We start from the raw sequence: 144,179 nt of genomic DNA on the forward strand, positions 1-144,179 counted from the left end.
TGTTTTGCACAGCCACACACCCAAGCACACGGGCCGAAAGCTTCCGCTGGCTGCAGCCTTTTGCATAGATTCGGCCCAGTAGTGGTTTATTTAGCACGTGTATTTTTTTTTTCTTTATTTTCAAAAGGAAAGCATTGTTTTTTAAACGCTCGTAGTTTCTTAACCGTGCATCGAATCGAAATAAGTTAGATATGTAACTTCGCTAGAATTTCGCGTAGAATAATATTATTCTAACTTTCATGCATAATTAGAAATATTTAGTGTGTTGTAGCATCGGTTTCGGTGTCGACGTGTTGGAAACGGTTTAGGTCGTAACTATTTGTCCGTAGCTCCGTTGGAGATGTGCCATATATGTAAATGGTGCAGAACGACGAGTAGAATCACATGAACCACTTTGTTTTTCCGTTTAACAAACCTAAAAATGTGATTAGGACAAATCTGGACAGGATTAGGATTTAACGCGTGGGGGTCATTCCGGAGATGCTATATGTCGTTTCCGACCTCATTTAAAATGCCTAGATAGGTAGTTATATTATGCTTCACCACTTGCCATGTTTAACAACATTTAATATTGCCGTGTAACTAATCGGGATAGAACTAAATAAATAAACGTGGAGTTTCGTCAACATGCAACTCGTTGCATATCGAGCTTCACTTAATGTGTAGTGTTGGATTGTTGTGATTGTCATGCCTTGCATTAGACCGTTCATGCATCATATGTGCCTTGCATCGTGTGGTGAATCTTGTGTGTGGATTCTTGTTTTCGGTTTCTTCCGTCTCGTTAGAGTTCCGCAGCGTGCCGGATTGTGAGGACCCATTCGACTACATCGGTTCGTCTGCTTCACGGAGGCATTCTTCTTCCAAGCGGGATCTCAGGCAAGATGATCATTTCCCCATATACCATTACTATCATTGCCATGCTAGTTATTTCGATGCTATCGATTATGTCTCGTTGCCTACCACTTGTTAAATATCAGCCTCTCAACAATGCCATGAAAACATTCAACATGTTCAACCTAGCAAACCACTGATTGGCTATGTTACTGCTTGCTTAACCCTGTTGATAGCGTTGCTAGTTGCAGGTGCAGATGCTTCCATGTGATAACATGGGTTCCTTATCATATCACCATATTAAATGTTATTTAATTTAATGCACCTATATACTTGGTAAAAGGTGGAAGGCTCGGCCTTTCTAGCCTGGTGTTTTGTTCCACCTTTGCCCCCTTAGTTTCCGGCTACCGGTGTTATGTTCCATAAATGAGCGCTCCTAACACGATCGGGGTTGTTATGGGGACCCCCTTTGATAATTCGTTTTAGATTAAAGCTGGTCTGGCAAGGCCCAACTTTGGTACTACATTTGCCTAAACACCTAATAAAATTGGATAGGGACTTTCCGGACCCCGAGGATAATTTAATCAACCCCCGGGCCAGTGCTCCTCATGAGTGTTGGTCCAAATTGGCAGACTACGGGGCCACCGCGGGGCAACCCGAGGTTTGGTACTCCTAGTGTGACCCATCCGTCGTGTCCTGAGAACGAGGTACGCGACTCCTATCGGGATCGTCGACACGTCGGGCGGCCTTGCTGGATTAGTTTTACCTTTGACGAGATATCTTGTGCATCGGGATTCCGGTGATGCTTTGGGTAATCTCAGAGTTGAGGTTTTCCACTAGGGAATCCGACGAGATCGCGAGCTTCGTGATTGAGGATTTCTATGCGGCTTGTGGTAATTTGTGATGGACTAGTTGGAGCAACCCTGCAGGGTTAAATCTTTCGGAAAGCCGTGCCCGCGGTTATGTGGCAACGTGGAAGCTTTGTTTAACACTGGTTCTAGATAACTTGAAGTTAACTTAATTAAAATTGGCTAACTGTGTGCGTAACCGTGACTGTCTCTTTCGTGAGTTCCTTCTCCGATCGAGGACACGGTGGGGTTATGTCTGACGTAGGTAGGTGTTCAGGATCATTCATTTGATCATCAGTAGTTCACGTCCGTTATGCGTAGATCTTCCCCCTCTTATTTCTTGTACTCGTAAGTTAGCCACCATATATATATGCTTAGCCGCTGCTGCAACCTCACCACTTAACCTTACCCCACCCATAAAGCTTTGCTAGTCTTGATACCTTTGGAAATGAGATTGCTGAGTCCCCTGTGGCTCACAGATTACTACAACACCAGTTGCAGGTACATGTTAAGATTTCTTGACGCGAGCGCGTTGATTGTTCATTTGGAGTTGCTTCTTCTTCTTCTTCTTCATCGATCTAGGATGGGTTCCAGGCCGGCAGCCTGGGATAGCAAGGATGGACGTCGTTCTTCTTTTGTCGTTTGTTTTCGTCCGTAGTCGGACCCTGCTCTTACTCTTGATGATTATGTAATGTACTGATGTGACTCTGATGTAGCTTGTGGCGAGTGTAAGCCAACTCTTTATATATCTCTTCCTTTCAGTACATGTACTTGTAACGATATCCATTCTTGCGACACGACGAGATGCGCTTCTATCCCTGACGAGGCCCTCGTGCCAAATTGAGGATAGGGTCGCATCTTGGGCATGACAGAAGGGGCCCTGAATATCGATCCCCTAGATCAAGAATGGCTAGGAGAAAGGGATCGTCTCGAGTGCTTGCACTGGCTGTTGAATGTTCTTGGAATGGAACTGGAAAGCCACACACTTGGTGACTAGCTTAGTTGCATCTTGGAGGGTTTTGGGACAGTAGAAACCCTACCGGAAAGATTTCCCCGCAAGGGCCCTTGATCCTATGTGTGACCCACATATGCCTCCGTGAATCTCTGCAAACAGCTTTAGTCCTTCCTCCCGGCATATGCACCTTAATTTCACACCATTGGTTCTCGTTATGTGTAGAGTGTCGTCGACAAACTGGTACATACTAGACCGACGAGCAACTTTTTTGGCCTATTCTTGTTCTTCAGGAAGTTCTCCTGTTTGAAGGAATTGGACAATATGCTACATCAAAGCCGAAGCCTGTGGCTCGACAACAAGGACTAAAGGCATCCCCTCTCTCGTGGGAGCTCTTACCCCTACCGCGAGAACGTGGGTTTCTGTGGGAAGGAGCAGCTCACCAGGAGAAACGGAACCGCCTCCGCCAACTTCTCTACCGGGGGCTTCAGGAAGGTTTGTCGGGAAATGTTTGCCGAAGTTCATCTTTCTTCTTTTTCTGGTCATTGTTGAAGGGGATACAGATGGTTGAGTGAGGTGAAGGAAAAAAATTCCAGGTTCCACAGGAAGTTTCTACGCTGCACACTTTGACACGTGATTGGCAATGCTGTTTTCTGCACGTGGCACATGTTCTGCTTGTAATCCATCAAAGCGTTCCTCCAACTTCCTCACTTGCCCTACGTAAGACTCCATCAACAAAATCTGATAATCTTTATTGACCTGCTTTACCATGAGCTCAGAGTCTCCTCTGATGATCACCTTATTGATTCCCAACTCCACCGTGATTGTGATTCCTGCAAGGAGTCTTTCATATTCGGCGGTGTTGTTGGTAGCTTCCTCGGAGGGAAAATGCATTTGGACCATGTATTTGAGGCGCTCTCCGATGGGGGTGATACGTCCCAAACGTATCTATAATTTCTGCTTGTTCATGATCTTTTGGGTGACATTGTTATATGTTTTGCTACACTTTTATATCAGTTTACACATATTTGGACTAACCTACTAACTGAGTGCATCCAGTGCCATTTTCTGTCTGCTGATGTCTATTTTGCACGGGATTTTACCCAATTTTCCGAAGCCCGAAAATTCCAGAAAAAACATATAAAAAATCAGCGAAATAGAAGCTTCCGGATCACCGAAGATGGGACAGAGGGGGTCCAGGGGCCTCCCAAGCGACCTGCTGGCGCGGCTAGGCCCTAGGCCGTACCAGGAGGCCGCCTGGGTGGGTCCGACCTCCTCCGGTGCCCTCCTTTGGCCTATATTTAGAGTCCTAAGACGAAACCCTTCCAAAAGATGTGGAATCGCGAATTTCTCCATCGTTTCGCCGCCGTAGCGCTTCCGAGATCGGGAGCATCAGGAGACCTCTTCCCAGCACCCTACTGGAGGGAGGATTGACCTCCGGAAGCTTCTCCACCGCCATGTACGCTTCCCGGATATGCCGTGAGTAGTCCTCCTAGGACCATGAGTCCATGAACAATAGCTATGTGATGTCTTCTCTCCAATCTTGTGCTTCAATGGTTAGTCCTTAGGAGCTGCCCTACATGATCAAGGCATCTATGTAATTCTCTTGCTATTGCTATGCTCGGTTTGTTGGGATCCGATGGATTATGAGATCATGTTCAGATTGTTATGAGTTATATATTTGATCACCCTTTTATATTATGTTCCTTAGTGATTCATGCATGTTCTCCGTTGCTATTTATTGCTTTGGCCGAGTAGTAGATCGTAACTCCAAGAGGGAGGGTTATGCATGATTGTGGGTTCATGCCCCTCGATGTCTAGCTTGAGTGACAGAAATATGAGACTAGGGTATGTGCTTGTTGCCACCAGGGAGAAAACAACGGTGCTTGTGACCACGGTTCCAAGGATTGTTTACCTTACACATAGTTCGTTAATGCAGTTGTCCGTTGCTTTGAGTTTACACTTTGCGTGGGGCTCGAAACTTAATACCGGAGAGATGTTCTAGATAGATATCTCAAGGTGGATGATTAGTAAGTAGATGCTGATGAATAAACGATCTACTTGTCTTGGCGTACTGCCCATTACTATTGAACCTGTAACTATCAAGTAGCATAATTAGCATTGCAGTGCGATCATAATTCTATCAATTGCCCAACTGTGATTTGTTTACCCAAGCATAGTTGTTTATAGTCTTTTGGGAGAGAGACATCACTAGTGAACATCATGTGACTCCGGTCCATATCACGATCATTGTTTACACCTCCATCATTTACTGCTTTCATTTACTTTTCCGTTGTAATCACTATTACTTTCCCGCTTGTGTTTTGATCCTTTGTAAACTACAAGGTTGGAGAGATTGACAACCTCTCTCTACTCGTTGGGAGCAAAGTTATTTGTTATGTGTGCAGGTCCACGTCTTCTGCTAGTGCCAGGGTGGAAGACACCTTCTTTTTAGCCTAGGAGTCCTCCTGGTTCGATAAACCTTACAGTCTCCATGTAAGGGAAATCTGCTGCTGACTACATCTCCACCTTCCACACGGGGTAACCAACGAGGGGCGAGAAGTATATCCATCAACTTGTCATCAGGGGGCGATGAGGAGCATACCGCCCCTGGCACCCTGGAGTGAGAAGGCACCGTAAAAATACATGACCCATTCCTTAGGTGCTTCCCTACCGGGGAGAATGGTTTCTTGGACTTCTTCATCTAGTGTGAGGGTAGACAACAAGGTGGTGCTCAATTAACTCTTGTCAGATCCATCCTCGCTTGCCGGGACATTCTCCGTCACAGGGTAGGAGACCTTGGATTTCCTGGTAGTGGAACTCTCCAAAAGGTCATCCATGGCGCATCGCACTCCACCGAGGCGCTCTTCCTGGAGTCCTTGCCGGTGTTCCTGCTTGACTTATTTTCCCTCTTTTATTTACTGACAGGTGTGGGTCCTTCCGCGGCTTCAGCTACTAACGCATCTCGATACATCTGGTCTACGCAAATGACCGCGTCCTTCTTGTCGGACGGGATGTAGATTACTCCCATGGGGCCTGGCATCTTGAGAACATTGTAAGCATAGTGGGATGCTGCCATGAATTTTGCCAAGGATGGGTGACCAAGAATTCCATTGTACGTTAGGGAGAGTTTGACTACATGAAATACGACCTTCTTAGTCCGGTAGTTGAACTCTTCGCCAAACATAATGGGCAAAGTTATCTTCCCCTTGGGCTGGCCTCTGTTGGGGTTCATTCCTTGGAATGAACCCATAGGCTGGAGCTCGTTGTCAGGGATCCTGCAGCCTCTTGACCACATCGGGAGAAATCAGGTTCAACCCTGCCCCGTCATCAACTAGCATCTTACTAACTTTGAGGTTGTGGACTGTCATAGAAACCAACAGCGGCATACACCCGACCACAATAACGCGATTAGTGTGATCCTCTCTATAAAAGATGATAGGTGTGCGGGACCATTCAAGCGGTCTTCGAGACTCTGCTGCTGGCTCCATGGCGTTAACTTCATGTAACCACTGCCTGAGCTGGCGGTGAGAGGAGCGTAGGGATGCACCCCCCTGTTAACACACATGGCATTGGTCGCCCTCTCAAATTATCTGTCACTCGAATCCTCTCCATTGTCTTAATGGTCACGCATGTCATCTTCTATTTGCTTCTCATGGCCTGTGGCAGGTTTTTTTCTTTTACTGTGGGGCCTTGCCGCGGCAGCCTCCTCTACCACCGCGGCCCTTCCCGGCAGCACCATTTTGGTCCTTCTCCTTGTCACGCTTCTCGTACTCTATTTTTTACTTCTCAGCAAGCTACTCAACTTGGCGGTATTCTTGGAGATCATGGCCCTTGGTGTGTTCTACCTCTTGAGCTTGCGTTGGTTTTTTTCCCTTGAAGAGGAAAGGGTGATGCAGCACAGTAGCAGTAAGGATTTCCCTCAGTTTGAGAACCAAGGTATCAATCGAGTAGGAGCATCAAGGCAAGTCTCCAAAGTACCTGCACAAAAACAGCAAACTTGCACGCAACGCTACAAAGGGGTTGTCAATCCCTTCACGATTGATTGCAAGGTGAGATCTGAAGGCGGAAAGTGCAATAGAATAAAAGTGTAGAGCTGAAAATATGATGTGAAGTAGACCCGGGGGCCATAGTGTTCACTAGAGGCTTCTCTCATGATAGGAAGTATTACGGTGGGTGAACGAATTACTGTCGAGCAATTGATAGAACCGCCCAAAGTCATGACGATATCTAAGGCAATGATCATACATATAGGCATCACGTCCGAGACAAGTAGACCGATACTATCTGCATCTACTACTGTTACTCCACACATCGACCGCTATCCAGCATGCATCTAGTGTATTAAGTTCATGACAAACAGAGTAACGCCTTAAGCAAGATGACATGATGTAGAGGGATAAATTAATGTAATAGATATAAACCCCATCTTTTAACCATTGATGGCAACAACACGATGCGTGCCTCGCTACCCCTTGTGTCACTGGGTGAGGTCACCGCATGCTATGAACCCAAAACCAAGCACTTCTCCCATTGCAAGAATTATAGATCAAGTTGGCCAAACGAAACCCACAACTCGAAGAGAATTACAAGGATATGAAATAATGCATATAAGAGATGAGAGGAGACTCAAATAATAATCATAGATAATCTGATCATAAATCCACAATTCATCGGATCTCGACAAACACACCGCAAAAGAAGATTACATCGGATAGATCTCCATGAAGATCATGGAGAACTTTGTATTGAAGATCCAAGAGAGAGAAGAAGCCATCTAACTACTAGCTATGGACCCGAAGGTCTATGGTGAACTACTCATGCATCATCGGAGAGGCAATGGTGTTGATGAAGAAGCCCTCCATGTCCGAATCCCCCTCTGGCAGGGCACCAGAACGTGCCCCAGATGGGATCTTGCGGAGAAAGAAGCTTGCGGCGGCGGAAAAATATCTTCGTGGCTCTCTCCCGTGGTTTGAGTTTTTAGGGAATTTATAGGCGGAAGAGGTAAGGCAAAGGAGCCACAGGGGGCCCACTAGCCTGCTAGGCGCGCCCCCCCAGGCCGCGGCTAGGGGGCTTGTGGCCTCCCCGGGGACCCTTTGCCTTGGTTCTCAAGCTCCCTATGTAGCTTCTGTTCCGGAAAAAAATTCTTTTCGGAGGTTTTATTCCATTTGGACTCCGTTTGATATTCTCCTCTGAAAAAGGTCAAAAACATGGAAAAAACAGGAACTGACACTTGGCACTGAGTTAATAAGTTAGTCCCAAAAAGATAAAAAATGCATACAAAACATCCAAAGTTTGACAAGATAAAAGCATGGAACCATCAAAAATTATAGATACGTTGGAGACGTATCAGTGTGATGGATCTTGCAATATGGCCCGTCAGACTTTCCTATTTTCTCTTGTGCTGTGGCATCCCGGCAATCAGCGCACGAGGCAGCTCCTTTGTCGGGGTCTCGGCTTTCGCCTTCTTGCCGGCGCTGAGATCACTAGAACTTTCAACGGCCAACACTGCCTTGCCCTTGCGCTTCTTGTTACGTTTCCAGTTCCTCCCCTTTGACCCAGGGGTATCGTCCTCATCATCAGAGTCAACTCCGACATCTGCCTCCTCTCCGGGGAGTCGCCTTCCTTTTCCAGCTCATGCACACTTATCCGCCAACGTGTACAGCTCGTTGACGGTCTTGGGGAGTTTGACATTCATCTTGGCCCGCATCATCCTGTTGTGCATGTTCGAATGGAATGCGACAATCACAACTACGTGGTGCATCTCAAAAATGTTATGGTGCATCTATTGAATCTTTGGATGTACTTCTGCAGGGTTCCCCCCTTATGTGGAGGACCTGCAAGTCGCTCGGCTGTCCTGGATCCTGTTGGCCACCCATGAAGGCACCAACAAACTCATTGCACAAGTCAGCCCATGATGAAATGGAATTCTTCGGCAGGTGCATCAGCCACGATCTCACATTCGGCATGAGCGCCAAAGGGAAATAGTTGGCGAGCACCTTCTCATCTCTTCCTCCAGCAGCCTGGACAGCTATCGTGTAGATGCCCAGGAAATCTGCCGGGTTAAGCTTTCTATCATACTTCTCTGTTAATTCAGGCTTTTTGTCATACTTGTCACAGCTCGCGAGTGAAGGCGGGACACCCGACCTCGTAAGGTAGGTATCCGCAAACACTAGGCGCGGGGTCGCCAGGGTCTACGCCGTTGCGCCTGTCAGATTGATGGTGTGCTTCCCGACATCGTTCGATGGTGATACGCGCATCCTCATTCCGCCGGTCTTCTAGGACACGCCGTTGGTATCGTTGGTCGCGCAGGCTGGACGAGGCCATGGATGCCTCGTTGGGCCCATAAGTGCGTGGAGCTTGTTGCGGCTGCCCTTCAGCTTGCTGACGAGGAGGGGACTGCACCATTGGTGTGCCCCCCTCAACACGACCATCAGTTTGGGACACCGTCGCCGTCCATGGGCGACAGAACGGTCCTGCTTATTGCGATTTGTTGGCTTCGGTGAAACCAAGCAAACTTTGAATGGTGGCCCTCCATTCATTCATCTTGTCAGCCGCTGGTGGAAAGTTCAACAGTAGCTGAGCCCGCGCCATTGCCTCCGCGGCTGTGTCCGACATGGGCAGAGAGGCAGACCGCGACATTGCTCGACTCCTGGTGGAACCAAGAGGGAAGTCGTCACGCCCTCGTCGTCATGCACCGGTCGCTGTAGCAGTCTGACGTGGGGGAGGCTGAGCTCGTGGATCCGTGGCCCCGCTTAGCACCCCGTCTTGTTGTGGATGAGGCACACGCCCAACAGCAGCGCGTGTCACAGGCGCAACTAGTGGATCACGACTTGCTTCAGATTGGGCACCACTCTTGTGGTTGGGGCCACTGTTGCGGTGGAAGCGTGGATCCTGGGTGTCCCTTTCGCCCGCACCACCAGGGCCAAGCTCGCCATGATGTCGCCGCTGCTCGCCTTTGGCGTTCCTTGTTCCAGATTCAACCGTGGGGGACACGATGGTGGCGCTTCCTGCGCCGACCGCGTCGCCTGCTTCGGCATACGCCGCCACGGCACGAGCAGTGTCCGCAGAAACAAGCGTCGTGGCCTTCAAAGTAGAAGGATGGGTGTCCGCGCTAGTCTTCTTCTTGGGACCCATGATGAAAAGCAAACAGCGACAGAGATCAACACACTACTCCTAATCTCAGGTTTGCGCGAACGTAGCCCCCCTGCCTGGCGCACCAATATGTCGGTCCAAGTGTGTGCACTCGGTCACCTATGGGAGATTTGGCCCCTTCGTGGTTCGGCGGGGAGATCGCGTGGCACAAAGAGCAGAAACTACGAGTCAACATGATGATGAGACTCAGGGCATTTACCCAGGTTCGGGCCGCTGTGAAGCGTAAAATCCTACTCCTGCTTTGGTGGAATTATTGGGGAAGACGAAGTTCGCACGATGTTCTCCCCCAGCAAGGGTTGCCGCAGAGAACTATCACTTGCGTACAAATATTCTTGGTTCTAATCCCCTCGAGTCCAAACCCTCGAAGTGCTGAATCCCTGGAGTGTCGAATCCTTTGCTAGGTTGCCTTGGGCCTCCTTTATAGCTCAAGGGCTGTCCATAGTGGCAAATAGACATGATTAGATAGCTAATAGTGCTATCAAACCTAAATCTGGCGCTTAAGACAAAGTGCCTTAAATGCGGCCTTAGGTGGCGAGCGGGGCTGCGTTCCCGGCAAACTCCTGCCATCTATTAGCTGGTCGTGGCTTGGTGTCTTGACACGGCTCTGGAGGGTGTCAACTGGTCGTAATCTATCTGTCGGCGCGCCACCACGTATCTAGCGAGAGCCACTTAGCCATCTGGGAGCTCGACACCTCATCGATAAGTGACTGATGTAGCAATGAGGTGGAGCGGTGGCAGATTGGCCCGCGCTTGTCGGGGAGGCGTCTTGACAGGTCTTGTCGAGGATGCCCGCGCCTTCGGCCCCGGCAGGTGCCGGGGGTTCTTGGCATGTCTTGGTCTTCTTGTATAGGTCTTGCCAGCGTCTAGTTCTGGCTATTTGCTTGGTTGGTGGTTGCCCTTGAGGGGTTCTGCTCTTAACGCCTTTGCAAAAGTCAGGGGCACTAGGTACCCCATTACTAGTGCACCGACACCTTATTTTAACCGTTATACTTACGATGATAGATTGCGTTTTTGACGAAGGAGTTGGACTAGAAGACTTTGAAGACCTTGGAGAATTTGTTGAGCCACGCAAGGAGCCCTTGACCATGACTTGAAACCATTTTTGTGCATGTCATATAACACTTTACTTCGTTGCATTTGAAACATGTTGAATTGGTGACTCATACGTCTCCATCGTATCTACTTTTCCAAACTCTTTTGCCCTTGTTTTGGACTCTAATTTGCATGATTTGAATGGAACTAACCTGGACTGACGTTGTTTTCAGCAGAATTGCCTTGGTGTTATTTTTGTGCAGAAATCAAAGTTCTCCAAACGTCCTGAAAATCTACGAGGAGCAGTTTTGGAAAATATAAAAAATATCTGCGCCAAGTTCCACCTGAGGGGGTGGGCGAGTGGGCCACAAGCCCTGGCTGCGCCACCACCCCCTGGTGGCGGTGGGCAGGCTTGTGGAGCCCACACGGCTCTGCCACCCCCAACCTCAGGTCTATAAGTTCACTTTCGTCCCAAAAAAAGTAAAAAAGAGAAGTTTTCTTCGCGTTTGCGATACGGAGGCGCCGCCACCACCTGTTCTTCATCTGGAGGGCAGATCTGGAGTCTGTCTTGGGCTCCAGAGAGGGGAAATCGTCGCCATCGTCATCATCAATCTTCTTCCCTCAGCAATTCCATGAAGCTCTTCGTCGTTCGTGAGTACTCTATTCGTAGGCTCGCTGGGCGGTGATGAGTAGGATGAGATCTATCATGTAATCGAGTTAGTTTTGATGGGGATTGATCCCTAGTATCCACTATGTTCTGAGATTGATGTTGCTACTACTTTGCCATGCTTAATGCTTGTCACTAGGGCCAGAGTGCCATGATTTCAGATCTGAAATTATTATGTTGTCACCAATATATGTGTGTTTTAGATCCGATCTTGCAAGTTGTAGTTACCTACTATGTGTTATGATCCGGCAACCCCGGAGTGACAATAACCGGAACCAGTCCCGGTGATGACCATAGTTTGAGGAGTTCATGTGTTCACCAAGTGCTAATGCGTTGGTCCGGTTCTTTATTAAAAGGAGAACCGTAATATCCCGTAGTTTCCTTTTGGACCCCTGTAAGTGCATCTAGTGCCCCTTAGTGATTTTTGTGCTTTGAAGACTTATAGGTTAAGTATCTAATGTGTTTATGAGTGTACACATGATCTATAAGTCATTGAGGAGTTTGAGATATTTGATGAATATCGACCCCTAAAAATGTATATCTTCGGTTGAAGAAATTGGTCTGAAGCTGAAGAAATGAATCGCGAGGAATCTACGATGAAATTGATATTCCTCATGAAGATACTGAAATTGAGGAATTCAGTGTGTCCTGAAGAAAATCATTTTGAAGACTTTGAAGCATGAACATTTACTCTTTCTATTTTAGTTTCTTCACACTTGAGTAATAGGAACACCGTACTGTTAAAGGGGGTCGAAGTTACACTTTGGAATGAATTTCCTCATGATGCTCAACCCAAGCCTAATCCTACCAAAAGCCTCAAGTGAGGAATACGAGTGACATGAGGACTCTCACAGTTGAGGGTTCTGAACGTTTCGATAGCCACGCCACATCATTGGTCTTATCCACACCAACGGTCATATTATTTAAGGGCATTAGTGTCAAATCATGTCGGGATGCTCCCAGGCTATAAATAGCCGCCCCCCACAACCATTAGCTGGTTGGCTGCTCCGTTAGAAACTGACACTTGTCATAAGAGCAACCCAATTCCTCAGAGTCTTTGAGAGTAATTCATCTGTGAGGAAATACCCCAAACACCGGAACCACAAACCAAACCTAGTGATTGAGCATCACTGAAGAAGTTGTTCCTGTGTGGGACTGAAGCCTTTTACCTTTGAGGACTGTGCATCCTCCAGACGGTTAGGTGTCATGGTCTAGAGCTTTCCAGCAGTCAATTGTGGATCGCCGGGTGACCAAGTTTGTGAGGGTTTGGAAGTCTGCCCTGAAGACTTACCACGAGTGTTGGGCGAGGACTGTGTGTGCTTAGCCCAAGGAGAACACGGTAGGGACTGTGTGTCCCGGGACAGTGTGTCCTTTGGTTTCAATACCCAGCCGCTCCAAACCAGATGTACGACTGTCATAGCAGTTGGAACTGGGTCATCAACTACTGTCTTTGCTGTGAAACGGGTTCTAATTCCTCAACTCCTTACTTTCCTCAGATTATGTGTTGATGACTTCCACTGCTACCGTTTGAAGAATTTGCTGAAGACTTTATCTGAAATTCCTCAACCCCAAATTCTTCACGCTAGTTAATCCTCATCTGTATTCTGCGTGCCTGATCACTGTGTAATCTGTTTTCACATTCCTCACTCTGAAAAACTGCTGTTGTGAAACTTTGCACTTCTGATCCTTTACTGTTTCCGCTGTAAGTTAGTCATTAGTGAGGAATTTCCTCAAAAGGAATTTCCTCAGTGATGAAATTCTAAAAATCTCCTATTCACCCCCCCTCTAGTCGATATAACGCACTTTCAATTGGTATCAGAGCAAGGTAATCCCTTGTTCTATGTGATTTTGGTTTAACCACCTGTAGTTTTAGTTATGTCGACTGCACGCATGTTTAAGGTGACTGCAACATGTCCTACCTTCAAAGGAAATAACTTTCCCTTCTGGAAGAACAAGATGCAAATGCATCTACAAGCTATTGATAATGATCTCTGGTATATTGTGGAACATGGCGTCCCCATCATCTCTGCTAGTGTCTGTGCTGCTGATGTGAAGAAATTCAAGCAACTCGATTCTCAAGCGAAGAATATCATCTGTGGCCATCTGAGCCCAGGCCAGTTTGGAAGAGTGAGTGCTTTGGGCTCTGCAACACTGATCTAGGAGAGAATGTGCAAAGTAAATGAAGGAGTATCAACCCAGCGTGACTCTCGTGTTGATATTCTTCGCAATCTCTTCAATCACTTCAAGAGGCATGACAATGAAAGCTGCCAAGACACCTTTGATCGCCTCACTGACATATCAAATGAACTGCAAGCACTCGGAGCTCGAGACATTACTGATCACGAAGTTGTGAAGAAACTGCTGAGATCTTTGGATTCTTCATTTGATACTTTAGTTCTGATGATTCAAGAAAGACCAGACTACAAGATGCTTGATCCAAGTGATATACTCGAAAGACTAAATACTCATGAATTCCAGCTAGAAGAAAAGAAAGATCTATATGGACCAAGCTATTCCAGACCACGTGCATTGAAGGCTAGAGCAATTTCCTCATCTGAAGAAGAAGACTCACATGACATCATTGGTGACCCTGAAGAATTTGGACAGGAGCTTGCAATGCTCGTGAGGAAATTCCAGAGGTTTACACGACGTGGCCAGTTCGGTAAATCTTCAAGAAGAGACATGAGGAAATCAGAATCTTCATCTGAGGACTACAAGAAAAGAACCTGCCACAAGTGCAAGAAATCAGGTCATTACATTGCTGATTGTCCCCGTTGGGGAAAGGAATCAAAGAAGAAGAAATACAAGGATGTCAGTTCTGATGACTCGAAGAAGAAGAAGAAATCTTCAAAATCCTTATCTTCAAAGCCCTCATCGCACAAGAAGACTAGTTTCAGAAAGGCTCGGGCACTTATTGGCAAGGAAATGGACTCCGAGGCAGAATCAGAGGAATGTGATGAAGAAGAGGGTTCTGATGAAGACTCAGAATCCGGACAGGCTAGTATTGCACTGGCAACCAATTTCGTCAGGAAGTCAATCTTCAATCTTGAAGAAGATGATAACACCATCCACACTGATGACTATGCTGATGACTTCGCTCCAACCTATTGCTTCATGGAAAAAGGTTCAAAGGTACCAAATGATGCCTCCTCCTCTGATTCAAGTGACTGTGAACCTGATGATTATAAAAAACCCAGTTACAGTAAACTTGCTATCATTGCCACTAAACAACAAACTGCCCTGGAAAAGCTTCAGAAACTGCTAGATAGAAGTGATGATCAGTTGAATGATGAAATGAACCTTACCCAAATCCTCACTGAAGATGTGAAAAGTCTTCAGTCTAGATTTGATAATCTTCAAGATCGTTATAATACACTCCTCGCCGATCATGAGAAGCTTTCCTATGAATTTCTTCAAAGGAAGCTTGATCTAGAGAAGCCGAGGATGTCTCAGGATGATCTTCGTATGGAAAATGATTCATTACTAGCTCAACAGATCAGCGCTGGTCAAGTTGAATTCATTCCTCCATGTCTTAAATGCATTGAACGCGAAACTGCTAATTCTTCACCAGAATCATCAAATGCTTCTATTGCTACAAATTCTTCAACTGCACCTGTAGTGTCTATTTCCTCACTTGAGGAAAACACAAATGTTGCTGATGAAAATGCAGGGTTGAAGGAATTGTATGTGACAGGCATATACAAAAGTCTCAAAGGACATCAAACCCTTTGTGATGTGCTCAAAAAGCAGATCTTGAATAGGAACCCGAGGAAAGAAGGAATTGCCTTTGAGAGGAAATTAAATGCTGATGGATCTTATTGGAAACCTGAGCAGTATCCCAAAACCTCATGGGTTGCTACTACTGGGCCTCCTTTTGATCCATCTAATCTAACTGGTTTTTCATGTGAATTATCCTATTCCTCAGATGAGTCATTTGACTCCAACTACAAACTGTTCAAAAATCAATCTCGTGAAGTATTTGCTCGATATGTTGGAACTAACTGCAGGAATGACCCTCCCTTGAGGAAAATCTGGGTTCCCAAAAGTTGTCTTGAAAATCTTCAGGTGAATGACCTCATGACACCACCAATGAAGAATCTGAACCCCAGATCAAAATCCTCAGGAGGACCAAAGTCTTCAAGAGGATCAAAATCCTCAACTGGTCAAAACTATGCTCGTACCCGTGCTAATGCGTCTAACATGCAGGGAAACTACAAGGAATATGAATATGAGCGTTACTCTTCAAATCATTATGTTCATAAATCCTCAAACTAGTTCTCCGCATATTCATATGAGTACTTTAACCCCCCTACTGTTAAGAGAAGTGCATTAGCTTCAATTCCACCTTTCTCATATGGTGCTCGCAGGATGATGAATGCTTTGCCACCCCTTCAGATGTGGGTGGTGAAGAAATCGAACTAATCACTTCTGCAGGTCAGGTCTCCAGATGAAAATCATCATCTGAAGAATTTGCTGGAGACCTGAGGAAATGCTTGATAGGACGCAAGCTAATGTTGATGAAACAGAAATATTTCACACATCCTTATAATTCTGTTGTGATGAAATTCTTATCTGATGAAATTGATATCATATTCTTCAAATCTGAAGCATATGAGATGGTAACCTGTACTAATTCATCTGCATGATGACAAACCCAAGAACACTGAGTGGGTTCTTGATAATGGCTGCACACATCACATGACTGGTGATAAAAGCTTGCTGATGAATATGCCAGTAACTCCATCACCTCTGAAGCAAATCACATATGCTGACAAAGGTCAAAGCAAGGTATTGGTACTTGGCAAAGTGGCTATTTCCAAGGATAGGCATATGGACAAATTGATGCTTGTTGAATCCCTTGGTTTTAATCTCATGTCAGTCTTGATGCTTTGTGATCTTGATATGATTGTTATCTTTGGTAGATATAGATGTCTAGTCATCATGATATCTGACAGATCCAAAGTCTTCGAAGGTGTAAGAAGAGGGGATTTGTACATTGTTGATTGCTCTACAGGTCCTCAACCAGCCACTTGCTTACTAGCAAAAACATCAGAAGGATGGTTGTGGCACCGAAGACTAGGTCATGCAGGCATGAGGAATTTGCACACGCTCGCGAAGAAGAAGCATGTCATCGGCATCGAATCAGTTAAATTCCTCAAAGATCATCTCTGCGGTCCATGTGAATCTGGGAAAATGACCAGATCCAAGCATCCCTCGAAGACTATCATGACCACTACACGTCCATTCGAATTGCTTCATATGGATCTATTTGGACCTACTCACTATGCCACACTAACAATTGCAGCATCTTTATAGGGCTTCGTCATAGTTGATGATTATTCCAGATATACATGGGTGCATATCATAGTGTATAAAACCGAAGTGCAGGGAATCTTCAAACGATTTTCTTCAAGGGCCTCGACGAACTTTGGCATCAAGATCAAACATATCAGGAGTGATAATGGATCCGAGTTCAAAAACACTGGTCTTAATGATTATCTTGATGAACTTGGTATTACTCACGAATTATTTGCTCCTTATACTCCTCAGCAGAATGGTGTCGTCGAAAGGAAGAACAGGACTCTGGTTGAAATGGCAAGGACTATGCTTGAAGAATATCAGACTCCTCGTCGCTTTTGGCCTGAAGCAATCAACACTGCATGTCATATCATCAACAGGGTATATCTTCACAAATTCCTCAAGAAAACCTCATATGAACTCCTCACTGATAAGAAACCCAATGTAAGTTATTTCAAAGTCTTCGGTGCAAAATGTTGGATTAGAGATCCTCACCATAGCTCAAAATTTGCACCAAAGGCACATGAAGGTTTTATGCTCGGTTATGGAAAGTACTCGCACACCTACAGAGTTTTCAACAACTATCACAACAAAGTTGTTGAGACTGTAGATGTGCGGTTCGATGAAACTAATGGCTCGCAAAGAGAGCAATTGCCTTCTGATCCAGATAAGATGTCTCCTGAGGAAGCAATAAAGCTCAAACCTACTGAAGACATTGTCCCCACTGAGGAAATTGGTGAAGAAACGATTCCCATCACTGATGAAAATCAAGAAGATGCTCTTGAGGAAATTGCACCACAACCACTTCCTCAGCCAAACGAAATCCTCAACCAGCTCATCCGAGGATTGTAAATGAAGTAGAACTTGACAAAATCCTCAGCGACATCAATGCGCCAGTTCCTCTCACTCGCTCAAAAGCTTCACACTTAGTTAACTTTTGTGGGCATTTTTCCTTTGTATCCATCACAGAACCCTCAAAAGTTGCTGAGGCTTTTCTGGAACTAGAGTGGATCCAAGCTATGCAAGACGAACTTCTTCGATTCAAGCTGAATGACGTATGGGAGCTCGTCAAACGACCAGATCCTCGCAAGCACAACATCATCGGCACCAAGTGGATTTTCCGAAACAAGCAAGATGAGGACGGTCAAGTGGTGAGGAACAAGGCACGACTTGTAGCCCAAGGCTACACCCAGGTTGAAGGAATAGATTTCGATGAAACTTTTGCACTGGTTGCTAGACTTGAAGCTATTCGAATACTACTTGCTTATGCTAATCATCATAACATCATCTTATATCAAATGGATGTGAAAAGTGCATTCCTCAATGGTAAGCTTGAGGAAGAAGTATATGTTGCTCAGCCCCTAGGTTTTGAGGATCCAAAGAATCCTGACAAAGCTTTAGACTCAAAAAGGCTCTCTATGGTCTCAAGCAAGCCCCTCGGTCATGGTATGATACATTGAAGGAATTCCTCATGAAGAAAGGCTTCAAACCTGGTTCACTCGATCCAACTCTTTTCACTAAATCCTATGATAATGAGCTATTTGTGTGTCAAATATATGTCGATGATATCATATTTGGCTGTACTGACAAACGATATAGTGATGAATTTGCTTACATGATGAGTGAAGAATATCAGATGCCTATGATGGGGGAGCTGAAATTCTTCTTAGGTCTTCAAATTCGTCAACAACGCAATGGAATCTTCATATCACAGGAGAAATACCTCAAGGATGTTCTGAGGAAATTCGACATGCATGAATGCAAAGGTGCCAAGACTCCAATGCCTACCAACGGCCACCTCGGCACTGATGAAAATGGTAAAGATTTTGATCAGCAGGTATATCGCTCTATGATTGGCTCTTTATTGTATCTATGTGCATCTATGCCAGATATAATGCTTAGTGTTTGCATGTGTGCACGTTTGCAAGAAAAACCGAAGGAATCACACCATAAGGCTGTGAAGCATATTCTTCGATACTTAGCACACACACCAACACTAGGATTACGGTATCCCAAGGGCTCAAATCTTCATCTGGTAGGGTATTCTGATTCTGACTATGCTGGTGATCGTGTGGATCGCAAGTCAACTTCTGGCACATGCCATTTCCTTGGAAGATCACTAGTTTGTTGGTCCTCAAAGAAGCAGAACTGCGTATCACTCTCCACTGCCGAAGCTGAGTACATTGCTGCTGGTTCATGCTGTGCACAATTACTATGGATGAAGCAAACCCTCAAGGACTACGACATCCACATGAAGAATGTGCCTCTCTACTGCGACAATGAGAGTGCAATCAAGATTGCATACAACCCAGTACAACACTCGAAGACGAAGCACATCCATATTCGTCATCATTTTCTTCAGGACCATGTCCTCAAGGGCAATATCCTCATCGACCATGTGAAGACTGATGATCAACTGGCAGATATCTTCACTAAGCCCTTGGATGAGAAAAGGTTTTGCAAGTTGCGGTGTGAGCTAAATATCTTAGAATCTTCAAATGTTTTGTAAAAACATGCACACATCCTAACACTTATGCAAAATTGATGACTTAGATGTGCAACACATGATGAATCGATTTTCTTCAACTGATGAAGAATATCACTCTGAATGTGAAGAAATCAACGAAGAAATTAATTCTCACGGCCCTACGACAATTGTACGCGGCATCTGTAATCAACATTCTTATATGGTGGGTCACGCCACCGCCCAATGTGAAATTCCTCAAGTTGATTTTCTTCAAATATTCCATTTCCTCAAAATGTGTTTTTCTTCAAAACAGGTGTTCTTCATTGTGACGATTTATCACAAAATCTTCAAAAACACTTGATGACTTTCGTTTGACTAGATAGACTGTGATTTCTAGTCCTCAACATCATTCACTTATAGCTATTTCTTCAAGTTGATATTTCTTCTAAGTGAATGTGATCGGACCCTACTTTCCCTCTATACTATTCTCATCCAGTCTATTCGATTCTTCATATGCGTTATACTTGAAACTTTGTTCAAAATCCTCACTGCGTCCTTGTCAGCTGATGATTTTGTAACGAAAATCCTCAAATCTTCAAAAATTATTTCTTTAATGCACAGTAACTGAACCCCACTTCCCACGTTCGGATAACCACGATCTCCACTATCTCCACTGCCTTGTTCGGGAACTACACATGTCCTGCGGAGACGTAGAGGCAGTGGCTGTTTGGTCCGAAATCTTCGCGCCAACAGTAACTGTCTGGCTATAAATATGTCCTTATCCCCCTCGGCAAACTCTTCTTCACCCCATCGCTCTCCTGCTACAGCAAAAAGCACCGATCCCTAGCGCCACCGCTGGAAGTCTCGTCGCCGGTGAGGAAGAGCTTCACTGCCTCGACTTCTCCATCGCCGGAAGCACGCTGGAGTCGGACCATCTTCGTCCGCCGCCGCCGTAGACGTCCTCTGTCGCCGGGTTAGGGCGCATTGGACACGCGACCGAAGAGCTTCTCTACACACCTTTTCTGTGTTCTTCGTGCGCACCTTCCAGGGTAAATAAAATCCCATTTTTACTGCAAGTTAGATCTACTATTTTACATCTCCTATGTGAAATATGTTTTCCTCAAGAGTCGATATGCACTTGATTCCTCAAACATTGCCTATCACCACACCATTGATGAACTTCACTAAGCATCTAAGATTTTCACGAGATTCCTCAATTGTGCGAATTTTCGGATCTGTACAAATCTGGAACCCAAGAACAGTATGCTTAGGCAAATTCCTCAACCACTGGTTAATTTCCTCACCAGTCAAACTTTTTCATTTTCTTCAAATCTAAGAACGCATATGACCTCTCCAAATTCCTCGCAACTATACTGTGTTCACAAGTACACACATGTCAGCTCATGAATCTCTCGGTTCTCACCACATTAACTCATTTCCAGCGTTTCTTGAAGAAAATCTTCAAGTCTCATCAGAATCCTCAAGAGTTCAATCTCATTAGCAAAATCCTCAGCTGAAGAAAATGGAGCATGACAGAAAACAGAAGGGAGGAAAGAAACTTGAACAGAACATAGCTTTGGATAGCCCTGAGGATATTTACTTGGACTATTGTACACCTGATGAAAATGAAACAATGGCCAAGAGAAAGATTCGGCTGCAGAAGATAGAATGCCGATGAGCGAAGGAATGGAAGGAATACAGGTTTGTAACTGCCAAGTATGCGAAGAAATTCGCTCTGAAGCCTCGTGGCAAACGGGCCCCACTTGAGGCTCATCAAGTAGCACATCCCTCAAGACTCAAGACCCTTGATGACTATTCAGATGAGAAGGAAAAGCATCTGGCTAAGTTGAAGAAGCAGGCAGATGCTGCAGTGAGGAAATTCAATGAATCCTCAGCTGCCGCCTCAGCTGCAGCTACTTCTTCTGCCGCTGAGACCTCTGGTTCAGCAATTCCTCAACCGCAGTCTGTGCCATCATAGCCAAGAGCTCCAAAGCCTCAAGAGAAGTCTGCTCAGGCATCAGTTACAAAACCCTCAGCGCCAAAACCCTCAGCTCCAAAATCCTCAGCACCACCACCAAAGCCTCAAGAGACACCAGTACAGAAGCAAGTCATGAAGCCAATGACCGCCACCTCCAGCTCCTCACTCCCGGTTGCAACCAGCTCGGAGACAAAGTCTTCACCACTTCCGATGAAGACTCAGGTGTATGCTGAAAGAGCAACTCTGCCGAGCCCCAGCAAAATCATCACCGTCCCGTCTGCACCAGAGGGCAGTGATAAATATGATGATCAAACCCTGCAAGCCATAATCAGAAACAAGCAGGAAAGGGTAGCTCAAGCATCAGGCAGCGCCATTCCTTTGGCCATGGACCCCAAGATCCTCCTAGACTACATCAACATTTGGTATGAGGACCCAAACACTCTGCTTGATGATTTGAAACTTCTCCCTGGCATCAGCCACATGGTGGCCACTTTCATCAATGAAGCCAAGTGGAAAGAACAGCAGGCCAAGCAGGCCAAGGTTGCGAAGCTTAAAAAGGAGAAATTCCTCAAGCAGAATCTCCTCAGCTTGACGCCTCATGCACTGGTGTCAACACAGGCTGAGCTGAAGAATTTGACTTACAAGTACTCCAAGCTGTCAGATCGTAAGAGTCTCAAGAGCAATTTCATCAAGCTGGCCACTAAAGCTGTTTATGACTACAACAAGAAGGCTGCACCTCCAGCACCAACTCCCCAGCCCTTGATTGAAGAGCCAGCAGATGAATCTCCTCAAGGTGAGGAAATACACCAAGAAAGCCGTGTGGATGTATCGGCCATTAAAGAAATCACCATGGAAGCTCCAGCTGATGAACCTGCTGCAGCTGATGAGACTGCCCCTGACGCAGCTGCTTCATCAAAGCAAGCTGATGACTCTGCTCCAGCTGGTTCCTCAAAGCTAGCTGAAGAATATGTCGAGAAAACCCTTCACCAAAAGCTTCAAAGGTGAAGAAGATGACTCCGTTTGCATCAGACGTGAAGAAAACCAGGGCTGCTAAGAAGGAAGCCAAAAAGAGAAAGGCCTCCTCAGCAGAAGAAGAAACAGAGGCCAAGTGCCTCAAAGCGCTTGAAGACACTGCTCCATTGGACCCTGTGCCCCTAAATGTCGCTCTATCTTATGAAATGGTCATCCTTGATGATCAAGCGAAAGGGACAGATGAGGAAATGAAGGATGCCACCTCTGAGGAACACACTGACGAAGAAATTCGTATTGACGACAGTTCTCAGCCCTTCATTCCTCGGGAAGACACTGATCAAGGATAAGCTGCACCAGCTGATGAAACTGCCTCTATCACCAACCCAGCTGAGGAAGAACAAACTGAAATTCCTCAAGCTGATGAAATTCAAAGCTCTGAGAAAAATTCTCAAGATGAGGAACAGGCTGACCCGACTCCTCCACCTGAGCAAGATGAACCTATTCCTCAGCCTGATGCACAGCCAGAGCAAGCCCCTCAGCCTGATGCCCAGCCAGAGCCATCTCCTCAGCCTAAAGCCCCAGCTGATGAAATTCCTCACCCTGAGGAAGATGCTGAGGAAAATGCACCTGATCAAGACAATGCCTTCATCGTGCTCAACCCCGAGACTGCAATTGTTGTCTCCCCTCCTGTTCCTAAGCAAAATCTTCAGCCAGTTCAGCGTCAGCCATTCTCCAAGAGACCACAGTTTCAAAAGGAAAATTTCTTTGAAGAATGCATGTACTTCATTGGAGAGAACCCCTATGACAAGCCTCAAATGAGGCATCTGAAGTTTTGGACTAGGACACAACTGAACTTCTATGCCTCTGTACTGTGTGGAAGAAACAAGATATTCCAGCACAGGCATATTCCTCACGTTGAACTTGAAGCTATACCTCAATGTACTCCATGATGCTGGTTTGGTGCCAATGTGCTCCGACATCTCTGACAGGAACAGTGAGCTCATTCTTCAGTTCTATGCCACTCTTCACATCTCTGGCAACCCTGAAGACATTAACACTTCGGTGTTTGACTGGATGACACAAAACACTCACAAGAAGGCTCCTGCTACTGAGCTCCTCCGTGAACTGCCTGTACCAATTCCCTCAGAGGAGGCTGTGAAGCTTTACGGTGAGCGTGAGCTGCCCAACGGGATGATAGAAGTCCTCATGAAGCCTTTGGCTGAGGGAAAATCACTGAGAAAAACCTTCCTTGTCCACGAGCTCAAATATACACCAAGGTCTGTCTACAGAATCCTCTGCGGTGTGCTCGCACCGATCAAAGGCCATGACGATGAAGAATATGTCGTAGGCCTCATGAAGAATATCCTCTTGGACATAATACATGGTATTCCTATCAACATCCATGATTTCTTCTTGAGGACTTTGGCCGACAATGCTATGTGTCCATTTGATCACAAGATATATGCCCCATGGATCATGAGATTCATCAGGACAAGAACATGCATCAACTTCGACGCTGATTGCCAAAACCATGTTGGTTATATGCCTCCTATCCGGGTCAACAAGAAGACTTTCGAGCCCATTGAAGGAAAAGGAAAATCAGTGATTGAAGAAGGCAGTAGGCCCCTTGATGGCCAGTTCAGAGAGCCAGAAGCTTATTCTTCCTGGGATGATACTGAGACTCGTCCGGCAAGCCCCGTTCCTCCTCGCGTGATGAATACAAGAGAGCTCCTCCTTAGTCTTCACCAGAAGGTGGATCGCAATCACAAGTGGGTCAAACGCCAGTTTGGCGCCATTGTGAAAACCCTCACTGAAACACATAACTCTGTGAAGCTTAACCATCACTGTCTGCATGAGGTTTTTGATCGCACCTGGGCTACACTTGCACATCTGAAGACTCAGACAGAGCTTGAAGAAATGGACTTTGAGCGAGACTTTGACTGGTCGTGACCTCCCAAGAAGAAGTTCAGGCCCATTCCAGTTCCAGACCTTGAAGACAGCTCCTTTTCTTCATTCTGCACTGCCGAAACTAATGAAGAACAACTCGACACTGCTACCGGGCCAAGGAAGAAGACTACTCCCAAGAAGCATCACGACTCTTCATCAACCGCCAAGAAGTGAAGTCTTCACGCGCGTTAGTCCTCAGTTTGTCCCTTTTTGTCCCTTGATGACAAAGGGGGAGAAACTTGAGAGTTAGTCTTCAAGCGGGATATTTTGGGGCTTATTAACTATATTTAAGTTACAAACTCTTGGCTCTTCTGAAGTTTTTACGTAATGAGTTGTAACTTAAGCCTGATGGTACTCTGATGCTTTTGAACGTTTTTCTTCGCATGCTTATTCCTCAAGTTTTAATGCACGCATGCTCGAATTCGTCAGATACCATTTGCCATCATGCATCTTCATTTTCTTCATATGATATGTTACATGTATGCATGATTTACAAGACTCAAGGGGAGATCTCCATGATATGAATCATCAATGTGCATTTGCTGTGAAAAGAAAACTCCTCAAGATATGCACATCTTCAGGGGGAGTCTCTCTGAATCTTGATTTCAAATTCCTCAAATAAGTATTTACACTTCGTATTTTTGATCCCTGTTGAAGACTTAACCTAATTGTCATCAACCACCAAAAAGGGGGAGATTGTAAGTGCATCTAGTGCCCCTTAGTGATTTTGGTGGTTTGAAGACTTATAGGTTAAGTATCTAATGTGTTTATGAGTGTACACAGGATCTATAAGTCATTGAGGAGTTTGAGATATTTGATGAACATCGACCCCTAAAAATGTATATCTTCGGTTGAAGAAATTGGTCTGAAGCTGAAGAAATGAATCGCGAGGAATCTGCGATGAAATTGATATTCCTCATGAAGATACTGAAATTGAGGAATTCGGTGTGTCCTGAAGAAAATCATTCTGAAGACTTTGAAGCATGAAGATTTACTCTTTCTGTTTTAGTTTCTTCACACTTGAGTAATAGGAAGTGATAAAGACTGAGTTTTTGATGTGGAATTCTACCTAGCATAGTTGTCCTTTGTAACTTCTTTCATGTGACATGAATGTTCAGATCCGCAAGATTCAAAACAATAGTTTGCTATTGACTTGAAAACAATAATACTTCAAGCAAACTAGCAAGGTAATCATGAACTTTCGAAATAACAAGGCCAAAGAAAGTGACCCCTACAAAATCATATAGTCTCCCTATGCTCAATCATCCCCACACAACGAATTTAAATCATGCACAACCCCGTTATTGGCCAAGTAATTGTTTTTGCACTCTTACTTTCTCAACTTTTTCAACTCTCACGCAATACATGAGCGTGAGCCATGGATATAACACTATAGGTGGAATAGAGTGTGGTGGAGGTTGTGAGGCAAAAATGAGGAGATGGTCACATCGACTCGGTGCATCAATGGGCTTTGAAGATGCCCATCAATAGATATAAATGTGAATGAGTAGGGGTTGCCATGCAACGGATGCACAAGAGCCATAAGTGTATGAAAGCTCAAAAAGAAAACTAGTGGGTGTGCACCCAACTTGCTTGCTCACGAAGACCTAGGGCAATTTTGAGGAAGCCCATCATTGGAATATACAAGCCAAGTTATATAATGAAAATTCCCACTAGTATATGAATGTGACAAAACAAGAGACTCTCAATCATGAAGAGCATGGTGCTATTTTGAAGCACAAGTGTGGAAAAAGATAGTAGCATTGTCCCTTCTCTCTTTTTCTCTCATTTTTTTGTTTGGGCTCTTTGGCCTCTCTTTTTTCATTTCATTTTTTTTGGTGGGCATCTTTGGCCTTTTTTTATTTCTTCACATGGGACAATGCTCTAATAATGATGATCATCATGCTTTTATTTACTTACAACTCAATACTTAGAACAATAATGACTCTATATGAAATGCCTCCGGCAGAGTACAGGGATGTGCAACGATCTAGCTTTGTTGGGGAACGTCGCATGGGAAACAAAAAATTTCCTACGCGCACGAAGACCTATCATGGTGATGTCCATCTACGAGAGGGGATGAGTGATCTACGTACCCTTGTAGATCATACAGCAGAAGCATTAGAGAACGCGGTTGATGTAGTGAAACGTCCTCACGTCCCTCGATCCGCCCCGCGAACAATCCCGCGATCAGTCCCACGATCTAGTACCGAACGGACGGCACCTCCGCGTTCAGCACACGTACAGCTCGACGATGATCTCGGCCTTCTTGATCCAGCAAGAGAGACGGAGAGGTAGAAGAGTTCTCCGGCAGCGTGACGGCGCTCCGGAGGTTGGTGATGATCTTGTCTCAGCAGGGCTCCGCCCGAGCTCCGCAGAAACACGATCTAGAGGAAAAACTATGGAGGTATGTGGTCGGGCACCCGTGAGAAAGTCGTCTCAAATCTGCCCTAAAAGCCCCATATATATATGAGGAGGGAGGGGGACCTTGCCTTGGGGTCCAAGGGACTCCCAAGGGGTCGGCCGAGCCAAGGGGGGGAGGACTCCCCCCCCAAACCGAGTTGGACTTGGTTTGGTGGGAGGAGTCCCCCTCCCTTCCCACTTCTTCCCCCTTTTTTTTCTTTTCCTTTGATTTTCTTATCTTGGCGCATAGGCTCTCTTGGGGCTGTCCCACCAGCCCACTAAGGGCTGGTGTGTCCCCCAAAAGCCTATGGGCTTCCCCGGAGTGGGTTGCCCCCCTCCGGTGAACTCCCGGAACCCATTCGTCATTCCCGGTACATTCCCGGTAACTCCGAAAACCTTCCGGTAATCAAATGAGGTCATCCTATATATCAATCTTCGTTTCCGGACCATTCCGGAAACCCTCGTGACGTCCGTGATCTCATGCGGGACTCCGAACAACATTCGGTAACCAACCATATAACTCAAATACGCATAAAACAACGTCGAACCTTAAGTGTGCAGACCCTGCGGGTTCGAGAACTATGTAGACATGACCCGAGAGACTCCTCGGTCAATATCCAATAGCGGGACCTGGATGCCCATATTGGATCCTACATATTCTACGAAGATCTTTATCGTTTGAACCTCAGTGCCAAGGATTCGTATAATCCCGTATGTCATTCCCTTTGTCCTTCGGTATGTTACTTGCCCGAGATTCGATCGTTAGTATCCGTATACCTATTTCAATCTCGTTTTACCGGCAAGTCTCTTTACTCGTTCCGTAATACAAGATCCCGCAACTTACACTAAGTTACATTGCTTGCAAGGCTTGTGTGTGATGTTGTATTACCGAGTGGGCCCCGAAATACCTCTCCGTCACACGGAGTGACAAATCCCAGTCTTGATCCATACTAACTCAACTAACACCTTCGGAGATACCTGTAGAGCATCTTTATAGTCACCCAGTTACGTTGCGACGTTTGATACACACAAAGCATTCCTCCGGTGTCAGTGAGTTATATGATCTCATGGTCATAGGAATAAATACTTGACACGCAGAAAACAGTAGCAACAAAATGACACGATCAACATGCTACGTCTATTAGTTTGGGTCTAGTCCATCACGTGATTCTCCTAATGACGTGATCCAGTTATCAAGCAACAACACCTTGTTCATAATCAGAAGACACTGACTATCATCGATCAACTGGCTAGCCAACTAGAGGCATGCTAGGGACGGTGTTTTGTCTATGTATCCACACATGTAAATGAGTCTTCATTCAATACAATTATAGCATGGATAATAAACTATTATCTTGATACAGGAATTATAATAATAACTATACATTTATTATTGCCTCTAGGGCATAATTCCAACAGCTTAGCGTATGACGTTGAAACATCTCGCTAACTATCTTACGATCATGCAATGGCAAAATGAAAATGATGGCACATGTCATGAGTCGGAACGGTGGAAGTTGCATGGCAATATATCTCGGAATGGCTATGAAAATGCCATAATAGGTAGGTATGGTGGCTGTTTTCAGGAAGGTATATGGTGGGTTTGTGCACCGGCGAAAGTTGCACGACACTAGAGAGGCTAGCAATGGTGGAAGGTGAGAGTGCATCTATACCATGGACTCACATTAGTCACGAAGAACTCATATACTTATTGCGAAAGTTTTATTAGTAATCGAAACAAAGTGCTAAACGCATACTCCTAGGGGAAGGGTTGGTAGGTGTTAACCATCACGCGATCCCAACCCCCACAGAAAGGATGACAATCAATAAATCAATTATGCTCCGACTTCCTAACATAGCGGTTCACCATACGTGCATGCTACGGGAATCACTAACATCAACACAAGTATTTCTAGACTCACAACACCCTACTAACATGACTCTAATATTACCATATCCATATCTCAAAACTAATTGTGAGGAATCAAACTTCTCTTACTAATCAATGCACTTGAATATGAAAGTTTTTATTATATTCTCTTTGGATGCTTATCATATTTAGGACTAATTTCATAACACATGCCAATTACCAAGTTACTTAGAGAAAGCACTCTCAAAATGATATAACTGAAGATCGAGAGTTTTTATTTCTACAAAATATGACACCGCCGTGCTCTAAAAAGATTTAAGTGAAGCACTAGAGCAAAATTATCTAGCTCAAATGATATAACTGAAGCTCATTGAGTATTCTAACAAATTCACGATGAGTGCATGTTCCTCTCAAAAAGGTGTGCAGCAAGGATGATTGTGACCAAACAAAAAGCAAAGACTCCTATAATACACGATGCTGCAAGCAAAACACATTTCATGTGGTGAATAAAAATATAGCTCCAAGTAACATTACCGATGGATTGAAGACGAAAGAGGGGATGCCTTCCCGGGGCATCCCCAAGCTTAGGCTTTTTGGTGTCCTTGAATTTGGCTTGGGATGACTTGGGCATCCCCAAGCTTAGGCTCTTTCCACTCTTTATTCCATTTTCCATACGAACATCACCCAAAACTTGAAAACTTCACAACACAAAACTTAAACAGAAACTCGTGATATCATTAGCATAAGAAAACAAACCACAAACTTTTAGGTACTGTAGTAAACTTGATTTCCATTTAGATTGATGTTATATTACTGTATTCTCACTTCTCCATGGCTCGTTCCCCCCGATACTAACCATAGTTTCATCAAAATAAGCAATCAACACAACAAAAACAGAATCTGTCAAAAAACAGAACAGTCTGTAGCAATCTGTATATTTCGTATACCTCTGCTATCCCAAAAATTCTGAAACATTATTAAAATTAGGACAATTTGCATATAAGTCATCAGCAAAAATAATCAACTCAAAATCTCTTTCTCGGTAGGAATTAAAAATAATTTCGTGAGCATAAAGTTTCTGTCTTTTTCAGCATGATTAAACAGCTATCACCAAAACTAATCATAAAGGTTCTACTTGGCACAAACACTAATTAAAACATAATAAACACAATAATAACAGAATTATGATGGTGAATCAACAAAACAGAAAGTGAAAAGCAAAAATAAATTTATTCATTGGGTTGCCTCCCAACAAGCGCTATCGTTTAAGGCCCTTAGCTAGGCATAAGGCGATAGAATCAAGTATCGTCATCTTTAGTGGTTAAACCACTCATAGGGTGAACACTCAAAATTTTAAGATCTTCATCTCTCTTACTAGATGGTTCACCATTGTTTTTAGGAACGTAAACAAGCTTAGTGGCCTTATTGTGGGCAAAATTTGGAGTGTTCTGAACAGCAGCAAAAGCGGAACACAAGTTGGTTATAACATCCTCTAGTTTGCCAATTCTAGCGGAATCATGATCTAGTTTTTCGTTAACTATGGGTTCCTTCTCCTTTAAATTTTTCAGTCATTCCCACCTTGGATCCATATTGACTGATTTGATTGTGGATCTTTTTATCCACATTTTCAATGGGTTCTATCGTAGCAACTTTATTCTCAATAATACCCAACCTATGCATCACATGTTCCAAAGTTAGAGTAGTTCCATTAACCATGAGTGGGGGTGAGCCTACCAAATTTATTAAAGCACCGTAAGAATCAACGTTATGGCCACCCAAGAAATTTCCACCTACGATGAGATCAAGAACGTACCTATTCCAAGGGGAAATACCCACATAAAATTTCGAAGTAGAATGGTAGTAGATTGCTTATGAGTAGATCTATTCTGAGCATTGCAAATTCTATACCAAGCATCTTTTAAGTTTTCTCCCTCATTTTGTTTAAAATTAAGAACTTCGCTTTCGGGAGTAACGATCGTAGCGATAGGGCTAACCATAAGGATAAGTAGACTAACCCACACAGGCAAACAGAAAGCAAGCAAAAGAAAGGGCGAACGAAAAAGGCAAATATTTTTGTAAATTTTGTTTTTTTAGAAGTGGGGGAGAGGAAAACGAGAGGAAAACGAGAGGCAAAAGGAAAATAATGTAAATGCAAGAGATGAGTTTGCGATAGTTACTTGGTAGATATGCTTCACTTGAATACTCCCCGGCAATGGCGCCAGAAATTCTTCTTGCTACTTCTTGAGCTTGCGTTGGTTTTTCCCTTGAAGAGGAAAGGGTGATGCAACAAAGTAGAAGTAAGTATTTCCCTTAGTTTGAGAACCAAGGTATCAATCCAGTAGGAGTATCAAGATGAGGCAGCAATGAACCTGCACAAAAGCAAGCAAATTTGCACCCAACGCGATAAAGGGGTTGTCAATCCCTTCACGATTATTTGCAAGGTGAGATTTGAAGGAGATGAAAGGTAAAAAGAAATAAAAGTGCAACAAAGTATTTTTGGAGTTTTTGTAGATCTGAAAATATGATGTGTAAAATAGATCCGGGGGCCATAGTGTTCACTAGCGGCTTCTCTGATGATAGCAAGTATTACGGTGGGTGAACGGATTACTGTCGAGCAATTGATAGAATCGCGCAAAGTCATGACGATATCTAAGGCAATGATCATACATATAGGCATGACGTCCGAGACAAGTAGATCGATACTTTCTGCATCTACTACTATTACTCCACACATCGACCGCTATCCAGCATGCATCTAGTGTATTAAATTCATAACAAACGGAGTAACGCCTTAAGCAAGATGACATGATGTAGAGGGATAAATTCATGCAATATGATATAAACCCCATCTTTTTACCCTTGATGGAAACAATACGACGCGTGCCTCGCTACCCCTTCTATCACTAGGTGAGGACAGCGCATGGTATGAACCCAAAAGCAAGCACTTCTCCCATTGCAAGAATTATAGATCAAGTTGGCCAGACGAAACTCATAACTCGAAGAGAATTACAAGGATACGAAATCATGCATATAAGAAATCAAAGGAGACCCAAATAATATTCATAGATAATCTGATCATAAATCCACAATTCATCAGATCTCGACAAACACACCGCAAAAGAAAGTTACATCGGATAGATCTCCATGAAGATCATGGAGAACTTTGTATTGAAGATCCAAGAGAGAGAAGAAGCCATATAGCTACTAGCTATGGACCCGTAGGTCTGTGGTGAACTACTCACGCATCATCGGAGAGGCAATGGTGTTGATGAAGAAGCCCTCTGTGTCCGAATCCCCCTCCGGCAGGGCACCAGAACGGTCCCCAGATGGGATCTTGCGGAGACAGAAGCTTGCGGCGGCAGAAAAGTATTTTCGTGGCTCTCTTCTTTGGTTTCGGGATTTTATATAATTTATAGGCGAAAGAGGTAGGGCAGAGGAGCCACGGGGGGCCCACGAGCCTGCTAGGCGCGCCCCCCTAGGGCACACCTAGGGGGCTCGTGACGTCCCACAAGACCTCCTGCCTTGGTTCTCAAGTCCTCTGCGTATCTTCTGTTATGGAAAAAATCATCCCGCAGGTTTTATTCCGTTTGGACTCTGTTTAATATTATTTTCTGAAAAAGGTCAAAAACACGGAAAAACATAAACTGGCACTGGGCACTGAGTTAATAGGTTAGTCCCAAAAATGATATAAAATGGCATATAAATGCATATAAGACATCGCAAATTGATAATATAATAGCATGGAATCATCAAAAATTATACATACGTTGGAGACGTATGAACGAGTAGCTGGTGTCCCAGCTACGACCTGGCCCCTTTCAGAAGGGATCTGTAGATAGTCAGGCTTTATGCCTTATCCTTTCAACTGTCTGTACTCAAACATCTTTTATTCTTCCATTGGTTTGTATATCTCTGCTTGTATGACTTGAGTGTCAGGTCATGTGACCCCTGCCTGTATGAACATATTATGCAAGACTCTTCCGAGTCTTCTAAATAAATGTCGTGATGTTGTATGGTTATGTTGTGATGCCATTGTTGTATCTATGCATATCTAGTATGTCATGCGTACGTGTGATGCACTGTGATATGTATGGGATTCGACACCTAGTCGTATGACCTTAGTAGCTGTCTATATAGAGAAATGCCCCTTTGTGATTCCCATGAGCCTTGGTAGTGCACTACTGCTCCGGACACATTGGTTGACCAGCATGTATCCTTCCTAGTTGTTGTGTCTATCCCTACGGGGAAATGTCACGCGGTGTAATGGAGTCCTTGTAGCTTGCTACGACTCGTCTACACTCGCTAATTACCGACACTTGCTTTGCTAGGTTATGTATGTCTGTCTCTCTACACCCGAGCCACTTGAGTTTATGACTAGGTATGTCGACCCGGGTTCTTTGGCATTGGAATGCTAGCGACACAATTGCATACGTGAGTCAAAAGGCGCAAACGGTCCCGGCTAAGGTAAGGTTGCAACCGTGGGGTTAACCGTGCGTGAGACCGCAAAGGGATGCGATGTGTTACACGATGGATTCATATGGATTAGGATCGGGTTCCTGATAGCGTTGGTATCAGGGCTTGACTGACTGTAGGATTACCAAGCCAAACTGGTCGAAGTTGAGTCTAGAAATGCTTTTGTTATATATAAGGGAATTGTTTGTGGAAGGGAACGTACGATTCTTGCTTCTCTTCTCAAGTCATTCTATTCTGGTCATCCTCGTCTTTTCTACGGGGATTAAGAACTAGGTTACTCATCTATATCTCATGATCGTGTGTCACTAATCGGTAGATTGTAGGAAAACGGTTCGAGAGTTAATCCGAGTTTCTTTTGTTCCAAGGAAAAGAAAATAAGTTTTGATGACCATGGAATTGAACTTGATAGTTGAGTGGTTATGCTATCCTATCTTTTGCGGGTTGTCTCAAAATTGTTTTTGAGCATTGACAGCTGTTATGCTGCCCAATTTTATCTCCAGAGCTCTAATGCCTTTTGTGTTGCTCTCTATTTCAGATGCCTGGCCGTCCTTCTCGTCAGGTGGTTCGTCTGACTAGTTGCATTGATGTGCTGGGTCACACGGCCATGCTGGTCAGGATGATGTCAGTAGCCGGTTACCACTGGTACCCAGAGTATATAGTGGAGGAGTAGTACTGAGATTTCAACCAGAGTCAGTACTTGTGCACTGTTAGGGTATTCCCAGATTACCTTGGAGCTGAGGAGCCGATCCATTGGTCTTATGGATTGGGGGTTACTGTTGACATGGCGGTACAAGTTGCTGCCTATTCAATGTTGACCATCATGATAGCCAGACATGCACTATTACAGAATTCGGAGTTCTGCTATGTTCCCGCTTCTCAGCCAGGAGAAGATGGATACCTCAGTGGGGTCTACTTTGATTCCTCTATGGAGAATCCGCTACTGTAGTCACACTGCTGAGATGTTAGAGAATAGAGACACAGATGCTCGTGCCCTTTGTATGGAGCTCCATGCTACACATCCCCGTTTGTGGATAGCTCTGACACAGCTGGCACCTGTAGTTCAGACATGGTATGGAGATATGGAGATGTTGAACCCTGTTAGGACTCATCTTCCAACTCATGTTGACTGGCCTGTTATAGGAGGTGTCACACCTCTTCGGGGACCTCTACTACCACCAGTCAGGGGATCAAGGCCACACCCGTGCCCATACGGTTCCCAGTGATCTCAGGCTTGACTATTTCCTAATCCGTAGGTTGAGCTCCCAGGCCATGGAGGCAACCTTTATGAGATATTTTATGCGGATGCTTGAACCCTTGAGTGGAAGAGTAGTATGGTAGTAGTTGTACCTCCATAGTCATGTGTGTCTTGTGGAGTATGACTATGTCGTGGGATGAGTTCCGGAGGCATAGATAAATAATGTATAGGAAGCTTGGAAAGCCTCTGATGAGTAGCATCATATTTTCAGTAGTTTACTCTTCAGTTTGAGGTTGTACCGAACTATGTAATGGTGTGTATGAACCATGGTGTATATATAGCAGTTGCTTGTTACCATGTTGTTCGGATGTTCATTTCCGCATTCCATGTGTTCAGTACATTCTTAATCCATAGTTAGTATTGATGTTGATACTAGCCTAAGCTGTGAGTTTGTTTGCCAGGATGGTATTTACCACGCTGAACCGTGCCCCTACCCATGAGCAGGGAGAAGGTAGTCAGGCAGCACAGGAGGAACTGCCTCACCCGCCTTCTCTCGCGGAATTTATGCTTGAGGCGGAAAGTAACAAGCGAGATACAAACCGTCTGCTAGAACGTATTGAGAAAAACAAGGCTCGTCAGCCGCGAAATGATGCAGTGTCCCTCAATGACTTCGTGAAGCTAAATCCCCCGAAGTTCCATCACTCCGTCGATCTTCTCGACGCTGATGACTGGTTGTACAGTATATCGTGCAAGATACACTCTGCAAATGTTTCTGAGGCTGACAAGGTGACCTTTGTTGCGTACTTTCTGGAAGGTCCCGCCAATCTGTGGTGGGAGAATTTTGAAGCTATGCGTCCTGCCGGACCAACAGCCACATGGGCAGAATTCAGTGCAACCTTCCGTCTGCACCATATTCCAGAGGGTCTGATGGACCATAAGAGAGTGGAATTATGTGCCTTCACCCAGGGAAGGTTGACCGTGGATGCTTATAGCTGCGAGTTCGGCAATCTCGCTCGCTACGCAACTGAAGAGGTGTCAACTGATGCCAAGAAGCAAGCAAGATTCTGCAAGGGTTTGAGCCCCGAACTTCGTCGTGACCTGCGCCTTCATGAATGTACAAGTTTTCAAGCTCTTGTCAATAAGGCGATCAATTCCAAGACTGGTCATACCGACTATGAAGCCACGAAGAAGCACTCTCGCAATTCGGGCTCCTCATCTGGTTCCGCGTTTCCAAAACGCAGGCTGTGGGTCCCGAATAGCTCTCTACCGCCAAGATATACCCCGAGGCCATCCTATGCGGTGCCTCAGGCGAACCAGACCAACCCTCCAACAAAGACCTATGGTGGACCAGCTAGCAATGATGCACCACGTGCCAATCAGGTGACCTGTTACAAGTGTGGAAGACCAGGGCACTATTCACCAGAGTGTCCTCAGAATATAGGTGCCAAGCAACCTGGAAAGTCCGTTGGGCAAGGAAAGTCGGGCAAAGCTTATTATGTGAAGCCAACTCCTGCGCGTGGCCGCATGAATTATGTCTCAGCAGAAGAAGTTGCAGAGGATCCCGACGCCATTTTGGGTACGCTTCTTGTCAATCATCACCCAACGTTTGTTCTTTTTGACACTGGGTCATCCCATTCCTTCATTTCCGAAAGTTATGCACAGTTGCATAACATGTCCTTCTGTGATATGCCAATCCCATTAGTTGTCCAAACCCTAGGTAGTAAATGGCAAACTTCTAGGATAAGTTATGACAATGAAATCCTAGTAGACAAGCTAGTTTTTCTAGCATCAGTGATAGCCCTGAAATCCTCGGATATCAATATCGTCTTGGGTATGTACTGGATGTCAGCTCATTATGCCAAGATTGATACCCATTCTAGAAATGTTCAGCTTACCCATCCCTCAAGTGAGATAGTTAATGTATCTACACGAGTTGCCAAATGCCAACTCTATTCCCTCAATGCTAGTCCTCTCCCAGAGCTTGAAGACATTCCGGTAGTTCGTGACTTCCCGAATGTTTTTCCAGAAGAACTGCCAGGAATTCCACCTGACATGGATGTAGAGTTTGTGATAGACCTTGTTCCAGGAACTGTCCCAATAGCCAGAAGACCCTATAAGATGGCACCCTTGGAGCTAGCCGAACTTAAGAAACAACTAGATGAGGCCTTGAATAAAGGTTTCATTCGACCTAGCTCTTCTCCTTGGGCTTGTGTAGTCCTCTTCGTCAAGAAGAAGGATGGAACGGACCGGATGGTTGTAGATTATCGACGAGTTAATTTGGTCACCATAAAGAACAAGTATCCGCTCCCGAGGATCAACGATCTGTATGATCAGCTCGCTGGATCCTTAATCTTCTCCAAAATGGATTTGAGGTTGGGTTACCATCAAATCAAGATCAAGAATGGGGACATTCCAAAAACGGCTTTTGTCACTCGCTATGGCCAATACGAGTACACCGTCATGTCCTTCAGTTTAACCAATGCCCCAACCACCTTCTCTCGCTTGATAAATTCAATCTTCATGGAGTATTTGGATAAATTTGTCGTGGTATACCTCGATGATATTCTCATCTACTCGAAGAACGAACAAGAACATACCGAGCATCTAAGGCTGGTATTGATGAAACTTCGAGAGCATCGCCTTTATGCCAAGTTTTCAAAATGTGAATTTTGGTTACCAGAAGTGACCTATCTAGGCCACGTAATCTCTAGAAAGGGTATTGATGTCAACCCCAAGAGAGTTCAAGTTGTCCTTGATTGGACTCAAGCTGAATCGGTAAAGAAAGTTAGGAGTTTTCTTGGACTAGCGAGCTATTATCGCCGTTTGTCGATAACTTCTCCAAGGTTGCAAAGCCTCTAACTAAACTCCTCAAGAAAGATAAAAAGTTTGAGTGGACACCACACTGTGAGCATAGCTTTCAGAAACTGAAAATACGCCTGACTTCCGCACCTGTGTTGCTACCACCAGATTTTTCCAAGGACTTTGTTATCTATTGCGATGCCTCGCAACAAGGATTAGGTTGCATTCTCATGGATGATCGTCATGTGATTGCATACGCATCTCGACAGTTGCGCCCACATGAGCATAATTATCCCACTCATGATCTTGAGCTTGCAGCTGTAGTCCATGCACTAAAAACCTAGCGACGCTACCTTCTTGGTAATCGTTGCGAAATATTCGCTGATCACCAAAGTATGAAATATATCTTCACTGAGCCGGATTTGAATCTCAGGCAAAGACAGTGGGTTGAGTTGATCACAAATGACGACTCAGGATAACTTACACCCCGGGGAAGGCCAATGTCATGGCTGATGCACTCAGTCGTCAGTCTTATTGTAACAATCTGATGCTACAACGAGGTCAACGAGGTCAACGACGTCTCTATGAGGAATTTTGGAAGTTAAACCTTCACATTGTTCCTCAAGGATTTCTTTCTACCCTGGTGGCGAAACCTACTCTTGGGGATCAAATCATAGTTGTGCAGACATATGATAAGGGTATATCCTAGACCAAGGAGAATATTGCTAGCGGAAACGCTAGGGATTTTTCTATTAATGAGCAAGGTGTCGTGTTATTTCAGAACCGTTTAGTGGTTCCTAAGAGCAAACGTCTGTGGTAGTTGATCCTTAAGGAGGCTCATGATTCTCCTCTCACCATTCATCCTGGTAGTACTAAGATGTATCAGGAGCTCTGCCAGAGGTTTTGGTGGACTAGGATGAAGAGAGAAATTGCTGAGTTCGTTGCTAACTGCGATGTTTGTTGTCGAGTTAAAGCAGAACATCAAAGTCCTGCTAGCACCCTTCAACCTTTAGCTATTCCTGAATGGAAATGGGATAAAGTCAGTATGGATTTCATCACTGGATTTCCCAAGACCAAGAACGGAAATAATGCTATCTTTGTGGTCATTGAACGTCTTTCCAAGGTAGCTCATTTTCTTCCAGTTTGTGAGAGTATAACAGCTAGCAAGCTAGCAGAGTTATATATCTCTTGAATAGTGTCTCTTCATGGTGTTCCTCTGGAGATTAACTCAGATCATGGAAGTATTTTTACTTCTCATTTCTTGGGAAGTTTTCAGAATGCCCTGGGGACTCACCTATCTTTTAGCACTGCTTTCCATCCTCAATCAAGTGGTCAAGTAGAAAGAGTGAATCAAATCCTACAGGATATGCTCCGAGCTTGTGTTATATCGTTCGGTATGAATTGGGAGAAGTGCCTTCCATTCGCCGAATTTGCTTATAACAATAGTTATCAATCAAGCTTGGGCAAAGCCCCTTTTGAAGTTCTCTATGGACGAAGATGTCGAACAGCTCTTAATTGGTCAGAAACCGGAGAGAGGCAACTCTTTGGTCTGGATATGATCCAGGAAGCAGAAGAGCAAGTTCGCATTATTCGTGAAAAGTTGAAAACAGCCCGGTCTCGTCAAAAGAGACAATATCATCGTCATCATAAGGCTGTGACCTTTGAAGTTGACAAGAAGGCTTACCTTCGGGTTACACCTTTGAAGGGTACCCATCGTTTCGGTATCAAAGGAAAATTGGCTCCTCGTTACATTGGTCCTTTTCGCATTCTTGCCAAACGAGGAGAAGTTGCCTACCAGTTGGAACTTCCTCTGCATCTTTCCAAGGTTCATGATGTTTTCCATGTCTCGCAACTCAGGCATTGTTTTTGGGATCCGATCCGTGAAGTGGACCACGAAACGCTTGATCTCCAAGATAACCTTTCATACCGTGAATACCCTGTTTGTATTCTTGATCAAGCTGAGCGTACCACTCGACATCGAAACCTCAAGTTTCTTAAAGTTCAATGGTCAAATCATTCTGAAAAAGAGGCAACATGGGAAAGAGAGGACCATCTCCGACTTGAGTATCCCGCGCTATTCCCGACGACTTCCAAATCTCGGGACGAAATTGTTTTGAGTGGGGGTGAGTTGTCACATCCCTAGCTACCCCTTTGATGATTAGCAAGATTGTGCTCATATTTTCATTCTTGCATTAAAAATGAAAATGGAAATCAAAGAGAAAATCCCTAGCAACTCTATATTCAAAACAATTCAAAGTGGTGACAAATCAGTGAACCCGAAATGGCCTTCATAAAAGTCCATCATTTTTGTTAAATATTGGAAACCACAATTCAGGGGTGGGTTTCTTTTTAAAAATACTTTTGGCATTTTATTTTAAACACAAAAGCCACTGAGATCAACTATATATTTGATTTGAAATATTTTAGAGTTTCATAAAATGTTGAAAACTTTATGTGGGGTTGGAAATATTACAACTAACACCCCAACATTATTTTCACAATTTTAGAAATAGGTTGGAGCCAAAAACAAAATCAAACAAATGTCAGAATTGTTTTAAAAGAAATAGAAATGAAAAAAATGAGCAACGCTTACCTGACGCTCAAGCCCAGCCCAACTTCCTCCCTCGCTATCATCTTCCTCGCGCCAGTAGGCAACACGAGGTGGCTGCCGCCTCCTCCGGCAAGGCCACGCACCTCCATGCCTTCCTGGACCCTCCTTTGCGCTAGCAAGGAGGATAACCCTTCCCGCATCCCATTCCATCTCTCTCCCTCTCCCCATTCGCCCCCTCTGTGCCTCTCCTCTCGGTCGCCATTGGAGCGAGCTCGAGCTCGAGCTCGCCCTCATCTCCGGCCACCTCTAGCCTCCGTGAGCATGCCGTTCTCTCCACCTTGACGAGCACGTCCTCCCTGCCTAAGGAAAGGAGCCCCCAAGCCCTGCATCGCCTCCATCACCGTCGTCTTCTACCTTCGGCCGCCAGCAAGCCATCGTTGATCCGTCGGATCCAGCGCCTCCCCGAGCAGCCTGAGACTTCCATCGACACCGCAGTAAGCTCCTGATGGTTTCCCCCTCGTTTTCGCCCTGGATCCCTTGCTCTAGGCCCCGATTCCAGTGGAGCCCGACGAGATCCGCCGCGGGAGCTCGTCGCCGATGACGCTCCGGTGATCGGTTGGTCGATCTCAGGCTTCCGTCAGCTCCATCTCGATGTGTAGATGCTGTAGGAGCCAAGCCCCATCCATTTTGCCCACTAGATCGATGACCTCGAAATTGCCCGAGCTCCGGCAACCGCCGAGCTCGATCGTCGCCGGCGTTAGCTCCGGCCACTTCATCCTGTGAGCATAGCAAAAATGGATGCGGCATCGAGTGGTCGATCTCCTGGTGCCCTCCGCCGTCCTTTTGGTCGCCGGAGGAGCAATCCTGAAGCCCTCCGCCGTCTCTGGAGCCACTTGAGGTTCGCTGCCGGTGGGTTTGACCCCCGTGGGTCTATGACCGGTGGGGCCAGCCCCCTGGATAATTAAGTTTAGGTTAATAAAAATAAATGATTAATGAAAAACCTAAACAGTCACTAGCATGTGGGCCAGCCCCTGTTAAATAACTAACTAACTTAAAGTTTAATTAAAATCTGGCCAAAGTCACTAACCAGTGGGTCCCATTGGTCAGGTTTGACTTTCAACGGCTAGTTGGACATTGATACGTCTCCATCGTATCTACTTTTCCAAACTCTTTTTCCCTTGTTTTGGACTCCAACTTGCATGATTTGAATGGAACTAACCCGGAGTGACGCTGTTTTTAGCAGAATTGCCATGGTGTTGTTTTTGTGCAGAAACGAAAGTTCTCGGAACGTCCTGAAAATTTACGGAGAATATTTCTGGAAAATATGAAAAATACCTGCGCAAAGATCCAGCGGAGGGGACGGGCCAATGGGCCACAAGCCCTGACGCCGCGGCCTCCCCCCTGGCCGCAGCGACCAGGCTTGTGGGGCCCACGTGGCTCTGCTGCCCCCAAACTCAGCTCTATTTATGCCCTTTCGTCCCGGAAAAAATCAAGAGATAAGATTTCATCGCGTTTGCGATACTGAGGCGCCGCCACATCCTGTTCTTCATCTGGAGGGCAGATCTGGAGTCCGTTTCGGGCTCCGGATCAAGGAGATCGTCGCCATCGACATCATCAACCTTCTTCCCTCTACAATTCCATGAAGCTCTTCATCGTTCGTGAGTAATCTATTCGTAGGCTCGCTGGACGGTGATGAGTAGGATGAGATCTATCATCTAATCGAGTTAGTTTTGACGGGGATTGGTCCCTAGTATCCACTATGTTCTGAGATTGATGTTGCTACTACTTTGCCATGCTTAATGCTTGTCACTTGGGCCCGAGTGCCATGATTTCGCATCTGAAATTATTATGTTGTCACCAATATATGTGTGTTTTAGATCCGATCTTGCAAGCTGTAGTTACCTACTATGTGTTATGATCCGGCAACCTCGGAGTGACAATAACCGGAACCACTCCCGGTGATGACCATAGTTTGACGAGTTCATGTGTTCACCAAGTGCTAATGCGTTGGTCCGGTTCTTTATTAAAAGGAGAACCTTAATATCCTGTAGTATCCATTTGGACCCCGCTGCCACGGGAGGGATGGACAATAGATGTCATGCAAGTTCTTTTCCCTAAGCACGTATGACTACACACAGAATGCATGCCTACATCACATTGACGAACGAGAGCTAGTCACATATTTCTCCGTGTTATAACTGTTGCATGATGAATGTCATCCAACAAATCACCGATCCATTGCCTACGAGTTTGTCCCATTGCTGCTGCCACTACTGTTGCTACTACTGTTACTTGTTCTGCTGTTGTTACTACTGTTGTTGCTGTTGTTAGTTGCTCTGCTGTTGTTACTACTGTTGCTGCTACTGCTACTTGCTGCTACCGTTACTTGCTTTGTCCTGCTGCTGCTGCCAATACTGTTGCTACTACAGTTACTTGCTACTGCTGCTACGTGCTACTGCTGTCACTACTGCTGTTCCTTGCCACTGCTGTTACTCGTTACACTGCTGCTACCTCCTACAATACTTTTCTAGCGCCGTTGATACAACCGTTAGAAATAGTCTGCCTTGTCACCAGATCGTTTCTGGCACCGTTGCTATCATATTACTTTGCTACTGATACTTTGCTTGCACATACTAATCTTTCAGGTGTGGTTGAATCTGACACATTCAGCTGCTAATACTTGAGAGTATTCTTTCACTTCCCGTCGTGCGAACCAACAAATTTGGGTTGAATACTCTACCCTCGAAAACTGCCGCGATCCCACACATTGGTGGGGCACTCCAAGACAATTGCTAATTGTTGAGCAACTGGGAGCAGCTCTTTTCTGGCTTCGTTGCCATGGAGGCATCCAGTCAGGAATAGTTGCACGCCAACAGACCTGCTGATGCAGTAATACTAATTCTGATTTATATTAATTTCAGAATAAGTGCAAAACTTTGGAAATTCATAGAAAATTGATTATAACTCCAAATCTGACAAATAATATATGCAAATTGATCAGAAAAATCCAATGAATACAATGGTGCTATTTTTATGCATGACAAACAAAGTTATGAAACAGCATTAGGTCAAATCAATTAAATGAATATGATAAGTATACTATTTCAACTAATATTTTAATTTGAATACAAATCAGCACCATTCCAAAGGTTTGATAGCCACACTAGCTCATGCTACACCTCATTTCATGCTACGATCATGCATCATATTGTTGCATATGAATTTTATTGATTGCTGTTATTATTTCGGTAGGCTCTGCCCTTCTGGATACGTCTGAATATCCGACTAACGGATTTAATCTCTCTGCTGAGCAAAAAGGCAAGCACCCTTTTGATCATCCCGATATAATCCCATGCTCTTGATCCTGCTCCCACTTATTGCATTAGGACAAAATATTTCAAATGCTTTACTTCGGTAGTTGAACCTATTCCTTGCATGAACTGTCATTGTCACAGTAAATAGCCAAACCTTGCAACCTAGCATACCTGGTAGTTGCTTGAGCCATGACGTGCCTTTTCCTGCTATGCTTGCTATTCCTAGAGTTGTGTCAGGTCTGTTTCATCTGAGTGATGAACAGGAATGGATGAATGTGTTCTAGTGACAAAGAATAAGTGTGGAACCTAATTTGGTAAAGGTACCGATGAAAGGCTATGTAGGAGTACATGGCGGGTTGTTTCATTGGAACCGTCCTTAGGAACTGAGTTCCGTGTATGTAATCCAAGACTAGATACTACCACACATTGGGATACTTAATTGACCCTCTCGGCTTATTAATCGCCTAGTACTCAGTCCAGGAGTTGCAAGTAGTTTCTGGTGTTTATAGTCATGCTGGAGGCCGTGCGTAGTGCTAACCTTAGAGGTGGGCTATGATACGGTAGGCAGTGGCACGGTGTACCAAGTAGCACCTGGATGGTGGGCTTGGGAACCCTGCGCACATCATTTGGGGCCATGGCGGAAACCTCGGCCAGACTTCCGTGCGGGTTACTCTCAGATAGGCAATAAACCTAGACTAGGTATTAGTGTGATTAATGGTCGTGGCCGACTCCCTCACTGGGCTTCCACTTGAAGGTTGCCGAGGTGCATGACGTGCACATGGCGATAAGTGGCGAGAGCGTGTGTGAAGAAGTACACCCCTGCAGGGTTATGATCTATTCGAATAACCACGTCCGCGGATAAGGACTACTTGGAGACATATGTTGTTCATAGATAACTTTAATGGCTACTCATAAAAGTATCAAGATAAGCGTGAGTATCATGTATGGCATTTCCGTAGGGATACGGAAAGGAGTTCATGATAGTGTATTGTTGTGGTGGTAGTGGACTCGTGCACGACTTATCAAAGTTGTTAAAACTATTTAAAATTGTTGTTTAGTCTAGCCAAGAGTCATAGATGGCTTGCTGCAGGAAACACCACAACCCCCTTTGTTGATACCTGTGCATGAGTAGACAGATCTGTTCTAAAGTCTTGCTGAGTACGCTTGTACTCATGTTTGCTTAATAATTGTTGCAGAGGATACCCATGAGCCAACAGGTGGGTTCTATCTAGACATCGATGATGACGAGTAGCTGGTGTCCCAGCTATGATCTGGCCCCTTTCAGAAGGGATATGTAGATAGTCGGGCTTTATGCCTTATCCTTTCAACTGTCTGTACTAAGACAACTTTTATGCTTCCCTTGGTTTGTATAACTCTGCTTGTATGACTTGAGTGTCGGGTCATGTGACCCCTGCCTGTATGAACATATTATGCAAGACTCTTCCGAGTCTTCTAAATAAATGTCATGATGTTGTATGGTTATGTTGTGATGCCACTGTTGTATCTATGCATATCTAGTATGTCATGCGTACGCGTGATGCACTGTGATATGTATGGGATTTGACACCTAGTCGTATGCCCTTAGTAGCTCTCTATACAGAGAAATGCCCCTTTGTGCTTCCCATGAGCCTTGGTAGTGCGCTACTGCTCCGGACACATTGGTTGACCGGCACGTATCCTTCTTAGTTGTTGTGTCTGTCCCTACGGGGAAATTTCACGTGGTGTAATGGAGTCCTTCTAGCTTGCTACGACTCATCTACACTCGCTGATGACCGACACCTGCTTTGCTGGGTTATGTATGTCTGTCTTTGTACACCCGAGCCACTTGACTTTATGACTAGTCATGTCGACCCGGGTTCTTTGGCATTGGAATGCTAGCGACACAATTGCATACGTGAGTCAGAAGGCGCTAACGGTCCCGGCTAAGGTAAGGTAGCAGCCGTGGGGTTAACCGTGTGTGAGACCGCAAAGGGATGCGATGTGTTACAGGCTGGATTCCTATGGCTTAGGATCGGGGTGCCGACAGTGAACAAATTACTATCGAGCAATTGATAGAAAAGTGAATAATTATGAAGATGTCCAAGGCAATGATTATGCATATAGGCATCACGTCCGTGTCAAGTAGAACGAAACGATTCTGCATCTACTACTATTACTCCACACATCGACCGACTCCTGTGTGCATCTAGAGTATTAACTTCAAGAAGAACAGAATAACACATTAAGTAAGATGACATGATGTAGAGGTATAAACTCAAGCAATATGATGAAAACCTCATCTTTTTATCCTTGATGGCAACAATACAATACGTACCTCGCTATCCCTACTATGTCAGTGGGTGAGGACACCGCAAGATTGAAACCAAAACTAGGCACTTCTCCCCTTGCAAGAATTACCAATCTAGTTGGCCAAACCAAACAAATAATTCGAAGAGACTTGCAAAATATGAAATCATGCATATGAGAATTCAGAAGAGACTCAAATAATATTCATGGATAATCTGAACATAAACTCACAATTCATCGGATCTCGACAAACACACCGCAAAAGATCCCCATGAAGATCATGAATAACATGGTATTAAAGATCAAAGAGAGAGAAGAAGCTATCTAGCTACTAGCTATGGGCCCGTAGGTCTGTGGTGAACTACTCACATATCATCAGAGGGGAAATGGAGTTGATGTAGATGCCCTCCGTGATCAATTCCCTCTCCGGCAGATTACCGGAAAAGGCTCCCAGATTGGATCTCTCGGGAACAGAGGCTCCCGGTGGCGTAAAAGTATTTTCGCGGCCCTTTTTGGCGATATGGGAATATTTGGGAATTTTTAGGCCAGGAATTAGGGTTAAGAGACCTGCAGGGGGGCCACAAGCCAGGGGGCGCGGCCACCCCCGAGGGCACGCCCTGCAGGCTTGTGGCCTCCCAACAACCTCCTTGCCCCCTACTCCAAGCCTGTTGTGTGTCTTCTGGTCCAAGAAAAATCATTCCGGAGATTTTATTCCATTTGGACTCCGTTTAATATTCATTATCTGCAATATTCAAAAACGTGAAAAAAACTGAAACTCGCACTAGGCTCTGGATTAGTAGGTTAGTCCCAAAAATAATATAAAACAACATATAAATGCATATAAAACATGCAAAATAGATAATATAATAGCATGGAACAATTAAAAATCATAGATACGTTAGAGACGTATCACAACACTCGCATATTGAATACAAGTGCTTTTGTGCTATATGCTATTTTGACTCCTATGTGATTGTCTATCATTTGAGAGTGGCCCATTGTCGGCTTCTACCCCTTTCTAGATGCTACACAGGGTTTTTCATAGTAACAAGACAACCCTTAGCCGGCGTCTTGCTGCCCCGAGGCGGTTGTGTTAGTGGAAACGAGGCAATCAGATATCTAGGGTTTATAAGTTTCACTTAGTCATATTAGCTTAAAGTTTGGGAGGCCAGTTACTAGCCTCCTCTTAGTGTTCGGCGTCAACCGAGGTCAAGCCGTTAACACTTCGACCAATTTTATGAAAGGCTCACGGGGTAACTACTATCGATCGATAGTTGAACACAGTCATCGGATCGCCGACCAGGTTACCCCTATCATGACAATCAGTCTTTGACTTTCCCCATTGAGGTACTTAGCCAGTCAAGATGGAAATACAATTACAATCATTCTCCCTTTACACCCTTGGACGAAAAATGCGGAATGTAAGCGCCAAGAAAAGAATCCGGGCAACCCAACTATTGACCAAAGACTATATTCGAAACTTATGCACATAAGGCAATATACAAGACGCCGAGGTGCAGGTCGGTAGGGAAGATGCCGAACTGTGGGTCGATAAATCTTTTCCAAGCTGAATTATTTTGTTTGGCACCTCGGTCAAGAGGGGCCTCTCTTAACGCCGAGGTCCAGCTCAGTAGGGAAGATGCCGAACTGCGTATCAGAAAATAATTTCCGAGCAGACTTACCATGCAGAACTGTTGGGGATCGTAGTAATAATTCCAAAATTTTCCTACGTCACACCAAGATCATCTAGGAGAAACTAGCAACAAGTGAGGAAGAGCATCTTCATACCATTGAAGATCGCAAAGCGGAAGCGTTACTATGAACACGATCGATGAAGTAGTACTTGCAGCGATTCAAATCACGGAAGATCTGTTCCGAACACCGAACGTATGGTGCCTCCGTGTTCAACACACCTACAACCCGGGGACATCTCCTCCTTCTTGATTCAGCAAGGAGGGAGGAGAATTTGAGGGAGAACTCCGGAAGCATGACGGCGTGGTGGCGGTGGAGCTATGTGGTTCTCCAGCAGGGCTACGCCAAGCACCGCGGAGGAGGAGAAGAGGGAGAGGTAGGGCTGCGCCAAGGGGTGGTGTTCAAGTTGTCTAAAGCCCTACCAAAACCCTCACTATTTATAGGAGGGAGGGAGAGGGAGTGCGGACACCCCTAGGGAAACCCTAGTTGGTGTGGCATCCCTAGGAGGAAGAGGGGGTGGCTTGCCACCCACGGCAGCTCCCACGCCCTAGGGTTTGGTCTCTTTGCGCCTTGGGCCTCCTCCCCTTGGCTCGCACCAGCACACCAGGGGCTGGTTCCCATCCCCTTTCAGCCCATGTAGCCTTCCGGGACATGTGGACCCTCCCGGTGGACCCCCGGTAACCTTTCGATGGTCCCAGTACAATACCGATAAACCCCGAAACTTTTACGGTGACCGAAACTGGACTTCCCATATATAAATCTTTACCTACGGACCATTCTGGAACTCCTCGTGATGTCCAGGATCTCATCCGGGACTCGGAACAACCTTAGATAACCACATATACAATTCCCATAACAAATCTAGCGTCACCGAACCTTAAGTGTGTAGACCATACGGGTTCGGGAACCATGCAGACAAGACCGAGACATCTCTCCGGACAATAACCAACAGTGGGATCTGGATTCCCATGTTGGCTCCCACATGTTCCACGATGATCTCATTGAATAAACCATGATGTTGAGGATTCACTCAATCCCGTACGCAATTCCCTTTGTCTACCGGTATGATACTTGCCCGAGATTCGATCGTCGGTATCCCTATACCTTGTTCAATCTCGTTACCGACAACTCTCTTTACTCGTTCCGTAACACATGATGCCATGACTAACTCCTTAGTCACATTGAGTTCATTATGATGATGTATTACCGAGTGGGCCAAGAGATACCTCTCCATTACACGGAGTGACAAATCCCAGTCTCGATTCATACCAACCCAACAGGCACTTTCAGAGATACCTGTAGTGCACCTTTATAGTCACCCAGTTACATTGTGACGTTTGATACACCCAAAGCAATCATACGGTATCCGTACAATCTCATGGTCTAAGGAAATGATACTTGACATTATGAAAGCTCTAGCAGACGAACTACACGATCTTGTGCTATGCTTAGGATTGGGTCTTGTCCATCACATCATTCTCCTAATGATGTGATCCCGTTATCAATGACATCCAATGTCCATGATCAGGAAACCATGACCATCTATTGATTTATGAGCTAGCCAACTAGAGGCTCACCAGGGACATATTGTGGTCTATGTATTCACACATGTATTAGGTTTTCGGGTAATACAGTTATAGCATGAACAATAGAAAATTATCATGAACTAGGAAATATAATAATAAACATTTTATTATTGCCTCTAGGGCATACTTCCAACAAGAACACCTCAGACAAGAGGATGTCTGGTCTCCTGAAGGAAAAACATAAGAATAGATTAAAGGTGCCATAAGCTCGGCGATACCAAAAACTTTAGCAGAAACTGTATGTACGAACTAAATCAAGTTTCTTGGTGCCATTCCAAAAATTGGTTCTAAACTAATATGTGCTTCCGTCATGCTTTAACAGGATACATATGATCTCCACACTTCAGCGGGTCAGCCTTCGGCTTCAACCTGGATATCCCGAAGATGGAGTGTTTCTGTGAGGCATGTTTAGCAAACTAAACGTGAGCGGCTTTAGAAAGAAACCAGGATACCCGGCTATTGACCACACACTCACTTCAAAAAAAGGAGTAGTAGAAAAAGACTTTGCAATGATCAAGAAGAAATAACTTATTATAAAACGGCTCATATAAATTCAAGAGCCCTGAGTTAACATGGGCAAAGCAAGTGATTTTAACAAACAACGCTCTTAACAAGCTAAGTATTCGACAAGCAACTTTTTTGTTTAACACTAATATAATGCTTAGTTGAACCGTACATAAATTAAAAATTGAAAAAGCTTGAGCATGAAAGTGACTTAGCTAGTTAATGTGCTCGATGTGGCGTGGGCTGAGCTATGGCGGGACAAGGTCCCAACCCTCAAGCCAGTAACAAGGTAGCCAACGAAGAGCTCGACTTGATGAAGTGACAACACAACAGTTCCGAAGGGCCGAGGAGAAACCCCCTATCCACTTGAGGATACGAAGTAGTGGCAGCCTAACGATGAAGCCCCCACGTCGGTCGACCATGTCGACGACACAATTGGATTGATGGAGGCGGGACGACGATGTCGGCACGCCAAGGTGACCGCGTGAAAAATTGGAGGCCGATTACCTACAACATGAAGTAGCACAAGCCAAATTATAATAGAAAATATATTTATAGAGTTATTTATGTGAAATAAACTATTTAGAAGAGATGCAGTCTGGCGCGATGCCGATGTCGAGAAAGGGAGTCGGCGTGACGAGGTGACAAAATCCGAATTCACACGGTCACCCGAATTCATGCTAGGGTGACAACAGAATTTGGTTAACGCAGGGGGCAACAACGTTGGTACGCCGGGTTGACAATGCCATCCGATCTAAATCCTTATACTACACACACAAAATAGTGCAAGCTAGAGATAATAATAATAATATTTTTTGCATAACCAATTTACGGAGAGTATGAATAATGAAACAAATATGGCCTCCGTGCAGGATAAGTAGAATTGATAGCATAGAGACATCAATACGGATTAGAGTCCATCGGCTCAACATAGATAACCTGCACACAAAATTGTACAAATTACAAGTACAAATATTTTTGATAGTACTAATAAGCACGAACAAATTTAATAGGAGAAATAGCATCTAATTTTTCGTAGTGGTTGAAGTTGGCTGATCTCTTGTAACTTGAATGTCATGCGTGTGATGTTGTGGTTCGAGAACAGACTCTACCAAATTGCATTGACAAAGCCAGTTGTCAAGCTTGTAGCGGGTCAATGTTCCAGCCCCCAAGCTGGTACCAAGGTACCCAAAAGAAGAGCTTGGCTTGATCAAGTGGAGACACAACACTGTCGATGTGGCGAGGCGAAGCCTCCGGTCCAGCTAACATGACGAAGCTGGTCGGCTCGTGACGGCGAAGTCCCCAGAGAGGTATGATGAAGAGATGGTGAAGCCCCCGGTATAGCTGAGGTGACGGAGCAAGTCGGTATGGTGACACTAGAACCCCCAATCCAGCCAACGTGTCAAAGCAAGTCAGCGTTGTGTACGTCGGCTTGAAGAAGAGACGACGCGACAATGCCAACAAATGTAGGAATTTGGGCGATGAGGTTCTCACAATAGCTATTCGGCCCTTGCGATGTCAAACACTTGGTCGGCTTGCCGAGATGATGATCCGAGGTGGTTGTCGTTGACTTGATGGAGCGACGGCGCACTCGATGTTGGCGCATGTCAGTAGCCATGGAGCAGCATGGTCGGGACAGATTGACATCAGCGTGATGCTGAAGTTCGCCTCAGAAAAGTCTCAAAATTTGTGAACACAGTATTAAAAATAACACACAATACCCTAGAAAAAATTCTTCAAAAAGGATGTCCAATATCCCATTCATGAAGAAAGATGAATTCGGGTCGGATTCATTTTCGCGTAGAAAATAGATCTGATAATTTATGCATCCAACGTTTCCCGGAGTTTTAATGGTTGGATCGAGTTAACATTTTGAGGGGTGATCGGTATGGGAATTCCGCAGCCGTTGAACAGTGGGATCTACCAACCGATGTCCGAGTAGGACACTAGATTCCACGCCTTAAACTCGTCCAGATTTTCGACTAAATTCGACGAGGTTGTGGTTGATCGGATTTCGCCGGAGATTCTTCCATCAGAACACGACAGAATTTTGCAGGCTTGTTCTAGACTTAGTTACACACAATTTCACCGAATAAATCATTAAAGCGACAGTCGAGGAGGTAGGAAGGACTAACATGAACCCACTGTCCAGAAAAACTACACCGTCGCATGAGGCCTATGTTGACGTCGAGCCTCTGAGCTCCATGGATGATTCGCCATGATCTTGATAGAGATCGGAGTTGATGATAATGAATGTATCCATCTGATCTTGATGATCTGACGTGGGGTGCAGTCCTCGGTCCAGCCTAGGTGACCAGTCGAGCCGGCGACGAAGACATCGACATCGACAACAAAGGTCGGTTCCGACGCGCAAAGGATTCCCATCGCACCACGGCAACTGCCACCAGGCTCTCAATGAAAGCACCAATGTCAGTGTCAAATCCGACATATATCATAGTAGGGGTCCTAAGCTAGCCGTCTTGGAGCAATGGTAACATGGACACAAGATTTTACCCAGGTTCAGGCTTTCTCAAGGAGATAATACCCTACGTCCTGCTTTTGATTGTATTGATATGGGGATATTACATAGTACAAGTATCTACCACGAGATCATAGTAACGTATATGAGATTTGAGATCGTCTATTGACTAGCTTGGCCTCGGTTTATATAATGCACCGTAGGCCTGAGGTTTATAGTGTCCTTGTCTTGTGCGCCAAGTCTTGTGGAATGTCACTCTTATACATCGTGGCTGTCCGAACTAGCCCATTAGTGAATAACCAAGGGGGGTTCTCGGCCCGACCTACTGGTCGGGAGACGACGTGATGAGTACCCCCAAGTCTAGGACACCATCAAATACTAGCGCTCTTGAGCAGATGCTCAAGTCCTTGTGAACAACCGGCATCAAGGTAGGAATGACAATGGCCACTCCACTCTGCCGGAGTTCATGAGGAATTCACCCCCATCCTTCACTGAGACTGTTGAACCTTTGGATGCCGATGACTGGATCCGCACCATTGAGGACCTCCTTGCATTGGTCAACTACAATTAGGACTGTGAGAAGGTTCTCTATGCTTCTCACTGCCTTAGAGGTACCGTCAGAGCTTGGTGGGATATATTCAAGGTCATGCAAGGCGACCATGTGATCACCTGGGCTGATTTCAAGGAAGGAGTTTGCACGACCCGGATTCCTTTTGGGATTATGGCTATCAAGAAGTGGGAATTCCGAGCGCTGAAGCAAGTAAGTGGCTCTGTCAAGGAGTACATACAGAAGTTCAACCTCCTGTTGAGGTATGCACCTGAAGATGTGTGCATTGAGTCAGCCAAGATAAAACACTTCATGGAAGGACTCCAGCAAGCCGTGGAGTATCAACTCGTTGTCTGCGACTGCCGGACTTTCTTCAAGCTGGTGAACAAGGCCCTCATGCCTGAAGACAAGCGTCATTGCATGGAAGATACTCACAAGCACAAGATGATCAGCAAGGGCAGTTTGAGCAACGAGAAGCCTCGCCCGTGGTAACCATCCCCAGCAAAGCAAAACTATCAGCCTCAGTGGGCCAGGACTCGTGTACCTCGTCCGAGCTACACGCCTCAGCAATATGGCAACCCAATAATAGCACTGTGGCAAGACCAACAACTTTGGGGAGGTCACGTGCTTTGGGTGTGGCCAACCTAAACAAACTCAAAGAAGTGCCCCTACAAGAAGCCCGATGCACCGCGCCCCAAAGTGCCAAATCAAAGCCAAGGCCGTGGAGCGCCACCACGAAACCCAGCTCCCCACAACTAGCCCAACAATGGCAAAGGTCGTGTGAATCACGTCACCACTTATGAAGCCTAGGAAGACCCAGATGTTATACTGGATATGTTCCTTGTCAACTCAACCCCAGCAACGGTTCTGTTCGATTGTGGTGTTTCACATTATTTTGTTACCCAAAAGTTTGCATGAGAGAGTGGTATGAAGCCTACTCCCCTTGGGTAGTCATATGATGGTACAAACCCTGGGTACAGTATTAAGGATCAAGATAGGATATAAAGGAGTTGGGATTAACATCAATGGGATAGACTTCCTAGCAGATATTATCATCCTGAAGTCGCAAGGCTTGGATGTGATCCTTGTCATGGATTGGTTGACCAAGCAACGAGGCTTTCTAGAATGTGCTAAGCGGACTATTACCATGATAAATAGCCAAGGAGTTGAAGTCAAGTATGTTCCCAACCCTACCTCCGCTCAAGCCCCCAAGGTAAATTGTCTATCGGGAATTGAGTTGGATCAAGTGCTAGTGGTATGTGAATACCCGGATGTCTTTCCTAATGAGCTCCCCGGATGCCTCCTGACCGCGACATTGAGTTCATCATTAAGGTAATGCCCCGAGCAGGACCCATCTATAAGAAGCCCTATAGAATGGGATCCAAAGAGTTGGCTAAACGGAAGAAGCAACTAGAACAACAACTCACGAAGGGATTTATTCGCCCTAGTGCCTCTCCTTGGGGATCACCTATTCTATTTGTGTCAAATAGGGACGGTACTATACAACTCTGCTTCGATTACCGTTCTCTCAATGAGGTCAGAATAAAGAATAAGTACCCACACCCCAAGATTGAAAACTGGATGGCGCCAAGGTGTTCTCCAAGATCAACCTCAGGTCTGGGTACTACCAGTTGATGATCAGACCCCAACATATTCCAAAGACGACATTCGTGACCCGGTATGGCGTGTATGAGTACTCGGTCATGTCATTTGGATTAACCAATGCCCCAACCTACTTCATATACCTCATGAACAAAGTCTTCATGGAGTATTATGACAAGTTTGTCATGGTGTTCATCGATGGCATACTCGTCTTCTCCAAGTCTGAAGAAGAGCAAGAGAAACACTTGAGGATGGTCCTAGATAAGCTTCGAGAGCACCAGCTTTATTCCAAGTTCAGTAAATGTGAATTTTGTCTGTATGAAGTTGGATTCTTGGGTCATGTGTTGACGACAAATGGATTGTCAGTGGATCCTGCCAAGATTGAATCCGTGACCGAATGGCAATCTCCAAGCAATGTGAAGAAAGTTAGAAGCTTCCTTGGACTCACGGGATATTACCGCAAGTTCATTGAAGGGTTCTTAAGTATCGCCCGACCTATGACTCAACTCTTGAATAAGTACAAGAAGTTCAAATGGATAACGAAGTGCGAAGAAAGTTTCTAGGAGCTCAAGAAGAGGCTGACGGCAACCCAGCTTTGGCCACTCCCGATATTCACAAGGAGTTTATGATATATTTTGATGCATCGAGTATCGGGCTTGGTGGTATTTTGATGCAAGAAGGCAGGGTCATAGCATGTCTATCCAGATAGCTACATCCTCATGAAGAGAACTACACCACTCATGATCTTGAATTGGAAGCTGTGGTTCATGCCTTGAAGACATGGCGACATTACCTTTTGGGAAAGTGATGTGAAATATACACAGACCATAAGAGTTTGAAGTATATTTTCACTCAAAAGGAATTGAACATTAGGCAACGAAGATGGATGGAGTTGATCAATACTAGGACCTCAGTGATCAATACCACCCCGAAAAGGCTAATGTGGTAGTAGATGCGTGAGCAGAAAGGCTTGTTCCTTGAATGCAATGATTAAAGAAAGGTTATCAACCTTGTATGAAGAACTTGAAAGATTCAGACTAGAACTAGTTGCACGAGGATTTCTGGCCAACCTTGAAGCAAAGCCTACATTGTTGTATGACATCAAGGAAGCTCATAAGGGACACGAGAGAATAGAAGGTATCAAGAAGAAGATTAAGAAAGGCAAGGCCCCAGGATTCTCAGTGGATGAACAAGGAGTCGTATGGTTTGGGCATCACATTTGTGTTCCCAACAAAGTGGACCTCAAGAACTTGATCTTGCAAGAAGCCCATGACACTCTTTATTCCATCCAACCCGGAGGAACCAAGATGTACCAAGACCTCAAAGCAAGATTCTTGTGGCATGGAATGAAGAGAGAAATAGCCACTTATGTCGCCAAGTGTGACATATGCCAGAGAGTCAAAGCGAAGCATCAACAACCTGCTGGATTGCTACAACCTCTCAAAGTGCCCAAATGGAAGTGGGACAAGGTTGAGATCGACTTCATTACCGGATTGCCCAGGTCAAACAAAGGGCATGATTCCATTTGGGTCATTGTTGATCACCGAACCAAGGTAGCCCACTTCATCCTTGTCAAGACAACATACAACGGGAACTAACTGGCCAATCTCTGCATCAACATGATCGTGAGCCTCCATGGAGTTCTTAAGGAAATCATGTCAGATCGAGGTACCGAGTTTACTTTGAGGTTTTGGAGAAGATTCAAAGAATCCATGGGAACCAAGCTATCCTTGAACACCACTTTTCAATCTCACACACACGCATAGACGGGACGAGTAAACCAGATAATCAAAGACATGGTTCGTGCTTGTGTTTTGGCGTATCGAGTGATACGTCTCCAACGTATCTATAATTTTTGATGGTTTCATCCTATTATCTTGTGAAACTTTGGATGTTTTGCATGCCTTTTATATATTTTTTGGGACTAACTTATTAACTCAGTGCCAAGTGCCAGTTCCTGTTTTTTCCATGTTTTTGACCACTTTGAGAGGAGATTTTGAAACGGAATCCAAACAGAAGAAAATCCCCGAAAAGATTTTTCTGGAATGGAAGAAGATCGAGAAGCTTGGGAACCAAGGCAGGGGAGCCTCAGGGACCCCACAAGCCCCCACCCCGCAGCCTGGGGGGAGGCCGCGCCATCCAGGCTTGTGGGCCCCCTGAATGCCCCCTGACCTAGGGGGTGTGCCTATAAATTCCCTAAAAATCCCAAAAAAATCAGGAGATCATCGAAATCACTTTTCCGCCACCGCAAGATTCTGTCTCCGCAAGATCCCATCTGGGGAACGTTCTGGTGCCCTGTTGGAGGGGGGATTCGGACACAGAGGGCTTCTTCATCAACACCATGACCTCTCCGATGATGCGTGAGTAGTTCACCATAGACCTACGGGTCCATAGCTAGTAACTAGATGGCTTCTTCTCTCTCTTGGATCTTCAATACAAAGTACTCCATGATCTTCATAGAGATCTATCCGATGTAATCTTCTTTTGCGGTGTGTTTGTCGAGATCCGATGAATTGTGGATTTATGATCAAATTATCTATGAATCTTATTTGAGTTTCTTCTGATCTCTCTTATGCATGATTTCATATCCTTGTAATTCTCTTCGAGTTGTGGGTTTTGTTTGGCCAAGTAGATCTATGATTCTTGCAATGGGAGAAGTGCTTGGTTTTGGGTTCATACCGTGCGGTGACCTCACCCAGTGACAGAAGGGGTAGCGAGGCACACATTGTGTTGTTGCCATCAAGGGTAAAAAGATGGGGTTTTCATCATTGGTTTGAGATTATCCCTCTACATCATGTCATCTTGCTTAAGGCGTTACTCTGTTCGTCATGAACTCAATACACTAGATGCATGCTGGATAGCGGTCGATGTGTGGAGTAATAGTAGTAGATGCAGAAAGTATCGGTCTACTTGTCTTGGACGTGATGCCTATATGTATGATCATTGCCTTAGATATCGTCAGGACTTTGCGCGGTTCTATCAATTGCTCGACAGTAATTTGTTCACCCACCGTGATATTTGCTATTAGAGAGAAGCCTCTGGTGAACACTATGGCCCCCAGGGTCTACTCCACACCATATTTTCAGCCTTACACTTTTTACTTCGTTGCACTTTCCGCCTTCATATCTCACTTTGCAAACAATCTTGAAGGGATTGACAACCCCTTTGAAGCGTTGGGTGCAAGATTGTTTGTGTTTGCACAGGTACTTTGGACTTGACGAGGCCCTCCTTCTGGATAGAGACCTTGGTTCTCAAACTGAGGGAAATACTTATTTCTACTTTGTTGCATCACCCTTTCCTCTTCAAGGGAAAAACCGACGCAAACCAGAGAAGTAACAAGAAGAATTCCTAGCGCCAAGGAAGGACTTTTGTTGCCGCAGCATGGAGCCAAATGGGAAGACTGCTTACCCTTTGCAAAATTCTCCTATAACAACAGCTACCAGTCCAGTATTCAGATATCAACATTTGAGGTGTTGTATGTATGCAGGTGCCGCACTCCCCTCAATTGGTCAGAAGCCGGAGAAGGAGTAGTCTTTGGACTAGATATCCTCCGTGAAGCAGAAGAGCAAGTTCAACTTGGAAGAGAACGTATGGAGACTGCCAAGTCAAGGCAGAAGAGCTATGCAAATTCAGACCACCGAGACATGAGTTTCCGTGTTGGGAACTATGTCTATCTTCGAGTCACACCTCTCAAGGGAACGAAGCGCTTCCACGTCAAGGGAAAGCTCACACCAAGATATATCGGCCCCTTCAAGATCACCGACACACAAGGAGAAGTTGCCTACCAGCTAGATCTACCTTTTGAGCTATCACATGTGAACAGTGTTTTCCACGTGTCACAACTAAGGAAGTGCCTCCAAGTTCCCAACCGCCCCGATCTCTACAAGGGCATCGATCATCAAGCCATCGACCTTCAGCCAGACCTCACTTATCATGAGAGACCAGTTCACATCTTGGATGAATCCGAGCATTGCACACAAAGACACACCAACAAGTACTTCAAAGTCGAGTGGAGCCACTACACCAAAGCGGAAGCAACCTTGGAGCGTGAAGACTACCATAGATCCAAGTTCCCTTATCTCTTTAGCGCTTAGCCTAGGAATCTCAGGGACGAGATTCTTGTAAGGGTTTAGGTTTTTCACACTCTATGTTTGTACCAACTTGCCAAATTATGATTTTATAAAATTTAGAACCATTTAAAACATTATGCGTGCTTGTGATGATTGAATTGGTTGCTATATGCTTGTTTGCCTACTTGGGTTTTTATTCACAAAATTTTCCTTCTCTCAAAACTCATCTTCTTGATCCAAATACTTTCCCAATGACCATACCATATGAATAGAACCTAAATCTATTTTTATTAAATATTATTTTTACCAAAATCTTTTCTTTAATTTCAGTTTTCAAAACCCCCTAAATTGAGGTTTGTACTACAAGTCCTCAAATTAAGGTAGATGGTTTGCCCCAAAGATTTTATTTGGATGCTATTATCAAAAATATTTCCCAAAACCACAAAATTATTATTTTAAAAGTTATTTTCCTATTTTAGTTAAATACCTTGTTCGTAGGGCAGGAGTGGTCCTTTGTGAAGAAAAAATATATTTTTCTTCAAAAATATTTAAGAAAACTCACGGGAACTCACTAGATATATATTTTTAAGATATAAGAGTTTCAACACATGGTCTTATTCAGAATATTGGACAAAATTCTGCAAAACCCTTTCTGCCTATTTCAAGATTTTAAAATATTTCCATAAGAAATATTCTCAAATACATAGAGGATAATTCTAGAAAGTCACACATGGCATATGTGATGATCTTGCCAAGTTTCATCCCAATCCAAATTAATTTGGTCCACCAAAATATTCCAAAATCCTCTTTGTCGAGAGCCAAATTTGAGAACTTTAGATTGCCAAGTTTTCCCAATTAGTCCCAAACTTTTTGGGCATGCTCTATTCACCAACTAATACCTCCACACCAAGTGGAGCATTAGGGCGAACAATTGTTTCTAGCTAGATATAAGAAAACGAGACTAGGGTTTTCTATGTTTGCCTTGCCAAGTTTCTTCAAAGAGGCTCAACTCCTGTGACCACCCTTATTTTTTCCCAACATTTGATCATGTTAAGTCTCACAGTAAGTGGAAAAGTTTATCTTGCCAAAAACTTCATCAACCACCTTGTCGCGGGATCTAGAAGTTACTGTTTTGACCTCCTATACTATTCTCCTTGCCCCCAATTTTTTATCACACCCTCACTAAGACCCACAACATATCCAGTAGCAACCCCAACGACTAGCTCCATGATTGAGGGGGTGAAACCCCCGCTTGCATCCCCTGGACTACAAGGATTCCTTCCTCTCTCAGCCTCCCCTCTCTCCTGGCGAGCATTGAGTGCGTCCAATGCTCTGTCCCCTCTAATTTATTCCTCGTGCAGCTGGTGGACACAAGTGGCCACGTGAGAGTGCTTCAGTGGCATGACCATGCTGGCCAAAAAGCCGCTCTGGAACTTGCTACATGACATGCCGAGGGTTGACCTTGCGCCCTGCCCATGCCCCTACCACCTCGATCCCCTCCCTTGCGCAAGTCGAGGCGCCTCGGCATCCGCGACACGCTGCCGTATCGGGAGCCACCTATCCCCCTCTCTCACCCTCTACAACGCACGCCGACGCCGCCCCTCTCGGCCAACCGTGGGCCTCGCACACACGCACCCCCCACTCTCCCGTTCCTCCCTCTTCCTCATGCACCCCGAGCCTCCCATTCCTCCTCGTGTGACCTCTTGCGCCTCCATAGCTAACTCTGGTGAACCACACCCATGATGGACCGTGGCCCCACTATATAAACAGCCGACCCTCCTTCACCCCTACCTCGCTCTTTTTCAACCTCGATCACACTCCAGCACTGTCGTTTCCTCCTGTCCAGGCCGTGGTGCTTGGAATGGAGCCGAGCTCCGCCAGATCGGGCCACAGTCGAGCACACGGTAGGGAGCTCCTTCGCCCATTCTCTTGCTCGATCTAGAATCCATGCACTCTCGTGACCCTGTCCCCTCCTTCTCATGTCCTTTTTCAACAGGTAATCGTCGGCAGCATCATCTCCTGAAGCTCCCTCTACCGCATCCACTTGCCGCCGGTGGCCGAGACCTCTCCGTCGGCCAACTGGACAACCATCAGAATGGCGGGAGTGCGAGGAATCCATCCCTGCTCTCATCTCCTCTTCTCATGGACGGAGTTGTCGCCGATGATCTCGCCGTCCTCCCTGGCTAAAGGTTGATGATGTCATGCTAGTGAGGCCGCTCGTCAGCCTCTCGTCTCTTTCCCTCTCTCTTCCTATCGCTGGTCGCTGGGGCCCGTGCGTCAGGTTGGAACTTGATGGTGCGCGCTAGCTCACATGGGCCGGCTTTTCTGGCTGGGCTAGGCTCGGTTGGCTAGTTTCGCCCATGGGCACAATGCCTTTTTCCTTTTTCCTTTTTATGACATTTTCCAGAAATGTCTCTAATTTCAATTTGTATGCAAATGAAAATATGCAAATTTTTAAAATATTGTAAAAGCATCACCTATTTAATGATGCCACTTATGCAATTTTTGTAGAAAGTTTTATGCCCTGTTTATCTAAAAACCTTGTTTTGAATATTTTAACTCTCTAATAAAATGGTTTTCACCATTTTTTGCACTTCACAACCAGAGACTAGTAATTTTTACAACACTAATATTCACCCTAGTATTTTACAAAAATTACATGACATTTTTCTGAGTGTTGTATTTTCCTGTTTTGTTGTGGCCTTATTTTTACCGTTATAATTGCGGCGATAGATTGTGTTGTTGACGAAGGAGTTGGACCAGAAGACTTCGAAGACCCCAGAGACTTTGTTGAGCCAGGCAAGCAACCCTTGACCATGACTTGAAACCATTTTTAGGCATGTCATATAGCACTTTAATTCGTTGCATTTGAAACATGTTGAATCGGTGACCACCTTGGTGGGTTGTCTCCGATAACTCCTAGTTCATACTTGCACTGAGCTTGACCCTACCTTCCTATGATGGTTGTGCGGGTGGGAAGTAGTCAGGATGCTATGTAGTTGCTATGCAAATGGGAAGGGACTATGCATGGTGTTGGAAACAATGGTGTTTCCAAAGACTTTTTGAAAACCCCATCGGGTTCCACTAATGCCCGAGGGAGAAGGTGTTGAGCTAGGTAACCACTTGAGAGAGAAGTGGTGTACTGAGGCAAGTGAGTGTGTCATTTTCAAAAATGGATTGGTTTAAGTTGCAACCTTTACTCCAACCTTACATGTACGACCACGATACCCCTTAAGGGATAGGGCTTGGTTGATTACTATGGTCGGTACTACCTAAGAGCTTGCATTACTAGTATCGGGAGCGATGTGGTCACTCTCGATACAGGGTCATGCTGGAAAGGATGACCACGTGTTGTTTTCACAGACACCGGACACACAGATGTGTGTCCTCATGGATGATACTTGTGATTTACATCGCGAGGGATGGCACCAACGAGTGTAATCTTTGTTAGTATCGTCATGGGAAAGCATTGTTCGAGTACTTACCTCGGGTATGACCAATACCGCGAGTCATGGCTTGACATGAAAGTTTCCCGAGTCATGTGGGTAAAGTGTGCAACCTCTGCAGAGTGTAAAACTATTTGAATAGCTACGCCCATGGTCAAGGGTAGTTGGATGACCGCTCTTGGGCTGCGTTCGTTGTGACAAAACTGTGTGTGTGTGGGTGTGACAAAGAGGATATTGAAGGTAAGTCGAATGACTTGACATGATGATGGAACATGAGATTTTTTACCCCTATTTATATCCATATATGTAACTCGCTCATATGGATATCCGTTACCTCATGGTGCATGCCTCCATAAGATAATGATCATGTCATTGCATTTAAAATTAGCTTTCTGCAACTTACCTACTTAGGGCTATATCATGCATTAATAAACCTCGTTCCAAAACATGGGTTGCTTGCGAGTACCTTTAAAGTATTTGTTGTCTTGCCACTGGTTATTTAATTGGCTAGGCATGGAAGAACAGGAGTATGATGAAGAGTTCGTTGGAGATGACCATACGAAATAGGACGCTTCCTAGTGAGAATGCATGCAGGGTTAATGCATATGGTATGGGTTCACGCTTCGGCCTTCAAAGCCCTATCTATGAAGGACTTGACCTTAATGGTCTTTATTTGTATCAGACGGTATGTTTGGATGTAAGACTCTTGTTATTCAGCTTCCGTGTGTTCACTAAGCATTAAACTCTTGGATCACTGTACATGTGCATTCAGTGATCACGACTTATGAGTCGGGGTCCCCACATCAAGTAACTCACACAAATTATCATTCACTTTTTCTTATTTTTAATTGCTTTTATATTTTTCTTGCTTCATAAAAATCAAAAATACAAAAATAGTTACCTTTGCTTGTCACTAGTTCACCTCTTTGCTCGCTAGTTTACTTGTCCTAGTTGTAACTTTTCTTGCTCGGTGACCATGTCTCAAGATACTACTAAGTTGTGTGACTTCTCAAATACTAATAACAATGATTTTATTGGTACTACTATACCACCCGCCACTAGTGCGGAGGCTTTTGATATTAGTACTGCATTGTTGAATCTTATCATGGAAGAACAATTTTTAGGAAGTCTTAATGAGGATCCCGCTGCTCATCTTAATACCTTTGTTGAAATTTGTGATATGCAAAAGAAAAATACATGGATAATGATATTGTGAAATTAAAGTTATTTCCTTTTTCACTAAGATATACATTTAAGGCTTGGTTTCATCTTTACCACGTAATAGTATTGGAACATGGGATAAGTGTAAAGATGGTTTTATTGTCAAGTATTTTCCTCTTGCTAAGATAATATCCCTTAGAAATAAAATAATGATTTTTAACATCATGATCATGAACATTTTGCACAATCTTGGTAGAGGATGAAATTGATGATTAGAAATTGCCCTACTCATGGTTTAAACTTGTGGATGATTATCCAAAACTTCTATGCTGGACTAAACTTTGTATCTAGAAATCTTTTAGATTTTCCCGTAGTTGGTATGTTCTTGGAGGTGACCTTAGGATATTCCACCAAACTTCTGGACAACATCATGACCAACTACTCTCAAAAGCATACCGAAAGAGATCCAACTGGTAAGAAGGAAAATTCCGTTGAGGAAATTGCTACTCTCAGTGAAAAAGTAGATGCTCTTATGAATTTGGTTGCTAATAAAAATTCTCATGTTGATACTAATTACATTCCCTTGTCTACTTTTATTGATAAAAATGATAATTCCTTTGATGTAAATTTTATCTCGTAAAATAATTTTAATAACAGTGCCTATATGGGTAATTTTAATGCAAGGCCATATCCCGATAATCCCTCTAATGGTTATGGCAACTCTTATGGCAATTCTTATGTAGATACTTCTGCCAATAATAATAAGTTATCCGCTTATCTTGAAATCACCATTAAATAATTCATTAATTCTCAAAAAAATTCAATACTATGGTAGATGAAAAGCTGCATACGATCGATACTTTGGCTAAAAACATGGGTATAATTGTTGTTGATGTAGAAACTCTTAAAAGTAAAGCTTTGCCACCTAAGAATGATTTGAATGATACTATTAAATCTATCCAAATATCTATGAATAAAATCAAGGACAAAACCACTAAGTTGAAGGCTAAGCGGGAGTTCCTATATAAAGCTTTCCCACTCGGTTTTTATCAAATAATGATGAAGATCTTAAAATGTTTACCACTTAACCTATTAAATCCTTATTTAATTATATGAATATAAATGATAAAGGGATTGGATATGAGTCAACTTTAGATAGAGAGCATCTCGTTTGCTTGGGGTGATGATTCTAATGCTAAAACTAAAAAAGTGGGTTTAGAGAGGTTAAAACTTTAACTAGTGATGTGCACACTATCTTTGATTACAAGGACTTTAATTATTAAATATTCTATTTATTATAATGTATTTCCTTGTTACAAACCATTATTAGCTCACTCAATTATTATTAAGAAAACAAGGCTTTCACTAATCATATAGTGGAGGCAATGATAAAATCTTATGATGAGAAACTTGAACTTGAAATTTCAATTCCTAGAAAATTGCATGATGAGTGAGAACCTACTATAAAAATAAAGATAAATAAATATGAATGCAATTGTTTGTGGTGACCTTGGTGTTAGTGTTTCAACAATACCTAAATCCCTTTGTGATGTGCTTGGTCTCACTAATATTCAAGAGTGTTCCGTAAACTTGCATCTTGCGGGTTCTACTATTAAGAAACCCTTAGGTAAAATTCATGATGTTCTCAGTATTGAAAATAAGATCTATGTGAGTGTGTATTTCATTATTCTTGATACTGATTGCAATCCTACTTGCCCAATAATACTTTGGAGACCTTTCCAATGAACTATATGTGCAATTATTGATATGAAAGAGGGAAACATACGGTTCCAATTTCCAATAATTAAACAGATGGAAAACTTCCCTAGAAAGATAATCAAACCACCTTATGAACCCATCATGAGGGCTACTTATGGATTGAGTGTCAAAGATGAAAACACTTGATCATATGCATTATGCCAGCTAGGGGCATAAAACAATAGCGTTTGTTGGGACGCAACCCAATAGTTATCTTAATTTTTGCCTTTTACCTTCAGTTTTGGTGTGATGACATGAATATTGCCACTGTAATTATTGTGTTTTATGCTTAAATTAGTTTTTGTGCCAAGTAAAGCCTTTGGGATGAGTTGTATGATAAGTAGAATTGATACGGTACAAAGACATAAACTTTGACGTCAAGGGCAGAATTTCTCTGATTTTACTGGAACATTTTTTAAGCTGATTGTTTTACACGACATTGTTGTACAAACTCCTGAGGTCTTACTACTTTTGCAGAATTTTGGGAGTTACATATGTATGGGTTATTTACAGATCATTACAAACTGTTCTATTTTAGAGAGATTCTGATTTTTGCTTGCATAGTTTGCTTGTTTTGATGATGCTATGGATTGTATCGGATGGTATAAGCCATGGAGAAGTTATAATGCATTACCTATTATGAAATAGTTAAATATGAATCAATTTATGACAGTACCTAAAGTATTTGTTATGTTGCTTATACTAACGGATCTCACAAAGTTTCGTTGAGTTTTGTTTGATTGAAGTTTTCAAGTTTTGGGTGTTATCATGATGGACAAAGGAATAAGGAAGAGAAAGAGTGTAAGCTTGGGAATGTGCAAGGCACCCCAAGGTAAAATTCTAGGAAGACTCAAACATTTAAGCTTGGGGATTCCCGGGAAGGCATCCCCTCTTTCGTCTGAATCCATCGGTATGTCACTTTGAGCTACATTTTTATTCGTCACATGGTATGATTTTTTCTTGGAGTGTCGTTTGCTTTTGTTTGATTTTCTTTTTAGTTTAAGACAATCATAATTTGCTAGATACACCAACATGAGAGAAACACACGATCATAATGATTTGCTAGAATACTCTATGTGCTTCACGTACATCTTTTGAGCTTAGCAATTGCTCAAGTACTTCACTTATATCTTTTCAAGCACGGTGGAGTAGAGATTTTATAGAAATATTTGTACTCACGTCCTTCACTTATATTTGTTTGAGAGTTAATTAATAGTAATGGTAATTTGCAGTGGCCATAAGGCTAGTCCAAAAATAATAGGTATTCAATGAGTGATAATCAAAACATCATGTAGCACAAAAAAGAGAAATTGTGGGTAAATGACATTGATGTGGTAATATGAAAAAGGTGTGAGTGCATCATTGTTGATTTTTAGAAGTATCAATATTAAGAGGTCTTAGTCTCTTGTTTGTTTGAATATTAAAAATGCATGGTGGGGATGTGTGATCATTTCTATTCCTCTTTAAAATCCTAATGTTGTTTCGGGTCGGAGGAGCACGATGGTTAATTTCTCCCAACCCCTCCCTCGGGTCATGCGAGTAGTGCTTGGATTTGTGATAAAACTAATAAAACTTTGCAATAAGTATATGAGTTCTTCATGATTATTGTGAGACCATGGACATACACAATCTCACCTCCTCATATTTTGCTAGCCTCTTCGGTACCGTGCATTGCCCATTCTCATCTCGAGGATCGGTGCAAACTTCGCCGGTGCATCCAAACCCCGTGGCATGATACACTCTATCACACATAAGCATTCCTATATCTTCCTCAAAACAGCCACCATACTGATGTGTGCTAGAACTACGTCGGTATTTCCCCAAATAGGAAGGGATGATGCAGTATAGCGACAGTAGGTATTTCCCTCAGTGATGAGACCAAGGTTATCAAACCAGTAGGAGAACCTCCTCCCACCACGTAAACATCACGTGCACACAAATAAAAAATACTCTCAACCTGACGTGTTAAAGGGGTTGTCAATCCCTTTCGGGTACGACCCCTCAAGATAGGCAAATAACATGAGGTAAAAGTGATAGATAGGATAAATAGATCGCGGAACAAATAAATTGCAGCAAGGTATTTTTATATTTTTTGTTTAATAGATCTGAAAATGAAAGCAAAGGAAAATAGATTGCAAAGGAAAATATGATGAAAAGAAACCCCGGTACCGTAGGTTTCACTAGTGGCTTCTCTCGAGAAAAATAGCAAACGGTGGGAAAACAATTACTGTTGGGCATTTGATAGAACTTCAAATAATCATGACGATATCTATGCAATGATCATTATATAGGCACCACGCCCAAGATTAGTAGACTGACTCCTGCCTGCATCTACTACTATTACTCCACACATCGACCGCTATCCAGCATGCATCTAGTGTATTAAGTTCATGGAAAACGGAGTAATGCGATAAGAATGATGACATAATGTAGACAAGATCTATTTATGTAGAAATGACCGCATCTTGTTATCCTTAATAGCAACGATACATACGTGTTGTTTCCCTTTCTGTCATTGGTATCAAGCACCGTAAGATCGAACACATCACAAAGAACCTCTTCACATTGCAAGATAAATAGATGAAGTTGGCCAAATAAAACCCAAATATCGGAGAAGAAATACGAGGCTATAATCAATCACGCATATAAGAGATCAAAGAAGACTTAAATAACTTTCATGGATAAAAACATAGATCTGATTATAAACTTAATGTTCATTGGATCCCAACAAACACACCACAAAAATACTTACATTATATGGATCTCTAAGAGACCATTGTACTGATAATCAAGAGAGAGTGAGGAAGCCATCTAGCTACTAACTACGGACCCGTAGGTCTACAAATAACTACTCATGCATCATCGGAGAGGCACCAATAGACATGATGAACCCCTCTCTGATGGTGTCTAGATTGGATCTAGTGTTTCTGGACTCTACGGAGGATGAAATTAATTTTCGTCCCCCCTTTTAGGGTTTCTGAAATATTGGGGAATTTACAGAGCAAACAGGCGGTGAGGGAGGCCAACGAGGAGGGTATAACCCACCGAGGCGCGCCTGGGGGCCCGGGCGCGCCCTGGTGGGTTGTGCTCCCATCGGAACTCCCCTAAGGTGCGTTCCTGGCCCACTGGATGTCTTGTGGCCCAAAAAAATCCACAAAAAGTTTCGCTGACTTTGGACTCCGTTTGGTTTTGATTTTCTTCGATGTAAAAAACATGCAGAAAACAGCAACTAGCACTGGGCAATATGTCAATAGATTAGTACCTGTTGGAAATATGCCCTAGAGGCAATAATAAAATGGTTATTATCATATTTCCTTGTTCATGATAATCGTCTATTGTTCATGCTATAATTGTATTAACAGGAAACAGTAATACATGTGTGAATAAATAGATCACAATGTGTCCCTAGCAAGCCTCTAGTTGGCTAGCTCGTTGATCAATAGATGATCATGGTTTCCTGATCATGGACATTAGATGTCATTGATAACGGGATCACATCATTGGGAGAATGATGTGATGGACAAGACCCAATCCTAAGCATAGCACTAGATCGTATTGTTCGTATGCTAAAGCTTTTCTAATGTCAAGTGTCTTTTCCTTCGACCGTGAGATTGTCCAACTCCCGGATACCGTAGGAGTGCTTTGGGTGTATCAAACGTCACAACGTAACTGGGTGACTATAAAGGTGCACTACGGGTACTTCTGAAAGTGTCTGTTGGGTTGGTACGAATCGAGATCGGGATTTGTCACTCCGTGTGACGGAGAGGTATCTCTGGGCCCACTCGGTAGAACATCATCATGAGCTCAATGTGACTAAGGAGTTAGTCACACGATGACGTGCAACGGAACGAGTAACGAGACTTACCGGTAACGAGATTGAACAAGGTATAGGTATACCGACGATCGAATCTCGGGCAAATTCTATACCCATAGACAAAGGGAATTGTATACGGGATTGATTGAATCCTTGACATCGTGCTTCATCCGATGAGATCTTCGTGGAACGTGTGGGAGACACCATGGGTATCCAGATCCCGCTGATGGTTATTGGCCGGAGAACGCCTCGGTCATGTCTGCATGATTCCCGAACCCGTAGGGTCTACACACTTAAGGTTCGATGATGCTAGGGATATAGGGAAATATTATACGAGGTTACCGAAAGTTGTTCGGAGTCCCGGATGAGATCCCAGACGTCACGAGGAGCTCCGGAATGGTCCAGAGGTAAAGATTGATATATAGATGGATGGTTTTTGACACCGGAAATGTTTTGGGCGTCACGGGTAGCGTATCGGGACCACCGGGACCACCGAAAATGGTCCCGGGGGTCCACCAGGAGGGGCCACCAGGCCCAAGAGGTAGCATGGCCCAAAAGGGGGAGGGCAACCAGCCCAAAGTGGGCTGGTGCGCCTCCCACAAGAGGCCCAAGGCGCAGGAGGGAGAGAAGAGGGGGAAACCCTTGCGCTGGTGGGCCTAAGGCCCACCTAAGGGGTGAGCCACTCCTCCCCCTGCCCTAGCCGCCACACCTCCCATCTGGGGGCACTGTCGCACCACTTAGGGGGAAACCCTAGGGGTGCCACCCCCCTCCTCTTCTCCTATAAATAGAGAGGGGTTTGGGGCTGTTTTGCACACGGTTTCTTCTCCTCTCGGCGCAGCCCTGCTCCCCTCCTTCCTCCTCCTCCCACAGTGCTTGTCGAAGCCCTGCCGGGAGACCTGGTCTCTCCATCGACACCACGCTGTCGTGCTGCCGGATATCTTCCCGAAACTCTTCCTCCTCCTTGCTGGATCAAGGTGCGGGAGACGTCACCGGGTTGCACGTGTGTTGAACGCGGAGTTGCCGTGGTTCGGCACTAGATTGGAATCACACCGCGATCTGAATCGCCGCGAGTACGACTCCATCAACCGCGTTCTAGCAACGCTTCCGCTTAGCGATCTTCAAAGATATGAAGATGCACTCACCCCTCTCTCGTTGCTGGTCTCTCCATAGGAAGATCTGAATATGCATAGGAATTTTTTTGAATTTATGCTACGTTACCCAACAGCGGCATCCGAGCCAGGTTTTCTATGCGTAGATTCTATGCACGAGTAGAACACAAAGGGTTGTGGGCGATGATTTGTCAGTTGCTTGCCGCTACTAGTCTTATTCTTTTCCGGCGGTATTGTGGGATGAAGCGGCCCGGACCGACCTTACACGTACGCTTACGTGAGACTGGTTCCATTGGCAGACATGCACACCATGCATAAAGGTGGCTAGCGGGTGTCTGTCTCTCCTACTCTAGTCGGATTGGATTTGAAGAAAAGGGTCCTTATGAAGGGTAAATAGCTTTGGCATATCATCGTTGTGTCTGTCACGTAGGTAAGAAGGCGTTCTTGCTAGAAACCTAAATCAGCCACGTAAAACTTGCAACAAGAATTAGAGGACGTCTAACTTGTTTTTGCAGGGTTTGACATGTGATGTGATATGGCCAAAGTTGTGATGTTGCATGTATGATGTATGAGATGATCATGTTATTGTAATAGGTTTCACGACTTGCATGTCGATGAGTATGACAACCGGCAGGAGCCATAGGAGTTGTCTTAATTTATTGTATGAGATGCAATGCCATGTGCTTACTACTTTTACTTCATTGCTAACGGTTAGCTATAGTAGTAGTGATAGTAGTAGTTGGCGTGACGACTTCATGGAGACACGATGATGGAGATCATGATGATGGATATCATGGTGTCACGCCGGTGACAATGATGATCATGCGATGCCTGAAGATGGAGATCGAAAGAGCAAAGATGATAATGGCCATATCATGTCACTATATGGTTGCATTGTGATGTTTATCATGTTTTTCATCTTATTGCTTAGAACGACGGTAGCATAATAAGATGATCCCTCTTAAAATTTCAAGAACGTATTCCCCTAAGTGTGCACCGTTGCGATGGATCGTTGTCTCGAAGCACCACGTAATGATCGGGTGTGATAGATTCTAACGTTCGCATACAACGGGTGTAAGCCAGATTTACACACGCGAAACACCTAGGTTGACTCGACGAGCTTAGCATGTACATAGATGACCTCGAATACAAGAGACCGAAAGTTCGAACATGAGTCGTATGGTTGAATACGATCAGCATGAAGTTGCTCACCATGATGACTAGTCCGTCTCACGTGATGATCGGACACGGGTTAGTCAACATGGATCATGTATCACTTAGATGACTAGAGGGATGTCGATTTAAGTGGGAGGTCATACTTAATTTGATTAAATGAACTTAATTGTCATGAACTTATTCCAAAAGTTGTCTTTATAAATATTGTAGATGGCCAACGTCAACCTCAATTTCAACGCATTCCTAGAGAAAAACAAGCTGAAAGATGATGGTAGCAACTATGCAGACTGGGTTCCCAACTTGAAGCTCATCCTTGAAGCAGCTAAAAAGGCTTATGTCCTTGATGAGCCGCTAGGTGACCCTCCCACTCCGCAGCAGCCCAGGACATTCTGAACGTCTAGCAAACGCGAAGTGATGACTACTCTCTGGTTAGGCGTGGCATGTTATACAGTTTGGAAACGGGGATCCAAAGGCGTTTTGACCAACACGGTGCATATGAGATGTTCCAAGAGCTGAAACTGGTTTTTCAAGCTCATGCCCGTGTCGAGAGATATGAAGTCTCCGACAAGTTCTTTAGCTGTAAGATGGAGGAGAACAGTTCTGTCAGTGAGCACATACTCAAAATGTCTGGGTTACACGGTCGTCTGACTTCACTTGGAGTCGAACTTCCGGATGATGCTATAATTGACAGAATCCTCCAGTCTCTCCCACCAAGCTACAAAGGTTTTGTGCTGAACTACAACATGCAAGGGATGGAGAATATCATTCCCGAGTTGTACTCGATGCTCAAGTCTGCAGAAGTAGAAATCAAGAAAGAGCATCAAGTGTTGATGGTCAACAAGACCACCAGTTTCAAGAAGGGCAAGGGTAAGAAGAACTTCAAGAAAGACGGCAAAGCCGTTGCCGCGTCCGGTAAGCCAGATGCTGGGAAGAAGAAAAAGAATGGACCCAAGCCTGAGACTGAGTGCTTCTATTGCAAGGGAAAAGGTCACTAGAAGTGGAACTGCCCCAAGTACTTAGCGGACAAGAAGGCCGACAACGTTAAAGGTATATGTGATATACATGTTATTGATGTGTACCTTACCAGCGCTCGTAGTAGCTCCTGGGTATTTGATACCGGTGTTGTTGCTCACATCTGCAACTCAAAGCAGGAACTGCGGAATAAGCGGAGACTGGCCAAGGATGAGGTGACGATGCGCATCGGGAATGGCTCCAAGGTCGATGTGATTGCCGTCGGCACGCTACCTCTACATCTACCGTCGGGATTAGTTTTAAACCTTAATAATTGTTATTTAGTACCAGCTTTGAGCATGAATATTGTATCAGGGTCTTGCTTAATGCGAGACGGCTACTCATTTAAGTCAGAGAATAATGGTTGTTCTATTTATATGAGTGATATGTTTTATGGTTATGCTCCGCAAGTCAATGGTTTACTCTTGATGAATCTCGATCGTGATGTTACACATATTCATAGTGTTCGTACCAAAAGATGTAAAGTTGATAATGATTGTCCCACATACTTGTGGCATTAATGCCTTGGTCATATCGGTGTTAAGCGCATGAAGAAGCTCCATACTGATGGACTATTAGAGTCTCTTGACTTTGAATCATTTGACACATGCGAACCGTGCCTCATGGGTAAGATGACTAAGACTCCATTCTCAGGAATAATGGAGAGAGCGACCGACTTATTGGAAATAATACATACTGATGTGTGTGGTCCAATGAACGTTGAAGCTCGCGGTGGCTACCGTTATGTTCTCACTCTCACGGATGATTTGAGTAGGTATGGGTATATCTACTTGATGAAGCACAAATCTGAGATGTTTGAAAAGTTCAAGGAATTTAGGAGTGAGGTTGAGAATCAATGTGACAGAAAAATTAAGTGTCTACGATCTGATCGTGGAGGAGAATACTTGAGTCACGAGTTTGGCACACACCTAAGGAAGTGTGGAATCATTTCACAACTGACGCCGCCTTGCACACCGGACGCAATGGAGTGTCTGAACGTTGTAATCGCACTTTATTAGATATGGTACGATCTATGATGTCTCTTACCGACTTACCGCTATCATTTTGGGCATACGCATTAGAAACTGCAGCATTCACTTTAAATAGGGCACCGTCTAAATCCGTTGAGACGATACCGTATGAACTATGGTTTGGCAAGAAACCTAAGTTGTCGTTTCTTAAAGTTTGGGGCTGCAATGCTTACGTGAAGAAACTTCAACGAGAGAAGCTCGAACCCAGAGCGGAGAAATGCGTATTCATAGGATACCCTAAGGAAACTATTGGGTATACCTTCTATCTTAGATCCGAAGGTAAAACCTTTGTTGCCAAGAACGGATCCTTTCTAGAGAAAGAGTTTCTCTCGAAAGAAGTAAGTGGGGGGAAAGTAGAACTTCATGAGGTAATTACACCCCCTCTCGAACAGGAAAGTAGCACAGCGTGGGAAATTGTTCCTGTGGCGCCTACACCAACTGAAGAGGAATTTAATGATAATGATCATGAAGCTTCGGATCAAGTTACTACTGAACTGCGAAGGTCCACAAGGGCACGCTCCGCACCAGAGTGGTACGACAACCCTATGATGGAAATCATGTTGTTAGACAACGGTGAACCTTCGAACTATGAAGAAGCAATGGCGGGCCCATATTCCAACAAATGGCTTCAAGCTATGAAATCCGAGATAGGATCCATGTATGAGAACAAAGTATGGACTTTGGTGGACTTGCCCGATGGCCGGCGAGCCATAGAAAATAAATGGATCTTCAAGAAAAAGACTGATGCAAACGGTAATGTGATCGTTTATAAAGCTCGACTTGTCGCAAAGGGTTTTCGACAAATTCAAGGAGTTGACTACAAAGAGACTTTCTCTCCCGTAGCGAACCTGAAATTACTCCGAATCATGTTAGCAATTGCCGCCTTTTATGATTATGAAATTTGGCAAATGGACGTCAAAACAGCGTTCCTTAACGGGAATCTTAAGGAAGAGTTGTATATGATGCAACCGGATGGTTTTGTCGACCCTAAGGGTGCTAAAAAAGTGTGCAAGCTCCAGCGCTCCATCTATGAGCTGGTGCAAGCATCTCGGAGTTGGAACATTCGCTTCAATGAGGTGATTAAAGCGTTTGGGTTCATACAGTTTTACGGAGAAGCCTGTATGTACAAGAAAGTGAGTGGGAGCTCTGTAGCTTTCCTCATACTGTATGTGGATGACATATTATTGATGGGGAATAATATAGAGATGTTGGAGAGCATAAAGGCCTATTTGAACAAGAGTTTTTCGATGAAGGACCTTGGAGAAGCTGCATACATATTAGGCATCAAGATCTATAGAGATAGATCGAGACGCCTCATAGGTCTTTCGCTAAGTACATACCTTGACAAGATATTGAAGAAGTTCAATATGGAAAACTCGAAGAAGGGGTTCTTGCCAGTTTTGCAAGGTGTGAGATTGACTAAGACTCAGTTACCGACCACGGCAGCAGATAGAGAGAAGATGAGTATTGTCCCCTACACTTCAGCCGTAGGCTCTCTAATGTATGTCATGCTGTGTACCAGACCTGATATAAACCTTGCCATAGGTTTGGTAGGGAGGTACCAAAGTGATCCCGGTATGGAACACTGGACAGCGGTCAAGAATATCCTTAAGTACCTGAAGAGGACTAAGGAGATTTTTCTCGTTTATGGAGGTGACGAAGAGCTCGTCGTAAAGGGTTACGTTGATGCTAGCTTCAACACAGATCCGGATGACTCTAAGTCACACACCGGATACGTGTATGTTTTGAATGGCGGGGCAGTGAGCTAGTGCAGCAGCAAGCAAGAAGTCGTGGCAAGGAATTTGGATGAAGGAGCTCATCACCGACCTTGGAGTGGTTCCAAGCGCGTCGGGTCCAATGACACTCTTGTGTGATAACACTGGGGCCATTGCCATAGCCAAGGAGCCCAGGTCTCACCGGAAGACGAAGCACATCAAATGTCGCTACAACTCCATCCAGGACCATGTCCAGAGTGGAGTAATAGAGATTTGTAAAGTACATACGAATCTGAATGTTGCAGACCCGTTGACTAAACCTCTTCCTCGAGCAAAACATGATCAACACCATAATGCTATGGGTGTTCGATACATCACAATGAAACTAGATTATTAACTCTAGTGCAAGTGGGAGACTGTTGGAAATATGCCCTAGAGGCAATAATAAAATGGCTATTATCATATTTCCTTGTTCATGATAATCGTCTATTGTTCATGCTATAATTGTATTAACAGGAAATAGTAATACATGTGTGAATAAATAGATCACAATGTGTCCCTAGCAAGCCTCCAGTTCGCTAGCTCGTTGATCAATAGATGATCATGGTTTCCTGATCATGGACATTAGATGTCATTGATAACGGGATCACATCATTGGGAGAATGATGTGATGGACAAGACCCAATCCTAAGCATAGCACTAGATCGTATTGTTCGTATGCTAAAGCTTTTCTAATGTCAAGTGTCTTTTCTTTCGACCGTGAGATTGCGCAACTCCCAGATACCGTAGGAGTGCTTTGGGTGTATCAAACGTCACAACGTAACTGGGTGACTATAAAGGTGCACTACGGGTACCTCTGAAAGTGTCTGTTGGGTTGGTACGAATTGAGATCGGGATTCCTCACTCCGTGTGACGGAGAGGTATCTCTGGGCCCACTCGGTAGAACATCATCATGAGCTCAATATAACTAAGGAGTTAGTCACACGATGACGTGCTATGGAACGAGTAAAGAGAATTACCGGTAACGAGATTGAACAAGGTATAGGTATACCGACGATCGAATCTCGGGCAAGTTCTATAACGAGTGACAAAGGGAATTGTATACGGGATTGATTGAATCCTCGACATCATGGTTCATCCGATGAGATCTTCGTGGAACTTGTGGGAGCCACCTGTTGGAATTATGCCCTAGAGGCAATAATAAATGTATAGTTATTATTATAATTCCTGTATCAAGATAATAGTTTATTATCCATGCTATAATTGTATTGAATGAAGACTCATTTACATGTGTGGATACATAGACAAGACACCGTCCCTAGCATGCCTCTAGTTGGCTAGCGAGTTGATCGATGATAGTCAGTGTCTTCTGATTATGAACAAGGTGTTGTTGCTTGATAACTGGATCACGTCATTAGGAGAATCACGTGATGGACTAGACCCAAACTAATAGACGTAGCATGTTGATCGTGTCATTTTGTTGCTACTGTTTTTTGCGTGTCAAGTATTTATTCCTATGACCATGAGATCATATAACTCACTGACACCGGAGGAATGCTTTGTGTGTATCAAACGTCACAACGTAACTGGGTGACTATAAAGATGCTCTACAGGTATCTCCGAAGGTGTTAGTTGAGTTAGTATGGATCAAGACTGGGATTTGTCACTCCGTGTGACGGAGAGGTATCTCGGGGCCCACTCGGTAATACAACATCACACACAAGCCTTGCAAGCAATGTAACTTAGTGTAAGTTGCGGGATCTTGTATTATGGAACGAGTAAAGAGACTTGCCGGTAAAACGAGATTGAAATAGGTATACGGATACTAACGATCGAATCTCGGGCAAGTAACATACCGAAGGACAAAGGGAATGACATACGGGATTATACGAATCCTTGGCACTGAGGTTCAAACGATAAAGATCTTCGTAGAATATGTAGGATCCAATATGGGCATCCAGGTCCCGCTATTGGATATTGACCGAGGAGTCTCTCGGGTCATGTCTACATAGTTCTCGAACCCGCAGGGTCTGCACACTTAAGGTTCGACGTTGTTTTATGCGTATTTGAGTTATATGGTTGGTTACCGAATGTTGTTCGGAGTCCCGGATGAGATCACGGACGTCACGAGGGTTTCCGGAATGGTCCGGAAACGAAGATTGATATATAGGATGACCTCATTTGATTACCGGAAGGTTTTCGGAGTTACCAGGAATGTACCGGGAATGACGAATGGGTTCCGGGAGTTCACCGGAGGGGGGCAACCCACTCCGGGGAAGCCCATAGGCTTTTGGGGGACACACCAGCCCTTAGTGGGCTGGTGGGACAGCCCCAAGAGAGCCTATGCGCCAAGATAAGAAAATCAAAGGAAAAGAAAAAAAAAAGAGGGAAGAAGTGGGAAGGGAGGGGGACTCCTCCCACCAAACCAAGTCCAACTCGGTTTGGGGGGGGGGAGTCCTCCCCCCTTTGCTCGGCCGACCCCTTGGGAGTCCCTTGGACCCCAAGGCAAGGTCCCCCTCCCTCCTCCTATATATATGGGGCTTTTAGGGCAGATTTGAGACGACTTTCTCACGGCTGCCCGACCACATACCTCCATAGTTTTTCCTCTAGATCGTGTTTCTGCGGAGCTCGGGCGGAGCCCTGCTGAGACAAGATCATCACCAACCTCCGGAGCGCCGTCACGCTGCCGGAGAACTCTTCTACCTCTCCGTCTCTCTTGCTGGATCAAGAAGGCCGAGATCATCGTCGAGCTGTACGTGTGCTGAACACGGAGGTGCCGTCCGTTCGGTACTAGATCGTGGGACTGATCGCGGGATTGTTCGCGGGGCGGATCGAGGGACGTGAGGACGTTCCACTACATCAACCGCGTTCTCTAACGCTTCTGCTGTATGATCTACAAGGGTACGTAGATCACTCATCCCCTCTCGTAGATGGACATCACCATGATAGGTCTTCGTGCGCGTAGGAAATTTTTTGTTTCCCATGCGACGTTCCCCAACAGTGGCATCATGAGCTAGGTTCATGCGTAGATGTCTTCTCGAGTAGAACACAAAAGGTTTTGTGGGCGGTGATGTGCGTTTTGCTGCTCTCCTTAGTCTTTTCTTGATTCCGCGGTATTGTTGGATTGAAGCGGCTTGGACCGACATTACTCGTACGCTTACGAGAGACTGGTTTCATCGTTACGAGTAACCCCCTTTGCTCAAAGATGACTGGCAAGTGACGGTTTCTCCAACTTTAGTTGAATCGGATTTGACCGAGGAGGTCCTTGGATGACGTTAAATAGCAACTCATATATCTCCGTTGTGGTGTTCGCGTAAGTAAGATGCGATCCTACTAGATACCCTTGGTCACCACGTAAAACTTGCAACAACAAAATTAGAGGACGTCTAACTTGTTTTTGCAGGGTATGATTGTGATGTGATATGGCCAATGATGTGATGTGATATATTGGATGTATGAGATGATCATGTTGTAATAGAAATATCGACTTGCACGTCGATGGTACGGCAACCGGCAGGAGCCATAGGGTTGTCTTTATACTAACATATTTGTGCTTGCAGATGCGTTTACTATTTTGCTAGGATGTAGCTTTAGTAGTAATAGCATAAGTAGCACGACAACCCCGATGGCAACACGTTGATGGATGATCATGGTGTGGCGCCGGTGACAAGAAGATCGTGCCGGTGCTTTGGTGATGGAGATCAAGAAGCACGTGATGATGGCCATATCATGTCACTTATGAATTGCATGTGATGTTAATCCTTTTATGCACCTTATTTTGCTTAGAACGACGGTAGCATTATGAGGTGATCTGTCACTAAAATTTCAAGACGAAATTGTGTTCTCCCCGACTGTGCACCGTTGCTACAGTTCGTCGTTTCGAGACACCACGTGATGATCGGGTGTGATAGACTCAACGTTCACATACAACGGGTGCAAAACAGTTGCGCACGCGGAACACTCGGGTTAAGCTTGACGAGCCTAGCATGTGCAGACATGGCCTCGGAACACATGAGACCAAAAGGTCGATCATGAATCATATAGTTGATATGATTAGCATAGGGATGCTTACCACTGAAACTACTCTCGACTCACGTGATGATCGGACTTGGGATAGTGTAATTGGATCATGAACCACTCAAATGACTAGAGAGATGTACTTTTCGAGTGGGAGTTTAGCATATAATTTGATTAAGTTGAACTCTAATTATCTTGAACATAGTCTAAGTCCACTTTGAATATATTTGTGTTGTAGATCATGGCTCACGCAAGTGTCATCCTGAATTTTAATACGTTCCTAGAGAAAGCTAAGTTGAAAGATGATGGAAGCAACTTTGTAGACTGGGCTCGTAATCTTAAGCTAATCTTACAAGCTGGAAAGAAGGATTATGTCCTTAATGCTGCGCTAGGAGATGAACCACCCGCTACGGCTGATCAGGATGTTAAGAACGCTTGGTTAGCACGTAAGGAGGACTACTCAATAGTTCAATGTGCAGTCTTGTATGGCTTAGAGCCGGGACTTCAACGTCGCTTTGAGCGTCATGGAGCATTTGAGATGTTCCAGGAGTTGAAGTTTATCTTTCAGAAGAACGGCCGGATCGAGAGGTATGAGACCTCCGATAAATTCTATGCTTGCAAGATGGAGGAAAACTCGTCTGTCAGTGAACATGTGCTCAAAATGTCTGGGTACTCAAACCGTCTAGCTGAACTGGGGATTGAACTCCCGCAAGAAGCTATCACTGACAGAATCCTCCAATCACTGCCGCCAAGCTATAAAGGCTTGGTGTTGAACTACAACATGCAAGGGATGAACAAGTCTCCCGGCGAGTTGTTTGCGATGCTGAAAGTCGCAGAGTCTGAACTCCGTAAAGAGCATCAAGTGTTGATGGTGAGCAAGACCACTAGTTTCAAGAGAAACGGCAAAGGCAAGAAGGGCAATTCGAAGAAGAGCGGCAAGCCTGTTGCCAATCCGCCGAAGAAACCCAAGGCTGGACCTAAGCCTGAAACATAGTGCTTCTATTGCAAGGGTATGGGTCACTGGAAGCGCAATTGCCCCAAGTATCTGGCAGATAAGAAGGCGGGCAAAGAAAAATCAGGTATATTTGATATACATGTTATTGATGTGTACTTAACCGGCTCTCGTAGTAGTGCCTGGGTATTCGATACCGGTTCTGTTGCTCACATTTGCAACTCGAAGCAGGAACTGCGGAATAGACGAAGGCTGGCGAAAGACGAAGTGACGATGCGCGTAGGAAACGGTTCCAAGGTTGATGCAATCGCCGTCGGCACCGTGTCACTTCGACTACCATCGGGATTAGTGATGAACTTAAATCATTGTTATTTAGTGCCTGCGTTGAGCATGAACATTATATCTGGATCTTGTTTATTGCGAGACGGTTACTCTTTTAAGTCTGAGAATAATGGTTGTTCTATTTCTATGAGTAACATCTTTTATGGCCATGCACCGAATGTGAGAGGATTGTTCATATTGAATCTCGATAGCGATACACATATACATAACATTGAGACCAAAAGAGTTAGAGTAAACAATGATAGCGCCATATTTTTGTGGCACTGCCGCTTGGGTCATATTGGTGTAAAGCGCATGAAGAAACTCCATGCTGATGGACTTTTGGAGTCACTTGACTTTGATTCACTTGACACGTGCGAACCATGCCTCATGGGCAAGATGACTAAAACTCCGTTCTCCGGAACAATGGAGCGTGCAAGTGACTTGTTGGAAATCATACATACCGATGTGTGTGGTCCGATGAGCGTGGAGGCACGCGGCGGATATCGTTATTTTCTCACCTTCACTGATGATTTAAGTAGATATGGTTATGTCTACTTGATGAAGCACAAGTCTGAAACATTTTAAAAGTTCAAGCAATTTCAGAGTGAAGTAGAAAATCATCGTAACAAGAAGATCAAGTTCCTACGGTCTGATCGTGGGGGTGAATATCTGAGTTTCTAGTTTGGTACTCACTTAAGACAATGTGGAATTGTTTCGCAGTTAACACCGCCTGGAACACCACAGCGTAATGGTGTGTCCGAACGTCGTAATTGTACTTTGTTAGAGATGGTGCGATCTATGATGTCTCTTACTGATTTGCCGTTATCATTTTGGGGTTATGCATTAGAAACAGCTGCATTCACTTTAAATAGGGCACCATCAAAATCCGTTGAGACGACACCATACGAATTGTGGTATGGCAAAAGACCAAAGTTGTCGTTTCTTAAAGTTTGGGGATGTGATGCTTATGTCAAGAAGCTTCAGCCTGAAAAGCTGGAACCCAAAGCGGAAAAGTGCGTCTTCATAGGTTACCCAAAGGAGACAGTTGGGTACACCTTCTATCTCTAATCCGAGGGCAAAGTGTTTGTTGCTAAAAACGGAACTTTTCTCGAGAAGGAGTTTCTCTCGAGAGAATTGAGTGGGAGGAAGATAGAACTTGACGAGGTTGTCGAACCTCTCATCCCTCTGGATGGTGGCGCAGGGCAAGGGGAAACCTCTGTCGTTGCGACGCCGGTTGAGGAGGAAGTTAATGATGATGATCATGAAACTCCAGTTCAAGTTTCTGTTGAACCACGCAGGTCGACGAGATCACGCGCTGCTCCAGAGTGGTACGGTAATCCCGTCTTGTCAATCATGTTGTTAGACAACAATGAACCTGCAAATTATGAAGAAGCAATGGTGGGCCCAGATTCCAACAAATGGCTAGAAGCCATGAAATCCGAGATAGGATCCATGTATGAGAACAAAGTGTGGACTTTGGAGATACTACCTGAGGGCCGCAAGGCTATTCAGAACAAATGGATCTTTAAGAAGAAGACGGACGCTGACGGTAATGTGACCGTTTATAAAGATCGACTTGTGGCAAAGGGTTTTTCACAAGTTCCAGGAGTTGACTACGATGAGACCTTCTCACCCGTAGCGATGCTTAAGTCCGTCAGAATCATGTTAGCAATAGCTGCATTTTTCGATTATGAAATCTGGCAGATGGATGTCAAAACGGCATTCCTTAATGGTTTCCTTAAGGAAGAGTTGTATATGATGCAACCCGAAGGTTTTGTCGATCCTAAAAATGCTGACAAGGTGTGCAAGCTCCAGCGATCCATTTATGGACTGGTGCAAGCATCTCGGAGTTGGAACAAGCGCTTTGATGAGGTGATCAAAGCATTTGGGTTTATACAAGTGGTTGGAGAATCTTGTATTTACAAGAAAGTGAGTAGGAGCTCTGTGGCGTTTCTAATATTATATGTGGATGACATATTACTGATTGGAAACAACGTAGAGTTTTTGGAGAGCATAAAAGGTTACTTGAATAAAAGTTTCTCTATGAAGGACCTAGGAGAAGCTGCTTACATTCTAGGCATTAAGATCTATAGGGATAGATCAAAACGCCTGATAGGACTTTCACAAAGCACATACCTTGATAAAGTTTTGAAGAGGTTCAAAATGGAACAGTCCAAGAAAGGGTTCTTGCCGGTGTTACAAGGTACGAGATTGAGTAAGACTCAGTGCCCAGCAACTGATGAAGATAGAGAGCATATGCGCTCCGTCCCCTATGCTTCAGCCGTAGGCTCTATCATGTATGCAATGCTGTGCACTAGACCGGATGTTAGCCTGGCCATAAGTATGGCAGGTAGGTTCCAGAGTAATCCAGGAGTGGATCACTGGACGGCGGTCAAGAATATCCTGAAGTACCTGAAAAGGACTAAGGAGATGTTTCTCGAGTATGGAGGTGACGAAGAGCTCGCCGTAAAAGGTTACGTCGATGCAAGCTTTGACACAGATCCGGACGACTCTAAGTCGCAAACCGGATACGTATTTATTCTTAGTGGGGGTGCAGTAAGCTGGTGCAGTTCCAAGCAAAGCGTCGTAGCAGATTCTACATGTGAAGCGGAGTACATGGCTGCCTCGGAGGCGGCTAAGGAGGGTGTCTGGATGAAGCAGCTCATGACGGATCTTGGAGTGGTGCCAAGTGCACTGGATCCAATAACCTTGTTCTGTGACAACACTGGTGCCATTGCCTTAGCAAAGGAACCAAGGTTTCACAAGAAGACCAGACACATCAAACGACGCTTCAACCTCATCCGCGACTATGTCAAGGAGGAGGACGTAAATATATGCAAAGTGCACACAGATCTGAATGTAGCAGACCCGCTGACTAAACCTCTTCCACGGCCAAAACATGATCGACACCAGAACTGTATGGGTGTTAGATTTATTACAATGTAATTCACATGGTGATGTGAGGGCTAGATTATTGACTCTAGTGCAAGTGGGAGACAGTTGGAATTATGCCCTAGAGGCAATAATAAATGTATAGTTATTATTATAATTCCTGTATCAAGATAATAGTTTATTATCCATGCTATAATTGTATTGAATGAAGACTCATTTACATGTGTGGATACATAGACAAAACACCGTCCCTAGCATGCCTCTAGTTGGCTAGCCAGTTGATCGATGATAGTCAGTGTCTTCTGATTATGAACAAGGTGTTGTTGCTTGATAACTGGATCACGTCATTAGGAGAATCACGTGATGGACTAGACCCAAACTAATAGACGTAGCATGTTGATCGTGTCATTTTGTTGCTACTGTTTGCTGCGTGTCAAGTATTTATTCCTATGACCATGAGATCATATAACTCACTGACACCGGAGGAATGCTTTGTGTGTATCAAACGTCGCAACGTAACTGGGTGACTATAAAGATGCTCTACAGGTATCTCCGAAGGTGTTAGTTGAGTTAGTATGGATCAAGACTGGGATTTGTCACTCCGTGTGACGGAGAGGTATCTCAAGGCCCACTCGGTAATACAACATCACACACAAGCCTTGCAAGCAATGTAACTTAGTGTAAGTTGCGGGATCTTGTATTACGGAACGAGTAAAGAGACTTGCCGGTAAAACGAGATTGAAATAGGTATACGGATAGTAACGATCGAATCTCGGGCAAGTAACATACCGAAGGACAAAGGGAATGACATACGGGGTTATACGAATCCTTGGCACTGAGGTTCAAACGATAAAGATCTTCGTAGAATATGTAGGATCCAATATGGGCATCTAGGTCCCGCTATTGGATATTGACCGAGGAGTCTCTCGGGTCATGTCTACATAGTTCTCGAACCCGCAGGGTCTGCACACTTAAGGTTCGACGTTGTTTTATGCGTATTTGAGTTATATGGTTGGTTACCGAATGTTATTCGGAGTCCCGGATGAGATCACGGACGTCACGAGGGTTTCCGGAATGGTCCGGAAACGAAGATTGATATATAGGATGACCTCATTTGATTACCGGAAGGTTTTCGGAGTTACCGGGAATGTACCGGGAATGACGAATGGGTTCCGGGAGTTCACCGAAGGGGGCAACCCACTCCGGGGAAGCCCATAGGCTTTTGGGGGACACACCAGCCCTTAGTGGGCTGGTGGGACAGCCCCAAGAGAGCCTATGCGCCAAGATAAGAAAATCAAAGGAAAAGAAAAAAAAAGAGGGAAGAAGTGGGAAGGGAGGGGGACTCCTCCCACCAAACCAAGTCCAACTCGGTTTGGGGGGGAGTCCTCCCCCCCTTGGCTCGGCCGACCCCTTGGGAGTCCCTTGGACCCCAAGGCAAGGTCCCCCTCCCTCCTCCTATATATATGGGGCTTTTAGGGCAGATTTGAGACGACTTTCTCACGGCTGCCCGACCACATACCTCCATAGTTTTTCCTCTAGATCGTGTTTCTGCGGAGCTCGGGCGGAGCCCTGCTGAGACAAGATCATCACCAACCTCCGGAGCGCCGTCACGCTGCCGGAGAACTCTTCTACCTCTCCGTCTCTCTTGCTGGATCAAGAAGGCCGAGATCATCGTCGAGCTGTACGTGTGCTGAACACGGAGGTGCCGTCCGTTCGGTACTAGATCGTGGGACTGATCGCGGGATTGTTCGCGGGGCGGATCGAGGGACGTGAGGACGTTCCACTACATCAACCGCGTTCTCTAACGCTTCTGCTGTATGATCTACAAGGGTACGTAGATCACTCATCCCCTCTCGTAGATGGACATCACCATGATAGGTCTTCGTGCGCGTAGGAAAATTTTTGTTTCCCATGCGATGTTCCCCAACACCACCATGGGTATCCAGAACCCGCTGATGGTTATTGGCCGGAGAACGTCTCGGTCATGTGTGCATGCTTCCCGAACCCGTAGGGTCTACACACTTAAGGTTCGATGACGCTAGGGTTATAGGGAAATATTATACGATGTTACCGAAAGTTGTTAGGAGTCCCGGATGAGATCCCGGACGTCACGAGGAGCTCTGGAATGGTCCAGAGGTAAAGATTGATATATAGGATGGATGGTTTTTGACACCGGAAATGTTTCGGGCATCACCGGTAGCGTACCGGGACCACCGGGACCACCGGAAATGGTCCCCGGGGTCCACCGGGAGGGGCCACCAAGCCCAAGAGGTAGCATGGGCCAAAAGGGAGAGGGCAACCAGCCCAAAGTGGGCTGGTGCACCTCCCATAAGAGGCCCAAGGCGCAGGAGGGAGAGAAGGGGGGAAACCCTGGCGCTGGTGGGCCTAAGGACCACCTAAGGGGTGCGCCACCCCCTCCCCCTGCCCTAGCAGCCACACCTCCCATCTGGGGGGGCTGGCGCACCACCTAGGGGGGAAACCCTAGGGGTGGAACCCCCCTCCCCTCCTCCTATAAATAGAGAGGGGTTTAGGGCTGTTTTGCACACGGTTTCTTCTCCTCTCGGTGCAGCCCTGCTCCCCTCCTTCATCCTCCTCCCACGGTGCTTGGCGAAGCCCTGCCGGGAGACCTCGTCTCTCCATCGACACCACGCCGTCGTGCTGCCGGAGATCTTCCCCAACCTCTCCCTCCTCCTTGCTGGATCAAGGTGCGGGAGACGTCACCGGGCTGCACGTGTGTTGAACGCGGAGGTGCCATGGTTCGGCACTAGATTGGAATCACACCGCGATCTGAATCGCCGCGAGTACGACTCCATCAACCGCGTTCTAGCAACGCTTCCGCTTAGCGATCTTCAAAGGTATGAAGATGCACTCACCCTTCTCTCGTTTCTGGTCTCTCCATAGGAAGATCTGAATATGTGCAAGAAATGTTTTGAATTTATGCTACTTTACCCAACAGTACCAAAAAATGATATAAAAAGCCTATAAAATGGTTGTAAAACATCCAAGAATGATAATATAACAGCATGGAACAATAAAAAATTATAGATACGTTGGAAACGTATCACATACCTGCCAATTATGGCATTTCCATAGCCATTCGGAGATATATTTCCATGCAAATTCCACGGTTACATCATATGACTAGTTCGTTCATCATCATATTGCTTTGCATGATCATATAGAGCTGATATAGCATTTGTGTCAAAGCCACAATTCATCATATTGTTGATACATGTCATGCTAGTGTTGACACATGAACACATCACGTGTACCCTCGACGCCGGGGGTGATGCACCGCAGCTCACGTCAAAGGAGATCCGACCGACAGCGCGATACGCAAGACAGTCTACGGATGCTATTGCGGACCCGAAACCCCCACACACCTGGGAGGGACCTCGTAAGGGAGTGTGGTGGCTATGGGATGCCCTAGTGTGGTGGCTCGGGAAACCCTAAACTAACTCGGACAGGAAACTTTGACAATTTTCCTAATCAACTCGGATCCATCAAGTGGTTTTTCTCGGTCTCATGGAGTTAACGTAGCCAACTTTGTGTAATATTTTGCATCTCGCTCGGGATTTCCGAGTGATTTTTCTTAGAATTACTGAGTCAAATAAACCCGGTGAGCCCGAAATGACTGTGCACTTTCGGTTACTGATCTTGTTTTGGCTCCATAGGTTGCATACGACTTCCGATTGATACGATCTTTATATCAAAATTGATATCCTGGACGACACAGAACTTTTTTATGTCGAAATATTTTTTATTTCAGGCCATTCTGGAGGCATAATCGGCCAAACAGTACTCTGCATATGAAATCTTAGTACTTTGAGCATAATTTCGGCCTTCGAGATGAGATCAGATGACGATGGTCAAAACATAATTTTTTTTCATGTCAACACTATGAAACTTTTTCATGTGGAGCACTTATTTATTTGAATCCATCTTAATAATGTTTTCTTTCATGTCAAAATTTGGTGTCAACACATGCCTCCCCTGTTTGTCAGCAAAGCTTATATGCGGAAAAATAATCTGCAATGTATTTGTTCTAAGGACGATGTCAACACTTCATCAGCCATTTATTCTTCTCAGGGAGATAATCATGCATAGGCCATGTTTATACCGAGGGCGATAATCATATATTGGCCATTTCTTACTTAGGCGTCTTGCCATACATTCGGGTGGTATTTGTTTAGATATTTGCCATTGAGAGCTCGAGGTAACATTGTCCCTTGAATGGATTCCACCAAATATGAGTTTTCGGGAACTACTCTTGTAATTTTATAAGGACCTTCCTAGTTTGGAGACCACTTCCCGAATTTCCTATCTCTTGAACCAATCGGCAGGATCACTTTCAACATAAGATGGCCAACTTGAATTTTTTTTCAACTTGACCTTTTTATTATAATCTCTTTCCACTCTCAACTTGTCTCTCTCTATGGCCATTAAAGAAACCAAACGTTTATCGGGAACTTCATCAATATTGTCCATCATCAAGTTTTCAAAATCTACTGCCGATAAATCATTCTATTTGGCTATCCTCAAAGCACTCAAATTCACTTCCACTGGCGAAACAGCCTCTTGACCATATACTAGCTCATAAGGGGTTAGCTTTGTAGCACCGTGCTTCGAGATTCTATGAGCCCATAAAGCTTCAGACAACAAGTCATGCCATTTTCTTGGATTATCCTCAATCTTTTTCTTGATGATCTTGATTAATATTTCATTGCTAGACTCATTCTGTCAATTATCTTGGGCATAATACAGAGAGGAATTGAGCAACTTTATCTTATAATATTCGACAAATTCTCTAACTTGATGTGACATGAAAGATGAACCTTGATTTGTAGTTAGTGTTTGAGGAATGTCGAATCTATGAATAATGTGCCCAATTATGAATTGAATTACCTCCGCATGTGTCATTTTCTTGAGAGGTACCACTTCAGACCATTTAGGATGCCACCAATACGCACTGATGCCGTTTGAGGATGACGATCACCATTGAAGTCGAAACCCCACCCTCTAAAAGGCCATGGTTTGATAATAGGATGTAACACGGCAGCAAGAGACAATTGAATATCACCAAACTTCTCGCAGGCTTCACATCCTTTATAATACATGAAGTAATCATTAATCATCATCGGCCAATAAAATCCAGCATGTCGCAACAACTATTTCATCTTGGAGCCGACTGATGAGTTCCACAAATACCTTCATGTACCTCTCCCATAGCAACTCTAGCTTGGTCTTTTTCTGAGCACTTTACAAGAAGAGCATCAACTGTTCGGTGATAAAGGCCATCATCCCTTATCGTATATTTGAAAGCAATGCGCTGAACAGCCGTGTACACCCTTTTACTCGGATCAGGCCAGTAATCAATAATGGGCTTCCTCTAGTCTAGATTTTCACTTGCACTAGATTTTTTGTTAGTGGCCGAAGTGGTGTGTTCTGGTTCGGCCTCTCCCATACTCACAAAGCTAAATATCGACTTTTGAGAAATATGAAACATGCTATGATGAACATGATAGCCAGATGTTCGTTGTCCCAAATCATTCGCTCTCGAGTTTTCATGTCTAGATATATGAGCAATGCTAAAACAGTCCAAAACAAAAATTATGTCTAGATCTTGATCAAGATGAACATTAAGTGATTCATCAAAACATTAAATAACTCTAGATATTTGTTGTACCACTAATAAGGAATCACCAAAAGCCTTAATATGTGCAGAACCTATAGCCAGCAACATCTCTAGGCCGAATAACAATGCTTCATCTTTGGCTTTATTATTTGTGAAGAAATATTCTAAGCGTCATGAGGTTTCAAAAACAGCACCATGAGGAGATATATAAACAATACCAACACCTTGGCCATTGCTACAAACTGAACCATCAACATATAATCTCCATGTTACTACCGAGACAATGTGTATATCAATATCATGCTCGTCTTTAATCCGGTGCTCAATAATAAAATTTGTAACTATTTGGCCTTTCATGGATTTTAGATATTCATAGGCCAAATCATATTCAATTAAAGCAAAAGACAATTTACCAATTCTAACACTAATAATTGGTCTATGGAACATGTACTTAATGACATCGGTTTGACAAGCTACTATGCAAGCACTCTACACTAGATAATGTCTCAGTTTTGTGCAAGCATAATATAAACACAAACATAATTTATCAATAAATATATACCTTGTCTCGGCGTCCAATAAACGTCGACTCAAATATGTAATAGCATGTTCTTTTCCTTCCGTCACCTGAGTTAAAACAACACCAATAACACCTTCCCCCGCTGCAATGTACAACTTAAATGGCTCCCTATGCTTGGGTGCTTTCATCACCGGAGGAGTGCATAAATAATTACTGATCATATCAAATGCCTCTTGCTATTTTGCCACCCCCAAGTGAAATTGTCATCATTCTTTAACCGAAGGATATGAGTGAATGCATTAACTTTCGCTCACAGGTTGGCTATGAATCTCCTCAAATAGTTGACTTTGCCAAGCAATTTTGCATATCTCTCTTGCATGTTAGAGCCTCCACTTTTTGTTTAGCTTCAATATTTTTGGGATCAATTTCTATGCCACTTTCATGAATAAGGAAACCCAAAAAATTGCCAGCTCACAAGTCGAATGCACATTTAAAAGCATTCATTTTCACACCATACTTTTTCATTCTTCCAAAGGCTAAACACAATTCAGCTAGATGAGATTCAAAAGCATCCAATTTGACAACAATATCATCAACATAAACCTCAAGCATAACACCAAGTAAATCATTAAAAATCAAATTCATAGCCTTTGATATGTGGCGCCAGTATTTTTAGTCCAAAGGTCATCACCGTCCACTCAAATAAACCAAGGAAACTGGTGCACCTAAAAGCTGTTTAGGACATGTCCCCTTCGGACATAAAGATCTGGCAATACCCCACATTACCATCAAAAAAACTGACAACTTTATGTCCATAAGCATCATTGATAAGCATATCACCTATGGGCATGGGATACTCATCTTTGGGTGTAGCTCTATTCAAGTATCTGAAATCAATGCACACCCTCAACTTGCCGGAGCCTTGCTTCTCCACGGGTATAATGTTAGAAATCCACTTGGTTTAATAAAATTAGCTTTAAGAAATCGAGCGATATCTTCTTTGATCCAGTCATATGTTTTTGGATTAAACTTTCTGGCCGGTTGCTTGTAAGGTCTAAAACCGCCTTTATAGGTAACCGATGATCCACTAGCTCTTCGCTTAAGCCTAGCATCTCATGATATTCCCATGCAAAATAACAAACATATTCTTTCAACGACTCGATCAACTTTGCTTTATGATCGGCTCTTAATTTTCATTTACAAATGTCGGCCTAGGAATTGAACCATCCCCTATATCTACCTCTTCTAATGGACCAGCCAATGAAAAACCTTGTCCAAGCTTATCCGTATCATCTAACTCCCCTATATCCTCATACATATCGTTCCCATTGGACCGATACATTGTAAGTCATCTTTGTAACCACTCAGAATTAGGATCCATTTAAATACAGTATGCTTTCGAGTGGATCGCCACCAATCGACTTTAAAGAAACATGCACAAAAAGATTCTTTGTAGCGCTAAGAAAGTCAAACTCTGATAAGTCGCGCCCCGTCAAGCAAGTAGCATTGGGATGTTGCCAATCCATCGATGTGTCGGCCAAAGAAACACAAGACGAGGTATCCACATGAATGACTTCCACTTCATTGTCAACCTACTGAAATAAAAACTAGTGCATAGTAGATGGCATGCACTAGTTTGCATGAACCCAGTCGTGGCCTAAAATCACAATGTAGTTACCTTGCACCTCGGAGACAAAGAATGCAGTAGCCAAAGTTTTGCTTCCGGTTGTAAGTTCCACATACATCACACCTTTGGCTTAACTTTCCTCTTTGCCTTCAAATGCATTAAGCACCATATTGGTCTTTATCAACTCCTTATAATGTAAGACCAATTTTCCGAAGATCGAATAGGGCATAAGATTCACCATAGCAACACCATCAACAAGGATCCGAGTGAGTGATGATCCATTAATGTGACCTCTAAGGACAATGGTTTCCAGTGCGTCACCATCTATTTTGGCTTCTGAAGATGGCATTTTTAGGACCAAAATCCAGTTGAGCCGCTTCATCCACAACACGAAACTCAACGGGTAAATAATACACCATATTGATATCCATACATTCATGAGATGGTTTAGACTCATACTCCAAAATATCATCTTCCTCCTCGGGCGTGTCCACCAAATCTGAAATCTTCTTGAGTGAAGAGCAAGTAATAGGTGATGGAGACGATGCCATAACAACATCATCCTATTCTGGTGTTGAGTAGGTGATGTTGTGATAGATGTAGAAGTCAATACATCTTGCATTTGTTTAGGCTTCCATACTTCTTTTGTAGGTACCATGGGTCGAGTGTCATTGAACAATTTATCTCTTTGTTTCTCGGCCTCCTATTCTGTCATTTCTTGATTCCCGAACCTCTGTAACTTCCTCTTCTGTGTCTTTGTTAGCCTTGGAGGACACAACTTTGGCTGAGTGTATTTAGGGTCTTGTGACTTTGCTTGGCTAGTGCTTGCTTCATGGTCATTAGCCGAGTGCTTTGGCACGATAGCAAGTATCGGCTCAGTCGGGTTGCTATGCACAATCGACTGCTGTATAGTGAATGTTTTCGTGCCCGAGATGAGTGAGTTGGCATTGATCTTTTACTTGCCTTTTCTTGACTTGACTACTTTCGTACTAGGTGACTTAACATGCCACACATAATTGCTGACCCTCTTTTGATTATCTTGCATCGGCCGATTGAAACCATTGTTCAAACGTCCTCGTATGGGTAAGAAAGCCTCTCACGAATGGGCCTTCTCTGTTGTTCCCACCTCAAATGGAATGCATAAGGGGCCACTCGGGGCTGCGCCATCCTCCGTTAAAGTTTCCCATGTGGCATGGCGCATGAGGGGGTGGTGCCATGCAACGTCTTGGTGCCCACAATCCATTATAGTCTTGTGTGATGCTGAAATTCTTTCCTTCGATGTGATCTTGAACATTTCAAATTTGATGAACGGTTAGAGCTAGAACCGGTCGCTTGATTGGCATATTTGGACAACAACAAATCAAAGGTTGGCTTGATTTTCTTGCACTGCACCTTAGCCTCATTTGTCATCCACTTGCCAATCTCTGAACTCTTAGGCTTAAAAAATTCGACATGAGTGTTCTCTTCCACTTGTTGTTGCCCCCCCCCCCCGAGTGTAGTATTACTGACGGTGATCTTAATTATCTCCTTGCCACCGGGCTGTTTGCCAAGCACACTTGTCTCCCCAAAACCTTGTCGCCCTCGTTGCTTTTTCCAGGCTCACCTATGACAACATTGGACTTATTAGCAGATTCAGCTACCTCTGGCCGATTGAGCACTTTCTTCCCCTCCATGTTGATGGTGTTCATAGGAAAAGGCTGATTATCAACTTGCAACTCATAAAAGTTCAATCATCCATCATTAATGCCCAATTGTATCCGTCGTCGAAAAACCTTGCAAGCATTAGTACCATGAGAAAAAGAATTATGATACTTGCAATAAGCACACCGTTTCAGCTCTTCAAACAGCGGTAAACTATGAGATATTCTGATAATCTTAGCTTGCAACAAAGCATCATATATTTTATCACACTTAGCAATGTTAATGGTGAACTTCATCTCTTCATCACGATTCTTATGAATCGGTTTCAGATCATTGCAAGTAAATGGTTTGGCCTTTGATGGCCAAACAAATTCAGTAGCATAAATATCACACTCACCGTCCGAGTGATCACTATCATATTCAACCATATTCATATTTGGACGATCAGTTTTGTATCTATGCACTTCTTTAAGATCTTTACTTCGGTTTTCCTGATCCAAAGGCCTTTGCAAGACTTGGTTGATACTTAAAAACTCATGGCCTTCTAGCTTTTCCCTTATGTGAGTTTTCAAACCATTAAGCACAAGATCTGCCAAGTCTCTCTCGGTTATCACCAAACTATAACACCGGTTTTTTGTATCTCTAAATCTCTTGACGTAATCGGAGACCGATTCATCATGCTTCTGCTTAACCGATGTAAGATGGGATAACTTAAGTTCATTGTCACCGCTATAAAAATGGTCATGAAATTTCTGTTCTAGCTACGACCACAGATGGATAGAACCATGTGGTAAAGAAGAAAACCATGAAAATACAGTACCAGTTAAGGACAAAGGAAATAAATGCACTTTCAATTCATTTAGTGAACCTGCTTCACCTAACTGAGCTAAGTATTGACTAACATGCTCCCATGTGGTTTTTATGCCCTCTCCATTAAACTTAACAAAATCTGGAATTTTATATCCCGGGGGGCATTGGATTGCATCAAAGTACTTGGGATACAATTTTTTATAAATCTGATTCCTAGGTAATTCAACACCAAAATTTTCCAAATCATCCGAGCCATATCCTATCTGAAATTAACTAAAGCATCGTTCGTAGTAGACGATGAAGTTTGCTGCAGTGGCATAGGAGGAGTAGGACTACTACCTATAGGTAGGAACTGTGGCATATATGCTTAACCATAGTTTGGAAGTGGTCTGGCAGTATTTGCACCTATAGGTAAGGCTTGGTTCCACATTGGCACCGAGCTTAGCATGCTCATGATAGGATTAATGGGTGCAGTCGCAATCTAATTTGTTTGTGCAGGATAATAATTCATCGACATGGTAGGTGCCGATGCAATAGGTAAAGATAGATTAGAGTTCTTTGCACCAGTCGTCACACCAACATTATGAGTAGATGATTGAGGCATATTTTTCTGAGCATTAGTATTTTCTAAAAAAGATTGATAGATCAGATTCTTACCATGAGCAATATGACTCTCAATATCAACCCATTGCTCACGAAAAAGGTAGTACTCACACGGGGTTTAACCTTCTCGTATTGAAGAGGAGGGAACTTGATTTCTCCAATTTGAGTGATATTGCCTTGGTGATCCTTCTTGAATTTTGCAAGAAACTCCTGCAACTCCTTCTCTTCATGCGCCTTCTTGTACTCCTCATAAGCTTGACAATGATCGACCGATAGTTCATCAAGCGTGGGCTTGATGATGTTATCAGTGTCTACCTCAGATGGGTTGGGAACATCAAGCATGATGGTTGATGATGATGCTTGATCTTTAGTCCCCAAAGGAGTCGCCAAAAAGTGTTGACACACGAACACGTCACGTGTACCCTCGAAGCCGGGAGTGTTGCACCGTAGCTCACGTCGAAGTTGATCCGACCGACAGCGTGATACCCAAGACAGTCGGTGGATGCTTTTGCAGACCCGAAACCTCACACACCCGTTAGGTACCCCATTAGGGAGTGCGGCGGCTATGGGCTGCCCTAGGTCGATTCACTTGCCCCTAGAGCCTCGGGATTCGCAACTCTCAAACTCGAGGAAAAATGAAGAACAAGAGAGAAAAACGATGGAGAGACAAAATGTAGATGAAAAAGCAGTATATTGATGTTTTGATTGTGTGTTGTTTAATCGGTCCTCACCTCTAATGTATATATGAGGCGGTTGGACTTCCTGTACAAGGAAAGGACTAAAAATTCCGTCCAGAACGTCAAAACCCCTAACCTAACTCGAATAGGAAACTTTGACAATTTTTCGGATTAACTCGGAGCCACTAAGTGGTTTTTCTCGGTCTCATCGAGTTAACGTGGCCAAATTTCTATAGTATTTTTCATCTCACTTGTAATTTCAAGTGATTTTTCTCGGAATTACCGAGTCAACTTGGTGTCACCGAGTCAAATAAACTCGATGGGCCCGAAATGATGTGCACTTTCTGTTGCTGATCTTGTTTTGGGTCCACAGGTTGCATACAACCTTTGATTGAGACGATCTTTATACCAAAGTCGATCACCTCAATGATATAAAACATTTTCATGTTGAAACGTTTTTCATATAAGGCTATCTTGGAGGGGTAATAGGCCAAACACTACTCCGCATATAAAATATTAGTACTTTGAGCATAATTTCGGCCTTCAAAATGAGATCGGGTGATGATGGTGAAAACTTCAAAAATATTCATGACAACACTACGAAACTTTTCCAGGAGGAGCACTTATTTATTTGATTCCATCTTAACAATGTTTTCTTCCATGTCAAAATCTGGTGTCAACAGCTAGATTATTGCACATCCTCGTACACTGCCACATGTATTCATATTGAGCCATATTGCTTCATAGTTCTTCATATCGAGTTTTCATTGAGTTGTAGGTAAATAAAAGTGTGATGATGATCATTATTAGAGCATTGTACTACCGAGGAAACAAAAATGTGGTAGGCCACATGAGCCCACCATAATAAGAAAAATTGAAAAAAATGAGAGAAAAAGAGAGAATGGACTTTGCTACTATCCTTTCCCACACTTGTGCCTCAAAGTGGCACGTTGTTCCTCATATAAAGAGTCTCATGTTATTTCATTTTCATATGCTAGTGGGAATCACTTTTTCATTATTATAATCTTGGCTTGTATATTTCGATGATGGGCTTCCTCAAATGCCCGAGGTCTTCATGAGCAAGCAAGTTGGATGCGCACGCCATTTAGCTTCAGTTGAGCTTTCATACACTTATAGTGCTAGTGAATTATTTGCATGGCAATTCCAACTCTTTGAATTGACATCTACTGATGGGCATCTCCATAGCCCATCGGTATGCCTAGTTGATGTGAGATTATCTTCAACATTTTTACCCCTTTGATATGTACCACCATATTCTATTCCACCTTTATGTTATGTCCATGGTTCACGCTCATGTATTGCATGAAGAATAAAAAGTTGATGCACATTGAAAATGTACGAACCAATAGCCTGACTTGGAAATCGTGGTGCTTGATATTTCTATTAATGTGGTGAAGACGGAGCCATGCCTTGCTAGTATGATAAGATGAATAGGGGTAAGCATTCTTTTTGGATTGAATACTTTGAAAGATTGACCATTTTGTTGATTGTGCCTATAAATATTACTATGTCGATGATTGTTAATTCATCGATTCTTAATGAACATACATACAAAATGTCACATATTGGGTAGCATGTCACATCAAAAATTCTGGTTATCATTTACACACTCGAGGATGAGGAAGAATTGAGCATGGGGATGATTGATATGTCTCCAATGTATATATAATTTTTTTCATGTTCCATGTAGTTATATTATCATTCTCGGATACTTTTTGAGTAATAATTTACCAATTTATATAATATTTTTGATAACTAACCTATTGACCCAGTGCCTAGTGCTATTTTCTATGTGATTTACTTTTCAAGTGTACAGTACCAAACGAAGTCCAGTTGCCCGAAAAATTGTTTATAATATTTTTGGACCAAAAGAAGACCTGGAAGCCTCAGGAGAAGACTAGAGGCCACACGAATGAGACACAAGCCAACAGGGCACGACCAGGGGGTCAACACGCCCTGATGGCTTGTCTCTCTGTAGTGCCCTCCTACCTCCATTGTGTGACCTATAAATTCCCATATATTCCAAAAAAAAACTAGAGGAGAACACAAAACACTTTTTCCGTCACCACAAGTCTCCGTTCCACAGTGATCCCATCTGGAGCTCCATTCTGGCACCCTGCCGGATGGGGGAATCGATCATGGTGGGCCTCTTCATTAATCTTGCTGCCCTCATGATGATGCATGAGTAGTTCACCACACACCTATGGGTCCATAGTTAGTACCTAGATGGCTATCTCTCTCTCTTGATCTTCAATACAATGATCATCGTATCTTCGCTTTGATCTGTTCTATGTAATACTTTTGTATGGTGCTTTTGTTGGGATCCGATTAATTGTGGGTTTATGTTTGCATTATTCATGAAACATATTTGAGACTTCTCTGAAATTATTATGATTCTTAATTGCATGATTAGCATAGCTTCATAAATCTCTCCGGCCTATTGAATTGCTTTGGCCAAGTAGCTTGATAGTTCTTCAGTAAGAGGGGTGCGTTGTAGTGGGTTCAACTTGATAGGTTTCTGTATCTCGGTGACAGAATGTGACAAGATACATCTCTGTGTTGTTGCTACTAAGGATAAAACGACGGGGTTTATTTATATTTATTGAGTTTACTTTGTCTACAGCATGTCATCGTTCGCCAAGCATTACTTTGTTTGTCATCAACTTAATATATAGAGAGGCAAGCATATAAGCACTCTTGAAGTGGTTTAATAGTAGTAGGTGCAGACATGAGTCGACCTATTTTCTTATTGGCGTGATGCATATATACACATGATCATTGCCGTGAAAATCGCATAACTATCCGCTTTTCAGTTAATTGCCCAATAGTAATTTGTTTACCCATCGTACTCTGTGTTTTGCCTCATATTACTAAGTTAACATAGCTCGAAAAATAGGGCCAACAAAAACTTTTGTGTGTGCTTGTGATGCATGATCTAGTTGTTGTTTTTTTGATTGCTTGTTCGTGTTTTAATTGACAAAAATCTTCTTGCTGTCAATACTCATCTGCTTGATCCAAATCTATGCCGAATGGTCACGCCATGTGTATAGTACATAAAAATATATTTCCAAAAATATTATTTTGGCCAAAAAAGCTTTTATTTAATTTAGCTTTTCAAAACCCCCTAAGTTAAGGTTTGTACTATAAGGCCTCAAATTAGGACGAAGTTTTGCCCCAAATATTATATTTGGATCCTCTTATCGAAAAGACATCCCAAAACCACAAAAATATTATTTTAAAATTTATTGTTGTATTTTATTTCAATACCTTTTTGTGAGGCTAGAAATGGTCTTTTATAGGGGAAAATTATTTTTATGTTTCCAAAACATTTGAGAAAATTTAGGGAAACTAATTGGACATATACTTTCCATATATAAGAGTTTCAACACATGGTCATGTTCAAAATATCGGACAAAACCCTTTTTGTCTATTTCAAGCATCTCAAATATTTCTATAAGAAATATTCTAAAATAAATGCAGGAAAATTATAGCAAGTCACACATGATATATGTGATGATCTTACCAACTTTCATCTTAATCCCAATTGGTTGGATTCACACAAATAACCCAAAACCATCTATGTCCAGATCCAAACTTGAGCAACTTTACATTTCCAAGTGTCTCCAATTATTCTCAAATTTATGGACATGTTCTAATCCTCTAATAATGCATCCAAACCAAGTGGTGAAACAAGCAGAACAGATCCACTTTTCCAAATCCCCCCAAACCCATTTCTGCTGATTTCTAAGATTGGGAATTGTTGCATTGTTAAGTTTCTTCCATTGATCCCGAACTTTGTGGACATGATCTCAACCCCAAATAATTCCACCACACAAAGTGGTGCATTATGGGGAATAGTTTTGCATGCCTAGATCTAAAGAAAACCATTTATGTTGATTTCTTGGGTTTACAAGGTTTATATTGTCAACTTTGTTCAATCGGAATCAAACCTTGTGATGAATGTTATTTCTATCTATTATTGGACCCTGTTAAATCTCACTGCAAGTGGGGGAAAGTACCTTGCCCAAAACAACATCAAACACCTTCTAGTAGAATAGTAAAACCGTTGGTTTCACCTCTTCCATTATTCTCCTTGATCTCAAACTTTTACGAGAGCTCATCCTAGTTACCTTGCATCCACATCAAGCTTCTCTTAGCCATAGCTCAATGATTGAGGGGTAAAACCTTCATTTTTACCCCTGGACAGCATCCCTTCTCCTCCTCTTGGCTTTCCTTCTCAACCAAGGCACCCCCGAGCCGCATCCAATGCCTTCACCACTTTGTTTACTCCCTCCTAGGCCTAGTGGACACAAGTGGTCGTGCCCGAAATGCCAAAGGCATGCCATGTCATGCCATTTGGGCGCTCTAGAGTGCGCTCCAGTGCACGAGGGCATTGTGGTCGCGTCTTTCCCGAGGCCCCGACAACCTTGTGATCCTCCCTCTTACAAGATGGAGCACCTCGGCGTCCATGACACGGCAAGCTGTCTCCCCCTCCTCTCTCTCCCTCCTACTGTCACCCCTCGTAGCATCGGCCGCCCAAGATCCCCAATAGGCGACCTCACATGCGCGACATTCTGGCATCGCCGGCTCTCCCTCTCGCTCCCCTTCATCATGAACGAGTCCTATGAATGCCGCAGACACCCCTAGCCCTCTACAAATGGACACAAGGGCCGGCTCCGAGGACACCCATAGGCACCGTCCATGGTGAGCCCGAACTCGCTATATAAGGCCACCCCTGCCTCCTCATTTGGCCGTGATCGCTCTCCCTCCTTCCTCTGAACCTCCCGGACCCCCAATTCATCCTCTCATGCACCCTACCCATTTCCATGGCTGGAGCTTCGTCGGTGGATTTTTCTCAAATTTGAGCACGATGGTGGACCCCTCCCTCTCTAAGCCTCATGAGAGCGTTGCCCCAGCAGTATGAACCTCCCTGTGCTTCATTTTTCATTCCCGATGGTCGTAGCGCTATGTTCATCTTGGTCGTCACCGTCTTCCACCGTGGTTGACGCCGCGCTCGGCCTCGACTTCCCCAAGGCCCAAGAACTGCCCAGGCGCATGAGGCTCTCCGCCCTGATCACGCCACTGGCCGGAGCGTCGCCGGAGGTGGACGGAGCAACCGGAACGAGCACGAGCATGCATCGGGCCTTGCCTCTCCTACCTCTCCCCTGATCGTGCGGGAGGTGAGGGAAAAGTTTGATAGCGGGCCCCGCCTATCAGTCGGTCAGAAAGGCTGACGGGTGGGCTAGCCCCTTTAAGTGGAAATAGACCAAACCGGGACCCATTTTCGTTTGTGGAAGACGCATTTCCCTTAATACGCCTTCGCACCACCACTCCCCTTGCTCGTCTAAGCCACTAGGCCGACCCAGTGGCTAACCTGCGCCCAAGGCGTGGTTTAGCCTGGTTGCATTTGGTAATTCCTTTTACCATTTTATTTTCCATAGAGAAATAAATAATTCATACAATATTCATTTGACCTCCAAATTTTATAATACAAATTTCAATATTCCCTTAAAAATGCCACCTATTATTTGGTGCAACTCCCATAATTTTCCAGCACAATATTTGACCCTCTTCAAATTTAAATTCAAATTTAAACTACTAGGGGCCACCTTGGAAAATTCCTAGAGCATTCAAATCAAGTCCAAATGGTATGGTTCAAATTTCCAGGGACTCCAAGAATTTTCCTCCAATTTTCTAGCCATAGTGAACATTTATATCATGCATTGTTTCTGTTAGAACTATTAATAGCCCAATTTTCCACTTATCTCATCTTAGTAAATTGATACTTGTGATATGTGTTGGGTTTTCCGTGAAGAGGAACGGGTTATGGCAACACATTGCGGGTAAGTATTTCCCTCAGTTATGAAACCAAGGTTTATCCAACCATTAGGAATATCAACCACAACCGTCTTCAGCAGGTGCACACAAAAGAACAAACAACTTGCACCCAACGCGGGAAATAGGGTTGTCAATCCCCTTCGTATCGTTATTTGCAAGCAAATGAAGTGTGTAGATAATTGTAGATAATTAAAAACACAAAATAAAATAAAAGCAAATAAATTGCAGCAAGGTATTGGAGGTTTTAGAAATATGTTGTGAGCAGACCCGGGGGCATAGTTTTCCCTAATGCCATCTCTTATAAAAATAGCACACAGTGGATAAACAAATTACTCTTGGGCAATTGATAGGTTACTGGATAGTTATGTGATTTTCACGGCGATGATCATGTAAATATAGGCATCACGTCCATAAACAAATAGGCTGACTCCTGCCTGCACCTATTACTGTTACTTCACTTCAAGAGTGCTTCTATGCTTGCCTCTCTACGTATTAAGTTCATGACGAACGAAGTAATGCTTGGAGTAAGATGACATGATGTAGACAAAGTAAACTCAACCAATATGAATAAACCCCATAGTTTTACCCTTAGTAGCAGCAACACAAAGATGCAACTTGTCCCCTTCTGTCATTAGGATATAGAAACTCGCCACGTTGAACCTACTACAACGCACCTCTCTCACTGAAGAAATATCAGTTTAGTTGGCCAAACTATTTCAATATATCAGAGAGAATTATGAAGCTATAATAATCATGCACATAAGAATCATATTATATATCAGAGGAGACTCAAAAAATTTATCATGAATAATATGAACATAAACCCACAGTTTATCGGATCCCAATAAACGCACCGTACAAAAGAGTTACGTCATATGAATAAAATCGAAGATGTGATGATCATTGTATTGAATATCAAAGAGAGAGATTGCCATCTAGGTACTGGCTATGGACTTGTAGGTCTATGGTGAACTACTCACACATCAACATGAGGGCAGCAAGGTTGATGAAGAAGCCCTCCGTGATCGATCCCCCATTCGATAGAGTGCTGGAACGGAGCTCTAGATGGCCTCCCATCGGAACACATACTTGCGGCAGCGTAAATAGTGTTTTGGGACCTCCCCCGATGTTTATAGGGTAGATGAGAATTTATAGGCCACAGAACGGAGTCGGGCGAGACATGCAGGGCCCACAAGACATCAGGGCGCCCCCAGGTCATTCCCTATTGGCTTGTGGGGGGCTCGTGCACCCTCTTACCTCCTTTCGATGCTCCACGTTCTTGTTTTGGTTCAAAAAGATCACAAAAAGTTTCAGGTCAACTAGACTTCGTTTGGTACTAAAACCTGAAAAGTTGAAAAACACGCACAAAACAACAACTGGCACTGGGCAGTGGGTCAATAGGTTAGTGCTCAAAATAATATAAATTGGTAGGTAAGTACTAATAAAATTTCTAGAATGATAACATAATAGCATGGAACAATAAAAAATATAGATACGTTGGAGACGATCATAAATCCATAGGAAATCATCCCAACTCGAAATCTAGTGAAACCATTTTCTTAATTCTTCCAAAATCATGCTCTATTTAATGATTGCTTCCACTCATTTTTATATAAATATTTTCTATAAACTCCTCATATGATCATAAATCCCTGCATTTCCACCTTTCCAAAAATCCTAGTAGATCCACATCGAGTAGAACCCCTTTGGTTATTTATGTTATAGCTAGAGGTGTTCTATAAAAATAAAACTCCTATTTTAGGACACTTTTATTTTTTACTTCTTGATTGTGTTTCTTATTACGGTTATTTTCGATGGTAGTTGACGAAGTACTCAAAGTTGGACCAGAAGAATGTGAAGTCCTCAAAGACTTTTCAAAGCCAGTCAAGCAAACGTTTGACCATGTTTAAGAAACCATTTTGCATGGCATATATCACTTTATTTATTGCATCGAATCATGATCAAGTGGTGACTCCTGTGGTGGGTTACCTCCCTTGCTTTCCTTGAGTGATACTTTCATGATGCATGACCCTACCTTCTTATGAGGATTATGCGGATGAGAATTAGATATGATGCTAGTAGTTGCTACACAAATGGGATGGGAACTTGCATGGTGTCGGAGACAAAAAATGATTTCAATGAATTTTTGAAAACCCTGTTAGGTGGCACTAATGCCCGAGGGAGGTGATGTTTATCTATGTAACCACTTGAGAAAGAAGTGGTGTACCGATGCAAGTCGTGTGTGTGATTTCAAAAACGGAGAGATTTAAGATCTGTTGACCGTCCCAACCTTACATGTGCGACCACAATATCTCTTATGGGACGAGGCCTTGTTGATTACCTTGGTCAATGCTAAAGAGCCCACATTACTAGTGACGAGAGAGCCAGAGTTGCTCTTTCGATACGGGGTCGTGCCAGGTAGGGCGACCATGGGTTGTTTTTACATACACCGGGCACACCGTTGTCTCCCCCTAGGGATGGGATGATCTTGAGTGAGTCTCGTACGATGTACATCACGAGGACATGGGCCAATGAGTGGACTCTTTGTTTAGTGTCTCGAGGGGAAACACATTGTTCGGGTGCTTACCTCGGGTATGTAATATAGCGCGAGTCGTCGATGACACGGAAGTTCCCCGAGTCTTGTTGGTAAAGCGTGCAACCTCTGTAGAGTGTAAAACTACTCGAATAGTCGTGTCCACGGTCATGGGCAATTGGTGGTCCTGCTTAAACTACGTCCATTGTTTTCACAAACTTGGTGTGTATGAGAGAAAGATGATATTGAGCTAAGCCAGATGACTTGACATGATGTTGAACATGAGATATTCAACCCCTGCTTATATTGATATATGTAACTTGTTCAAATCGATATCCGCAACCCCATGATGCATGCATTTACAAGTTGATTTGAACATGACATTGTGATACGTCTCCATCGTATCTATAATTTTTGATTGTTCCACGCCGTTATACTATAATTATAGGATGTTTTATGATCACTTGATAGTAACTTTATATCATTTTTTGGGACTAACCTATTGACATAGTGTCTAGTGCCAGTTGCTATTTTTTGCTGTTTTTTCCTTCATAGAAAATCAATATCTACACACCTCATTCGCTTGCAAATAACGAGATCAAGGGGATTGACAACCCTCTTGTCCGCGTTGGGTGCAAGTTGTTTGCTCTTTTGTGTGCATCCGCTGAAGATGGTTGACGATTGATATTCCTATTGGTTCAATAAACCTTGGTTTATTAACTGGGGGAAATAATTACCCGTTCTTTTTCATAAAAAACCCAACGCAGATCACAAGTATTAGCCCTTGCCGAGGAGGCCACAAAGAAGAAGGCAAATCGAGCGCCCCATCCATGTCTGGCGCCTCGTGCATTGGCTCCGACCATCCCTCCGTGGATGATGATGATGGATTTTGTTGGTTTTGTTGTCATAGTGTGGAGATGAACACGATTCAATTCTTTACGTCTTTGCACTCTTCGGCTACGATGGGGCTAGATGATCTCAATTATGAATTAACTTGGGATCATTTGGAGGTGGTAGAAGAACAGAAGGTGGGCGAAGAGGAGGTGGAAGAAGAGGAGATCGTCGATGGTGACGAACTTGAGGAGGTGAACGAAGCAAGCACGAGGTCGTCAAGGTCACGAACTCACAACTACAATCAAGTTGAAGATGTTGCTCTATGATATAATTGGATGAACATCTCGATGGATGCAACCGTGGGAACGGATCAAAACATGGCTATGCTTTGGGACATAATTGCAGAGTACTACAACAACTCTGTGGAGCTGCAATCAAGCTGTATGCAAGGTTCTCTTGGGCATCGTTGGGGCACCATTCACGGTCAATGCAACTGATGGTTCGGTTGCATCAATTAAGTGAATCACGCACCATCGAGCATGCTAGTCACGAAGTATGACCCGTACATGCAGGAACTTTTCAAGCATAGGAACAAGAGCTTAGGCCACAAGCACTTCGCATTGCACCATTGCTACAAAGTGCTTTCCAAAAAAGAGAAGTGGATCAAGAGAGTTGTGGAGACCTCTCCAAAGAGATCAAGGTTGAGCATATCCTTTGAGGAGGATGACGAGGTGGATGAAAAGGCCAACAATAGACTAGAAGGGAACACAATTACAAGAGAGAGAAAGAAGAAATGCATACATTGGCACATACTAAGAAGAACTTGTGGCCATGATTGAGGCTAAGAAGGTGTTCGCAGCCGAACGCAAAGAAGTGAAGATGGCGAGGTGGAATGAGTTGAAGATGTTGGAGGATGAGAAATGGAAGGCCAAGTTGTCGGTCGACGAAGAAAGTTGAAGGTGGAGGAGCGTAGACTTGCACTTGAGAAGGAGAGGTTTCATGATGCCAAGAAAGTTGAAGATCATGCTATCATGTTCATGAATCCAATCAGAATGAACAAAACCATGAGAAGGTATTGTGATCTCACTCGTGGCGATTGTGATGGTGGTGACGGCCGAGAGGATGGTGGTGGTGGTGGCGGTGACGACGCCAGAGAGGATGGTTGTGGTGGTGGTGGTGGTGATGGTGGCCGAGAGGATGGTGGTGATGGTGGCCGACAGGATGGTGGTGGTGATGATTCCTTCGGCCAGGACTTTGTTTGAGTTCATGCGTGCTACTGGTTAGCTCGATACACAATATACATATGTTATGTTTCTGATGATTTTGGATCATACTTTGTGTTTGGAGAACTATGCATGTTTTAATTTGAAAATCACAATGATGAAACTATATGCTTGTTAATGGTTATGTTATCCATGTTTTAATTTGAATGTTTTTATGACATATACGGCGAAGTGTTTAATTGCTCAACTTCAGACCAGGGAGGAATCCCTGTTCGGCTTGCTGGTGATGGCAACGGCGGCGCCTGTGGGTGTCGTTTCCTTCTTGGAAGCGCTGGTAAGGTCTTCAGTTGCGCCCCTCTTCTAGCTCGGGGGAAACCCTAGGTCTGGTTCCTCCGGACTGGATGACGATGGTGTCTCGACGTCGTTTCCCTTCTTGAAAGCGCTATCTTCTCGCTCGCGGTGTCCATCGTAGTGGCTCGGATGATGTTGAAGTTTGGGCTGGTTCGGCTTGGTCACTCTTGGTTTTGGGTTTGGTAGGTTTAGCTGTGTTGTAGCTTATTGGGGCCGAGCATCCCTTCTCTTTGCTCTAAGCATCATGTTCACGTCTCCCTGCGTTCGTGTCATATGATGTATCCTTCGATGTATTCATCTTTTCTACTTCTATTAATTGAAAGATACGCGAGCTTTACGTTTTCGTGAAAAAATAAATTAGGATAGCGGATAGGTGTGACCATCTATAGAGGAGTAAAAGTTTACTCCATTAACTTTACTATGCCTAAGCTGGTATGTGGCCCTTTTGCTGCTTAATGCCGCAGCTCCATAAAGCGCCATAACTCTACAAGATATGAGATGAGTGATCCACAGAGGGAAGCCACATGGCCACGATTTCAAATCAGTAGCCTTCAGCCAGCGAAACACTTGCACATGTGCATCCAACCAAACCATGCTATAAAGGTTGGTGTTGAGCAAACATTATACTACCACCTAGTATGTCATTCGCAGAGCAGGAAAGAGGAATTGAGCACATGGTTTTGCAAAATGCAAATAGCGAGTGGTAGAGAAGGAAGCGAGACAAAGGTGGGTTTGAGAGACGTCGGGAGCTTATTGTTCTCTTGTGCTATGTGCTATGAAACCCGATATTGCCATTGTTCGTCCTATCGTACTGACTTGGCATCTGTCGGGAACAACCTTGAGCCGAGGTTCTTCAAGGCAACGCTGCCCAAGATACAACAGCAAACTTGAGGTTATGCTCATCCTAGCCATGCAAAGATGGGGTGCGTGTTCATTATGATTATATTCTCTTAACGCTCCATTTTAAGCTAATAAAATCCACCTTTGTGGAAATGCCAGCAAACTTAAGTGTATGGGGGTCGCCGACTCGCATGGAAACTGTGGAGAGCAATTTTAGCAGCAGACCGTCTCCATAAAACTGACCTACTTTAACAGCGACCACCAAACTGTTATGGTCAGTAACACTAAATAACTTGTAACACGGACACAACCTGAATTTCACTACATACGATGTTCGATTCCACTCGTGCCTCCAGAATTTTGTTGATTTGACATCATCGAACGTGGGTTCAGCTTTTGTGGAGTGTCTCATGAGTTGAGTAAAATCAGTAACGAATGTACTCTGTAGCCTCGAATGGAATTGAATGTCAGGTCAGGCCAAAATGATCTTGCCTCGGCGTGATCTTTGCTGCTACTCCCCTCGTTCACAAATATAAGATGTTTTAAGGGTTTTTTTTTTGAATCGGATGTATATAGACATGTTTTAGTGTGCTCCTTCGTTCACAAAAGATAAAATGTTTCAACCTTTATCTGAATCAGCTGTGTATAGACACAATTTGGTGCGTTCGTTCACTCATTTTAATTCGTATATAGTTCTTATTAAAACAACCAATTCCGTTTAAAAATATATACATTAAAACATCCAAAAAAATTATATTTCTGAATGGAGAAATACTAATTTCTCTCTTTGGTTTTAAATACAATTTTTTTTAGAGATTTCATTATGCCATATATTCGAAGTAAAATAAATGAATTTATATATACTGTAAAGTATGTTTATATACATTCATATGTAATTTTTAGGAGAATTTCTAAAAACACTTATATTTAGAAACGAGGGAAGTATGAGTTTGCACCCGTCGTTCTCATGACAAACTCATGCATATTTTTAACAGCAACTCACACTTTTAAATACTTACCACTGCACCACTAGTATACAAGTTTTGACCAGTTTGTGCATGAAATTCTTTTGTGCTTTCTCCGTTTCTAAATATAAATCTTTTTAGATTTTTTATTAAGGAACTACATACGAATATATATAGACATAGTTTAAAATGTTGATTTATTTATTTTATTCCGTATATAGTTCCCTAGTGAAATATCTAAAAAGACTTATATTGAGAACAGAGTAACTGAGTGAGTATGTTGAAGGAAAGGTTAGCCTGGAGCATCAACCACAGGCAGGGTCAAGGCCTTTGTGCGGGAGAACAAACATAGGCTGGGAATGCTGGGTAGAAATGGGCGAATGGGAGGGATTTGGTCCACAAAGTTTAAGAGAAAAGAAAATAAAGTATTTCCCTTTTAGACTATCTAAGAAATCAAATTAAAGAATATATAAAAAATACTAATAGTCTTGAAAAATACAAATAAAATCAGGATCATCTATTTTAATATGAAAAACCACAAGGAAAAGAATGACGCCCTCAAGAGGGGTACGACCACCATGCACCGCGGCGGTGATCGGTGGCGGTCCCTTGCACATAATGCTGGATGGAGAGTCTTCGAGCGGACCCGGGTGAAAACCCTACTCTTGAAACGTTGTTAAGGTCAGCGATGGCGGCGTTTTTCTGCGCCGTCCTCTTCTTGAAGCCATCGTTGTGGAGAAGCTCTAGACCCCTATATGCCATCTTTAGGCTCGAGGGACCAGTAGACGACATCTGCGGTGGAGCGGTGTTCCTTGTGACACATCGATGTCGTGAAGTCTCGACGGCGAGGAGCAACAAAGTGTCGGCGACAGATGCGTGAAGACGAATGCGTGTAGGGAGGAGGCGTTGTCTTGCCTCGTGGGGGCGTCGACGGAAGGCCTAGCAAGGTCGATGCGTCAGTACCTGCTCTAAAGATGGATTAATGAAAGATGGCGACGACGATCTATGAAAGTGCGTCAGACCAGTTTGTGCCCCAGACCCGTTATGTGGCTTGGTCGGGGCTTTCGGCTTTAGATGTTAGGCTTTGGTGCGATGTCTGTTTGATATTTGGCTCAGACATTTGGCACCCCTTCATCTATGGATCGGAGTAGCGATGAATGTTCTCAATATGGCGGCTTCAGACGTATTGATGTATTACTTTGTTAGGTATTTATGAATAATTAATAAATTAATTGCATGCATCTTCGAGATGTAAAGGCTGGGGTCATCATCCTTTTCTAACAAAAACAGGGAAAAGGAAGTGTGAACATCAAATCTGGAGGATCGTCAGCTATATTACTCCATTTGTTTCTCTCCTCATTATTTAGCTGGAGGATCGTGTAGCTACGTTACTTAATTTGTCTCTCTCCTCACGAAACCACGGGAAAAGGAAGTGTAAATATATATGCTGTGTTAAACACCACTTTACTCTGGATGCATATGTTATAAGTGAATATTAAATCCTCTATAGTGGGGAGTAACATATATGTTGTGTCATGCACCACTTTATTTATTAGGTTATAGACTCATTTTGTCTAGGTACGTGTGATGATACTCAAGCCTCTTTCAATGCATTGGTGCTTAGGTAAGGTGCTAAGCACATTAAAAGCGTTAGCTACTCATCTCCCTAAGGCCACTTCCAATGTATAAGTGTTTAGATGAGGTGCTAAGCACATTAAATATTTTAACAACTAAAGTCCCCAATGCATAGGTGTTTACCCTGTTGTCGCTAAGCTCACTTTATTAAATGATTTAGCAACTATACTAGTGCATGCATTTTGGTGAACTTTCTTCATTTAAGTATTTTGCCAAGGTTCCGTGCTTGGCACTCTTTCTTCCTCTCGTCATCAGACTCATCTCTCTCCTCTTAACTATAGTGACACATCAGATTTTTCATCTACATGTCATCCTTAGTATCAGTACAAGGTGGAGCACTATGCATAGGTGCTTTGCTTTTCTTGCTAAGTGTCCCTCATTCAATTGTTTAACCATTAAACTCCATCATGCATTGGTTGGTAGTCATTTTGCATAGGTTCGCGTGCTTAACACTGTTTCTTCCTTGGGTCATTATAGTGCTCTCTCTCCTCTTTTAATTGTGTTGCCACATCACTTTTTTGCATATATGACACCCTCAACACCTGTACGCCCTCATAGTGTGAGTAACTAGCTATGTTACTCAATTAGTATATTTTTTTTATTAATTAGTTGCCACATCATCTTTTTTTAGGTGTCTTCTATGTTACTTTTTATGTTACTTCCACTATGGATAGTCTTAGCATTTTACTAGTGGTCATATTGAAAGCTGTAACAACAACAATACTTGTTATAAAAGATACGCATATCGTGTTCAGCCTAGATACTATAAGATGTGTACCTGATAATTCCAATAAGAGCGACCCTCGGTCCAGCAGGAGGAAAAGAGTGTGCACGCGTCCACCACTCTTGGAAGTTGTAGGCAGCGCGGGGAACTATCGATCGTGTGGGCGAGTAGAGGTTGTGTGCACGTCACCACAATAGACCTCCGAACCTGTAGAGAAGGTGCAACCTAAGCCAAGGTGATCAATACTTTCGTGCTTGATGTCTCAAAGGCAGCAGGACGCGCTACATGACAACCCTCTAGCTGCTAGACGATCCGGTCAACGGTCTTATCCAAACCAAAAGCCAATAGAAGAACCTGCACTTGTGCTCAGCCTTAGCATGCCAAATTGGCATCAGCCGATCAACGTCGACGGTCAAGTCGGAACCTGTGAACTGAATCTCGTAAGCTGATTCCGCCAAGTAGAGACCATCCGGAGCCCAATGCTAGGAGACCAAGTCCACCATCCTCGACGATAGGACGACGGTGTCGAGCATAGTCCACATGTTATCTTCGTTACTTTCTCATATTATCTTTTTTTCTTTCCATTGTTTTTTCATCGGGTTTCTTTGTTTCTTTCTCGATTAATTGTTTTTTATTTGTTTCCTTCCTAGTTTTTATTGGGTTTTTAATTTTCCTTTTTTCCTAGTTTTAATCGTGATTTTTCTTTGTTTCTTTCTCGATTTTCCCCGCTTCCATTCATTTGAATTGGTTTATTCAGGTTTTTCATTTCCTTTTATTTTAATTTTTTGTTTTTGTTGGGTTCTTAAAAAAATCTTATTTGTTGTTTTTCATATGGGGTACCCCAACTTGTTTGGGACTAAAGGTGTTGTTGCTGTTGTTGTTTATCTGTTTTTTTATTGTTCAACACATGTTACATTTTTCACTACACATTCAACATTTTACGTATATATTTGAAGCATTTTGTATGTACACATTTAACATTTCGAAATACACGGTTAACATTTTTTGACAACTTAAATTTTATATGCCAACCTTTTCCGTACACGGTTTCCATTTTTGGTATCTAATACATTTTTCTAATACATGTCTACATTTTGCAAATAAGGAATTTATACTTTTTGAATACATGGCTAACATATTTTTATACAAATTTAACATTTATACAATGCTTGTTTAACATTTCTCCAATATAAGATTAACAATTTTGTTAATACATGGTTAACATTTTTTCTATATACATTAACCTTTTTCAAATGATTGATTCCGATTTTTCAAATACTTGTTTAACATTTTCTCAAATGCTTGATTACAATTTTTAAAAACATGTTCCACTTTTCACACACATTGTATACTTTTGTGTGCATTGTTTGTGTACATGAGAAAGATTTTCTTTATACACATTTACATTTTTAAATGCTTGGTTATTTATTTAATGTTTTATGTATACCTTTTTTGCAGAATCTTTAGAATATTTGGGAGAAAAAACACAAGTAAAAAAAATCAAAAAAGGAAAATAGAAAACGGAAAACAAAGACAAACAAAAAGGAGTTTGTGGCCTCCAGTGCGCCTAGGCTAGCCCATCTCACGCTCCCCCCGGACCAACTAGTTAGCAAGCCTTTTATTGGAAGTCCAGCGATCACTCCCACGCGTTATTACTTGGTGCGTTCTGAGTGTCTCCTTTGAATTTTATTTTTTTACTTTTTCGCACGCGTTTTTGGCTTTTTAGATTGTTTTTTTTTGTGTTTTTTTTCATCGATCTTTCTTAACTTTTCGGCGATTTTATTTCCTAAAAAGAATATATTTTCCCCGTGAAAAAACACATTTTTTGCCAGAAGCGCAATTTTGCTTACGTGAGAGGCATAGTTTTGCGTTTGCGAGAGGTGCGACCGTGCCTCTTGAAAATAAATAAAAAACGTGTTTTCTATTTTCTTAAGAAAGACACGATTTTGCTTCCCTGAGAGGCACGGTTTTGCGTTCGCGAAAGGCACGGCCGTGCTTTTCAGAAACGGATAAAAAATGTTTTCTGTTTTTTGTGAGGGTTACGGTTTTGCTTTCCTGAGAGGCAAGGTTCTTCGTTCGTGAGAGCCATGGTCGTTCCTCTAAAAAACATATTTTCTATTATTTTTTCGCGAAAGGCACGGTTTTGACTTCGTGAGAGGCACGACCATGCCTCTCGGAAACGAAAAAAACATGTTTTCTGTTTTTTCTCCATCGTGAGAGACAAAGTTTTTTCGTCGGTTTTTTCATCCATTTTTTTCGTGAAAAAAAGTTTGTCAAAACCTATCAGTATGGTATCTAATTTTGTAGATTTCGACGCAAGGAACTCAACTATGAAAATTGTTTGAGATTTGGACACATGATTCAAGAGATAACATATTTTAAAAATAAGGATCTACAAAAGAAATGAAAAACTCTCAGGTTGTGACAAGTGACACACATGCAATGCGCCACTTGTTCCAACCTGATAAGGTGGGAGTGATCTTTGCAAGGAGTACTCCCCAATTTGTGATCCCCCCCTCTTCATCTTCAAGCGAGGCTTCCCATCTCGCTAGAAGCGATACATAGGGGCACCACTAAAAATGAGCCATTGCTCGCTCAGTTGGCTCTGTTTACTGGTATTTATTTCTACTTGTCTTTTGCATGGTTTGTTGTTTTAGGAAATATCAATCAGTTTTTTTCATTTACATTTTAAATTAAGTGAAAAATAAAAAATGTTCATTAATATTGGGAATAGTATATTTATTTTAGAAAATTTCAATATTTTGGAAATTATCTAGTGTGAAAAATTACAAAACACGCAAAAGAAAATAATGTATTTTAAAAAAATTAATGGATCCTTGTAAAAGAACCAGAAAAAATCGAAGAAGTTTGCGGATTTAAAAAACAAAATTTCACAAAATTTTAAAAAGGTCAAGGATTTGCAAACGTTCATGCATTTAGAAAATTTATTGGATCCAGGAAACTAAATCAAAAATTTGAAAAAAGTTCAGGCTTTAAAAAAAGGTTCATGAATTTTGAAGAAAAATATTTATTGGAAAATCGTACATATTTATTTAAAAAAATGTACGAATTTGAGAAAATGTTGATAAAAACTAAAACGAAAATATGTGATTTAAAAAAATATAAAGGAAATGTAATAATAAATAAATGAACGAAAACCGAAAGAAAAAAACCACCTGCAAGCATTTAGAAGCCTTACAAACTCAAAATGGACCAAAAGCTCACGTATAAACTCACGCGTGCTTTGTAGCCATGGAGACGAGGAAAAAAAAGATTAAATGGGCTGAGCCCAGGGTGGAAATGGATGGCAGGCCCGGGCCCATAGTGGTGCCACATGTGCAGCCCGCACAGGGCCCATGGTTTTGGGGGCCCCAAAATATGTATATATGCATATATATATATATAGTTGTATTACTTGTATAAAAAGGAAAATCGGCTGGACGTGGGCGTCGTGGGCGTCCTGGATCGATCGATCTGGGCATTTGGCCAACCGCGCCGTGGGCTCTCGAGCGAGCTGGCCAGCTGGGCGCCTGCCGCCCGGGCCAGTGGGCCTTTATTACGGTAGCCTCGACTCTCGAGCGACCTGGGCCTGACAGCGCTACGATCGATCGAGGCACGACGCTGCCTCGCCCCTGTCACTCGCCGCCTCGCCACTGTCGCTCGCCACTCGCCAGGCCTGTCGTTCGCCAAAAGGAGATCGCTCGCCCTTGTCACTCGCCAAAACACGCGATCTCGAAAAGTGAGGCTCTGGTGCTCGCGGCTCGCCGTCTCGTGCTCGCAGTTCGCCGAGTCGCCGTCGCCAAAATGTTTTCCCATCAGCATCAGCCATCGAGCTTCGGTAAGAAAATAATCAGGATCTCGTCGTCAGGTGCTCGTCGCCTTCGTCGATCGCATCATCACTGATCAGTTTATCTGTTCATCAGATCGATCCGGCGATCCGATTCAGGCCGCCGCCGAGACTCGTCGTCTCGGCGGATCGATCCCAGTTCATCCGTGCAGGACCCAAAACTAGGTGAGTTAGACAGTTCGTCTAAGTGCCATCATGCTACAGTATAACTTCAATTTCACTGTATTCATCTTTTTAATATTGTATTTCAATAATATAGATTTGAGTCATCATGGGGAAACATCAGTCTGGTGCCTATAAGCGCAAGAAAAAAGCAGAAGAACAAAATTTAATTAATAAATTTTATAAAGGCGGCATGGACAAATTTGTTAGAAAAAAACCACCGCAAGTGTCATCCGGTAATCAGTCTGTTGATCCTTCTACCCTTGCACTTGCAATTGTTCCTTACAATGATGATAGAGATGGTCAGACAGAGACATATGTTATGGAGGTAGAGGAAGATCATATTGATGTTAACTTGAATAGTTCACCTCGTGAGGATGTTGATGATTTTTTTAAGTCTGATATATTTGATCCAAGAAACTGGAATTCTCTTGATCCTAAACAGATTGATATCTTAGCACAAAAGTGCCTAAAAAGAGACAATTCAATTAAGAAAGGTCCTAAAGATAGATATCGTAAAAGGTTTACCGCAGTATTCTATATTAGATTTCTATCAAATGGAGAGTGTTGTGATAGAGACTGGCTTGTCTATTCTAAACAACTTGCATAGGTATGACTTTTTTATATGTTCAATTTTTATGTAAGATATTATATTATATACATTATAATTTTTTCTGCGAGACATATATACATTATAATTGCTCGTTGGTTCATCTTTTTATGAGATAGGGCCTCATTTTTTCGTTCCGCACAGGGCCCCGGATTTTGCCGGCCCGGCCCTGATGGATGGGCGCCAGTTGCAAAAGTACCTACAGCCAACGCTTAAGATACTAGAAATAGGGTTTGAGGTCGTTCCCAGTAAGGTTCACATAGAATTCACTACCCAGAGAGCGAAGTCACAAGACATCTTCTGAGGTCTGACTTTCATACTTATACTGTTCCAAATTGCAGTACACTTCTGCTAGAGAGAGTTGCTACTCTTCACAGGTGATGGCGTTTGGTTGGTCCAGCATGCATGAGAAGAGAATCGATTTTCGAAAATGATACTCTAGCTCTAACTACAAATGCACTGCATGAATAGTAAATTCTAAAAATTGTAAAATAAATCAATCCAATTTGATTTTTTTTATAGATGAACATCAACAAATTATTCTAACATCTTGTAAAATTTCGACATGGAAGTCATCCGTACAGCAGTGTGCCAAAAAAGAAAAAAATGAGTGCTCTAAAATGTGCCTTTGTGAGTCATGATTCTATGGATGTCTTTTGAAGGTGAAAGTTTGCAGAATGTTAGAACATTTGTTGATGTTCATCTACGGTAAATTTTAGATTTTTCTATTACTAGTTTCTAAAATTTACTGTTCATATGAGTATTTGAGCTCGGGTGTAGATGATCCATGTCACTTTTTGCATCTTCTAATCGCTTTGGACTTACCATCAGAGCTAGACCAAAAGCTTGTAGCTTGCGAGCTTAATGAGCGCTCGATAGTTCGGCTCGTTAAGATCGTGGCTCGCTTCTTAATGAACATAGTCAATTATTGATTTTAGCTCGTTAAACTTAACGAGCTTAATGAACGAGCTAACGAACTTCAAGAGTAGCTCGTTAAGCTCGTTAGTAACAACACAACACATATTTTCATCTTACGTGATAAAAGTTTCATAGCACCACATCCCATCTATTCAATATAACCTACATAGGAGGCACCAAACTAGTGCTTTCCCTTTTGTAGTCATCATCTTTCTTCTCAAAAACCAAATATAAACACTCATCCTCTAGACTCTAATACATCAAAATCTGTTAACGAGCGCTCGCTGATGCTTGTGATCTGCGTTGGGTTTTACGCGAAGAGGAACGGATTATCGCAGCACAATGCGAGTAAGTATTTCCCTCGATTAAGAAACCAAGGTTTATCGAACCAATAGGAATATCAATTCTCAACCGTCTTCAATGACTGCACACAAAAAAAGCAAACAACTTGCACCCAACACGGGCAAGGGGTTGTCAATCCCCTTGTTCTTGTTATTTGCAAGCAAGTGAGTTGTGTAGATAATTGTTGAGAATAGGAACAAAAATAAAAGAAAAAAGAAGGCAACGAGGAAAATATAAGTTTTCCGAATATATAAGTGAATAGACCCGTGGGCCATAGTGTTCTCTCGTGGCATCTCTCATGGAAGGAACATATGGTGGGTAAACAAATTACTATTGGACAATTGATAGAACATCGGATAGTTATGCGATTTTCACGGCAATGATCATGTGTATATAGGCATCACGTCCATAAGCAAATAGGCCGAGTCCTGCGTGCACCTGCTATTATTACTTTAATTCAAGAGCGCTTCTATGCTTGCCTCTTTACGTATTAAGTTCATGACAAATGAAGTAATGCTTGGAGAACGATGACATAATGTAGACAAAGCAAACTCAATCAATATGAATAAACCCCATCACTTTATTCTTAGTGGCAGCAACACAAAGATGCAACTTGCCCCCTTATGTCACTTGGATATATAAATTCATCACATTGAACCCAGTAGAACGCACATCTACCACTAAAGAAAGTTCAAACTACTTGGACAAAACAATTCAATAGATCGGATATATGTACTAAGATATGATGATCATGTAAATAACAACAATAATAATTCAGAGAAGACTCGGATACTTTTTCATGAATAATCTAAATATAAACGCATAATTCATTGAATCCCCACAAACGCACCATACAAAAGAATTACATCGGATAGATCAAAGCGAAGATGTGATGATCATTATATTGAAGATCAAGAGAGAGATTGTCATCTAGGTACTAACTACGGACCCGAAGGTCTAAGGTGAACTACTCACACATCATCACGAGGGCACCGAGGTTGATGAAGAGTCCCTCTATGATTGACCCCCCTCCAGTAGAGTGCCGGAACGGAGCACCAGATCAAATCTTAGTGGAACGGAGACTTGCGACGGTGTAAAAAGTGTTTCGTGGATGCCTCTAGGGTTTTTGTAATATTAGAGAATTTATAGGCCAGAGAACGGGGCAAGAGGGGCCACTGGGAGTCGACAAGGTATCAGGGCGCGCCGACTCCCCCTGGGTGCGCTCCGTTGCCTTCTGGGATCCTTGTGCAGCTCCACGTCTCCTCCTGAAGCTTCCAAGTCTTCTTTTGGTCCAAAAAAATCACCAAAAAGTTTCATCGCAATTGGACTTCGGTTGATAGTGAAAACCTGGAAAAAAACACGTAGAGACGAGTAACTAGCACTAGGCACTAGGTTAATAGGTTAGTGCTAAAAATAATATAAATTGGCGCATTATAACCCAAAAGGTATCTTAAGATGATAATATAATACCATGAAACAATCAAAAAATTATAAATATGTTGGTGATGTATCAAGCATCCCCAAGCTTAATTCATGCTTGTCCTCGAGTAGGTAAATGATAAAAACAGAATTTTTGATATGACGTGCTATCCAATATGTAAACTTTTGCATGTATGCTGATTGAGAAATAATGAATTAACAAATATCAACATAGTAATAATCATAAGCACAAGCAGCAAAAATCGACAATCTTTCAAAGTGTACGATCCTAAAAGAATATTTACCAAGTGAGGCAATTGGATCATACTTATTCAAAGTGAATGAACTTTTTATTCTTCACGCAATACATGAGCGTGAGGCATGGACATAGCATATGGTGGAATAGAATATGGTGGTAGACATCAAAGGGGTAAAAGTGGAGAAGATAGTCTCATATCAACTAGGCATACCAATGGGCTATGGAGATACCCACCGGTAGATGTCAATGCAGGCAGTAGGGATTTCCATGCAAATGGTTCACTAGAGCTATATGTGTATGAAAGCTCAAATGAAGCTAAGTGGGCTATGCATCCAACTTGCTTGCTCATGAAGACCTCGGGCATTTGAGGAAGCCCGTCATCAGAATATGCAAGTCAAGTTTACAATAATGATAATATGATTCCCACTAGCTTATGAAAGTGACATATCATGAGACTTTCTATATGACGAACATGGTGCCACTTTCAGGCACAAGTGTGGTAAAGGGGAGTAGCAAAGTCCCTTCTCCTTTTTTCTCATTAATTTTGTTTTCATCCTTTTTTATTGGTGGGCTCGTTTGGCCGCCCCCATATTTATTTTTCATCCGGAGTCTCTTCCCGACTTGTGGGGGAATCATATTCTCCATCTGTTGGAAATATGCCCTAGAGGCAATGATAAATTAGTTATTATTATATTTCTTTGTTCATGATAATCGTTTATTATCCATGCTATAATTGTATTGATTGGAAACACAAATACATGTGCGGATACATAAACAAAACACTGTCCCTAGTAAGCCTCTTGTTGACTAGCTCATTGATCAAAGATGGTCAAGGTATCCTAACCATAGACAAGTGTTGTCACTCAATAACGGGATGACATCATTAGGAGAATCATGTGATGGACAAGACCCAAATTATAAACGTAGCATGTGATCGTGTTATTTTGTTGCTATTGTTTTCTGCAGTCAAGTATTTATTCCTATGACCATGACTCACTGACACCGGAGAAATACCTTGTGTGTATCAAACGTCGCAACGTAACTGGGTGACTATAAAGGTGCACTACATGTATCTCCGAAGTGGAAACCGATGATGGTGATCATTGAGCTTCGGATCAAATTACTACAAACCTCGTAGGTCGACAAGGTCGCGTACTACTACAGAGTGGTACGATAATCCTATCTTGGAGGTCATGTTGTTTAACAACAAATAACCTACGAGCTATGGAGAAGCGATGGTGGGCCCGGATTCCGACAAATGGCTGGAGGCCATGAAATCCGAGAGAGGATCCATGTATGAAAACAAATTGTAGACTTTGGAAGAACTACTTGATGGTCGTAGGACGGTTAAGTAAAGATGAATCTTTAAAGCGAAGACAGACGACGATGGTGAAAAGTCACCATTAAGAAAAGCTCGACTTATCGCAAAGATGTTTCCGACAAGTTCAAAGAGTTGACTATGATGATACTTTCTCACTCGTAGCGATGCTAAAAATCTGTTAGAATTATGTTAGCAATTGCTGCATTGTTTGTGAAATATTGCACATAGGATGTCAAAACATTGTTTCCTCGACGGTTTCCTTGAGGAAAGGTTGTATGTGATACAACCAGAAGGTTTTGTCAATCTAAGGATGCTAAGAAGTATGCAAGCTCCATCGATCCTTCTATGGACTGGTGCAAGCATGTCGGATTTGGAATATATGCTTTGGTGAGATGATCAAAGCTTTTGGGTTTGTACAAGGTTTATGAGAAACTTGTATTTCCAAAGAAGTGAGTGGGAGAACTATAGAATTTCTGATAAGTATATGTGGTTGACATATTGTAGATCGGAAGTAATGTAGAATTCCTGTGAAGCATAAAGGGTTGTTTGAAAGGAGTTTCTCAAAGAAAAACCTGGATAGAGCTACTTGAACGTTGAGCATCAAGATCTATAGAGATAGATCAAAACGCTTAAGAGAACTTTCAATGAAATGCATGCCTTGACAAGTTTTTGAAGGAGTTCAAAATAGATCAGAAAAGAAGGAGTTCTTGGCTGTGTTGTAAGACGTGAATTTGAGTAAGACTCAAAGCCCGACCACGGCAGAAGAAAGAGAAAGGACGAAGGTCGTCCCCTATGCCTTAGCTGTAGGCTCTAAAGTATGCCAAGCTGTGTACCTCACATGATGTGTGCCTTGCCATGAGTCTGTCAAGGGGTACAAAAGGTGATCCAGGATTGAATCACTAAAACAGAGGTCAAAGTTATCCTTAGTAACTAGTGGACTAAGGAATTTTTCTCGATTATGGAGGTGATTAAAGAGTTCGTCGTAAAGGGTTACGTCGATGCAAGCTTTGACACTAATACGAATAACTCTGAGTAGTAAAACGGATTCGTATAATAGAGTAGATATTTGGAGTATTTCCGAATAGCACGTAGCAGCAACATCTATAAGATGACATAAAGATTTGTAAAGCACACACGGATCTGAAAGGTTCAGAACCGTTGACTAAAACCTCTCTCACGAGCAAGACGTGATCAAACCCCAGAATTGTATGGGTGTTGGATTCGTTAAAATCACATGGTGATGTGAACTAGATTATTGACTCTAGTGCAAGTGGGAGACTGTTGGAAATATGCCCTAGAGGCAATGATAAATTAGTTATTATTATATTTATTTGTTCATGATAATCGTTTATTATCCATGCTATAATTGTATTGATTGGAAACACAAATACATGTGTGGATACATAGACAAAACACTATCCCTAGTAAGCCTCTAGTTGACTAGCTTGTTGATCAAAGATGGTCAAGGTTTCCTGATCATAGACAAGTGTTGTCACTTGATAATGGGATCACATCATTAGGAGAATCATGTGATGGACAAGATCCAAATTATAAACATAGCATGTGATCGTGTTATTTTGTTGCTGTTGTTTTCTGCTTGTCAAGTCTTTATTCCTATGACCATGAGATCATATAACTCACTGACACCGGAGGAATACCTTGTGTGTATCAAACGCCGGAACGTAACTGGGTGACTATAAAGGTTCTCTACAGGTATCTCCGAAGGTGTCAGTTGAGTTAGTATGGATCAAGACTGGGATTTGTCACTCCGTGTGACGGAGAGGTATCTCGGGGCCCACTCGGTAATACAACATCACACACAAGCCTTGCAAGCAATGTGACTAAGTGTAAGTCACGGGATCTTGTATTACAGAACGAGTAAAGAGACTTGCCGCTAACGAGATTGAAATAGGTATGCACATACCGACGATCGAATCTCGGGCAAGTAACATACCGAAGGACAAAGGGAATGACATACGGGATTATATGAATCCTTGGCACTGAGGTTCAACCAATAAGATCTTCATAGAATATAGAGGATCCAATATGGGCATCCAGGTCCTGCTATTGGATCTTGACCGAGAAGTGTCTCGGGTCATGTCTACATAGTTCTTGAACCCGTAGGGTCTGCACACTTAAGGTTCGATGATGTTTTAGTATAGTTGAGTTATATGTGTTGGTGACCAAAGATTGTTCGAAGTCCCGGATGAGATCACGGACGTCACGAGGGTTTCCGGAATGGTCCGGAAATGAAGATTGATATATGATACGTCCATTTTGTGTCATGCTTTCATGTTGATATTTATCGCTTTATGGACTGTTATTATACTTTGTGGTACCATACTTATGCCTTTTCTCTCTTATTTTGCAAGGTTTATTTGAAGAGGGAGAATACCGGCAGCTGGAATTCTCGACTAGAAAAGGAGCAAGTCTGAGTCCTCTATTCTGCGCAACTCCAAATGCCCTGCAAATCAACGTGGAATTTTTTGGGAATATATAAAAAAAATATTGGGCGAAAGAAGTGCCAGAGGGGAGCTGCTAGGGGCCCACAAGCCTGGTGGCCGCGGCCTACCCCCCTGGCAGCGACAAGAGGGCTTGTCGACACCCTGGTGGCCCACTGTCCCCCCTCTTTTTCTATATGAAGGGTTTTGTCCGGAAAAACAATCATGGTGGAGCTTTTTCGTGGATTCTCCGCCGCCACGAGGCGGAACTTGAGCAGAACCAATCTAGAGCTCCGGCAGGACGATCCTGCCGGGGAAACTTCCCTCCCGGAGGGGGAAATCGTCGCCATCATCATCACCAACACTCCTCTCATCGGAGGGGACTCGTCACCTTCAACATCTTCATCAGCACCATCTCATCTCGAAACCCTAGTTCATCTCTTGTAACCAATCTCCGTCTCGTGACTCCGATTGGTACTTGTAAGGTTGCTAGTAGTGTTGATTACTCTTTGTAGTTGATGCTAGTTGGATTACTTGGTGGAAGAGTTTATGTTCAGATCCTTGATGCTACTCATTACACCTCTGATCATGATTATGATTATATTTTGTGAGTAGTTACTTTTGTTCCTGAGGACATGGGATAAGTCATGCTAATAATAGTCATGTGAATTTGGTATTCGTTCGGTATTTTGATATGCTGTATGTTGTCTTTTCCTCTAGTGGTGTTATGTGAACGTCGACTACGTAACACTTCACCATATTTGGGCCTAGAGGAAGGCATTGGGGAGTAGTAAGTAGATGATGGGTTGCTAGAGTGACGGAAGCTTAAACCCCAGTCTATGCGTTGCTTCGTAAGGGGCTGATTTGGATCCACTAGTTTAATGGTATGGTTAGACGTTGTCTTAATTCTTCTTTCGTTGTTGCGGATGCTTGCGAGAGGGGTTAATCATAAGTAGGATGCTTGTCCAAGTAAGGGCGGTACCCAAGCGCCGGTCCACCCACATATCAAACTATCAAAGTAACGAACGCGAATCATATGAACATGATGAAACTAGCATGACAGAAATTCGCGTGTGTCCTCGGGAGCGTTTTACTTCCTATAAGACTTTGTTCAGGCTTGTCCCTTGCTACAAAAGGGATTGGGACACTTTGCTGCACCGTTTCTACTCTTGTTACTTGTTCCTTTTCACCTGCTATGTTTCACCTCACTACACCATCACTTGTTACCGCTACTTTCAGTGCTTGCAGTTATTACCTTGCTGAAAACCGTTTATCACAGCCTTGTGCTCCTCGTTGGGTTCGACACTCTTACTTATCGAAAGGACTACGATTGATGCCCTATACTTGTGGGTCATCAAGACTCTTTTCTGGCACCGTTGCCGGGGAGGTGAAGCGCCTTTGGTAAGTGGAATTTGGTAAGGAGGCATTTATATACTGTGCTGAAATTTATTGTCACTTGTCACTATGGAAACTGTTCCTTTGAGGAATTTGTTCGGGGTATCTTCACCACGAACGGAGGCACGAGGAGTTGCTCCTCAACCTAAGGTACCTACTGAAAATATCTTTTATGAAATTCCTTCGGGTATGCTTGAGAAACCCTTGGCTAATCCTTTTACACGAGATGGATCTTCACATCCAGACTTGCATCTAATCTATGTAAATGAAGTTTGTGGTTTATTTAAGCTTGCATGTTTGCCCGAGGATGAGGTAAATAAGAAAGTCTTTCCTTTATCTTTGAAGGATAAGGCGTTGACATGGTATAGGCTATGTCATGATACCTGATCATGGGACTACAATCGGTTGAAATTGGAATTTCATCAAAAGTTTTATCCTATGCATTTAGTACATCGTGATCGGAATTATATTTATAACTTTTGGCCTCGTGACAGGGAAAGCATAGCTCAAGCTTGGGGGAGGCTTAAATCAATGCTATATTCATGCCCCAATCATGAGCTCTCGAGAGAAATTATCACTCAAAACTTTTATGCCCGGCTTTCTCACGAAGATCGTACCATGCTTGACACTTCTTGTACCGGTTCTTTTATGAAGAAGGATATTGACCACAAGTGGAATTTATTGGAAAGAATCAAACGTAACTCTGAAGATTGGGAGCTTGAAGAAGGTAAGGAGTCAGGTATGAATTTCCAGTTTGATTGCGTTAAATCTTTTGTTGAAACAAGGACTTCTAGATATTTTAGCGCTAAGTATGGACTTGACTCTGAGATAGTAGCTTCTCTATGTGAATCTTTTGCTACTCATGTTGATCTTCCCAAAGAGAAGTGGTTTAAGTATTATCCTCCTATAGAAGTCAACATAGTTAAACCCAATCTAGTTGAAGATAAAGTCATTGCCTATAATAATCCTATTGTTCCTTGTGCCTACACTGAGAAACCACCTTACCCTGCTAGGAAAAAGGATTATTCTAAAGCTCCAATTGTGATACGTAGGGGTTACATTAGACCACTTGCACCCCCTGAGGAAATTAGAGTTGAACCTAGTGTTGCTATTATCAAAGATCTCTTAACCAAAGACATAGACGGGCATGTTATCAAATTCTGTGAGGACTCCCCTAGAATTGCTAAACCTCACGCGAAAGACAAATACGGACCTGTACTTGGCCTGCCCGTTGTTTCTGTCAAGATAGGAGATCACTGTTATCAAGGTTTATGTGATATGGTTGCTAGTGTTAGTACAATACCCCGGTCCCTTTATGATGAAATCAAAGATGAGATTGCACCTGCTGAGTTAGAACCCATTGATGTCACTATTACACTAGCTAATAGAGACACTATCTGCCTTGTGGGAATTGTGAGAGATGTAGAAGTCCTGTGTGGTAAGACGAAGTATCCTACTGATTTCCTCGTCCTTTCTACTACACAAGATAGCTTTTGTCCCATCATATTTGGTAGACCCTTTCTCAACACTGTCAATGCTCATATTGATTGCATTAAACAGACTGTCACTGTTAGTTTCGAGGGTGTGTCTCATGAATTTCACTTCTCCAAGTTTGGAAGACAACCCCATGAAAAAGAGTCGTCTGGTAGGGATGAAATCATTGCTCTTGCCTCTATTGCCGTACCTCCTACGGATCCTTTAGAGAAATATCTCCTTGAGCATGAAAATGATATGCATATGGATGAAAGAGATGAGATAGATAAAATTGTTTTAGAACAATATCCTATTCTTAAGAATAATCTGCCTGTTGAATTGCTTGGGGATCCTCCCCCACCAAAGGGTGATCCTGTGTTCGAGCTAAAACAATTACCAGATACACTTAAGTATGCCTACCTTGTTGAGAAGGAGATATATGCGGTTATTATTAGTGCTCACCTCTCGAATCACGAAGAGAAGAAGTTATTAAAAACTTTGAGGAAGCACCGTGCTGCTATTGGATATACTCTTGATGATCTTAAGGGTATTAGTCCCACTCTATGTCAGCACAAGATTAAAACCGATCCTGATTCTAAGCCAGTTGCTGATCATCAATGGAGATTAAATCCTAGGATGAAAGAGGTCGTGAGAAAAGAAATATTAAAGCTTCTGGAAGCAGGAATCATTTATCCTGTTGCTCATAGTGATCGGGTAAGTCCAGTACATTGCGTACCCAAGAAGGGAGGTATCACCATCGTTCCTAATGATAAGAATGAACTAATCCCACAGAGGATTATTACTGGCTATAGGATGGTGATAGACTTCCGGAAACTGAACAAGGCAACCAGGAAAGACCATTATCCTTTGCCGTTTATCGACCAAATGGTAGAAAGGCTATCTAAACACACACACTTCTGCTTTCTAGACGGTTATTCAGGTTTCTCGCAAATACCTGTTGCACAATCTGATTAGGAGAAAACCACTTTCACCTGCCCCTTCGGTAGCTTTGCTTATAGACATATGCCTTTTGGCTTATGCAATGCACCTGCCACGTTTCAAAGGTGTATGATGGTTATATTCTCTGACTTTTGTGAAAATATTGTTGAGGTTTTCATGGATGATTTCTCCGTTTACGGTTCCTCCTTTGACGATTGCCTCAGCAACATTGATCTTGTCTTACAGAGATACAAAGATACCAACCTTGTCTTGAACTAGGAGAAGTGCCACTTCATGGTTAATGAAGGCATCGTCTTAGGAAACAAAATCTCTGAGAAAGGCATTGAAGTTGATAAGGCTAAGGTTGATGCAATTGATAAAATGCCTTGCCCCACAAATATCAGAGGTATACGAAGTTTCCTAGGTCATGCTGGTTTCTATAGAAGGTTCAGTAAAGACTTCTCTAAGATTTCTAGGCCTCTTACCAACCTCTTGCAGAAGGATGTTCCTTTTGTTTTTGATGAGGATTGTGAGGAAGCTTTCGAAATACTTAAGAAGGCCTTGATAACTACACCTATTGTTCAACCACCTGATTGGAACTTGCCCTTTGAAATCATGTGCGATGCTAGTGATTACGTTGTTGGTGCTGTTCTAGGACAAAGAGTTGACAAGAAGTTGAATGTTATTCACTACGCTAGTAAAACTCTAGACAGTGCCCAGAGAAACTATGCTACTACGGGGAAGGAGTTTTTAGCAGTCGTGTTTGCATGTGAAAAGTTAAAATCTTATATAGTTCACTCCAAAGTCACTATTCACTCTAATCATGCTGCTATTAAGTACCTTATGGAGAAGAAGGACGCTAAGCCTAGGCTAATCAGATGGGTTCTCCTGCTACAGGAATTTGATTTGCACGTTGTTGACCAAAAGGGTGCTGATAACCCTGTAGCAGATAACTTGTCTAGGCTAGAGAATGTCCTTGATGACCCACGACCTATTGATGACAGCTTTCCTGATGAGCAATTGAATGTCATTTGTTCTTCACATAGTGCATCGTGGTATGCTGATTACGCAAACTATATTGTAGCCAAATACATACCACCCAGTTTCACCTACCAGCAAAAGAAGAAATTCTTCTCTGATTTGAGACACTACTTTTGGGATGATCCTCACCTTTATAAGGAAGGAGTAGATGGTGTTATTAGACGTTGTGTGCCTGAACATGAACAGGGACAGATCCTGCAGAAGTGTCATTCTGAAGCCTACGAAGGACACCATGCTGGAGATAGAACTGCTCATAAGGTATTGCAATCATGTTTCTACTGGCCCACTCTCTTCAAGGATGCCCGTAAGTTTGTCTTATCTTGTGACGAATGCCAAAGAATAGGGAACATCAGTAAACGTCAGGAAATGCCTATGGACTATTCACTTGTCATTGAACCATTTGATGTCCGGGCTTTGATTATATGGGACCCTTCCCGAGTTCCAATGGGTATACTCACATCTTAGTTGCTGTTGATTACGTCACTAAGTGGGTAGAAGCTATCCCCACTAGAAATGTTGATCACCACACCTCTATTAAGATGCTTAAAGAAGTCATCTTCCCAAGATTTGGGCACCCTAGATATCTGATGACTGATGGCGGTTCACACTTCATTCATGGTGTTTTCCGTAAGATGCTCGCTAAGTATGATGTCAACCATAGAGTTGCATCTCCTTATCATCCTCAGTCTAGTGGTCAAGTGGAGTTGAGTAATAGGGAGATCAAATTGATCTTACAAAAGACTGTCAATAGATCTCGAAATAATTGGTCTAGCAAACTTGACGATGCACTATGGGCTTATAGGACTGCTTATAAGAATCCCATGGGCATGTCGCCGTATAAAATGGTTTGCAGTAAGGCCTGTCATTTACCTCTTGAGCTAGAACACAAAGCCTATTGGGCAATCAAAGAGCTCAACTTCGATTTCAAACTTGCTGGTGAGAAGTGGTTCTTTGATATCAGCTCATTAGATGAATGGAGGGCCCAGGAATATGAGAATGCCAAGTTATTCAAGGAAAAGGTTAAGAGATGGCACGATAAAAGAATACAAAAATGTGAGTTCAATGTAGGTGATTATGTCCTGCTATACAATTCTCGTTTAAGATTCTTTGTAGGCAAACTTCTCTCTAAATGGGAAGGTCCCTATGTTGTCGAGGAAGTATATCGTTCCGGTGCCATCAAAATAAATAACACGGAAGGTAATTTTCCTAGAGTGGTAAATGGGCAAAGAATCAAGCATTATATCTGTGGTACTCCCATAAATGTTGAGACCAATATCATCAATATCATAACTCGAGAGGAGTACATAAGGGATGTTTATCAGCCTGTTTCTGATTCTGAAAACAAAGAGGTATGTGTTTCGGTAAGTAATTGGACTCCAAAACTTTTCCAGTAGGAAATTTTCTCCGTTTTGGAATTTATGGAAAAATAGAAAAATAAAAAGCAGTCCGAAGAGCGCACGAGGCGGCCACAAGCTTGGATGCTGCGCCCCCCTGGCCGCGGCGACAGGGCTTGTGGGCACCTCGTGTGCCTCCCGAACTCCGTTTTCTTGCGGAGCGCTCCTTCTGGTCCAGAAAAAATCATTATATATACGCTCGAGGGTATGGATCTCCGTATCGCGCAGTTTTCCTGTGTTTTTGTTTCGAGCCTATTGTCGGCCGCAGATTTAGAGCAAAGATGTCTTAGGAATCTATTGGGGAGAATAATCTCCCTCAAGTTCATGAAGAAGTAGATGCTGACCTGAAAAGAGTAGAAGTCACGGAAGCCAGGGACAAAGCTAAGGAGAAAACCCAAGCTAGGGAGGAAGTTCAACCTATGTTTAACATTGAAGACGTTGAAGGAGTGGATTTTCTCCAACCGTTCCTCCACGTGCTGTCTCCATCCTTGTTTGAACTCTTGAGGTTTTGTGAAACAACTCGTGCTTGCAATATTTCCCTTTCTCGTGAAGTTTTTTTGCTGGAGAACCATGTCGCAGATCTCCAAGGTATAAATCAAAGATTGATAGCTCTCTAGGAATCAAAGGCAAAGACTCCACCACCATCACCACCAAAGGAAGACAACTAAGCATTCGTATGGGCAACTCCCTTGGCTTGTGCCAAGATTGGGGGAGTTGCCCTGGTATCGTATCACCTTTATATCTTTTGCTTTTACCTTTGTTTTAGTTCTTTCCTTTTCAGTTTGTACTTTCTTCTCTTAGTGGGATAAGTCTTTAGTGTTTAGTTTGAGTCTTTTTGCCTTGTGTCTCCCCCGATTTATTCGAGCTTGCGAGCTATATAATAAAGAGTATCTTAGTCAAGGGCTTTGTTTTGTGCCGTGATCAAAAGTATGAAAGAACGATAGCATGAAAGATCATGAGATGATCTTATGGAAAGTGATAGATTCACATATAACAAGTATGATCATTGAAACTTGTTGAGAATAGACCAACATAGACCCTAGTCATTGTTGCAATTAATAAGAAGTAATAAGGAAAGAGAGGTTCACATATAAATATATCATCTTAGACACTTTCTATAATTGTGAGCACTCACCAAACTATTACATGCTTAGAAGTAGATGTTGGACAAGGAAGACAACATAATGAATTGTGTTTGCTTGATTCCAAACAATGTTATATGTTTAGAGATCCCTTAGCATGTGACGATTGCTTCCACCTCATATTAGCCAAAACTTCCGCACCAAGTAGAGATACTACTTGTGCATCCATAAACCTTCAACCCAGTTTTGCCATGAGTGTCCACCATACCTACCTATGGATTGAATAAGATCCCTCAAGTAAGTTGTCATCGGTGCAAGCAATAAAAATTTCTCTCTAATATGTACGATCTATTAGTGTGTGGAAAATAAGCTTTATACGAACCTGTGATGAGGAAGACATAAGAGCGACAGACTGCATAATAAAGTTCTTTATCACATGAGGCCATATAAAGTGACGTTCCTCTGCACTAAGAGGACACACATCCAAACCTGAAAAGAGCATGAAAACCTCTGCTTCCCTCTGTGAAGGGCCTATCTTGTACCTTTACTTTTGTCCTTGTGAAAGTCTTTGTGATCAACGCCAATTCCCTATTCCGTCTTCATCTTGGTGAACGTCATATGCTAGGGAAAGATCTATATTCATATATCGACTTGGAGATGAGTACTTATGCTTTATTATTGTTGACTTTACCCTTTAGGTAAATGGTTGGGAGGCAAAATTATAAGCCCCTATCTTTATCTGTGTCCAACTAAAACTTTGATACCATGAGTACCACGTGAGTTGTAACAATTGTGGAAAACAAAAGAGATGATTGAGTATGTGGATTTGCTTTACAAGCTCTTATTTGACTCTTTCTGATGATATGATAAATTGCAATTGCTTCAATGACTATGGAATGTTGTTGGCTACTTCTCGGTAAGGTTTTTGTTTCATGCTTTGCTTTGTGAAGGAATTGTTACTTTCCCATAAGAATCTTTATGATGTATTGTTGTTCTATGTGTGATCATGATGCCCTCATGTCTGTATTATGTTTTATCGACACCTTCATCCCTAAACATGTGGACATGTTTATGGACCTTGGTTTTCGCTTGAGGACAAGCGAGGTCTAAGCTTGGGGGAGTTGATACGTCCATTTTACATCATGCTTTCATGTTGATATTTATCGCTTTATGGACCGTTATTATACTTTGTGGTACCATACTTATGCCTTTTCTCTCTTATTTTGCAATGTTTATTTGAAGAGGGAGAATACCGGCAGCTGGAATTCTGGACTGGAAAAGGAGCAAGTCTGAGTCCTCTATTTTGCGCAACTCCAAATGCCCTGAAAATCAATGCGGAATTTTTTGGGAATATAAAAAAAAATATTGGGCGAAAGAAGTGCCAGAGGGGAGCTGCTAGGGGCCCACAAGCCTGGTGGCCGCGGCCTACCCCCCTGGCCGCGACAAGAGGGCTTGTCGGCACCCTGGTGGCCCACTGTCCCCCCTCTTTTTCTATATGAAGGGTTTTGTCCGGAAAAACAATCACGGTGGAGCTTTTTCGTGGATTCTCCGCCGCCACGAGGCGGAACTTGAGCAGAACCAATCTAGAGCTCCGGCAGGACGTTCCTGCCGGGGAAACTTCCCTCCCGGAGGGGGAAATCGTCGCCATCATCATCACCAACACTCCTCTCATCGGAGGGGACTCGTCACCTTCAACATCTTCATCAGCACCATCTCATCTCGAAACCCTAGTTCATCTCTTGTAACCAATCTCCGTCTCGTGACTCCGATTGGTACTTGTAAGGTTGCTAGTAGTTACTTTTGTTCAGATCCTTGATGCTACTCATTACACCTCTGATCATGATTATGATTATGCTTTGTGAGTAGTTACTTTTGTTCCCGAGGACATGGGATAAGTCATGCTAATAATAGTCATGTGAACTTGGTATTCGTTCGGTATTTTGATATGCTGTATGTTGTCTTCTCCTCTAGTGGTGTTATGTGAACGTCGACTACGTAACACTTCACCATATTTGGGCCTAGAGGAAGGCATTGGGGAGTAGTAAGTAGATGATGGGTTGCTAGAGTGACAGAAGCTTAAACCCCAGTCTATGCGTTGCTTCGTAAGGGGCTGATTTGGATCCACTAGTTTAATGCTATGGTTAGACGTTGTCTTAATTCTTCTTTCGTATTTGCGGATGCTTGCGATAGGGGTTAATCATAAGTGGGATGCTTGTCCAAGTAAGGGCAGTACCCAAGTGCCAGTCCACCCACATATCAAACTATCAAAGTAACGAACGCGAATCATATGAACATGATGAAACTAGCATGACAGAAATTCCCGTGTGTCCTTGGGAGCGTTTTACTTCCTATAAGACTTTGTTCAGGCTTGTCCCTTGCTACAAAAAGGATTGGGCCACTTTGCTGCACCGTTGCTACTCTTGTTACTTGTTGCTTTTCACCTGCTATGTTTCACCTCACTACACCATCACTTGTTACCGCTATTTTCAGTGCTTGGAGTTATTACCTTGCTGGAAACCGTTTATCAGAGCCTTCTGCTCCTCATTGGGTTCGACACTCTTACTTATCGAAAGGACTACGATTGATCCCCTATACTTGTGGGTCATCAATATGTAGGAAGTTGGTGTTTGGATTACGGAAAGTTTTCGGGCATTGCTGGCAGTGTACCGGGAGTGACGAATGGGTTCCGGGGGCCCACTGGGTGGGCCCACCACGCCCCAAGGGGTCCACGTGGGTTCATTGGATGTACAATAAGGTATAATGGGCTGACAAAGTCATCCAAGGAAAGCCCATGAGGAAAAAGTGGAAAATCCAAAAGAGGTGGGAAAATAAGGAAGGAGTCCTAATCCAAGTGGGATTGGAGAAGGACACCTCCCTTCCCCAAGTCGGCCAACCCAAGGAGTCCTACTTGGCCGGCGCCCTAGGGCTTTGCCCCACCCCTTGGCTCCTCCTATATATACTAGAGGTTTAGGGCTGATTTGAGACAACTTTACCACATGCAACTCAAACCTACACCTCGTAGTTTTTCCTCTAGATTAGATTTCTGCGGAGCTCGGGCGGAGCCCTGCAGGAACAGATCATCACCAACGCTAGTGCACCGTCACGCTGCCGGGGAACTCATCTACTTATCCGTCTTCCTTGCTCGATCAAGAAGTCTGAGATCATCGTCGAGTTGTATGTGTGCTGAACGTGGAGGTGCCGTCCGTTCGGCACTAGATCGGAACATATCGTGGGACGGATCGTGGGACGGTTTGTGGGATGGTTCGAGGGACATGAAGACGTTCCACTACATCAACCACGTTTCTTAACGCTTCCCGCTGTGCAATCTACAAGAGTACGTAGATCTAATCTCCACTCGTAGATGGACATCACCATGATAGGTCTTCGTGTGCGTAGGAATTTTTTTTGTTTCCCATTCAATGTTCCCCAACACCATCATCCTTTCCTCACTGGGAAAATGCTCTAATAATGCTGATCATCACATTTCTATTTACTTACAACTCATGAAAGCTCGATATGACTAAATTTGAATGCCTCTCGTAGTGTACCAGGATGTGCAATGTTCTAACGTGACATGTTTTCAGCAATAGTATGAATGGTGGCTTTGCCACAATTGCTATGTCAGCTCTATATGATAATGCAAAGTAATATGATGATGAATGAACTAGTCATAAGATGTAATGGTGGAATTTGCATGGCAATATATCTCGGAATGGCTATGGAAATGCCATGATAGGTAGTTATGGTGGCTGTTTTGTGGAAGATAAAGAAAGGTTTATCTGTGACATGGCATATCATGTTGTAGGGTTTGGATGCACCTCAAAGTTCGCATTGATCCTCGAGGTGAGAATGGGCAATTCACGATACCGAAGAGGATAGCAAAGTATGAGGAGGTGAGATTGCATATGTCCATGGTTTCACATTAGTCATGAAGAACTCATATACTTATTGCAAAGTTTTATTAGTTTCATCACAAGTCAAAGCACTAGCCGCATGACTTTAGGGAGAGGGTTCGGAGGAGTTAACCATCGCGCGACTCCGACTCGAAACAACACTAGGATTTCAACGAGGAATAGAAATGCTCACACATCTAGAGAATAAAGGAATTCACATCTGTTAGTACCTCTGCTGCTACGAATCAACAATGATGCACTCACACCATTTTCATGTTACCACATCAATATGATTAACCATTATTTCTCTTTTTGTGCTACATGATGGTTTTGATTATCATCCATTGAATACCTATTATTTTCGAACTAGCTTTATGACCCACGAAAATTACTGCTACCGTTTCTTAACTCTCAAACAAATATAAGTGAGGAACAAGAGTTCAAATATTTCTATAAAATCTACACGCCATCGTGCTTAAAAAGATATAAGTGAAGTACTAGAGGAATAGTTTAGATCAAAAGATATAAGTGAAGCACAAAGAGTATTCTAACAAGTCATGAGAGATGTGTATCTCTCTCAGGTTAGTGTGTCCGAAAAAATATGATTGTGGCAAACTAAGAATAAAAAAGAAAACTAAAGCAAACGACGCTTCAAGCAAACGCTTATCCTGTGATGAATAAAAATATAGCTTCAAGTGACATACTGATGGATTGAGACGACACAGGGGATGCCTTCCGGGGCATCCCCAAGATTGTACGCTTGAATCTTCCTAGAATTTTACCTTGGGGTGCCTTGGGAATCCCCAAGCTTAGGCTCTTGCTGCTCCTTATTTCATTGTCCATCGCGATAACACCCAAAACTTGAAAACTTCAATAACACAAAACTCAACAAAACTTCGTGATATCCGTTAGTATAAGAAACATAAAAAATACTTAGGTGATGTTGGAAATTTATTCATATTTATTATTGCATAACAATTATTGTATTATGAATATATAAGTTTTATTAATATATAAGTGAATAGACCCGGGGGCGATATTGTTCTCTAGTGGCTCTCTCATGAAAGCAACATATGGTGGGTAAACAAATTACTATTGGGTAGTTGATAGAATATCAGATAGTTATGCCATTTTCACGGCAATGATCATGTCTATATAGGCATCACGTCCATAAGACAATAGGTCGACTCGTGCCAGCACCTACTACTATCACTTCACTTCAAGAGTGTTTCTATGCTTGCCTCTCTACATAATAAGTTCATGACAAACGAAGTAATGCTTGGAGAACGATGACATGATGTACACAAAGTAAACTCAACCAATATGAATAAACCCCATCATTTTATCCTTAGTGGCAGAAACACAAAGATGCAACTTGTCCCCTTCTGTCATTGGGATACATAAACTTATCAGGTTGAACCCACTACAAGGCACATCTACCACTAATGAAAGATCAAACTACTTGGCCAAAGCAATTCAATAGTTCGGATAGATTTACGAAGTTATGATGATCATGCAAATAAAAGCAATAATAATTTAGAGAAGACTCAAATAATTTTCATGAATAATCTGAACATAAACTCACAATTCATCGAATTCCAACAAATGCACCATACAAAAGAATTACATCGGATAGATCAAAGCGAAGATGCAATGATCATTGTATTAAAGATCAAGTGAGAGAAATTGCCATCTAGGTACTAACTATGGACCCATAGATTTGAGGTGAATTACTCACACATCATCACGAGGGCACCGAGGTTGATCAAGACGCCCTCCATTATTGATCCGCCATGTGGTAGAGTACCAAAATGGAGCTCCCGATGGGATCGTTGTGGAACAGAAACTTCGAGCAGCATAAATAGTGTTTCGTGGAAGTCTCTAGGGTTTTTGGAATATTAGAGAATTTATAGGCCAAAGAACGGGGCAAGAGGGGACGGAGGGAGTCGACAAGGCATGAGGGTGCGCCGCCCCGAGGGTGCGCCCTATTGCCTTGTGTGCTCCTCGTGTAGCTCCAAGTATCCTCCCAAAGCTTTCACGTCTTATTTCGGTGGAGAAAAAATCACCAAAAAGTTTCGTGGCAATTGGACTTCGTTTGGTACTGAAAACCTAAAAAACAAAAAAAAACAAGCTGAAAACAGCAACTCGCATTGGGCACTGGGTTAATAGTTTAGTGCTAAAAAATAATATAAATTAGTGCATTATGACCCAAAAAGTATCTTAAGATGATAATATAACAACATGTAACAATAAACATTATAGGTACATTAGAGACATATCACTCGCGAGCCCTCACAAGCTTAACGAGCTTCAAATGAACCAAGCTGAACAAGGTTTTCTCATTGTTAATCTTAACTATCCAAGACTTAACGAGCGCGAGCTAAACGAGCACGAGCTTAACTAGATGAACAACTCATTAATCCATCCCTACTAACCATGTTGCTTCCTAGCCAAGTATGGTGTAACTACTTTGACTCCATGTCCTTAAGCACGCCTATCCATCAATTTACTCCTAAATTATGTTTCTAAAATTTAGTTAATATATTTTCCATTGTTATTGTCCACCAGATATCTATCAATTTTAATAATAAACTTTAATGTCACTCTGTTTTTAATTTCTACATAATTTCTGGACTCAAACCGTCAAACCATGGCGATTTTTTCCAAATATGAGAGGAGTGGTGCTGATTCTATTAGCAGAGAAGAAAGTTCCAAAAAAGCACAAGAGAAAAACAAGTTTTATATATAGAGGTAGACCCGAAGGCCATATATGCAGGAGCAGCATAATACTCAACGTAGATCTTTTTAAAGGACTAATTGTAAAATAATTAATTTTTCCTCAGGTTAGATCATCACTAACAACATATCTAAATGTTAGAAATATGCCCTAGAGGCAATAATAAATTGGTTATTATCATATTTCCTTGTTCATGATACATGTTTATTATCCATGCTATAATTGTATTGACCGGAAACTCAAATACATGTGTAGATACATAGACAACATCATGTCCCTAGTGAGCCTCTACTAGACTAGATCGTTGATCAAAGATGGTTAAGGTCTTCTAACAATAAACATGAGTTATCATATGATAACGGGATCACATAATTTGGAGAATGATGTGATGGACAAGTCCCAGTCGTAAGCATAGCATTTGATCGTATCGCTAAGTTTATTGTTACTGCTTTCTTCATGTCAAGTATCTGTTTCTAAGACCATGTGATCATGCAACTCCCTAACATCATAGGAATGCCCTATGTGTATCAACCTTTCATAACTCAGTGATCATAAAGGTACTCTATAGGTATCTCAGAGGGTGTGTGCTGGGTTGGCAAGGATCGAGACTGGGATTTGGCACTCCGTATGACAAAGAGGTATCTCTGGGCCCTCTCAATAATACAACATCATAAGAAGCTTGCAAGAATGTGACTAAGGAGTTAGTCACGAGATCTATATTATGAATGACTAAAGAAACTTGCCGGTAACGAGATTTAACTAGGTATGGAGATACCGACGATCGAATCTCGGGTAAGTTACATACCGCTGGACAATGGGAACTGCATACGGGATTGATTGGATCCTTGGCATCATGTTTCGACCAATGAAGATCTTCGTGGAATATGTAGGAACCAATATGGCATCTAGGTCCCGCTATTGGTTATTGAACGGAGAGGTGTCTCGGTCATGTCTACATGATTCTCGAACCCGTAGGGTCTGCATGTTTAACGTTTGGTGACGCTAGAGTAGTTTTGGGATATACACATTGGTGACCGAATGTTTTTCGGAGTCCTGGATGAGATCCTGGAGATCATGGGGAGTTTTGGAATGGTCCGTAGGTAAAGATTTATATATGGGAACTCCTATTTTGTGTAAGAGCATATTTCTCCATGTGTGGTTTTGGTAATTGATGACAATCCTTGTGGACTCATGGCTGCCCTGAGTTATATTCGAAGGATTTCTCCATAGGCACTTCCTCAAGTCCATCTATTGATTTCAAGGAATTTATATGGTGACCAAGGTCGTATTAATTATCCAAAGATTGGTCATGTATGTTTCCATGGGCTTGTGTCAAGAGGAAGATCTCATTCAACCCATGAAGGATGACATTAGTGGTGATAGTCATCAATATTGCAGTGTGCAAGTTCAAGTGGCGTATCACGAGAGATCATGCTTGAAGCATGTCGTCTATTGCGGTGACACTGGACTTGTGAAGATCTGTCGAAGAGTGGCTCACACATAGTGGAGTATGAGAGAGCAATCAACCAGTCTTCATCGAGCGAAAACAATCAAGAAAGGTGGTCCATCTTGAGAAAGTCAAGATCGTCATCATCTAGCTTAAGTGGACTATGTGTAAGGCATAGGTTTTTGCATGATAGGTTTTCTAGTTTACCAGTCTCATGGTGGTAGTCGGGAGACCGGGTTATAGGATCATTTTCCATACTATCAAGGGGGTCTCTCAAGTGAGTAGCTTGATCGTATCATTCATTGAGATCTCAAACCATCTGCATCCTTGCATCATCTTTCTTGGTTCTTGTTTGGTGTTTCTCTTTGTGAGTTTTAGAGCTTATGGTCATCTTCATGACAAGCTCGAGTTCATCGAAAATAGAGTCAATATGCATCTTCTATGATGTTTTCAATGTTGGAGTTTTTGCCGGTTCTTCATTCATAGAGGTTTCACATCTCTATATCATTGGAATTTTTAGACCACCTCTTCTTATTATAACCAACTAGCTGTTGGATAGCTCTTGTTGTCCTCAATCCAACAACCTTGAGTTTGCTCAATTTGGAGATCATTTACAGAAGTTATGGCAGTTCTCGTGTTACTGCATTCATTTGTTGATTTTGTTCTGGTCTAAAAGGAACCAAACGGTAGTACTGCGCAATGCAGCGGCACTACCTCTTATATGCGGTAGTACGACTTACGGGCAGTAGTGTCCTCGCCGAGTGTTACGCGTTATACCGCTCGCTTCGGTATCTTGACATTTTTCGTGTTAGACTAAGAGGTTTCTGGCTAGTAGTACGACGCAGTAGTACTGCTCCTGAGAGGTAGTACCACTTGTTACTACCGCACCACTTTCGCCCATTGATCTGGGCCTAGAATTCTTAGCAGATCCCGAGGGGTAGGAAGCCGTACTACCTCTTATCTGCGATAGTGCCGCTCTTGGCAGCGGTAGTACCGCTCCGGCAGTACTACTTCTCCCATGCCTCCTCTTTGCGTTCGTGGGATGCTACACTACAACCCCAGCAGTAGTACCGCTGGGGAGAGTGTTAGTACTACTACGGTAGCACTACCACGTCTTGGTCTCGTGCCATTGCACTGTGTGGCTAGCCCTGCCACCCAAGCGGTAGTACCGCTCTCATGAGCGGCAGTACAACTTGTGTGCGGGCTGAGGGGATACCGGTTGGATTTTTCCCTCCTATAAAATGGGTTCTTCTTCCCTATTAAACCTTATCCTTTGAGCTTGTTCCCCCCATTGTTGACATTCTTCGAGCTTGCTAACTCTCAATCCCTCCACTGATTCTTCCTAGTTCTTGAGGGAAAATATAGGGGCAATCTAGATCTATGTTTACACCAATCTCCTTCTCCTCTATGTGAGGGGAACCCTTTGGGTCTAGATCTTGTTGTTCTGTGTGATCTCCTTGTTTTTTCTCCCATATTCCTCCATAGCTTTTTTTTGTTGTGTCGGGATTTGAGTGTGAGGGACATGACCACTTCCTGTGTTCTTGCCATTGCATTATTTGCATCGATTTGTGTTCTCCACAGTGATACGTGGAAGTGAAGTTTGAGAAGCTTATTACTCTTGGATGTTTGGGTATCCTAGAGCTTGTTCCTCTTGGGTGCTTTGGCACCCTAGACGGTTGCTAGTGCCTCGGAGCTCAAACATTATGTGTAAAGCTCCGCGCAAGCGTCGGGTCTCCAATTAGGTTATGGAGCTGAGCAATTGAGGTCATCTCGGAGCCACAATCCATTATGGTGAAGCTTCATGGTGTTGTTGGGATCCTCCAATTAAGTTGTGGAGATTGCCCCAAACTTGTTTGTACGGGTTCGGTGACCACCCTCAAGGGTATCTTAGTGGAATAACGACATCTTGCGTTGTAGGAGGGCGTGAGGAGATTACAATGGCCATAGTGGTTTGTTGCGGAGCATTGTGCATCCACACCGCTCCAAATAGAGAATAGCATCTGCAAGGGTGTGAACTTCGGGATACATCGTCTTCTCTGCGTGCCTCAGTTATCTCTTACCCGAGACCTTTACTTACGCACTTTACATTGTGATATCCATATTGTTTCTTGTTATATATCTTGCTATCACTTAGTTTTTTATCTTGCTTAGCATAAGTTGTCGATGCACATAGGTGAGCCTAGTTGTTTTAGGTTTTGTGTTGGACTAATTAAACGTGTTTTATTCTGTATTTGTTCAAGCCTAAACCGTAATGATTTTAGAACTCCTATTCACCCCCCTCTAGGCGACATCCACGTCCTTTCATTTTGGTCACCAAAAAAGTTTTGGGCATTACCAGTAACGTATCGGGGTGCCCAAAGGGTTCTGGGGGTCCATCAGGGGGGAGGTCCACCTGCCCCATGGGCCCACATGGGCTGTAGGGGTGGTTCCCTGGCCAACCTAGGCTAGGAGCACTAACGCCTAGAGGTGCATGGGGCTTGGGGCAAGAGCCCTGAAGGGACAAGGCACCCCGGAGATGCCTTGTAGGAAGGGGACTCCTCCCTTCCTTGTGGAGGGAGGAGTCCACCCTAGCCGCCGGCCATCCTTGAAGGAGGGGCCAAGGGCTGCGCCCCTACCCTGCCCTTTTCCCTATATATAGTAGAGGAGAGGGGGAGGGTTGGACACAACAATCCCTTGGCCCGGCGGCAACCCTCTCCCTCCTGTTACCCCGTTCCTCTGCAGATTGGTTTCTCAGTAGTGCTTGGTGAAACCATGCTGAAACCTGCACCACCACCATCACTACCACGTCGGCGTGCTGGTCGTGATCCCATCTACTTCCCCTCCCTTGCTTGCTAAATAAATAAGGAGGAGACGTAATCGAGCCGCGCATGTGCTGAACGTGGAGGTGTCCTTCGTTCGGTGCTAGATCGGATTGAATCACGATTGGATCATAAAGAGTACGACCACAACAACAACGTTATATACGCTTCTGCTTAACGGTCTACGAGGGTACGTAGACACACTCTCCCCTCTCGTTTCTATGTATCTACATTGATAGATCTTGGATGTTCGTAGGAAATTTTTTGTTTCCCATGCAACGTTTTCCAACACTAAATGCCATGGCTCTTGGTCAGTGAGGCATCCGTCACCATCTCATACCCCCCTTGCCGTTGTGTTATACTTGTTATAAAAGATACGCCTATCATGCTCAGCCCACAAACTCCAGGATATGTACTTGATAATTTCTTTAAGACTGGTCCTCGATCCAGAAAGAGGTGAAGAGCGTGTGGGCGTCCATCACTCCTGGAAGTTTCAGACAGCACGCGGGGCACTATCAATCCCCTGGGTAACAGAGGTTATGCACATGCCACGACAGCACACCTCCAAACCTGTCGAGGGAAGGTGCAACCTAAGGCGAGGTGGTCGGTATTTTCCTCCTTGATGCCGCAAAGGCAGCAAGACGAGAGAAAAAAGAAAAGGTTGACAAAAACTGAAAACGAAGATGGTCAAAAGTTAAAATTATAATTATAATTAAAATTAAAGGAAAAAGGAAAAGTAAAAAAATAGAAAGAAAACCGAAAGGTAAAAATGTGGAAGTATTTAGAAGCTTCAGAAACTTGCAATGGAGCCTGTTTGGGACTGCTTCAATTCATCAAAATCAGCTTCACTTCATCAAATTCATTTTGGAGCAGTTTCATATAGAAGTTATAACACTATTAAGAGAATGTTTGGCTTCCATTTAGCTCCAGCTTCAAGAATAGAAAATTTGGTGAAAATAATCTATTTGATTGGTGGAGGGAAAAGAAATGAAGGGGTGTCCACTTACTGATGGCAGTGGTAGGTAATTTCCCCCCAACAACAACTTTTAGAGTTTTTTGGAGCACTCTCTTAGGAGCTTCATAAAAACTCTGAATTTGTACCCTGAGATTTTAGTTTTTTTGCGGATCAGCATATCATGGAGCTACCCCATTTGACTTGTCCTTTCTGAAGCAGAGCTGAATTTTAAAGAGCAGAGCAGTACCAAATAGGCTCTAAAGGCTCACGTAAAAACTCACGCGCATTGTATAGGCATGCCGAGGAAAAAAAAAGATTGAATGGGCTGAGCCCAGGGTGAAGGGGGGTGTGCGCCGGTTGCAAAAATCTTTACCTAATAATAAAGAGGTTATTGCTTCCGTCGGAAAACCCACCACTGCCGTTCTTTAGAAAAGCCCCTGTCTTTTAGGTAATTAAATCTGCAGTACCTTTTTATGTGTTACGAACAGGAAAAGGTTTCATTTTTGCAGAGAGCCCCCTATGGCATTGGATAAGAGAAACACATCTGGACTGACAGGGCTAGGTCAGGGGATTTGGGAGTGGGTAAGGGTGGGCCTTGGCACGCCTAATGGGTTGTGCACTACTACTCTCTCTCTTTCCTTTAATTTCTTTTTCTAAATTCTTTAATTAAAAATGTGTGGTATTGTTTTTTTCCGTTGCAACGCACGGGTCCTTTTGCTAGTATCTATAATAGGCGCTTAAGATGCTAAATGGGGTTTGGGATCGTTCCTAGTAGGGTTGACAGAGAATTCACTACCTAGAGGTGAAGTCGTAGGACATCTTCTCAGTTCCAACTTCCATACTTGTTATACTGTTCCAAATTATAGTGGACTACTGCTACAGAGAGCAGCTACTCTTTGCAGGTGAGGGGCCTTTGGTTGCTCAAGAATGCATGAGAAAGAATCGATTTTCAAAAGTGTTACTCTACTCCTGACTATAGATGCACCTGCATGAATAGTGAATTCTAAAAAATAGTAAAATAATAAATCAAATTTGACATTTTTATTCATGAACATAAACAAAGTGTTCTAACATTGTGTAAACTTTCGGCACGAAAGTCATCCGCTGAGCGGTGCGCTAAAAAACAAAAAATGAATGCTCTAAAATGCGTCTTTTGAAGTTATGATTCTTTTTTGTACATGATTACATGGATGTCTTTTGAAGGTCAAATTTTGCAGAATGTTAGAACATCTGTTGATGTTTATCTACGAAAAAATTTAGAATTTTTATTACCATTAAATATTTATTATTCATATGAGAATATTTGAGCTCGGGTGCAGCTAATCTGTGTCTCTTTAGACTCTATTCTAGGCAAGTATGGTGTAACTGTTTTGACTCTATGTCCTTTCCTAAGCATGTGTCTATCTGTCAAGTTACTTCAAACTACGTCGCTTTATTATTTAGTTAATACTAATAATGTTGCACGTCTCAAACATTAATCCAATAAGATTTACACCTGTATGCAATAAAAATAGCTTACAAAAACGTCTTATATTGTGAAATGGAGAGAGTATGATACACTATATTGTGATGTCGCTCAAGTTGTTTTTTCAAAAGTAAGACATCATTGTGGTCGTCCTTCTGCATAGATACAATAATATATTTAATATATTTAATATTCTCTGTGTTGCAAGAGAATAAGAAATCTAGTTATGATTGAAAAAGCCTTGATCCACCGCAGAATGCGGCCCGACATGCGCCTGTCGAAGAAGGCGGCGACGCCAATGTCGACGGTTCGACCGTGGATTGGTCCCTTACCCAAGATAAGTCTACCTCCTGCTACGCTTTCCGATTTCCTCTTGCCGGATTGGCAGACGGTGAAGAAGAAGCATAGAAAGAATAGGCCATTTGGTAGGCCGAGTGTGCGCCATGATCTCGATCGGTCGATGCTGGAGCCGGTTTTTCCTCGGGCGACAGTGCCGGCGATGGCAGCGCAGAAGTTGCGTGATTTTCGGGCTGATTTTCTGAATGCCACGCTATCAGCAGTTGGGCCTGATGTGGCATCCTCTCTGTTGGGCTATGCACAGGCTGGGTATAAGGCCCAGGCTGCGGCTTTGTTGCCTCACGAGGGACGTATATCGAGCCAGAAGGATCCCTGCCCCGCCGTCTCTCTTTCGATTGCGAGAGTGCCTAGGGCTGGCTTTCCTCGCTTGGGTCCAGGAAGGGCGCCGCGGATTCCTTCTCTCCGTTGTGCTGCTGCGATGTCAGGGAGGGGAGCATCGCAGGCGAAGCCACCGTCGGGCCAGGCTGGCGCTTCTGGGGCGCAAGGGAAACACCAGGGAACCAGCAAGGGTTCGGGTCACGGTCCCACGCATCCTCCGTCTGTTGCTGCCAAGCCGGCAGTGCCTCCTGCGGTCGCGGGATCGCAGGCAGTGCAAGATGTTAACAGGTTTCAGCCGCGTGGGCGGTGGGGCGATGATGGAGTTCATGCGTACGAACCTGGACAGCACCGAGGGTCCTCTTCGGCTGGAGGGGGCCGCGTCTATGCCTGGCAGGCTACTGCTGCTAATGGCCAAGGGTTCTCGGGTCCTCCCGGGAAGTTTGTGCCGGGGCCGGCTGGCCCTAAGAGGGGTGGTTTCCGTCAGAAGTGGGGAGGTCGCGGAGGTGGCAGGCACCCTCGTCCTCCAGTGCCGCGTGAGACTGCTTCTGGGACTGATAGCGAACAGCTACAGGAGACTTCGGTTGCGCCGTCTACTACCCCTCCTATAAAGGGCATAGCTGATGTTTCTCTGGCTTCGTCGGACAAAGGTGCTACTATCTCTAAGCTTGATGGGGGTGATCGTCCAACTAAGTGGGCGCGAAAGAAGGAAAAAATGACTTGTTATCGTTGTGGAGAGAACGGTCATTTTGTGTCTGAATGCTCGGCGGATCTTTGTGAGTTCTGTCTCAAACCTGTTCATGGTTCTTTTGTGTGCCCTCTTTTGACTGGCCAGATGCCCCTTATGGCTATCTATGGAGTCTGCTCCGAGGAGCTTATGTTTTTTGAGTCTCCTGCTTTGACGTCGATAGTGCATGTGCCAGATGCGGCTCTTATTGGTATGGTCACTGTCGCTAGTGGGAGGATGACTGTGGATCAGATTGTGCAACAACTTCGGGATCTTGTGTCGTCAACTTTCCGTTGGGAGCCTATTGCGATTTCTGAGACTGTGTTCAAGGTGGTGTTTCCTTCCAAGGAGGATTTAGCACGGCTGCTCAAGTTCGGCATGTGTAGAGTGCCTAGCACATCTTGTATCCTCGAGTTTGATGTGTGGAAGGATGATGAGCCTCAGGGGGTGCCTCTGGATCAGATTTGGGTTCGTTTTTCTGGAGCTCCGTCAAAGGCGGTTAATGATTTCTTGGTTGCATGGAGTTTTGGGTCTCTGATTGGAAAAACTGAGAAGGTTGATATGGCGTTCACGCGTAACAATGGAGTTGCTCGAGTTCTCGTTAGCGTCATAGATAAGGGGCTGATTCCGGATGAAGTGCTTTGGACTTTTGGGGGTAGAAGATATACCCTCTATCTTGAGATCGAGAGCCCTTCTGTATCAGTTGACGGTGTGCTGGATCCTGATGTGGATATGACTGACAGAGATGGTGCGGATAGAGATGGTGCGTCGGGGCCTACAGATTCGGCCAAGGGTGATTCATTGCCACAAGCGCCTGCACCTGGGTCGGCTGCGCCAGCACTGCTGGCAGGATCGGGGGGACCGGCCCTTGGTGGGGTGGCATCCTCCTCAGCCTGTGATGGTGTGGCATCCTCCCCGCTAGCGCAGTTGCGCTTTGGTTCGGTTCAGCCGGCTTCGACGCCGTCGTTTGCTGATAGGCCAGGCAGCCAATTCAGGAGATTGACCGGAGGCAAGTAAAGTTTTCTTTCGCTAGGAAGCTGCCCGCATGTGCTTCGTTGCAGCCGTCCTCTCCAGCTGAGGGACCTCCAGCGATTTCTTTCGATCACTACCTGAGTCGGGCTAGGCTTGAGGAGGCTTCGGCTCCGATGCTGATGGCGAGCCTACGGGCTGAGGGGGAGGGGGACGTTGTGGTTCCTCCTCTAACATCGGAGTCTGAGATGCTTGTGGCAGAGGGAGATAACTCAGAGAGGCTACCGTTCAGTGATGATGATGTCATCGCGTTTGGCGGTATACCAGATCCTGCGACACTGGATAGGAGGTCTAGTCAGCGGATTCAGGAGCAGCCAGATGCGGATGACGTGCATTTGGGACGTGCGATGCAAGTTGCTAAAATGAGGGATGTGGAATCTTTAACATGTATGTCGGTTAATTTGGAAAATTCCATTCTTCATTTTTCCCCTACTGAAATTATTGATAAGGCCACTTCTATTGGGGTATCTCTCGGTAATTGTAATGCAGAAGTTGCGAAATCTATTAATGATTTACTTGATTTAGAGGTAGATAGGGCTCTTGATATTGTTCGAAATTTGGCTGCTGTTAAACCTATGACAGATGCTGAGATTAATGACCTTGGCGGGTTAAATTCTCTATGTGAGAATCTTATGCCTAGTGATGAGCCTAAGATTGGAGGGGATTCTTATCTGGATTTTAGTTTGGACCCTGAGTTGACTCGTCTAACCGAGTCAGATAATCCTAGTTGTATGGACCAGGAATTCGGGGAGAAACCGAAGCGGTCTTGGAAACGGAAAATTTATCCGGTCTGTGCAGTTCGTAGAAGTGCCTGGTTTAAAACTGCTAAAAAATTCTACGATGAACGAGGCATATTTTGGAATAGCAGAGGTCTACATGACTTGGCTAAAACCAGATTCCTTGCTGACGCAACTATTGAGCATAAGCTTGACTTTATCGCCATTATGGAGACAGGGCGCGATAATTTCACAGCTCAGTTTCTAAATTCTTTATCGGCAGGGGTCGATTTTAATTGGCACTGCCTCCCTCCAAGAGGAAGATCCGGAGGGATCTTACTTGGAGTAAGATGCGACACACTTCAGGTTAGGGAAGTCATGTTTGGTGATTTTGTAATTAAGTTTAGGATTACTTCCAAAAGTGAGGTTTTCGCTGGGCTCTTGTAGCAGTGTATGGGGCGGCTCAACCGGAACTTAAATCTGACTTTCTTGCAGATTTAGTTCGAATCTGTGATGAGAAATTACCACTTTTGATTGGGGGAGATTTCAATATTATTAGGTGGGCTCATGAAAAGAACAATGACAATTTCGATGGTAGATGGCCATTTATGTTCAACACTATTATTGAGAGCCTTGATCTTAGGGAAATAGAACTCTCGGGTCGGAATTTCACATGGGCGAATTCTTACCAAACCA

The sequence above is a fragment of the Hordeum vulgare genome, chromosome 7H (assembly GCF_904849725.1).
Source record: "Hordeum vulgare subsp. vulgare chromosome 7H, MorexV3_pseudomolecules_assembly, whole genome shotgun sequence".
Lineage (NCBI taxonomy): Eukaryota > Viridiplantae > Streptophyta > Magnoliopsida > Poales > Poaceae > Hordeum > Hordeum vulgare.